The sequence below is a fragment of the Numida meleagris genome, chromosome Z (genome assembly GCF_002078875.1).
Source record: "Numida meleagris isolate 19003 breed g44 Domestic line chromosome Z, NumMel1.0, whole genome shotgun sequence".
Lineage (NCBI taxonomy): Eukaryota > Metazoa > Chordata > Aves > Galliformes > Numididae > Numida > Numida meleagris.
In genome coordinates, this window is record NC_034438.1 from 66,546,012 (window position 1) to 66,648,084 (window position 102,073).

Consider the following 102,073-nt stretch of genomic DNA (forward strand, 5'->3'; position numbering starts at 1 on the left):
AGGGAAACAAGCAAACAAACAAAATCAGTCTTGGAAATCATAGAATCACAAAACCATACAATGATGTGGTTTGGAAGGAACATTAAAGATCATCTAGTTCCAACCCCCTTCCCTGTGGTCAGGACTGCCAACCACTGAATCAGCAAATCACCGGAGGACTGTAAAAGTGGTAAATTTTGGCACGTATTTCTAGATTTTCAATTTATTTTTTTTAGTTATTCTCTGGAAAGTCTGGCTGGTGTCAAGTAACTTGTTCAGTGTCTCACACGTTTTTGGATGTTTTTCCTTTGCTGTCATTCATTCTTTATAAAGCTCTGAACTAGTTTTCAAGGCACAATATTGCAAAGAAATTTATGCAGTATTTTGAAAACCAGTTTAATTTATTTGACTTGACTTGATTAGACAAATAATTTGCTTTCTTCATTCTTTAATAACTATCTGACACATCTGCTAGTTTTTGTAGACACTTCATATTTCCTTAAAGCCAGCACTGAAATCAAATGGTGAAAAGGCAATATAACATACTTTTCCTTTCTAGACTTTCAATTCAGCATGCTACCAAATCTCTGAGAAGCTCTGAGTTCTTAAGACTCTGTGGTCATTATGTGAAAGCGATAACACTTAAAACACAAATACTTTAAGGTGTTCCAGCTTCCAATCTCATAGTCCTCACAGTGACTACAGAAACAACACATTTTACAATTTGCATTTTTGATGCACCACAAAGCTAATGTGCGTAATTTATTTGATTTTTTTCTCCAGAGGTGTGGTTTTTTTTCTTTTGGTTTTTTTTTTTGGCTTAGAGTACCCATTAGAAGTGCTACATTTAATGGAAGGTGATAGGATGGTATTATTTCTTCTATTTTTGTGGATGAGTGAAATCTTCTGACGTTTAATGCCACTAAAATATGCTCCTAATGCTTAATCTTGCTTCTTCAATATTTTCTGTTTCAGAGATTGTACAGAAAATAGTGTTTATTTCTTAGTGGCATGTTCTGGTTATGTGTAAAACATGCAGTGCTTCCTTTCCTGTATTCTCTCTCACATGGTCAACAGAATACTTGAGACTACAGAGTTATGATTTGCGTGGAGTCAATCCCAAACATCAGTACAGACTGAGAGATGAATGTACTGAGAGTAGCCCTGCAAAGAAGGACTAGGAGGTACTAGTGAACTAAAAGAGGCATGGCCAGCAGGATGAAGGAGATTATTCTCCCCCTCTGTTCTGCCCTTGAGGGGCCCCACCTGCAGTATTGTGCCCAGGTCTGCGGCCCCCAGCACAAGAAAGACATGGAGCTGTTGAAGCAGATCCAGAGAAGGGCCATGAAGATTGTCAGAAAGCTAGATGACCTTTCCTATGAAGAAAGGCTGGGGAGGCTGTAATTGTTTAGACTGGAGAAGAGAAGGATCTGATGACACCACATCATGGCCTTGCAATACATAAAAAGGGCCTGCAAGAGAGGTAGGGAAGGACTCTTCACAAAGATGTGTAGTGACAGGCCAAGGAATAACAGTTTTGAACTAAAAGGTAGTATTTTTAGATCAGATACTAGGAAGAAGTTCTATGCTGTGAGGGTGTTTATATACTGGAACAGGTTGCCTGGAGGCATTGTGGATGCCACAGCCCTGGGAATGTTGAAGTTCAAGGCCCATGGAAGGGGGTTTTGAACCTGATGACTTTTTAAAACTCCCTTCTAATTCAAACCATTCTATGATTCTGTGATTTAAAGTAGTAGGGATTGTCAAAGTAATCACAGCAACCGAGGGTTTTTAAAGATGGGATAAACTTCCCTTAACTGATACTGTCAACTGTTTTGAAGGAACTTTTATATTCTTCCAAAATAGATAACTGAGCCTCACTATTTTGTATCTTCAGGGAAGACAGTGACATCAGATCCATGATTAGAAGGCCAAAAGATGTTACTGGAAAGCTCCTATAAAAGGTAGGGAAGAGAGCTTTTTCTTAATTCAGCACTGTAACATCTCTTTTTAAAAATAAAGAAAAAACAACGTAAAACTCTCAAGATAATAGGACATCTTGAGGTAAGCAGGGAAATACACTATATATTTATGAACATGAACTCTTGGACAACTCACAGGGCTACTGCTTGTCTGCTCGTAAAGAAAAGAGAAGATACTTCCTAAGCACTGAAAACTGGCTTCTAAAAATGAGTGAAAATGGATAAGAATTCTTGTATCTATGTTTATCATAGCCTAACTGGTATCAGAAACATTTGCATTAATAACAATACTGGGATACTAGAAGTTGCAAATTGTGTTCAGAAACTCTGGTCTTTCAGCCTACTTGTAGGAAAGAGTCTACAAGATTATACTGGATACTGAATTTTACTTAATGTCAACTTGCTACCACTGTCTATAGACAAACATGCGCACAGCTGTAAGGAGTGCTATTTATTTTTATTGGTTGCCTAGCAACAACCATACTTTCACCTTTATAAAGCATTTTTCTAATCTCTAGGTTCTTATTTAGTCAATTATTTGTAGCCTTGTTTTAAAAAAAGGAAAACCGAAGATAAGTGAAGATAAGATAAACTACAGTGATACAGAGCAGTTATATGGCAGAGATGGAGCTGGTTCCTCATGTCTGCTGGCTTATACTGCCTTATTAGAACAATGCTACCTACATTTTTGAGCTAGATGAAATAATGGAAGTAACTTGCCAAATGATTCAAAATCTGTTCACATGAGTATAGATACCTCCTTTAGGTCTTTGCTGGCAGTGGTATCCTCAGAGAATTTTAGTTTAAATCACCCAAGTTAGTGATAGCAGCCAATTTACTGACAGGTCATTGCCCACCTCTCTTTCTTTTTTTCAAGGAGTTTGGTCTGTCTACCATTAATGACTTTCCTTAGCTTAGTCTTGGATATAAAATTTTTAGACCTCTGCTTTTGAAATGATATCTCTAGGGACTGAAATAACTGGATCGTTTAGTTGGAAAGGAAGACCTGTAAGATGAAAGTTCCTTAAATTAGTCTTCTGAGTGTACACGTGGGTGAAAAATAGATTGCTTTGCAAAACCTCCGAGCAGGCCTCTCATTTGTGGTAAATCAGGATTTCATTGATTGTGACCAGGCATTTAGAAGACCTATTTTAAGCAATTACATAAGTAAGGTTATGTTAAAATTCAGCACGAGTGCTGTAAGCTGCCTCCTTGGCATTATCTCAGGAGGGATTCAGTAAAAGTGTACTGCCATCATAGAACTGTGGTCACAGAGAGAGAGGTTGAATTGACATTAATACAGTTTCATTATCAACCAAATCATCAACCCCTCCAACAACTTAGCACTGCAGCGCTGTTGTTCTTCTCTAAGTAAAAGTGATACGCCTGTTTTTTTTTTTAATTGTTAAATTATTTGTTTAATTTTAGTTGTGGGACCTAGGGTTTTGTCTGCTTGTTTGTTTATTTTGACTGTAGCGCTACAGGAAATTCAAAGCAGGTGCTATAGAGTCAATGTCACTCTGCCTCTCCTACTTACACTACACTCAGTTTTTGAACACCTACATTTTCACTAAGTTCAGTTTCCACTAAAGAGAAAATTGGTGCTGCTCTGTTCTACCAGAACGCATTCTTTTCACTAGTCCTCATCTTCTGGAACTCATTTTCCTCTTTTCTGCAGAAAATAGCTCTCAGAATACATGTTGCTGAAAATCTTTTAAGCACATTAAAAAAAAATCTTAATAGTGAAAAAGCAATGTATAAGTGAAATTAGTGAGACCCCAGTTGAAAAGTGAGATGCTTAAAAATATATGACTGTCCACTAAAGAGAAGGAAGAAGTGATAGGAAAGTAATGGTAAACTGATAATTTATTATACATACATTTTGTTACTAATACTCTACAAAATGTTTAATAAAGTGAAAATTGCTGAGAAGAAAATTAAGTTAACCCTGGCAATTAACATTCACTATATTGATTCTACAACTCTGTGATTCTATGATATTTTCCCCATAATTTATCAGAGTAATAAAAGCCTACTGCTAATAAAATAAAAGAAGATAGAAAATCTTAAAACAAGTATAATCAGTGTGACACAATTACCCTTTCTGGGACAGATTTGTCAAAGCTGAGTAGCATATGGAGGGGAAACAGTTCTGAAGAAAATTGCTTGAAATATATCCTAATGCACTGAATTCCCAGTGCAGTCTAATGGAGTAGAAATTCAGTTTGTAGTTCTGCAGCCAACACTAACTCAAGGCTTGTGAACCTAGAAGAAAACACAGAAGTTACTCAATTCTGATTTATTTACATCTTATCAATATGCTGCTGTAATACAAATACATTCTTTATCTCTACTTCCACAGTTTACACTGTGACAAATCTAAAATAAAACATTTGTTTCCAAAGAATTCACCTTTTTGATGATACTTCTTTTGTATGGTACTAACCATCAGTGTTGTTACTTCTAGTAAGTCAGACACAGTTCACCACTGAGATAGAACTGCGAGCCACCAGTAACAATATAGGAATGTCATGTATACAGAATTATGTTTGAGATTCTTCTCATACTAGAACTAGTGGAGTTAAATGAATGTGCTTTTATTGATGTAACAAAAAGTAAACTTTCAAATAATTATTACAGCAACTTGAAAAATACTTGTAAATATTCTGCATTACCAGAGATATCCACTGTGACACGTTAACCACAGACAGTCATTTATCTTTATTTACCGATTCGATTTTTCACAGCAGGCTAGGAAGAAACTTGCCTCGTTCTTTGGCTCTTGTGTCTAAACATCCCTGGGTACGAATTTCAGTCTTTCTTTTTCAATCTAAAACCAAATCTCTTAGTAGGAATGCCTGACATAGGCAGAGCCAGGGATTTGCAAACACAGATAAAAAATCTATATTAGGCATGTGACTAGAATTTTTTTAATCCATATGAAAATATAATCTGTGTGACATTTATTAAAAGATGTGTAAGTAATACAAGCTACATGCTTGGATTCTGGCAGCTTTTCCTACGATCTGAGACTGCATTTAGTAAACAAGTGTCTTTACTCATTGTAGATCTAAGACAAGCTGATTCTTTCAGCACACTTAAGTGAAAAATGGACTCTGCTTTCAATATAGAAGACAGCAGTAACCAACATCAGCTCCAGTTCTCACAAGAGCCAGGGAAGATGTTTTACATGACACCATAAGGTAAGTCCAGATATGCCTGGCTCCTGTCACTCTGGCTCATCTCATACATTTAATGAATAGTAAGTACTTATAATTCTGAGCAGCGCTTCCCCATTCCTCCATGGCAACTGAGACTCATTTTTCCTTTAAGGGTCTTTTGTCCTTCTCATTTAAATCAGACCAAACTGATATTTACTCTGTGTTAGGAGCCACAGTTCCTCAGAGGGGATCAGTAAACCCTGCACTCTATATGCTTCTGTGCTTGCCTGTCAAGTATCATTCTGCATGATTCTCATTGCCGTCTCCCAGTACCTAGGTCTTAAGAAATCACAGGGCCATGTTGCAGTCTTCTACTGTGCCAGTGGGCAGTACTCAGGAAACCTGTTACTGTCAGCTAGTTTCATTTAGCAAACAAAAACTACAGTCAGAAAAAGAGAACAGCATAACAGAGCAGTTGGAGTATATCTGCATCCCATCAAGGTCACTTTCAGCCCGGAGATCCAGTGAAACACATTTGGTCAACACAGAAGTACAAGTAGTTCCTTATTGCGTGATACCAGGCACATGTAAACTGTTATCCTTGGAGCACTAGTCTTTGATCCTGCTTGCTGCTCTTTGCTTGCTCATCTGGATACTGCCTGCTCTGTCCTTTGCTCCATTAACCATACAAACTTTGGTTATTTAAATTATGTTAGAATACATACAGCTGGTCCTATTAGTCCTACAAGCCTAGGCAATTATGAAAATTTTATTTCTCTTTTTCTTCTTTCAGTGTTTTGACATTTATACCCCAATACCGTCACTTCTGCATACTCAGCAAAGTTGTTTTTCACTGGTATCCATGCACAGTAACAACATAAACACTACAACATGCTATCTTGTATGTTGTGTGATCATCTTACGTAACACGACTTATTTTTTAAACAAAAATGCATCCCAAGCACACAGTAAGAAGTGTTGCTTCTTGAGAAAGTCAGAGTCTGGCCCACTGGCTACATGCTGTGAACAAAGAGGAATGGTATTCCATGCTTATTCCATGACTGGAAGTGAAAAAGTGATCTCAGACTGCTGCTTTTCAGAGAGAAAAGAATTCTACAGGAAAATTAGATTTTAAGTACATTCTGTTCCTAATACGAACAGGCATACCTCTATCATAAAAGCTCACTAATTCAAATAGATTTGTTTCCTCTTCATTGTTTTCTGAAGCAGAACAAAGTGTATGTTGGTTTAAAAACTGAACTTACAAGCAGGACATTTATTGAACCACTGGTACGTCAAAGGGAACAAAAATAACAACTGTTATTTGAAAGAATTAGCCACTTGTGCTTAACCAAAACCACATAAGTAATCTCTTCAGATTTGCCCAAGCTACAGTTCCCCAGTGGAATTTCAGTTTATATCTCTTACATAATCAGAGTGCGTTTTCAGGGGAGAATTTGACCCTGAGGGAGGCAGGAGGGCTGGAGAGACTTGCTAATAGTCATGTGGTAAAAATAGTCTTTTCATAAGCCCCGCATGAAACATGGAGAATGCCTTGAAGTACGCCCTAGCTAGTATCAGAAATAGCCCAGCCAGAGATGAAAAGCATCCTTCTGCTCAAATGTAAAGGGGAAAAATCTCTAAAATATTCTATAATAGTCCTCACGAGTCGCACTCAGTGTGCTAATGAGTTCATCCCAAACCACCACTAAAACCTTCCTCATCAGTACAGAGGCACACCAGTTCCTTGGGCATTCAGGTTTTCATACAGCCCTTCTCACTTTAAACACAGAATCTGCTAACATCAAGCTCATTTCAAGACCCATACTTCTCAGTCCACAGAGTCCAGATGTTCGTTCTCCAAAACTAAAGTGAACAAGTCTCACAATCCCTGGGAAGCTTTGCTTTCTGTAGAAGTTGGCAGAAGAGCAATTTATTTCCTTTCTTCTTGTGTCTCTGTGGCATATCTAGTTTTCCTAACCTTTTGACAAGTATCCTGACTCTGTAATTCCCTTTTGTCATGAGGGGAGGACACTCCTTGTCATTTTTATGATTGGGGAGTGATTTTATGAAAGAATGTGACAATTGGTAGTGGTCAGTTAACGTAACAGAACTATCATGGTTAAAAAAACTGAAATGCTTGTATAAATTTAGTAAAAATCTCTAAATCCACAGCCAGTCTGAAGCAAATACTATAGGGTAGCAGTATGCTTGGAAAGCAAAATAAATCAGTAATAGTGTTGTTTATTTAAAATATTATAAAAAAACCAGAAAATCTCAAAGTATGATAGGGCCTGCTTCTGAAGTTAATTCTACATAGAATGTTGTACAATACTTACCTAGTTAAAATGTAATCAATTGAATTTTTCATTTGTAGAGAGTAGGTCTTTGCTATAAGCCATTCTTGCTTTTAGAAAAAGTTCAGGAAAATACACCATAGACTTGAGGATGAAAGAAATGGCAATCATAAAAAGTAGAGAGGTTTTGAGAAAACATTTATGTTTTCCTCCTCTCTGAGTAGAATTTTACTCTATTGCATTTTTACCTCAGAATATATGTTTTTTTTTTCTGTAGCATTACAGCTAAGATCTCCTTGGAGAGCAGCAGGGGAAGACTCCTCCACAAGGAAGGAAGGTGCAAGAGCCACATGTGACAGCGAGGCAGTCAGAGTAGTGCAATTCCAGAGTGGATCAAGGGCCACAGTGCCCAAACAGAGCAAGGAGGACAGGTCTGGAGATGGTAAACAGGGTCAGCAAAGAGTGCAGCTTTCCAGGCAAGTCCACAGTTATGAGAGAATTCTGAAGTCAAGTCCATGTTTCAGGGTCAGGATTCAAATCAAGAGGGTACCTGGTCAGGTATGAGCAGAGGGGCAACACTGCTCTGTAAGTAAACAGGCATGAAAGCCTAGCCTAAAAGCAGCTTAAGAGAGAAAGGTGGAGAGCTCCTGCTAGGGCTTCTTAGACAGCTCTCCTTCACATCACTTCAAAGGAAGATAGCTGTGCTATCAGTGTTGGCTCTAAGTCCAGGCAGCGTAGCTTTCGTGAGGGAGAAATACACTCAGGTCCTGATAGCCTCTGTCAAGATTCTTAGTGTGTCCTTTATTACTCATCAAACACATGCTTACACAAAAAGGAGAGGAGATTATTCCGAAAAAGAAGTGGCATACCACAGGTAGACTCAGTGGGTATCAGGCTTCTGGCTGCTATTGGTGCCTTTGAGAATCTCCTACAAGAATCCTTGATTAGTTTACTAATCAAGGAATTATACAAGCTAAAAGGGAAATGAGGGAAGTGAGAAGATACAGCTCAAGCCCTATCTGATATTTAACAGAGCAAAGCAAAGAATATATAACGGTAGAATCATGCTGACACCTATGCATCTACTTACCTTGCCTGTACTGGATAGCAGTAATGACAGCACTCTAGTGTGTGTTCTTTGAAGGAGAGAGATACCAAAAGACAATATGAAAAGCTAAACAGCAGTTGCCTAATAAAAAATTAAGATCATGGAAAATACAAATCCTCTTTATAATATAATACTGATTTGCTATGCCTAAGCTTTTAATTGTAGTTTCTCCTCAAGTTCCTCAGTCTGGGCCTAGCATATCATTGGAAAAAGCAAAGATGTGTGCTGGGCATTTCAAAGTGAGGCTGAGTCCTACATCAGATGATAGTTGCATGCAAAAGCATACCTTATGTTATCCCAACAGGTAAGACGCATTGGATATTTAGCTTTCAAATTCAAGTCAGTTTTTTTTTCTGCTTCTTCTGCCAGCTCTTGAGCCACTGTGCCTTATGTCAAAGCTACAGTGCAAATACTAGATTGATCTCTGCTTGGGTGCTAAACGTGGCAGGAATAGAGTTGCTAGCTCTCCAGTGTTTTCTGTCAGAAGGAAAGCACATCTGCCTTTAGCAAAGAAAGTAATGTACACAAGGAAGCAGAGAATCTTGAATGGCGTGGAAATCTTTTCAGGTTCAGCAGAGGTTGAAAATCCTCAGCGTCTCCCAAAAGACAGTTCTGACAACTAGTTAGTAGCAAAACAGTCTGTAAAATGGCATTATGCCAAACTGGACATCTACCAAGTTTACTCCACTTGATGCACAGATTTAAAAAATTCATTGAGATGAAGCTCCCATTAGCATATAGTCTGGAATATTAAGCAAATAATGTTTCCTACTTCTTTCTAGAAATGAGGTATTTATTTTAATTACAGTATGAGAATGGTCTTGTAGTCCTGGTGTATAAATCACGACACTATGTTAACTGTTCTCCATGTTCTGAGCTGAAATTATGGCAAGATAGAAAGAGGTTGAACATTACAAAAGCTTTCTTAAAAGGAAGAGTGGTGAATTGTTGGACTAGGCCATCAGTGAAGGGATAAAGATCATACTGAAGGTTATTAAAAAGAAGTCAAGCAAACATCTTGTCTAATCGGACATACGCAAAAATGATCACGACTTCAGGGAATAATTTGGGATCCCTGTTTCATTTTTGGACTGATCCAAGGATGTTATTCAAAAGACCAAATTATCCTTCAGTTACATAAGGTGAAAAGATCCCTGTGTCACTGACATCTCAGCATTACTTAGAAATTCCTGATCTCATGAGTCTCTAGAACACTGAGGCTATTGTGGCTCATAAGCGTGTCTTTTTGAAATGTCAATAAGTATGCAATACTAATGTGGATAAAAATATGGTCAGGAAGTCATTCAAGAATTCTGTAAACAGAAATGAGTCATGCAGTGAGAAAGGAGGAAGAGAGAAAAACACAATTAAGGCAAAATGTAGATTTCATTCAAATGTCACAGCGACCTGTGGAGTGATCATTGTACCTAGGGAACATGATATCTGTAAGAATAGAAATGTCCTTCCACTGCTATAACCCTCTGACACCCAGATCCTCCCCAGCACATCTTAACAATAGCTAAGTTGCCTTGTTCTCTAGGACTACAGACTTTTATAACTTTTCTGCCTGTGTGGGAGTACTGAATGATGGGAGGCATTTGAGAACATCAGAGATGTTCTGCTCAGTTTCTTCCCAAACAGAATTATTCCATGCTGAACTTGGACCAATTCTTAAGCCTCTCAGGAAGTCATCCTATCAAAGTGATGTAGGATACGATCTCACATTCTCAAGCTTTTGGAATGCCTTTTGAACAATTTTGGTGTAGGCATGCTGCATTACAGTAACAAAAACCAAACGATTAATTCAAGCAAATGTCTTAATGCAGAAATCTCTTTTATGTTATGTACTTAGGCGAAGAGTATCTGAAGGTTAACCTGGATCACTTAGAGGTTCCTGTTCAATTCTCTGAGAAATGCAAGTTCTTTTTTTTCTTATCCAGTCTCTTAAAAAGTTTACAATCAACAGAATTTCCAGCTAGAGAATCACTATTACTTGCTAGATTTCTCATTGTGAATATTCTGGTTGTCAAATTCCAGATGTCATCCTTCCTTCTACCTTCTTATTAGGAAAATGATAGATTCCTTTACACAATGAAAATCCTAGAAGTTTGCATACCTTCCATGGCAGCTTGTGTACTAATCAATTCTCTAAACAGACAGTAGTATATATTCTTAAAGACAAGTACTTCACATTTGCAACGTATCCCAGACAACAGTTTTCACACAATTGGCAGGGAGTGTACTTGATACTTCATGCTTTGAGTTCTGATTTTTTAAAAAACATTTGTGAGATGAATTTATTTAATCTTGTGTAGTGCTGCAGATTAAACACTGCTGCAGTGGCAGAACAAGCCTTTCTGTGATTCTCTACAGACTGGAATGGACCTAAGGAATGCATTTATAAAAATGTATATTTGTTAAGAAACTTGAGAGTCCAGTGAAGACTACCTGTCACCCTACTCATGAATGTTATTTGCATTTTTGAGATTTGTGTGAATTTGTAAGTGTGTAACATTCTAAATAGTAGTCAGAAGCAGCAGTTTCCTAGCTACAATTTTCAATGCCCCTAATTACCTTTTCACAAAACTCTTTCTCTGATCTGTCATGCTTTCACACTGCCTTCCTGCTTTATTCCTTTGTGTAAACTATGTAACTGTTTGTTCTTTCTGCAGCAATTGAGTTAAACTGTCATCAAAGATTAATCATCTAACATTAAGCTTTCAGATCTTTGGGAACAAATATGTTATTACCTCTTTATTATTTTCTGATTAGCATACTTTTAGCCCAAGGCCTCTTTCTTTGACATCCTCTCCAACTTCCAGTATTTGGGGGAGTGAGGGAAATCTAAAGATACTACATAGTGATGCGATGGTGTGCTTTATGCAAGGCTTGGGAGCTTGCTTCCAGCACTCCAGCATTTCACCACACTGCAATTTGGTGTCAGCTCAACATTCCCAACACTCAGTACTTCTGAAGCTACTGACCTGCTACAAAACTTATCACAATTTTTAGTCTTTTAATCAAATTACCAAGAACTCTGGAGAAAATGAAATGTTGGTTCTTGATTTTGCTAATCCAAGCTCCACTAGGATTGGAGTCTCACTGCACCATATCATGAACACGTATCCTGTTCTTACTTGAATGCAAGTGATTTTTGCAGCCAGAATAGATGAGAAAAGACAATGGGTGGGAGGAAAAAGCGCTGACCCAGTTAGAATATTTGCAGCTGAACAAGGAACAGAAAAGATCAGTTGTAACCAGATCATGATTCTGATCCAATTGCCTAGTTAATCTCATACTTAGCAGAAAGTCTGGAGTACCAGCGCCACAGGGAGAGTGCTCAAGAAGCTCATGCTAGGAGGACTCAACACATGCATGTCGTGTCAAGATGGAACTCAAACACCAGAACAACATTGTCTGTATGTGGGCTGCATTAAGTAGAATGGCAAAGCACTTTATGCAGGCTAAACATGTGCAAACAGTGCATGTGTACTAACTTGCTATGTACGTGTCCTTATGTTGAAAGCCAGGAATTTCTTGAGTCTCTGTCCATTGCATCACTCTTCTGTGCTGAAGGGAAGGGGTAAGGAGCCACGACTACTGCCTCCCAGACCCCTTGTTGAGAAGATAAAACAGGTTTTGTGCTGCACTGCTCGTGGGCAGGTGACATGGCAGGTGTTCCATTTGTGGCACCTTTGGCATCAAGAGGAAGCGATACCTAAACCTACCCGCGCACAAGGGGGAATCGTGCTCTCGTTGTTCTGCCGTCACACCACTAGAGGGAGGTCTCAGAGTGCGGTCACGCTTGTTTACCTTTTTGCAAGAATGACTGTAGAAGCTTCTGTTTTGTGCAAGGAGGTACTAGTCCACTATGTCCCAGTGGAAAAAAAAAAAAAAAAAAAAAAAAAAGGCAATCGGACTCCATTTTGAATGCTTGGTATTTAAGCCAAGATTGTAAAAAGAGAATACCACAGGTAATCTTACATCTTTTCAGATGCTGGGAACCCCAAGCCCTGAAGCACCAAACAGGCGTCCTACCCACAGACAGTATGTCATGCAGAATTTGTACATAGCAGAGATTGTCCTCTTTCCGTCATTCACACTATTACACGTTTTTCTTGCAAGGAAACAACTCTGCCTATAAATTATCCTGCTGGAAAAGAAACTGCTTGCTCTTGAGACCTTCTTTTGGCACTGCTGGGCAAGATCAGACAAGCATTACTCGGGGAGCTGCCTGCAGGCTCTGTGACAAAGAGCTGGCTGTGGCCGTCCTGCAGCCCCCGGATCTGTGCGGCACAGAAGTGGACTGCACAGCTCATGATTCCTCGATGTGCAGTGGTCTTCTGGTCAGGATCTCTGCAGTTTCTGCTTGGAATTTTCTGTTGTTTTTAGAAGTGTAATGTCCCTGCATGTGAATACATGCCTATAATATAAAAGATTATATAAACCACTTATCTTCAGGAAACATAAATGCTAATGGAACTTTTTTCACACCCCTTATAAATTCACTTTTATGTAGTACATGCCCAGTTTTTCACATTTCCCCCCTCAGTTGTTCCTCTTGATTCATTCTTGAATACATTTGTTGTAGTCCATCAAAATATTTATAAAGCTTTTTTTTTTTCAGTTTCTAAATCTATCTTCTCCTGTATATACATAAAATGTTCTGATAACCTCTAAGTAATAATATACACTGCACAGTAGCATGTCATATTTTAAAAAATTGGGCTTCAAATAGTGATTTTTCAAAGAAAATGCATTTGTGACAAAAGAGATCATTGGCATTGTATCATTTTGAAGTTACATATGAGGCTTAGTAGTGATTTTTTGAGAGTGTTTTATGTTGCAAATAATTCTACAAAATTTGATCAGATTAGACACAAAATAGTTTAAGCATCTCTGTTTTAACATCAGATTGTTACCAAGACAAGAACTATCTAGTAAGCTTGAATTCCAGAATAGATAGATATCATCAAAGATGGGCTGTGGAAGTTTCATTATAGGAATGTTTTCTGGTATATTGCTGGAAATTACTTTTCAAAATATTTCAAAGTATATATTTAACAAGTTTTGTTCAGCAATACTTTAACCAACGTTATTTTCTACAAATACAGCATATATATGTTTAAGAATCATTCTCCTTCATTTTTACAAACATTAATTTAAATGTATGTCTTTACCAATATGAAACATGTTATTTCTCATAGAATTTTGAAGTATCCTTTTTTTCCTTCTCTTTGATATTAAAAATGGTTAGTAAGTTAAAGAATGAAATGGAAACCATGCTTCTTAAATGACCATCCAAGCATAACCAACAAAATTAAATCTGTAAAAATAAAGTTTTAGATAAACTTCATTTAAAGGAGCAGAAATTACTTTCTTTTTCAGTTGCAGAAGTCCTTATAAGAGAGGGATCCAAATAGCTTTATTATTGCATGCAGTGAGACAATCAAATGGCAGTAGGTGGAATAATCTATATTTTAGTCAGACTCTGGCTGAAATATAACTCATAGTGTAATGCAGTATTGAGAAGTTAATACAACTTATATGCAGGTAATTTGCAAAGAGAAAAAGGAGCAAATGGAAAAATTATTAAGCTTGAGATGACCATCTCACTTTATTCAAATCTCTGACTTCCTTTGTATACACAGAGTTGTATACAGACATGACTAATGTATTGCTCAGATAGGTTGTTAAGTCAGATATTCACCAGCCATTGATTTCCATCCATCTTTAATTTAGATTCCTGGACCAGCTTCTTGTACATGGCCACTTTCCAGGAATTCTGAACTCTGTAACAGACACGTAGCTATAAAGGTAAGGTATTATTCTTGCAGGCCTTGAATCATGATATTAATGTTGTGAATATTTGACAGCCCTATTAAATAAAATAGGATCAGTCTGTTAATCTGTTTGCTGCTGTAGAATCTAGCAAGCTGTAATCCTTAGCTTTCCTGCCAGCAAATTCCTCATTAAGCACAAAATATCCTGAAACAAATCACTAAGAAAACCTCTCCCAGTGTTAATATATGTAAAGTTCTTCCAAGCAGCTAATTCTAGCCAAAAATGGCATTTTTTTCCTCCTCTCTTTCCAGCATTTAGCCAGGTTGAAATCATCTATAAATGTTTCCTTATATTTAAACCTATGATTTGGGTGAAATGCTCATAGCAAAGTACAGGGAGATAAAATGTAAATGAGGTTTAGGTTTTCACTGCCAACAGAAAATTCCAACCTGAAGTCTTTGTATTAGTTCATATGTTTATTCACCCTTAGTTCATTTTCAATTTTATGAGTGATACTAAACATATTTTTTAATTGACCTACAACCACTTTGAAGATGAACAGGGCACATATTAAGTTACAAAGTAACTTAATTTGACAGATTGTGAAGTCCAAGCATGTTGGCTAAGATTCTTGAAGTCACTTTGGGCTGAGCCAGAATTCCAGACAAGTTACTCAGAAGAGCCCAATCACTACTGGCATTCAGTGTTAACAATGACTTCAGCAAACAGAAAGAGTCCTAGAAACATCTTTTCAGTATGGCTAGGCAGTATTCTTTTTCACCTGTGTAGCGCATCACAGACAGAAGTTGTCCTGCACTTCCAGGGTTGAGTAATTGGAGTTATGGGATCTAAAATAACTCAGATTCGAAGGAACACTGGGAGATCACGTAGTTCAACCTCTAGCTGGCCCTGTCTTGCCATGAAGTTTGTACACCTCTCCTTACCCAGGCCCAACTTGTCTCTGTGATTATTTCCACATTATTAATTCATCATCTGATACTATCTAAGGCTCAGATGCTACCCAAACTCAACGGGGCAGCGCAGTAAAATCCTCCCATTGCTCTTCCAGCTTTGAGCTGACAGGGGCACAAATGGCAACAGTCTGAAAGTAGGGCTGCCCGTAAGACAAGTACTGTTTTTTCAGAGAGGTTTGACAGAGGTGTGGTGGGGTGTTTCCAGCCTGCACCAAGAAGAAGTAGGGTAGGGTAGAAGAGGGAAGGGAGGAGGCAGAACATCTGCAGCAGCTGGAGTTGTCAGGATCAGCTTGCCTAGCAACCCCCCTTCTTAGACAGGGGCATCTAATTCAGCAGCAACAGCAGTATCAGAAGCAGCCTCATCACTTGATGAGCTGGATGCATGTTAGTGAGCATGAGAGCTACCAAAACACTTGCCTTCAGGCTCCAAAGCCTCCTCAGTTTATTGGTAGGTAAACTGTGTAGATCCTCTTTCTATCACATATTTGTGTGGTCTGTGCATACTGAAGGAACTGTCGATGGCTTATTGCAGGGAGATGGCTATTAATTCCAGGTAATTGTTGAATGCTATTTTAGTAATGTAGAAAACAAGAATAATGGCAGAATGCACTGTAAAAATCAATTATATAAATCTTACTCCTGGAATAACGGGATAAGTAATTGCATAACCCAGTAAATGATTATTCTCCAATAATATGTACAGAAGAAATAGATTATATGAATAGAACTTAGTATCTTTTACTAATTGTGGATTAAGACAAAATGTGTTATCATAATATATTCTTCTCATCTACAGCCTACAGTGTATATTCTATTACTTTATTAGTATAAATATATTTGTAGTGTACAACTTATGTATATAGGTATATTGTATATTTTGCTACCATTCACATTCACTCCATATACTATTATGATGCTGTATTCTGCATATAATAGGCATATGTAATCTTGTCTATAATTGCCTACTGTAACTTTTGTATAATTAATTATATTTCATTATTAAAGCTTTAATGAAAATAGTCATTGAAATAATTTAGGTGTAAAAGATTAAAAGAAAGATAGTTTGGGACAGGAGTATGTCATTTTAAACACAAAAAGTCTTTAAATAATATGTCTCTCTGCATATGGTCCTAGAACTGCCCACTTTTTGCAGAGGAGATCTTATGCAAGAGAAGTTTTGGTTAAGTCACCTAACTGACTTATGAGTAATTACTGGGTAGATCAAAATAATATACCGATCCCTAGGAAACTATCATTTTTGGCTCCAGAACTTGAAGAGACAAAGCAAAATATGCCGGGTACTGTTTCTATGTTTGCTTTAATTTCTTTAGAAGAAAGGCAAATTGCAGATGGAAAGCATCCTTCCTCCGTTTCTATACGGTGTTTTATGAGGTCTGTTTCTGGCAGGTGATATTAGTGGAGGGATGGCATGATTTAGACAACAAAGACTATGACTGCTGGCCCCTGGAAAAACCAGATGAATATAACATGATGGACTGTGGAGGTAAGTGAGATCTAAAGCTGTTCAAGGAATATCATTTCTTGTTCAGGGAATGGTTGAGGACCTAAAATTGAAGTGTTCAGACTGATACCTAACTCGTAACAAATGCCTCTCATGGTGGAAGGCATCTAAGTTGATGATGACATTCCTTTCTTGGGAAAAAGGCGAAAGAAAACAGTTAAAAGATACTTCTGAGCAGCTATTTGCCCAGTATTCACTGATTCCAAACGAAAACGTAATCGCAACAGCTGAACGCCTTCCCCTAAAATAAGAATTGAAAACATTTTATTTCTCATTAGAAAAACAAATGCAACATAATCCATACAAATCAGGTAGGCAGCTCAGTATAGTTGGAAATTCGATTCCTGGAATTTTGTGGCATCATTTCAAAAGTGGACTGCTTAAACCCTCTAGCCAGTAAGTAAAAGCACCACTTCTACATTTCATGCTTTCCTCTCCTTGCTCAAAGTTGTGTTCCATGAGTACTTAAAATCTGAGATCTTTAACCACTTATTCCAGTTTCAAAACTGAATTTACATAATGACATAACAAAAAAAATAGTTTCTTTTTTTTTAATCCCCAGAATTGATTGATTGAGATGGAAAAACAAAGTGATTGAAATATGGGAAATTAAATAATAAAAAAAGCTTTTCTGCTATAGGGATGATCGAACAGTGGAACAGTTTGCTCAGAGAAGTTGTGATTTCTCCATCCTTGTAGACAAGTAAAACTGAGTTGAGGAAGATACTGAGCAACATGCTGTAGGTAACTGTGTCTTGAGAGGAGTGGGATTGGACTGGGTGATTTCCAGAGATAGATACCTTCTAATTTCAATCAGTTTGTGATCCTGTGATTGTAACTAATAAAGACTATATAACTTGTATAAAGGAATGCTTTTGTTTATGTTAGAAAAGATTAGACTGGAGGCAATTCTTTCTTGATAGGGTTTTTAGAAAAAAAACAAGGACACCTGAGAAACTGTAATACTGGTGAAAATACTCCAGGAAATAAACTGCGGGGTGATGCTCTAAACTCCATGCTGTAGTTAAACATTTTGTGAAAAGTTTGGACTGAACAAAGAAATTGAAAGACTGTCTCAGTAATTGTCAAGTAAGTTGACAAGCAGTAAGAATTTACTATTGCTTTAACACTGAAACTACTATTTACCAGAAAATAAGAATAGTTTGAAGCCTATTCTTACTAATAAATGAGTGTGAACTTAGGACAAAGGAAACTAATATAAGTAGGCAGCTTCATTTACATAAACCCTTTACAAATGGTTTTAAAATGAACTCCAGGCTTGCCTTTCACTGTGATTCATCCTTCTCATCTTTGGTGCAAAGCTAAACGCAAAGCAATAGGCATCTACTGTATTTCTATGAATTTAACTTGTAATGCAAGATTTTCAAATCATTTAGATGTCAAAGTGTCTATCATTGAAATAATAGTTTTGTGTTTGTGAGACCTTTAAAGAGAAGTATAAATACATTTTTTCTGAAATTTATGATGACCTACCTTCTGTACTCTCACATTTCCTGAAGCTTAGCTCTCATCCTTTTAATGCAAATCATATTAGCATTTTATGTAAATCTTTGTTTTGTAGTTTCTCTCATGATGGTAGCTCTTATCATGAGTGTTTACTTTTTAAGGGACAGGTGATATCTTGAGGCTATTTTACCGTTTGCTTCTTTATATCTGAAAGGGATTTGTGTTTAAGGGGAAAAATAGTCGTTTATTTCACTAACAGTGCAAATGAATAATACACTTGTAAAAACAACTCCAGAGTAATAAGTGAGTTTATAACTGAACAACAACTGAACAGCAGGTTCACCCATCCTCTGGAAAAAGAATTTTAAATTTCCTGACAAACTGAGGTCTGCGTGTCTGTATGATGTTAGTAATTTGACACATCAAAAATTAAAACCTTAATCTAACAACAGGGAAGAAGATTGGTGAAAGGAGTGGAAAGATTTTGATAGTAATGTTTGAGGATAATCTCACTTCAGTTCTAGGTTTAGAGTTGGTAATAAGGTGTCCCAAGAATGAGGGAAATGAATGGGATGAATTATTTTTCCTTATGAGGGTACAGAAATTGAAAAAGACAAATGTCTGAGTAGCAGTATTCCCAGTGTCCTCTGCTCTATGTGTCAAATAGTTTTATAGGAACATAATACTTTTTAAAGTGTTTAATTAGCACACGTATTATATCTTGTGAGGTTAACAGTTCTAACTGTATTTCATGGGTGCTAGAGTTGTCTGTTCTTCCAGGAGTTAGGCTTCAGTGAAAGTAGCCAAGAATTACAAACGCTGTTTATTACCTGATGTAAAAGGAAGGCAAGTGTAGCACTCCGTTATACTAGGAGTACATTTACTATGGATAAGATGATCAGATTTTCTATCCTGTTTCTCCAGTTGCTTGGAGAACGTGAATGTCAGAATTGTTATATAATGTGCATTTGCACTTACCTGTACAGCCACTAAGAAAGATGAATATTTTGGGCTTGTAAAAAGCAGTAGGAAGAATAGTTGAAAATCACACTTCTGTTTCACTACACTGTGTTCCCTACTACAGAGGAAATTTTACATTTTTATACAATTGTCAAGTAGAAAAGGCTCAAAATTTTATTGTTTCTAGGTCTGGAGATGGCATGGGTGCAAAAGCCTCCAGAAACGGCAATAAGTGGGGAATTCTTCAATGTGACCTATGCAGTCTTCGCTTCAGATGGCTTTTATCAATACGCAGTACAAAATGGAATCCTTTCTCACAGGTATTACCTGCTATCATATGTTTTCATGGTCATGAGTATATGGTGATTCTGTACATACACACATTTTTTGTAACAGTCGGACGTGTAATCTTGAGCTCCTTACTAATTCCTTGCATCTCTTCAGTTCTCTTCTAGCAGCACGTGCACTGTCATTAGCCCCTCTGGAATGGCTTTGCTATCACATCATGACACACTCACCTGCATGTCAATGACAGTGCATGTCATCCTGCATCTGTATTACAGTCTCAGTGCAACTCTGAATGTCACTTCTGACCTCTACACAAGGAATTTACGACTGAAATTCTAGTGTGACTCTCAAACTCACTGTATTCTGTATCAATTTTAATAATAAGAGTGTTCAAAGTGCACAACATAAATAATGACGTAGGGATTGAATCCCTGGAACTCACTGAAGAGCTTATTTTGATTTCTGTGTTGTTGAAATCTGTCCAAAAGCTTATATGTCACCTCAAAAACTGTAGGCAATGTAGGTTAGGTACAGCTTTTGTATGTGTGTAACTCCATGTCAATAAAAGGCTAATACGTTGTGATCCTACATTTGTGAACTGTACACAGCATACTCCAACCACATTAAAAAAAAGTTTGTGACAGAGACTGCAGCCATAGTTTTCCACTCCCTGTACTTTGCTTGACTACTAAAAGAGATACTTATGGAAAAACCTCACATCCTTTCTTTGTCAGTGTGAATGTTCACTTTGCAAAGTTCAGACTGTAAAAGTTGTTATAGAGAGTGGTTTTATTTAAGATTGAAAGATTACTTATAATCCACTTGCAATGTCAAAAAAAAAGTTGATGTTTTTTGATGATCTATATAATTGTTTTTCATCAAATTTTCCGAAATTTCTGGCTAGTGATATTTCCAAGAACTTGACCAGAAAGTATTTTTATTCACGCTGTGAAATGAATCTGTTTTTCTGGTCTTTCCAAGGTGACCCACTCCCTTAGATTAGTAAGAAATTTAGAAAATTCTCCTTTTTGTGTACTTACACGTATCTTGCACAAAGTGACAGGCTGTAAATATTAAAAAGAGAAGCCTCTGTGCTGCAGTTTTACAGAGGCATCAAACTTGTACCTCAGTAACTACGGATATCTGGTTGTCTCTCATGTCTGACTCAAGTATGACTGTAGATGGCAAGTCAGTGTATGAGCTTCAGAAGGATTGGGTAAAGCGCTGATGAACTACAGAAAGCAGTATTGAATGCACAGTAAATTCTAAAAAGCATTTTCAAAGACCTAACAGCATTAAGGAGTAATTATCTTAAGGTTTTTCTTTTTTTCTTTTTTTTTAACTTTCATCTTGAGCATTATATTTTTTATATTTTAATTTTTTTTTTATTTAGGTGTCTTATGGATTGACAAATTTGCTTATTTCAGATATCAGTTATGTTCATACCTTTGTAAATCTGGTCCTGAATATGACCTATGTCAACCTGATCCCCTGTGTTTGCATTTATTTCTTATAATATAATCTTCTTTCTTAAATCTGCTAGGTTCTGTCTACTTGATCTTGCTCCTCTGAAAGTAATGCCTCCTTTTTTTTATTATGTTGGCCCACTACGTAAGAGGCAGATGTTGGTTGTATAGCAGTAGAGGTTGAGCCACCGATATTCCATTACATTTTGTTGCATGTAACAGATGGCAGCAGAGGGGCAGTCTGACAAAACAGCATCTGGCATGGAAGTGCAGATGAAAAAAAAAGTGTTTCATTGAAATCCCCTATGCAAAAAATATGCTACTCATTGACATTCACTGATACTTGCTGAACATTTATAGAGACCAAAAGGTGGATGTGAGCAGTGAGGGGTGGGTGGTGCATTTCAACAGTGCCAACAGTGACAGTGATCATCTCCACTGGTGCAGATTGCTATAAGCATGGCATGCAGGCTCTTATTCATCACCAACAAAAATGCATAGCTAATGATGGTGACTCTGTTGAAAAATAGATTTTGTAGCTGAGCATTTGCTCTATCAAGTAGTGTCATTGTGCACTTTGTAGTTGTTGTAGTTTCCATGGAAGTAAATAGGTGGCATTTCTTTCAGAGCAGCCTGTATATATATATATATATATATTTCCTGGAGTGCTGGCGTTATTTTCAATTTAGAGAACTATCATGTATAACTTTCAAACTAAATCATAGAACTACTTCTGGGTATATCTCCTGAGTCAGCCATATTTGGAGAAGTTTCTTCTCAGAAGGAGTGGTGATGCATTGGAATAGGCTGCCCAGGGAGGTGATGAAGTCACTCGCCACTCCTGGAAGTGTTCAAGAAAGGTGTAGATGATGCTCTGAAGAATGTGGCTTTGTGGGCCTGGTGAGGATGGGTTTGTGCTTGGACTTGGTGATCTTAGTGGTCTTTTCCAAATGTAATGATTCTATGATTCTAAAAAATGATTTAAATCAAAAAATGTTTATTAGGGTGATAACCAACTTCAGAGAAGTTGTTTTTCTGAAAGTGTAACTCAGCAAATAGACTGGAAAAAAGAGTGACACATTGCCAGAGAACTACATTCATATTCCAGTGATCAACTGTCAAAAACTTTATGTTTATTAAGCCAACTCTCTACTGACTAGCTTTTTCTCAGTACTAATCAAGCTGTACCTGGAGTACTGCGTCCAGTTCTGGTCCCCATTATTCACAAAAGCTGTAGACAGACTCCACAGGATCCAAATAAGGGCCACAAGGATGATCAAAGGGCTGAAGAACCTGCCCTGTGGGGACGGGCTGAAGGAATTAAAACTTTTCACCCTGCATAAGTGAAGGTTAATGGAGCACCACATCACAGTATTCCAAGTGTCGCTACTAAGAGGGTGGGGGCCTCTTCACAAGGAGGCACATGTAGAAGATAAGGAACAATCGGAAAAAAAGTTTCCCTGGCAAAGGTTTCATCGTGATTCAAGAAAGATTTTTTTTTTTACAGTGAGAACAGTTAGTAACCAGAACGGTCTGCACAGGGTTGTTGTGGTTGAGTCAGCATCACCGGAAGTTTTTAAGTTGTGACTGGACAGGGTGCTAGATAATGTCACAGAGGCTCCCTTTTCTCATGAGAGTTTGGATCTGATAATCTTCTGAAGTCCCTTCCACCCTGAGCTGCTCTATGATTCTGTGGCTATTTTGAAGAACAGCCTTTTTGCTCTGAGCTTTTGATTTTAGGAATTGTATCTGATATTATTGTCCAGTGTGCTAATTATCCTTGTCTGTCTGGGTTGTGGAGAAAAGACTAAATTCAAATAGGAATCACATGCATAGATGAACATATACAATTGAAAATACTGAGAATGAAAGTAGCCAGGGACACAGATTTTTGATAGTGGAAGTACAGTAACAGGAATTCTGAGCCAGTAATCCCATCTGGTTATCCAGTCAGTGAGGAGACATGAGTGGAGGGGGTAGCTATCTAAGCTATAGTATCTGCCAAAACTCCCTACTATACAATATAGATGATGATGCAGTTGACAGCACTCTTTGCTATAGGATTGCTTCAACCAGAAGTAGAACAAAAGAGAAAGAAATGATGTACCAATATTTCTGTCACAGCATATGTTTATGCTCGTAATTTTTCTGTGAAAGATTTTCTGCGCTTTTTACAATTTTTGAGGCAGAAGGAATTAATATAAAATTATCACTCCTTCTCTGCTCCTTGGCTAGCAATGCTACTGCTGCAAAAGAATTCTGTGAGGAGCATGAGTGCCCTGCCAGCTGGAAAGATGCAAATGATGAGAACTGCTGTGTCCACCATGCCAATATTCACTCCTGTCCTTTGGCCTTCATGGTTAGTATGAAAGTATGAGTTAATGCGTTCTGCTTGTGATAATGGATAACACATTCATTGCAGTGATCAAGTCTAGGAAGTTTTTTCTGTGATTGCAATTAGACCAAATAAATAGTTCAGTGAAGCAGTTGTGGGGATGTCAGTCAATTTCAGAAAGTTTGTACTGTATTTTGAGGCTGCAAAGCAAATGCCTATATTTTTGGACAAGATAGTATTCATAATTGCTCATTATGCTTAATGGAACCAGTTTCAACTCTCAAAGATTACTTGACTCATAGTCACCCTTTCTGTACAGTCAGTAGAGAAAGAAAGAGGAATTGTCATTTGCAGGTATCATTATCTCTCTTTACTTTTTGGCAGTTTTAGTGAGATATGCTCTGCAAACTGGCATTGACTCATAAGAGATCCTTTCCTTTTTAAAGAAAATAAACTGCAATATCAGAAGTCAAGTTGCAATAAAACTCCTTTAGAAAAAAATATAAGATTTGGGATACAATTCTGTTTCTTGTTCCTGTGCAGCAAAAACTGAAGAGTGTATTAGCTTCATAAAATTACTGCAGCTAAATGTATGACCAGACTTTGGGACATGTATTTCAAACAGTAACCAGATTTGTGAGATATTTAACTCAGTATGATTATTATTTGAGTTTTGTCCTTTTAGCAGATTTGGTTATTTCTTGAGAAAGAATATAAATAATTCTAAGAAGGTAAAAGAAGGAGACCTAGAATTTTTATTGTGTCATTGTTAGAGACATAACCAATCTCTCTGATAAAGGGTAGAGGAGGAATATGTGGTCCATGGATTCCTGATGATGGCCAGATATTTACTCACACTTTGTCGACCGCTGGCAAAATGAGCCAAAGAAACTGGACTGCCAAGGTAAAGTTTGGTTTTTTTTTGTTTTTTTTTTCTCTGAGCTTACTTCCTAGTAGGTTGTTACAGATCATGTGCATGTTCCCTGTCTCATTTACTTATGTCAGGATTATGTATGGAAATGGTACATGTGGCTAAGTATCATCAATTCCTAGCTGACTTGATTGGAAACACTGTTTTTTTATATTGAACTTCTTATGCAGTTAGTAGAAAAAATGGGGATTGGATGGAAGAATACAGCCTGATCTGTCTGTTTAAAGCCTACGCTAACAAGGTATTGTGTTACTGACTGGACTGTGTTACAGGTTAGCATGATCTTCATGAGTTTTCTTTCAAGCAGAAGTAACAGGAAAGCAAATGTCACAGATGAATAGGCTGAAAGCCATGCCTAGCTGAAAGAAAACATACCAGTGAGAGGAATGAGATCCTTTCCCATAAGGCTTGTCTCTCTTGTTGCTGTTTATCTCACCAGCCAAGCACTCCTTTCCTTCCTGATACTGAAAATGCACACCTTCTTTTTGAGAACTTCACAACTGGATGATCCTTGTTAAAATGACCTATTGTATGCAAGTGAAATTTTGATCCTTGCAGCTTTGTTCACTTGTTTGGCAGGTTGTTTTGGTTCATGTGGGTGTGACTTCTCTCATTGCACACATCAGAGTTGGGAGAATGCAAGTTGCTCTGGAAGCGAAAACCACAGTCCTTCCTGCAGTAGGTATGATACACAGTGGAGTTGTGAGGGAACTGCATACTGACTGCAAGTCTCAGTGCTTTTAACATTCATGCATGGATACCAAGAGCAACACCTACCCCTCTACCATTGAAGCCACTCTTGCCGAACAGGTAAACTCAAATCAAGACCAACAACTTCAGCTGAAAATACCTTGAAAATACTCTTCCAGTCATGACGTTGTGAGGATCTGGACATTCTTCATCTGAAGGGATGCAAACTGGCCCTAACCATGTTGGAAGCGTAGAAACCCAAATTGATTCCATTGTTCACATTAAAATCCCATTGCTTCCAAAGGCATCAGACTTCTGTGCACATTAGTTTAGCAGGAAAGCAGACATAGTAATAAAATTATATTAGCAAAATGAAATCTAAAAAGAAAAACTTTTTGATAAACATGCAGCTATAAGAAAAATATTGGGTTAAGCAAACATCACAGTATTCTTGTTAGCTGCTCTTCTGAAAGTTTGAGAATATATTTCTCAATGTTATGAAAAAGAATAGAGCCAAAGCAATTCCAAAGTTGATGGGAGCAATGGATTTTGTTTTGCTGAGCATTTTTTTTTTAAAATTTATTACATACTGACAAAATAATGTCTTTAGCTTGTTTCAGGAGGCTGAAGTGCAGAATTGTATTAGTTCAGGCACAGAGGTAAAATTGAAACAAAATTCAAGACACAGGAAACGGAGTTTTGTCCTCTAGGGCTTTTGTTTTAAATCACATCCGATAATTTTCTTAAGACCTTGCAGGAAAATAAATCCTTGAAGCATGGATTGCAAGGTTTCACTCTGAAGTACCCAGTATTATGTACTTCTAGAGATGTCAAGTGTTGGGTTAAGTACAAAGAACACAAAAGACAATGTCTGCCCTGAGGAGCTTCTTGTCTCAGAAAAAAACAGATGGACAATGAGTTATGACAAAAAAAAAGTCAGAGGCTCTCACGTCATTAGCAGTTTCATCTGATCAAGCAGAACCTACATCACTTTAAAAAAAAGAAAAAACACAATTATTTCAGCAGCTTGGGTACAATCTCCAGATTCTTCAGATGTATTCTTTCAGGTACTCTGAGGTTTCCCAGCCCAAGAACACATGTTTAAATCTGAATTCAACCTTGTTGATTAATGAAACTACCTTAAAATAACCTAATTCTCATTTCTTTTTCTAATCAGTTTGTGGAGATGGCTTTTGTGAGGAAGAAGAAAGCTGCTCTATCTGTCCAGCAGATTGTGGAGAATGCCCTCTGTCTGCTGATGCTAGGATAGCAATTGCCTTACCTATATGTTTAGTTTGCAGTGGCTTCATTTTGACAGTCATGGTAAGTTTTCCTTCTTTCATTTCTCTTGCCTCCATTATTTCATTATTTTGAATGGAGTGTTCTCCTAGTACAGGGATAAGTTTTCTTCTGCATCCTGAAACGGTGTGGTAGAAAAGAAAGCGTTATTGACTTCTATACGTGGGAAGGCTATTTGTGATAGGAAATTTCATCCCCTGAGGCATGAGACTGAAGGGGAATTTGACAGAGGGATACGTAATGGTGGAATAAGAACAGTTAGTTATTAAGTCTTTCACAACATCAGATAGGGGTTGCCAGTGAAGTGAGAGTACTTTTGACTCAATAAAATCTATTATGAAATTAACTGCTCCAAAACCCTGTGGAGGTGAGAGGTATAAATAAATTCAAAAACAAATTAGATAAATTCATAAAGGGATTAGATCCTCCAGAGGTCATTAAGTCTGTGTGTCCAAATGCATCTTGTTATAGAATATATTCAACTTAGGATATTTTAAGATTATTGATAGCTGGACATCCAAAAGGAATAATGAGAAGATCTTTCTTTTTTTTCTGTTGATTTTGTGTGTGTGTGTGTGTGTGTCTATCTGTGTGTGCTCTTCTTAAAAAACCTTATTTTCTTAGTGTAGCTGAACTAATTTAGTGATTATCTGTGTTATTGATTATTATGAAAGACTTGTGAAGGAAAAGCGAAAGGATAATGAGAGAGGAACATAGTGTGTCAATATTTTGGAAGAAATTTATGATTGATACAGAGCTCACTCAATCAAAGTTGCCCCATTTATTTCAAGAGGTTTCTGAGAAAAAAAAATCTACATTTTATTTTGTAAATGTATGATTGAACTAAGGCATATTAACCAGAAGTGACCACTAGTCTTGTGGATTCATTTGATTGGAAATATCTGCATAAAGAGATGACAGCAAATTATTAGAACTTATTTGCACTATTACTTTTAGCACTATCACTTCATAGAGTTTTTGGTGAAGAGGATCAGTATTCCTCATGAATTCATATCTTAAAAAAAATTTGTAACAAGGGCATAGCAGATGATTATGTGCAGTTGTAGAGTCATTATGGTCACTTTGTACTTAGTAGATCATTTATTTGGGGTTTGGCCTATAGATCATGTAAATCAATAAACCCATACTTCATCCATTCTTTTCATAGTGCATTTGTGCTGAACACCTGAGATAGCTGAGTGTGTTGAAAAAGTATGGGACAATGTTGATGGCCCACAAAGTTACATTACTGTGGGTGGTCTCAATCACAATTTGATTTTTTTCTCTGGTCTGCATCTCTTTGTGTGGCATTGCAAGTTAGGAACTGAAGTATTTTTTAAAAGTAAGCCTTAATCTCCTTGTGTCTCTGTTTCTTATCTGAGTATTTATAATCCACATGAAGGCTGTGACAATGTGCTTATAGTAACTTTCCTGCAAAACAGTATACTCTGATAGAAGTGTGTAATTGAACAGTTGACAAGTTCAGACGTTTTTAAACAATTGACATTTTACAAAAAGAAAATTGATTTTCTTGACTTTGAATAGATTTAACTAAAGTAAAAGTTAATTTATGTAGTGAAACTTACCTATTACTTTTGCTGTTTGTTTTTCTGTAGATTTTAGGGATTTTTTGAGGGTTTATTTTTAAATTTATTTTGCTATATACTTATTCCTTCCTCTAAATTCTGCAATAGCTTCTTCTTTTATTTGTTATTTAGGTGATGAGTAAACAAGCTAGGAAAGATCCTTTTATCCAATTCAGTAATTAATATTATGTAATAAGAACCATCTCAGAGTCTGATAACTTCTTAATCATTCAAGCAGAAGAGAGGGTTCCTTTGATCTCAGTGTCTGCAGCAAGACTAGTGGTCACTTCTACCTAATATGTCTTTGTTTGGTCATATCTTTACAAAATAAATTGCAGATATCTTTTCTCAGAAACCCTTTGAAATAAATGGGTTGATATCATTTTGATTCAGCAAGCTCTGTATCAGGCATAAATTTCTTCCAAAATATTGACACAGTCTCCACACTGTTTATTGACTATTATCTGGACTTCTGTTAACTGTCTCAATGAATGCATGATTTCTAATATTGAGTTCTACACCACAGATAATGGTGTAATTATCGTAAAATGTGGGTTTGGTTTGCTGTTTTGGCATTAACTGCAGTGACGCAGCTGTGTAATTTAATCTGCTGCTCATCTTTTGAAGCATATGCTTACACTTTTATTTATCTGTTTTGTAAATATCCAAAGTCAGCTATTTATGAGAACTTCTATGCCTTTTGTATAAAATAGCCACAAGGTCTCTATTTGATATTCTTTATACTGAAGTATTGGACTTAACGTGGTCTCATTTGTAAATCTGGTTATAATTCTGTTACTGGATATAACATGCTGTGCTCCTTTTCTTGGGGCTAGGGAGCAATATGTTCTTGTCATGCACTTAGGCAGCATAGGTGGGATATTTCCATAATATGGGGTGATGTAAACAAATGTTTTGATGTCCAGGCTGAGATCTAATTATACTGTGTTAAAATTACTGACAATAATGGAAAGAGTTTGTTGCCAATGCAAAATATTGCATGTCAACAGATTCTAGAATATAGAATATACTGTTTCAAAGATGTTTGTTAGATACTGTTTTCTTCTAGGTCTGTTACTTCTAATGCTTCTCATATGATATAGACTGGATATTTAAACATTTTCATATTAAAAAAATAATCTCTGGATGAATTCCTTCGAAGTCAGTAGAGTTGAATTCAAGAATGAGTTTGGTTTGTTTTTGTAGTGGTTTCAATATCAGAAACAAAAGATGCTTTGGGATGAAAGCTGGATTATAGAGTTCGCCTGCATCAAACAAGGTTAGTAACTTGTCATTTCCTTACTGTTGCCAGTTTCATTAATAATTCTATGAAATAATCATAAGTACATCTTGTTTTTGGGGTCTTGCAAAAGATGAGCCAGTTTGGGAAATATATATCCAAAGTTTCGTCCTTGTATTCTCTGTGATCTGATTGTTGACATTCTTCTTTATTGAAACCTTCATTATTAAAGTTATTTTAAATAGTTTCCTTCTTATTCAAGGAAATTTTTCAGTTCAAAAAGACAGATCAATCCCCAAATAAGCAGATAACTTCTAGACCTGGAAAAAATAAATTACATTTGCTTCAGTGGATGTGTGGTTCTGTATAATTGGCCTCACTGGCTTACCCTGGCTTTGCACAAAAAAAATGAAAGATATAATGAGATCTTAATTTCTCTCAGTGAGTACTGTCTTTGGCAGTTTTGCTGCAAAAATTAATTCATTGTGACCTGGCTTTTTTTTCATTTTACCTTCTGGATATAAAATATGATTTTAATTGGCTGTAACTAAATATATTAAGAATAAAATCAGATGTTATTTAATCCTGTACTATGCTGCACTTAATTCACTTTCCTGTTCAGTGCTCTAGCACTCAGAAGCAGAGAAATGCCTAGACCCTCAGAAGAGGCAAATCTGTAGAAACTGACTGAAGTGGATAAGTCTATGCTGATATGAACTCTCTGATTTTCTGTTTCCTCAAGGAATTGCTAGAAAGATCTGCTTTAGCTATGTTATGTCATTATGTTTCTAGTAGCGTAAAGATGTTCTTGTGCTAATGTTGTAGTAATATTTTCATCTTTGGACTTGAACGTTAATTTCTATGTAGTTAGCTTTAGTATGATATCCTTGTTGCAGTCAAGGACAGAGATTGGCGTAGAAATTAATTTCAGTACAGAATGCAAACCAAACTTTAATTTAATTTTGTGAAAGTGAAGATTGAACATTCAAGGGCGAGTGTCTTTCATGACATAAAAAAGAAATTTAAGTAGATTTTCAGTTTAGTCAATTAGAAGAGGCAGTAAACTCACAAATGAGGGAAAACAGTGGAAACAGGCTTAAAGAAATTAGAGGCATGATGAAAAATAATACATTAAAATGAATGTTAAACATTCAATATGACAGATGCAGTTTTCTTGAGGAAGCAACAATATCATTTAAGACCTAGGTGTGAGAAGTAACAGAGTAATAGGGACTGATAATGTGAAGAGGTTTTGAAATAGATAAAATGTCTGCATTAGATGGAGTTGCCCAGCCATAGTCATAGAAGCCTGACATGTATGTTTATTTACATGAAAACACATCAGCAGTTTTGCACTGGGGGTATGTAGATGTTCTGTGAAAAATTATGTTTATTTTTTCAAGATAACTCCTCCTTTTGTGCATTGCACCTATATATATATATTGTTCTCCAGCTGTGTCAGGGATCTCTAATATATTTTTGGGTGAAATGCTATAGAAAGGCTCTATATGTCAGTGCAACTTTGAACTTCATGTGGAGAATACTGTGATGTGGGAACATGACGGTCCTGTTGCAAGCTGAGATGCAGAACTTCCTCAGCAGCACTTTTGTGCACACTGGTCCAGGGAGAGTTGAGAGGTTTTGTCAGTGCTCAGAGTTACTGGCCAAACCTGGTGGAGATGGTGAAACAGTAATTCATTAAAAATCTTCTTCAAAATTCATTTTGTAACCTTAAGCTGATCAACATATATTAATACATTGAGATCTCTTTATTCCCCATCTGACTGTATTATTGCTCTTCTCTGACTTCCCTCTGATGTCAGAGTCATTTCCCACATCCCTGCACTCTACAATCTTCTAGGGGCTCCAAACAGACTTGTTAAAATATGGCTCAGAGCTTGCTCTGCTTCCCTGAGTTCTGTCCTCTGCACTTCACTAGCAGCAAGGACTAATCATCCTGAAATCAGGAAGACTTGCACTGAATCTTGAGGTCTAGTGGGAAAGATCTGTGGCAGTGCATCACTTCTTCAGTTGTTTTACTTTTTATGCAGCAGTCACACTCTAAAAAAGTAGCTTTCCATCTTACATGTTAACAAGAACAGTCCTGCTTGCAAAGATTTGCTGAATTCCTTAAATTTGCCTTCCTCTCCAGTCCCTACCTTTGTAATAATATGCATCTTCAGGTGCCTTTTCTAATCCCACATCCCATTTAGATCACATACTCTGGACAGCAACAGGAAGCGTGATGAGTGCTCCCCCAGCACCAAGTGAATCCAATGCCAGCTGTATCACTGTTCTGAGCTCCTGCACTGCAGCTGCTAATGCATCCAAGAAACAGCACTTCACCCAGACTGGGAGATAGTAAGTCAATATATTACTAATTTTCTTCAGTATCCGCTATCCTATAGTTTCACCATGCTTTCTAGTTCTCACAACTTTGCTGTTAATAGGTAGTCCAAAAGCTTGTAATTCTCATTACATCAAATCTAGTAAGTTAGTAGCATTATTTGACTTCTGTAACACTTACTGGCTGTGGAATCTGAAACATGGTGTCTTCTGCTTTGGTTATCATTTCTCCTTTTCTCTTTGGGGCATCTTGCATAATGTGTCCTGCATCTGTTAATGAATGACACCTACTGCTCAAATACATTTGGAACCAAGGTTTCAATGCAGATCTTTTTCTAAAATGCAGGTAGAGCACAGCTGGATTTTTTGAAGAATGGCATAGTGTTTATGTGTTGGGTATCAGACAGTGTCAGTTAAGTATTGGTTAATTCCTGCATACATCCCCCCTGGATTCCTTAAGGAAAAATTGTTTTGCTGTCTGTCAAGTTCAGCTGCTTCATCACTGAAAATGCTTCATCCCATGGGAGCAGAAGGATGTTAAATATCAGTGGTGGATCTCTAAAACAGTATACAGAGAAATAATGGATAAATATTGCTGTGTTTCAGTACCTCTGATATTCCCATGGCTGCTACTCAGTCATCCAGCCGGCTAAATTTACTGTAACACTCTCATGTTTCAAATGGCATACATAGATCAAGAATGCTCGACTGTAGATATAATGCTTGCCTTATCACAGAAGCAGGATCTTGTCATATATTCAGCTTCACAACCTACATATGGACATGCTAAAATTTTCTGCTTCATCTCTAGAGATATGAAGTTGCTTGCAGTAGAAAAAAATATCCAGTCAATTTTCCTAGCATTATGAAATTATGTAGTTGGCCTAATATTCTCTGAACAGCATTTAATTCTTTTTCAGTGATGGTAGAACAGTGGCCATAAAAAAGATAATGAAGAAGGCATTCACCCTATCCAAATCCATACGTAAGGAAGTAAAGCAAGTAAGGTAAGAAGTGAAACCTGAGAAGTTCATGCTGTTCTATGTGTATATTGGTTCTTTAAAGGTTACAACCTGTCCAAACATTACAATGCACTCATATTCTTCTTTTCTTCAAACTTTGCTTTGACACTAGATCAAAACCTTATTGCAGCTGTTTTCTCTCTACTTTTTGAGACAAGACTTCTGGCTTTCCAGTTACTGTACAGAAAGAAGGAAGGAGATCCATGAAAATTATTTGTGTGCTGTGATTTCTGCTAATTTTTACAGGGAACTTGACCATCCCAATCTCTGCAAATTCATTGGCGGTTGTATAGAAATACCAAATGTTGCCATAGTGACAGAGTACTGCCCCAAAGGCAGCCTTCGTGATGTTCTGCTCAATGAAGATATTCCTTTGAACTGGGGATTCAGGTAAAAAAAAAAAAAAAGCTAAAAGATACAGACTGTGCTGACAGATGCTATGTGCTGTTTGGGACAAAATAATAATTACAGATAGGTACTTGGAAAGACAAGCTTGCACTGTGACATGGAGAGAATGATGAAGAAAGAGAGTCAATTCAGATATCCAGCCTAACTCATCTTCTGGATTTTTGATGAGTCATACATTGAGTACTGGTTACACTAAGCTAATGACTTTTCAACCCACGCTTGTTTATACTGCTACTGTTTTCAGACCTTTATTTCTATGTGATTTCATCTATTTCTCAAATATCTTGGGCATCTACATTTAATTAAAAAGCACTGTAAAGTCACAAATATTAAATGATTAGCATATCTACACATGCTTTGTTATATTTACTGATACAGAAAATAAGCTAATAGTCCCAGTCCACAAAGGCGCTTTCATTATTTTTTGAGACTAGTCTTCTTGTCATGCTCTTTTTACTTCTGCCTGTTGTTTTCCTTCAGCAAAGAAGAAGAGTATAAAGAAAGAAAATGTTTCTCTTGTAAACATTTGAAAAGCACTCCCAATAATACAAACATACTGCGAAGTTCTAAAGGAATCTGAACTGTCTTAATAAATGCTAACAGCCTGTGGACCCCGACAACTGAGTGAGAGTTAAGGGCTTTCATCAACCCATTTCCATGTTTTGGAAAAATGTGTGTGGAATGACATTTCAAAGCTATTCCAATCACTGGAGCCTTTCTGTTAGCTCAAGTAGGCTTCAAACCCACTCTTGAGTGAAGATCTGGTTTGTTGGACATGCTAGCTTATTGAGTTTTGTCTTTCAGGTTTTCTTTTGCTACTGATATTGCCCAAGGAATGGCCTATCTTCACCACCACAAAATGTATCATGGACGGTTGAAGTCTAATAATTGTGTAATAGATGACCGATGGGTTTGTAAAATTGCAGGTAAAGAGAAGATAAATGAAAATTCAAAACTCTCTAGGTAGCCTGCTAATGCATGTAGATTTCACACTTGAAACTGCTCCCAAGCACCTTCATTTTGACATTTTTTGTGAAAATGCTGATGTTACATGATCATGTCAAGCCTCTCCTTTAAAATGGGTTACTGCTGCATGCATCAGATTCCGTAAGTGATGAAGTCTGTCAACATCAGTCTGAACAGAAATTCTGTCTCATTCTCAGTTATGATTCAGAGAGAAAACTTTAGCAATGGATACTGCTGTAAAGACATGCAGTATTGCTGACTGGTAAACAGAAGGTAGTTCATGGAGAAAAGCAGACTCAACTCAGCTTTTCAATCCTGTACACAAAACTGAATTGTCTTCTCCTACAGTTGGAGCTGCAGGTCACCCTGCTCCTGCAACAGGAAGACAGTATGTAGGGACATGAAAACCACTAGAGGGTCTAGAATATTCTGCAAGTGGCAAAGGACTGGAAAAATTTTTCATCTCTCCCCAAACTAGTTATTACACCCTGTAATGTGCAGGCATCTTACAAACAACAGCAGTAAATTTATCTTTCAGATATTTATCCTAAGAATGAAGCCCCTACAGAGAGTTATGGCTGCTTCTCTACCACCTTTAGTATCCTTCTGCTTGCAAGAATGTGCTTTGCTTAGAGCCTTTTCTGAAGAAAAACACAGAAAAATTGAAATAGCTGGACTATATCAGATACATCACATTGGCACAGCACCTCTGCTTTAAATGAGGTCCCCATGAAACTGATGAGAATTTAAATGGAAACACTGCAGGGACTTTGCATAATCATGGTTTATGTGGTTTTCGTAATGTCAAGATGCTCAGAACTAACAGAGGTGGGACCTAATTGGAAAACACCAGTGAGGTCCAATATAGAGAATGAAGTTTTAGGACCTTAAAGTTTTAGGATCTTAATTAGAGGTCATTCCATTAAAAAAAAAAAAAAGCGAACAGAGATCTACCTCCTGCCTCCACATACACTCAGCAGAGTGCTATTTATGTCTAATAGAACAGACATCTGTTATTTTTTTTTCCTCTTCAATTCCAAGTCAGATACTGAGAGCCTCTTCTGTGTTAAGCTGAAAGTATAGTTGTAAAGATGTTTTACTTTTATCTGCCTTTGTTCTCAAGCTAGTGGTGTGCATGTAAAGCCCACCCTGATTTATAGTAGCTCTAGTCTGTCTAACTTGTAATTGCTCTAATAATCTGTCAGAGACGAGGATCGGTGGATGAGTAGAAAAGAAATCTGCGTTTACGTATTAAGTGTCGCACTGAATTGAACATACTACTTCTGAATATAGTTTTATGAAATCATAGAATTATTCTGCTTGGAAGGGACCATTTAGTTCAGCTGGCCCTCTCAAAAGACTGTTATGCAATCTCACCCAAGTATTTACTCTCCAGATTCCTAAATTTCCAGTTTTTATAGAGAGATAGGAGTATCAGGCACACATCATTTTTAGACAGAGATTTGTATTTCAAAGAGAGAAAACTAATTCTTTTAGACATGTTTTGTCAGTACGTACTAATGCATGTGTTTCAGAGAAATACTGACTGGACAGTTTGTTTTCTGTTTTCTCCCGTGGTAGATTATGGCTTGCAGTTGTACAGAAAAGAAGATTCATCTGAGGGGTGCCAGCAGCACTTGATACAGATGTACACAGCTCCTGAAATCCATTCCCTTTTGGATTTTGAACCCAATTCTATGACAGATGTATACAGGTAATTTCCTGTCTCTTTGACTTACTAATTACATCTCAAATCAAGTACTCTTTCATCACTTTTTGGGATCAGAGTATTACGGTCATCCCATGGATGTTCTTGAATGCATTTAGAAACAATAATGGCAATACCTTAGAGTTAATAGCATCAGTTTTCCAGGATAGGATATTTATGCATCTCATAATTCTATAATTAGTGTCAACACATTGTTTTGCTGCATGCATGCAGTGACAGTATTCAGTTTGCAGATAACAATTAGAGCTAGGAAGATAGTGAATAATAATAAGCACTGGTGAATTGCTCTATCCCTTTCCTTCTGAAACTCATTAAGGGAGATCATTGCAAGGGCTTATTTGGATGTCAAGGTTTGCATTGCCAGTGACAGACAGGTGGCAACTCTAAACTTGATAGCCAAAAAAAGCCATTGCAAAGTGATTTCCTATAAAGGAGATGCAATTAGTTTTCAAGCAAAAGGCATTACTGTTGAATTTTTATAGAATAATAATCTAATAACGAAAGCATCAAACTGAGTTGAAAAATACTGTATTAATATTTCTTGACTTTCCCACCAGTTTTCTATATTAAGTAGGAAATAACTGTATTCTTGGTGTATCCTAGTTTATAACAATGATACTTCCTCTGTGCTTATTTCCAGTAATTAGTTAGTTAAAAGCAGTTGACAGGGAAAATTGCAGGATGGTACTGCAAGATTTTTGTGGCTCTTTTCTCTTACTTTTTTTTTGCCTTTTTCCCAGAACAGCAGAAGATTTCTGTTTGCTGAGGAATTTAGTAGCTAGCAGAGCGTAAAGTTCTGGAATTCAAATGGAGCCTGAAATGATGATCATTTCAGAGCAGATGAGGGCATTGTTATTAGCACTACTTATTTAAAACATTTATGAAAGGGTAGATATTATTGTTTTTTTATCAAAAGCTCTGAGTTTTACTCTGGGCTATACTGGGCTACAACAAATGTTTACTGCCTTAAATGAGCATTATGGGCTTTCATTGAAAATTTAGTTGCAGAAACAGGAAATGTTTAAATCTCCTTTTTTTCAGTAGGGATATGTTAAAGTCTGAAGGCAAGTCTGAAGCGTGATTTTGTAAATTGCAAGATTTACTGGATTCATTCACATTATTCCCTTGTATGCTTATAAAATACCTGTACCTGCCAAAACATAATTATTTTTAATCCATTCTATGAGGCCAGATTATGGAACTACTAATTTTAGGTCTCTGTAGTGTTTTTATCTGTGAGCACAAATAGATCTTTTTAATTTACTTCAGAATAGCTCATCTAAAAGCATCTTGTCATCCTGTTGATGTCTCTGGGTATTGTAATTCTGTCCTGTCTCGATCTTGATGTTGTCAGTATGGACTGGCTATATTGTGCTTTACTGTGCTTTAAGTAAGCAGTAATTTAGAGTTATGTTGTACATTGCAGTTTATAATTGCTCCACATTCAAAATGCATTCTCTTTTCCAGAAAATGTTATTTCCTTGGTGCTTGCTTGGTTTACACTTTGCCCATATTCAGGCTAGATGCCATTACTTGTCTTTGCAGACAACCTGGCCTCCTGAAGCCATTCCTTGCCAAGGAGTCCCTTAAAATAGTGCTAACAGATGATTTTCTTACATTATAAATGATTACACAATGCATTTTTGGAAGATTTATTGAATGGTTGCTGAATTTATTTTGCTGTCAGTTCCTGTGTCTGCAAAATCCAGGTTTCCTTTTGTTGTACTGCAGATAATCCTTGCTTGTTACAAAAGAAAAAACCACTAAGAGCTGAAATGCCCAGTCACGGAAGAAAAATGAAGAGATGTATCCTGTAGTATTAGCTGGCTTTTCTTTTTAAGAGAGCTAGTCTTCAGAACCTGCATTTTCACACAGTTTGTGTTCATTGATATGAGCATGTATAAGCCTTCCTGATACCCATGGGAGCTCACTGTCCAGGAAGCAGTGGCCTCATCTTGAAATCCTCAATTTTCAAAATTCCTGTGCAAAAAAATCCAATGTTCCTGAAGATGTGGCCCAAAGAAAGAAAGAGTAGAGACTACAGGAGTGGGACTTGTAATTTTGTGTGCTTTTGCAGATGAATCATTTGCTTTTAAAGTTCTCCAGGGAATGCGTTGGTCAGATGGGAAAGCTAAAATGGAAGTGAGAAGAGGAACATGAAAGCACCTCTTAATTGAGCTGAAGAGGCTGTTTCCCATTACAGTTTCTCCTAGATTGACTTCTCTTGATTTGTAATGGTTATGTGAATCTGACTTGCCACTCTACTAGGACTTTTCATGTGCAGTGCTGCTAAAGTTGAATAAAATCAATACTGCATTCTAATTACTCGCCTTGAAAATCCGAGCTTTGCTCTCTCACTAGGAATGGTAATCCTTTCTACTACCAAATGACTGCAAAATTAGCATTAAAATTTCAACAGATTAGTTTCTACATTATTCAGTATTGTTTATATGCATTATTCTGTTTGCTAGCGATATCCCACCAGAAGTCTAAAAGATTGGTAGCCACGTCCCACTGTATGGCCAGAGTGCTATACTAAGCAGAGCAATCATTAGCAATACAACAGATTGCAAAGCAGGTTTACACATAAGAATAAATGTTATCAAGAAGAGATGCTTGTAGTGAAGTAAATATTACACAGTTTGAATATTTACAGAGGCAAGAACAACTTTTCAGGATAGGCGGTTGCAGGAGTTGCTGGCTTCTCAGAGATGATGGTTTTGAAAGTGATCTGTCGTGAGTTCAATAAAGAGACTGAACATCAAGTTGTTAACACTTTTGTTCCATTCTTTACCCTTGATGAGTGTGTTTAACCTTGGGTTCATCTACAGAGAGTGATGATGATGATGGAGATATCATTCAGAAAGAAGCAGCAAAAACGCTTATTGTTCAAGATCTACTCTGGACACTATGTCTTATCATTAACTTTATGGAGATTTTCCAGAACGGTGATCTATACTGAAAAAAAGACTACTCATTCCTATTACGATTCTGGTTAATCTGATTCTGCCCATTGATTACAGCACCAACCTGTCTTATATGATTGATAGGTATCACGTAGTCCATGTAGCACATATTCCCTATGGATTCCATTAAAGTCCAGAGAAAATTGCTTTGCTGTCCATCAAACTCAAATGTTTAATCTCTGAGACTGATAACTGTGTGAGAAGATTGCTGTTAAGTGGTCAGTGACATCTCTAAAAACACAGAGAAATAACAGATAACAGAGGAGTTGCCAGCCTTCCTTATGGGATACTGTGCTTTCTGTCATAAAATGAGGAAGAATGAGAAATCCTGGAAAGCTGAAATCACTTACTCCATTAACTGTTATTCCATTAAGATTTGTTTTTATTACCCTGCAGTTATGCCATCATTTTACTAGAAATTGCCACAAGATGTGACCCTATGCCAGTAAGTAAAAATGAATTTTGAAGTTTGCATGGTAATTTTGATTCTGTTTTGGTTGAAGATATAATGCAAACTCTGAATAACTGTACTTTTTTTTTTGAAGGAGGGGGGAGTGACACACATTTTCCTCTTCACTTTCTGGGTGCAAATTCAGTTCCACTGGAAAGTGCAACTAGAGCTTCTTCATAAACATATCAGTCTTCCCTCCAGGACTTTAAAGAAACTTTAAAGAAGAGTGTATGAAGGAAATAATTGCAGCTTTAAAATTGCTTTTGTGTTAGCTCTTTGACATTTAATGAGAGGATGAATGCATACCTTAGCATCTTTCTTTTGCTGCAGTAGTTTCTCCTCCTTCCTAATATTCCCAGTCCTGTCAGTGGAGACTTGCACCAGAGAGAATATGCTAGAAGGGCAACTGAGCTGCTTACTGTAAGAAAAATGTCTTTGCGTGGCCAGTGCTGAATGCCAAACACAAAAATTGCACCTTGAAATTGAGATCAGATATTCTGAATATGTAATTATATACTGCTTGAAATAATTTACTTAACAGTAACTCTAACAACTAAAGCTTGAAACTAATAATCTTGCACTTCTTAGGGTTTATGATAATAGACAAATGTAGGCCTCATGGTTTCTCAAAAGTCAGCAAATATCTTGCTAGATATTCATTTCAGATTTGTTTACTTAGTATAAACACTGGGATTAAAGCCTCACAGCAGTGAAAAGCCTTATAAACAAGGCCTCTCATCTTAGACTGAATTATATCTTATTTTTTTTCCCCTCTAAAAAAAAAAGTGATAGGGAAGCTGTCATAAAAAATAGTGATTGTCATAGTAATGTATTTTTGAAAAGCTGTCTAAAAAAACATGCCACTTTTTCAACACTGTTTATCCCTTTTTCTCTAGAAAGATGATGTGCCTTCAGCGGAATGTTCTTGGTGTCTACCGTTAGCAGAATTAATTTCAGGAAAGGCCGAAGATTCTTGCCCGTGTCCCACAGATTACACAGAGGTGAGATACAATATTGCATACAAAAATTCTTTATTGAAATGAATCTAAGAAATGTGACAGAAGTTTCATGGCAATATTACTGATGGATGTAAGCAACTGAGAAATCAAGATGCACATCTCAAACAAGAAACAACTAAATTGATTTCATATCCTTCGTAGAAGAGCAGACATCCTCCCAAATAGAAATTTCAATTGTCCCCTTAAATTGTCAATATAATAAAAAATGTTTTTAAATTCACTCATTGCTTTTTATACATTTTCACTTTATTGTAAAGTGTTGAGTTCCATACATATTAGTAATATCTGTTTAGCTTACAAACAAAATGTTTTCAAGTACTGAAGTATATGTCTCAGGCAAAGTATGAATTCAGTTTGATTCTCAGGCAAAAGTTTGACTTATCAGTAGCCTCAAAGAAAGAAGAAGCTACACACCCTGCCTGTTCAGTTAAATTAGAATAAGGTTTTACAGCATCCTTATTTCAGCTTAAGAGCTAAATAAGTCACCTTTAATGACTTGTAGCAACCTAAATGTAACAAGCTTCTCATAAACAGTATTGCTTTCAGTGGGCAGTTAATGTTATTAAGACAGATTTAAGTCTTTAAGTGCTTGTGCATTTTTTGAATGGTCATCTGATTCAGCAGCATAACAATATCTTAAAGCACAAGATAAGATCTTATGCAGAGTTGGTAGGAGGAATGTGAGCATCTACTTCATGATTTTCCCCAGCTGAATTTCCACGAACTAACATCTTTCATTCAGTTACACAGCACTGATCTGTATAAGTCAGGAGATCTTGGTGTAGCCCTGCCATTTTTCACTGCTGCAGATAAAGCTTCACCTGAACAGCCAGCACCAAGAAAATAACAGTATTAATTAGAAACACTACATGTGCTTGGAATGACAAAAGGCTGTTTGTTTCTTTCATTCTCTTTCTGTGACACAGCTAATCAGAAAGTGCAGAAAAAATAATCCAGTCCAGAGGCCTACATTTGAACAAATCAAGAAAATGTTAAACAAGATGAATCCTAATAAGGTTAACCCTGTTGACATGATGATGACTCTGGTAATTTTAGATTTTTAATCCAATCTAAATTTATCTGCTTGTAATGGCATCTACCTCTGTACTCCTGGGGGTTTGTGGATTTTTATTTTATTTTATTTTATTTTATTTCATTTCATTTCATTTCATTTCATTTCATTTCATTTGTTGTTTAATCTCATGTTTCATGTTTGATGTTTGATGGGAATGCTCTCAGTCAATTATTCACTTCTGGCAGATTAATTGTAACTTGAGCTACAAAAATAAAGCTGCAGTTTTCCTTGAGACCTGGTTTTCCTTCTCATCCTCTTTCTGTCAGTTGTTCTTAACTTTCTCAACTGCTTTACAGCTGAACACTTCGTTTTTGTTCAGTCAAATACTGCTGTTTTTTTGTTCTCTCCCCTATGGCTAGGTGGTGATTTTACAGTGCTGGGGCTATAGAATCCCTGCATGACACAAATATGTTTACACACACATTTTGAGCAGTGTGTCTTAAGCCCCTCAGCAGAAGGAAGAGAATCCTGTTTTCACATCTTGTTGCCTCTTAGAGAGCAAGGGCGCAAAAAAACATAGCATAGCAGGAAAGGTTATGAAACAGCAATGTAAGTTTTTGACAAAAGTCTGAGACTTCTACACCTCTTCAGCCTTGGTAACGTATTTTATTAAACACTGGAAAATTGGTCTCTGTTTTGGATTTGACCTCTAATGTTCATATAGACCTTGAAAACACTGGGATAGCAACGAGCTATCTCAAACCTAGGCCAAAAAAAAGCAGAATAATTCAAATGCTTAGATCCTATCCAACTATGAATTTCTTTCAGTAAATTGATTATTTTGTGCAATTTTCCATGTTATTTAGATGGAGAAATATAGCAAACACCTGGAGATGTTGGTTTCTGAGAGAACCCAGGACTTAATGCATGAAAAACAGAAGACTGATCGTCTGTTGTATAGTAAGTTATGTTGGAAAAAAGCTGGATATTCTCAATAATAATTTGATGTTAGCTGTCTAATTACAAACAGAAAAATCCTGTAATATGTGATTATTTAATAAATAATGCTTAGTTGTGAACAAATTGATACATATGTTTCTTGCAAAGTTTAAAAGATATTTAGCTACTTTTTATATTCCCCCTCTAAAAGTCAGTGCACAAATCTCACAAAGCTTTGACTGGATAGTCTGTAGTGTTCTGGTTTGTTTTGACCTTGTTTGGCTGTCTTTCTATATTATAAATACTGGAGAGTTGCTTTTGGACTGAGGTTACTTTTGCTAGCAGCGTGTCTTCTGGAATTCCTCAGGAATAGTGGGGATGATGAAATAGTCGTAAATCCTAGGAGAGAAAAAGGAACAGGCTGTGAAAGTACGAGATGGTAGAAGTAAAGAAGATAATCAAAGAGATAGTAAACCAACACAAGAGGGATACATTAATGAAGAGTTTACAAAATAAGTTATTAATATCCCAAGTCACCCTATTAGAATTTGACTTTTCTTGGAATGTGTAGGTACTGCTTTCTTACAGCTAAAAAGTACAAGTCATCTGAACTTGCTACCACTGAGATTTACTGTGAATTCTCACATTATCTGCAGAACAGATTTTGATGCTTAAGAGTGCTTTCACCTTCAAAATATTTCACCTTTACAGACACTGTTCTTATATCTTTAAACAAACATGTTATGATTAGTGTGTTCTTTTATCTCTGTCAAAGTATTAACAGTGCTTTACCTTCTATAACAGGTATGTTGCCAAAACAAGTAGCAGATGATCTCAGGCAGGGAAAACGTGCACAAGCTCAAAGTTTCTTAAGTGCCACCATCTTTTTCAGGTAAATAAAAGTGAATGATAGGAATAGAACTGACTCCTTCTGTAGCAGCACCTAGGCTCCTAGCGTAGGTGAAGCTCCTAGTTGAGTACCAAATTTACATCTAAACTACCACTCCTTGTATAGGGTGGCAACACTTGACTGCAAATAAGTGCCTTTCAAAATTGTCACACTCTAAGGCTCTGCCCTAGAGGGCGGTGGGCATGGCACAGCTCCCCAGGGCAGCGGGCACAGCCCTGAGCTGCTAGAGCTCAGGGAGCATTTGGGCACTGCTCTCAGACACAGGGTTTGGGTTTGGGTGGTGCTGTGTGGAGCTAGTTGGACTCAGTGATCCTTGGGGGTCCCTTCCAACTCAGAATTTCTATGATTCTATGATTCAGTTTTTTCATTAGAATTGCTTAAATGAAAAATGAGATTACTGCAGAGCTCTAACACACAGCAGCACATCACTGTAGGTGTTACACACACTTATACGCATTTCACAGGACAAGCCTAAATAAAGGTTCCAGCATTTGGCAATGTAAAGCACACATATCCATCCTTAGAGTCAACATGTATTTACAATTTTTGACGCTTGGTGTCATTATGTGTGCTTGAAGCATCATGTAAATTAAATCTTCTCTTGTCATAAATGGATAGATATTATGTTTTTTCATTGTTACATAAACTAAAATTAGAGACTAATTAGACTGACAGATTAAAGTCTAGCTGTAAAAAAAACAACAGTTTATTCCATTATTAAGCAGGAAGACTTAGGTTAGTCAGTCTCTTTAAATGGAAAGGGTGTTTTTTTAGTTTAAGTAAACGTTTTAAGATATAACTATTCTGTAAGATCATCAGCCCAAGAGAAAACGAAAAAGTGAAGTCTGAGCTAATTTCACTGAGAAATTATTTTTGTATGTCTAGAATTACCAGACTTCTATGGTTAAGACAGTAGGTATGTTCTTTTTGTTGTGTTTTAACAGTGACATTGTTGGCTTCACCCAGCTATCCAGCAGCAGCACACCTTACCAAGTGGTAGATCTCTTGAACAAGCTTTATACCACTTTTGATGAAATCATAGATAACTATGATGTCTATAAGGTGGAGACGATAGGAGATGCCTGTAAGTTCCTTGAACTGTGGAAAATGTTGGGACATCAAGATAGAGACTGATGACAAGGAAGAACAGGTGAAGGAGATTTGGAAAGCTTATTACCACTGGAAAGACACACAAAACAAATAGGCAAGAAGTCCTAGCACAGCCCCAGCAAACTTTTGGAACATCTCCATGCATGTATTTCATCATTTCTACAGTTGGTAAATGTTGTGGTTGGGGCATTTGGGTACAGCAAACAACCCCTGTTCTTTATTTGGTTCCTGTGACTTGGAAAGTCTGACTTTAAATCTTGGAAACTGACTAATCACAGTTGGCAACTTTTGTTTCACAGGAACAAAACTGAAAAATTTACCTTCTATATGGGAACATAAATGCCATTTCCTAGGTTATACTATCTCTATGTTTTTTTGGTTTTTGTTTTATTTTTCCGCAAAGACTCTGACAGCCTTCTCTCCCCTTATACTCTGTATGGGCTTGGCTGCCTGTTCTTTTGGATTTTTAGGAAAAGATTATATTTGCCATCATGGAAACCTGCTGGCAACTAACCACTATTAAAGCTGAGTTCCATCCAAAACTCAGCAGAATCTGGCACAAGCTTGGGATGAGACAAACAGGAATTCTTTAGATAGTGGAGAAGTCAAAAAAAAAAAGCACTCTTTTTTCTGTGATATAGTGTCTGCTTTATAGGGCATGGAATTCTTGAAAAAATGCGAGAGTCACCGCCAGTAGGCATAGGAGAGGGCCTAGTGGGAATCCCACTACCAGTCCCATTTCAAAGATCCTCAGAAGAGGGAGGGGGGAGGAAGTGTAGGAAAACTAAGAATGAAATCCAAAATTTTTTCAGTGGCTGGCTGTATCTGCTTAGTAGACACAGCTGTGCCTCAGAATACAAAGGAATAGGGCTTCTTTTGTATAATGTTGGCACTTTGATAAGCATGTGTATAATGTCACAGGTTAACGTAGTTGCATTGTTGTGTTAAGATATGGTTGTGTCGGGAGTACCCAAAGAGAATGGGATCCTTCATGCTGGTGAGATTGCAAGCATGGCTTTAGACCTTGTGAATGTCTGCAAGACTTTCAAGATCCCACACAAGCCCAACACCCTCCTGAAGATAAGAGCGGGAATACATTCGGGTATGTTGGAGGACTACAAAAGAACTCCTTTCTGATTTATCAAATGTTTTTGTAGTTGTGTTTCCTCTCCAATAAAAATGAAGTATATTTCTCAACATGGGATGGAACACTTCACAGAGGTCATCTCAACAGAATAGATTACTGGGTACATTGGGTACATAACGATGGCTCCAATACCTTCGTTGTTGTACTTGTCCTTCTCAGCTGTTCTCTCAAAACAGGGTGTTGCTTCTTGAGTCTTCAATCTAGCCTTCATTCTCAGACTCTCATCTCCCTGATCTAAGCTGATATGTGATTGCAGTTCCTTCCTGATAGACAGAGTTGGGTATGTGCTACGCAGTCCAGCATCTGCAAGTTGAGCAGCTTATCTGGTCTCAGCAGGAGGTCAAATTTTTCATAAACCCCCTGGGACTGAAGAAATCAAAATTAATATTTGAAGGACACAGATATTTTCTGCCTTCAGCAGGATCAGGTTATTTCCTACTCCCAGTTTTTTACATGACTTGAGGGTGTTGTGTGTGTAGCTCCTACTGGGGGGATTCCTATCTCCTTATCCTTCAAAATATTATTTTGTGGTGCTGAAATACAGTTTCTGCAGGTGCAGAAATTCATGCACTGTACCTTTATCTCATCCTCACTTCCTCCACCATTCTCTTTCAAGGCCTTTTTGCACTTTCTTCCATGGTGTCTGGAAGCCATCTGTAAACCCGTATGAGACAGTACTGACACTTATTTATCCTTATTTATCAATAAATGAGAAATAAGGTAATGTAGGAAACAGCTAGGAGGCTGTATGGCTAAATGTATGATTTAAAAACACACAATATCTTTTTTCTCCATTTCTTAAAAAGGAGCAGTTGTAGCTGGGGTTGTTGGGACCAAGATGCCACGGTATTGTTTATTTGGGGATACTGTGAACACAGCTTCCAGGATGGAATCTACCAGTGAAGGTAATGAGGAGCAAACTGCACATGCAGTTTTGACCATCCTTTATTGAGTATTGAACAAATGTTATGCTGTGTAACTTTGAGTCCTGTACTGTTTAAATAACTGCAATTTCCATAAGAAGGGTGTTGATTTCTGGATCCATTGCCTATGGGGAAAATTGCCAATGCTTTTCTTTAAAGCCTTTGTAACAGCATCCCCTTAATTCCCCAAATCTGAAAGGGGCATTTTCATGGCTTTGAAGTTCTCTACAGTAGAAAACAGTATACAAGAAACAGACTTTACCGAAGATCACAAAAAGGTATGTGGGTATGTTCACTATTTTGATTCTTTCCTGGAACCCAGCTGAATTTATAGGAAAAATACTTTATGAATTCTTTTTTTTTTACTGGTAACTTTCTTCTAATGGAGAACACAGGAGATAGCAAGACACCGTGGGAGCTGTGTCTGTCTTTAGACAGTACAGAAGGTTATGTATCTCAGCAAAGAGACGAGAGAAATCTCTGTAGAATAAACTACAGAGATAACTTCAGTTTCACTTCTTCCCAGGGGATATCAGAGCCCCATGTTTCGTTAACAAGCCAGTATGAGTACCTGAATCTCAGCATCTGAAATATTTTAGCCTGAACTACAAGAACTGAAAAAAAAAAAGAATGAGGGATTCAAGACCTGGCATCTTGTTTTTGTTTCTTTCATTCATGCAATGAAGCCAAATAGTTTTATGGCTCACATTTCAATGCTTTCTAAAAGGACTTGAATTAGGGAGAATCCAAAGTGTTTTTAAGTTTCAGGATACAAAGTGATCCACTAAAAACAACGCAGGAAGGCAGAGGAGTAGCCCTCTGCTGGATGGCTTTGGTTTAGCCTAGGAATTTGAGAAATCAAGCAGGATCCATTCCTTCTCACCATTACAAATGTTTGTCCAAAACAAATGCTATCCTGAGTGGAACACACGTAACTTTTTCCCCTTGTCATTTTTCTAAGTAACTTCTCTCCTACTCATCCTTTCAGGCTCCCTGTATGATCTGGTGTCATTGGAATGGTTTTAAAAGTGACGATTTCAAAATCTGCTTCCATCATTCTTGACATTTTATCTTTTAGTCTGTATGCCTATCTCCCCTATGGCTCATAATCACATAAAAATTAAATACAGAGTCAGAGATTATTATCTTTTAAGAGTTTATTTTATCCCCTTCTTTCTCTGGTCACATACATCTGGAGATCTCGAAATATGTTACCATGTTTTAACCCCCCAATGATCATTGTAAAATAGATGAGCTAGTAAGCATTACTAGCAATGTAAATTATCATTTCTGTCAGTTGGAATCTGAGTGCTAAGTGATATGTTCCAAACCAAGATAAACTATTAAAGTATTAAATATCTGCTGGAAAGAATGTTTCAGATATATGTATCTGGATATGTTGAAACACTCATTACTAATCTACATGGAGTATCTTGAGTCTTTCATCAAAAAGCATTTATACAAAAAGCAACCAACAAACAGAAATTAAAAAACAAAGTGGAATTATGGTAATACTACCCCTTCCTCCTGTTTTTATTTACAGGCTTTGAGGCAGAGCAAGGATGAAAGTATCTTTTATGGTTATACTTTGCTGAAAACCCTTTGTGTAAAGAAGGCACTGGCTCTTTATAAACCATGAGGTAGTTTAATATGCATTCATGGTTTTCTTTACTAGGCAAAAGGGTTGCTTGCCAGTAATTTCAGCCAGGAAGCTAAGAAGAGTAGAAAAATAATATTAGATGCAGGATGTGAAGAGTAGTGTTTGCTGACAGCCACTTATTTGTCCTGAGATGCCCTCACAAAGAGGCCGGGGTATTGGAGCATGTGTGTGTGAACATTTCAAATAAAGGGATGGCAGCAAAAACATGAAGAAAGTAAGGGAATGTTCATTAATGAGTCTTGAAGTCTATGGTACACAGAAGGTATAGGTCTGTCCTGAATGGTTAAATCGTGATAATAATATGACAGTTGTCTCTTTTTCCAGCTCTTAAAATACAGTGCAGTTCAAGTGCATACCAGCTGTTGGAGCAGATCGGAGACTATGTGTTAATATGTCGTGGGAATTTACAAGTCAAGGTGTGTATGCAACATTTACGCTCAGCTTTTCAGAGAGGAGAGTGTGAAAGTACTCTGGATTTCTGGAATTTTAACCCATGCAGTCCTCTATGTGTTAAAGTCCATGGTTGAGATTATTTCCTGCCCCTTAAGAGAGGTGCCTTAGGCATTAAATCAGGATAAGTCTGGTAATTCAGCGAATGAAGGGCTAAGCCCAACTTGGAAGTACTACTTGACAAGTAATTCTGCCAAACTCCTTGAAATAAAAGAATTCAGTAAGGAACATCATAAAAAACAACATTTCTATAACATGACTAGTGTATTTCTGGATGTAGCTTTGGAGGGAACTTCAAAGAATTGTTTTAATCCATGCTGCTGCCACTAGCATGCTATTTTTTAAGGCAAGATTTTGTGTCTCAATCTTCTTATATATAAAATGTGTGACAGACACATCAGTCTCCTTTTGGGACCTAATTTGAGGTGTAATTAAAAGATTATTACACAAATGATAGGTAGTATTGCAGCCTCATGACTCATTTTCTTCCTTAGGGGAAAGGAGACATGATAACTTACTGGCTTGAAGGTAAGAAAGCGTCTGCCACTCAGAAGACAATCCCCAGCCCATCTGTGACTCTTCAAGATCCCAACAGAGCTTCGTTTAGTTTGATACCAGGTGTCCTTCAGAGTGACCCTATCTCAAGTCCTGCTTACTAGCCACTCACTGACTCCAATATCCAGTCTGCTTTCAGTCTGTTAGTTGATTCTTCTGATTCAGAAAGTGAGAAAATAGAATGCTCCTTTGGCCTTGTGGATGTCGTAGCTCAGACTGTCTTCTGTTGCCACTGTTACTCTAGTGGCAAGAAAAGTACAAAAAAAGCAAAAACTCATTTTGGGAAGTGATACTTAACACTGGCAGTTTCACCAGCTGTTTGGGCAGAAGCTAGCTCTCAGTGTTAACTGTTGATTTGGTTTTGCCAACAGCCTCCATCCCTTCACAACCAGGTGGCTGGCCAGTCCAGACTGTAGCAGCTCCCACAGAAAAGAAAGAGACAGTGTAGTGTTGCTGTTGAATAGTCTGATAGACCTTGTGGGTATCATTGGTTTTGTGGTGTAAAAGGAAAAAGGAAACATAGATTGTGTCAGAAAACAAGGCCCAGTGAACAAAGGAATGAAGCCGTGCAAGCATACGGATACAAGTCCAAATGAGAATCTGGGCTCTTGCTTCAGTCTCTCATCACCTGGAGCACAGAAAGAAGAATAAGAAGAAAGCTTATACTGCGTAGCCTCAACACTTAGTGGTACCTTCCATTTTACTACAGAGATCTGAAACTTCAGGAGAGAAATGGAAAACATTACAAGCTGTTAAACGGAAGACAGTCCATTACGACTGCTCTTGTCTTTGGTTGCTCTGAGATATCTCTGAAAAGCTGCACTTAACATTAGCTTGCAAGTAACGTTAACTAATGCTAACTACGTTAACAAAACAACTTATGGAGTTGCTTTGATTAAAGCAGCTGTGAACCTCCTGCTACTGGCTAGATGTCTGACTGTGAAATCAGGAAGGCTTCGAGTCACTGTGTAATTTAGAAAAGGTCATTCCTGAACAAGCATTTCCTGTAAAGGGAGATGCATCACTACAAGTGGAGTAATCTGTTGATGAACATGTTTCTGTAAGCAGTGCTGGTGTTGACTTTCTTTAAAGACAAAGCATATGCATGGTGAACCATGCTTGTACTTTTTCAAGTTCTGTTTATTACCCTCCAGAACTAATTTATTTTTGAAGGGTTTAGTCAGTATAGCTGAACCGATTAACAGTGCAATAGAGTTAGATGTGTGATAGAGGGAAGAAAGCATAAAAAGTCACAGCAGTTTCGCCATAATGTGATCTGGACTGCCCCAAACTAACTGGGAAGAGGTGAGAAAGAAGCACTATAAGTGATGTAGCAGCATTTACTCCTCCTCCTTCTAAATTAGTTTAGCAGACATTTATATGGTGATAAATACTACCTTCAAAAATGAGAAAAATGTTGGCTAGGTTTAGTCTGAGCTACTAAAAAATTATTATTATAAATTGTAGCATCAGGCACAAGACAGGCGAAAATTATTGGCTGGCACAGACTAGAAGCAACATTTGCCTTTCACTTCAGTCTAAATCACACTAGCTGCAACACCTTCCATTTCACTCACAAATAATATATTATTCAAAATAGAATGGAGCATTCTTTGGTAAAAAACTATTTTAAAGGAGGAAAATGAACAATACACAGAAACAAAGAGTGACAGAAACCAAAGTTAAGTAGGAATGTGGTCTATTATTCTGTGTTACTGCACAAACACTGCTTGCTTAAATGTGCATAGTTAGAAGGGTTGGTGTATACCTCACACATGGAAGATGGCAGTAAAGACCTCAGTCAGCTCTGTGGAATGAAGTAACTAGGTAACTGTTTTGACCTAGGATGGTCTCAGTTCCACCTCATCTGTTAACAGAGTGCAAAGATCCCAATGTGAGCCCTGATGGCATCTTGTCCTCTTACTCCTACTAAAAATCAGCAAATTCTTTTGCATATTTTTCTGTTAGAGACGCACGAATATCTTCTTCGTAGTCGGCAAAGTTGCTGGTATCTTCAGGGCCTCTGCGCTTTGGTATGAATGGAGCTTCTACCTTTCTCTGATAAATGGCAGTCCAATCTGTAGCTGCAAACCAGTTGTGGTTCTTTATGTCATTTACACCATTCTGGAGATTTCCGTATCGTCTGGTCGAATCTACCTGGAGTAAATGTCTTCAGAGATCCCTTAGGTCTGAACTGAAGCGTGGTGGGAACTTCACCTTGCCAGACAAAATCTTGTCATAAATTTGAATGGGTTGATCTGCCAAAAATGGGGGATATCCAGCTACCATTTCATAGATTAACACTCCTAATGCCCACCAATCCACTGCCTTGTACCCCTTGCTGATAACTATTTCAGGTGCCATGTATTCTGGAGTCCCACATAATGTCCAAGTTCTTCCTTTTACTCTTTTTGCAAAGCCAAAGTCCGTGACTTGGATGTGTCCTTGCTGATCAATTAAAATATTTTCAGGCTTTAGGTTCCTGTAGATGAAGTCTTATGAATGGAGGTACTCAAATGTTAGCACTATCTGAGCTGCATAAAAGCATGCATGTGGTTCACTGAACCTTCCGATTCTTCTTAGATGTGAGAACATTTCACCACCAGGAACATACTCCATTACCATGTATAAATTAGAATTGCCCTTAAAAGAATACTCCAGTTTTACAAGGAAAGGAAAGTTCACTGCTTCTGATATTCTCTTTTCATTCAGTGTGTGTTCTATCTGCTTCCGTTTGACAACTTTCTGTTTGTCCAGTGTCTTCATGGTATAATACTGTTCTGTGGCCTTACACTTCACCAGCATGACTCTCCCAAATGATCCTGTTCCAAGAGCTGTGGAGTCTCCTCCTCTGGAGATGTTCAAGACCTACCTGCACGCCAAGCTGTGCAGCCTGCTGTATGGGGCCTGCTTTGCAGAGGGTTGGACTTGATGATGTCTAGAGGTCCCTTCCAGCCCCTACAACTCTGTGATTCTTCTTCACCCTCTGTTCTGTTACTGATCCTGAGTATGTTTACAAAAACATTCACGTAGAAGCAATTTTTCTGGTGTAAACTTATGTAGCTTAAATAAGCAGCTGACTAGTTGTCCATGTACCCATACAGTTAGCATACTTTTAATGCTGAATATGTGGTACATGATAGTAATAAGAGATTGACATTAGTGCCTTCTTCACCTTCAATGGGAAGTAAATGCAGCAATAACATTAGATTTTTCCAGGACACCTACCAAGTAGAAATAGAAACCTAAACTCTTCTAAAGTCCACAAAAGAAGTAAAACATTCTAAGCAAAATTCTGTCTCAGAAGTCAATGGGAATACTGCCACTTGAATGGGACCAAAATTTCAGTAAGTAACACATGCAGAGCTGATCTTACCACTTAAGATCCCAATGTGGAAGCAGTTATAATTTTAAAAATGATGAATTTTAAGTTGATTTCACAGTGTTTGTTCTTTTTCAAAACTTAAAAGATTCCTTTCTCTTTTTTTGAATTTTGTATTAGTATGTGATACAGTGCAGTTACTTTATTTGTAATCTTAGCAAAATAAACCTTTCAGTTATCCAGAGTCCAGTGCTGACCTTTCATAAAATCATCTCCTTTATCCTAATGCTGCCTAGATATTGAAGCTCTCTTCTGTATTATAGTTCAACATGACGCATAATATAGTTAAAATTATTCTTTTAATGAGTTAACGTGTTTTAAGCTTTTAGGAAAGCACGTATCAAAGGCTCTTTTATCAAATACAAATGTGAAAGCATGTTCTTGATGTCCATTTGTCCACTGCAGTTTTGATTCAGCTTTAATCTGCTTTGTATTGTTTTTAGAATTAAAAGCTTAACAATTAATGTGTTCACAGTCTGAATTTTTCTATATATAAGCAAATGCTGAGTGGCCATGAGCACTGTTGGATTGACAGCCGTCATTATAGATCTTTGGGTAGTGTTCAAATTCTGCTGAATATAATGCAGGGATTCTTGTTGACTTCAAGAGGTTTAGAGTCTGTATGGTTACCTGCAAAAGAGGTGCAGCTCGAGGAGAACCAGTGTCAGCCTAACTCTAAGCGTTTTCTCAACCTCTTGATTCTCTCCTTGAAAAAAGGATTTCCAGAATGAGAACTATGGAATCTGTGGCATCTCTCCTGAGACTTCACATAGCAGTCCCCATTAATGACAGTTTGTTCACTGACTGAGACTGGACTGTTTGTCTTCCAGAATACAGAAGCAATGACAGTTATAGATGCAAACTGAAGTGTCCTCACTCAATTGGCAAATCTTTAAGATTTATTTCACACATTTTGAAAGCTATTGTCAATGACTCTGATCAAATGTTAGGAAAAATTTCTCCTCAGGAGTGGTTAGGCATTGAAACAGGCTTCCCAAGGAGGTGGTGGATTCATCGTCCCTGGAGGTGTACAAGAGATATGTAGATGTGACACTGAGGGACATGGTTGAGTGGGCACGGTAGGGATGGGTTATGGTTGAACTTGATGTTCTTAGAGGTCTTTTCCAGCCTTAATGATCCTATGATTCTATGATTTATTGACTACAGCCATATTTCAATGCCATCTACCAATAGGCAAGTTACAGGAACACGAATGCTAAGCAGCTACGCAGATTTTTACCAGGCATCAGATACAAGCAGCAATCATTAGATGTTGTACTACACAGCTAGTTCAGCAAAGGTGGCTGCAGTATAAAGGCTGTGAGGTGTGCCTTGCTTTTACCTCCTGGAGATGACATAGCTACACAGACTGCCCAAGAAATAGAGCAAGGTCTTGCAGCTACTCGGGAAGCTACTGCCTAAAGTCCTGGCAACCCTGGCAATATGGGAAAATTCTGTTCAGTGATTGCCATGTGGTCAGTGTGAAGTCTGACAACCATGTAATGCTCTGCTATAAGATGCTTCAGATTTGCAGAGATTGACATCCCAGATGTGGACTCTGTCAGCTAGTCTAGCGGGTATTCTTTTCTGAAAAGGGATTTTGTATACAGATAAATATGTGACGTGTTCCTCCTTCCATGGGAGATTATATCCTTACTAGAAAATGTGACAGCTATGGTAATAGCACTGAAGATCTGAAGGTGATACATACTTTATAGATCCTTTCATTTCTTCACTGAGTCTTTCAGTGTCTACAGTCATGGAAAACAATGCAGTGAATGTTAATTCTGTGTTCATTATGTGGTGATTTTATGGAAATATTGCGTGTTTCACTATTTATAGTTAATGTGATTATTGTTCACTGCAGCTCCAACTACATGAAGGTGAAGACACAAGCAGGTAGTTTAAATAAATCACATAACGCAAAAACTGACTTATGAAAGTCTTTAATTAGATTGATAAACCACCACTCTATTTTAGTTTCAATGTTGAGGAACAGATTGAATAACCACAATATTTTAAAAAGTCTCAACAAATTCAAAAAAACAGACAATGTATTTCCAGGTGAAAAACTTCCTAGATTTTTTTCAAACCATTGGCATTGGAAGGAGACTGTTTTCCCACTAAAAAGTTAGACTTTATCCCCAGCAAATATCTTTCATTGAGCTTGTTCTTGATATTTGCAGATATCTCCAGTTCCATGCTCCTTTTTGAGTAAACAGAAAAGCTGTCTGCTTCTTTCTACAGCTATGAAGTGAAATCAGAAACATCAATTTATTTAAAGAAAATGCAATCAGGCATTCTTTGCAAACAGTATGAGGCCACAGTATGAATGCTGAGCCTGACTATAGATTCAGAGGATGTCTGGTGTCTTGATTATGTCTGAAGAAGAGATTGGCATGTGGTTCCCCGGTACGTAGAGCAGGCAGGCACCTCTCTCCCACAGCACACAGATCTCCAACTGCTATTAGTAGCCCTTCTACCTGATTTGAACTCCTTAGTAAGAGTCTTTGGTTTTTTAAGTCTGTCTTTCTGGGGCTGTCTTTTTAGACCAGTAAAAAGACAAGGCTATGCAAGATCATTCTTGCTGTTCTTCAGCAGACTAACATATCTGCTTTCCAGATAATAACTACTCTGTTTTCCTAATTCCTTTCTGAATTTTCCTCTACTTTACACCAGGAAGTACGAAATGTTGGATTATACACTACTACATTCTAACACAGAATACAAAGATAAAATTTTGCAACTGAATGTTCTCTCAGAGGAAAATGGGGGGAAAATTCCATTTCTTACCAATTCAAAATCTGCTACAATGCACTTTCTGGTGTACAGATGAAAAACAATCAGTTTGAAATGTGAGAGAGTAGGTTTTGTAGAATTTGTTGGTGCAGGAACCCTGATGACTGAAACCTTCAGAAGAGCACACATGAATTTGCACGATGCTATTTAATGTCCCCTGTTAACTCCAGCCCTCTGATTTAGAAGTGTAAAAGGGGGCAAGGCTGTCCCATCCATACGTGTATATCTTTTTTTTTGCACTGACCCAGGTTTTATGCACATACACATCCTTTTTAGGAACTAACTTCTAATGCTGAATTTTCATGTAGCACTAAGATTGACCTTGAAGCTCCACATTAAATTTTTACTTTTTTCACATTTGGGAACTTCGCCTTGAATTTCAATGGCATTAGAACAGAGAATGTTAGAAAACAAGGCTACTGCAGTGGCATCTTTATATGAGTGAGTTGGCACAATTGTAATGATTATCACTGCATTCCACGGTAAAATACGGTGATGTGTAATTAAGGGTTTTGATGAGATCTGAAGACAAATTGGCATTCCCAGAAACAGATCCCTACAACATACCTGTTTTTTTTTTTTTTCCTGTAACTGCTGTGTTCTGCCTCCAGGAAGGAAATTGCTCTGGGTCTCTACTTGTGGAGCCCCTTCAGGCTAAGCTACCAAAGCAAAGCCACACATACTAAGCAGTGCATGAAACATACTGCTTATGTGACCAGAATATAACTCAGTAATGCAATGCTGCCTACAAAACCTTTTTGGTCTCTTTCACTTTAATGAATAGCTACAGTATCTCTTTGTTCTGTTCTTGCCTTCCTAGGACAAGGTACAGTGTCAGATTTTCAAAGTATTTTCAAAGTATTTTTCACTCCCTAAATAAAGAAACTGCATGTTGAAACAATGCTGTATATACTGAATCTACCAGGACTGACCAAGTGTTTGGAGATTTTGCCAAGGGTCTGGGGAATTGCTCAATGCAAAGAAGGGGAAAATTTGAGTTCGCTGTTGGTGATGGAGCTTGGATTTCACAGAGGCTATGATGAAACACAGCCTTGGGACATACAAGCCCTCTGTATCCTGGTGGAAGAACTCTGTCCGTATAGAACCATAGTAGTTTTCCTTTGAAAGATTCTCTTATTTTAAAGGACATGAGGAATTTTAAGCTTTTAGGATAGCAGCAATAGAGTTGAGGCCGAAGATTTATGTGATTTGTCTGAAGGACAGAGGGGTCCTTTGAGTAGAATCTCAAATGGATTTTAATTGCTATGTTTGCAAGTTCTGTTGCCTGCTCTTTAAATTTTTTTTTCATCTATATAGATATATGCACCTATGTGTGATTGAGTGTTTTTAAGCAATAAGAATAAATCTTTCTGCAGGCATCTGACAATGGAATAGTCAGGGAAGATCTTACAACTGTCCTGAACAGAAAGGAATACATGAATTAAAAACCAGTGGTAGCTGGACCTTCTTGCTTGGTCAAGAACTGCAGAATCTGGCATTCCTCCACTGAGAGGACTGAAAGGTAGTGTTCAGTGATGAAAGTCTGCTAGAAAGCATTAAAAGTGAATTCCAGGTCTGGCCTCTCTGTTGTTTCTAAACAGATCACACAGCCCTCAGCACCAGACAAGGAACAAACCCACCTACAGCGTCCCAGCAGGGATCGCATGTGCAGACTGACTCCAGATTGCAAATGGGCTCCGCAGGGCTGCTTTGCAGCTAGTGCCCCGTGCTGTGTGCTAAGACTGTGTCAAGAAAAATTTCCTAGTCCACTTGTTAAGAAATTTCTCAACGTGTTTAAATACTATTTGTACCTGCAGCTGATGCAGAAACCTTCCAGGACTGAGAAAATCTCTCCTTGTCAGAACTGCATTCTCTAGCAATATGGTTCTACTGACAATACGTTGAGATTCCAGTTTCCCAGGGCAGCTTGTGCTCTGCATATAAATAGGTCAGTTCCTAAATGCTCATGAAAGCCAGGCTAGAAATGACTGACAGTCACCCATCTCTAACCCATCTCTATAGCTCTTTTGGTATGAACAGTGATTCACAGACATGCAAAGTCTCAGGCCTGGGCTGCAAGAGCTGACAATGTAGTTGGATGCCTTTTACATCGAATGCATGACATGGAGTCAGCTTGTGCCACTCTGGTCAAGAGCAGGAGCTCTCCCTGCAAGCAGCCTCAGTATGTATCAAGAGAACTGCTGGAAAGGGGTCACAGCAGCTGTCACAGCAGCTGTTACTCTGCTTGTCACAATGGTATAACTGCTCACTGGAACTGAGCCTTTGGATCAGATGGAGAGGAACATCTGCCTGTGGAGGAACACCACGTTTCTGCAGAACTCAGATCACAAATGCAATTCCGATCCCAAGAGATGCTCACCTGCCACTCATTTGGTTCCATTCCAGCAGGTCCAGCTACTGGTGACTGCTTGAGAGGGACAGAGCATGCTGATTAAACTCCTGATTTTCTGTGCAAGGCTTTGCAATGACCAGTTTGTATGACTGTAAAAATGCTAGTTATGACGACAGAAATCTAAGCAAAGCAAAACAAAATTGTCCTGAATACAACTGAACTGTGTCATATTGTTTCTTAAAAGGTGAACTCCACTGCAGCACTATGACACATTCCAGTCTAAAAATGATTTTTATATATCTTAGGAACTTCCTCTGAGTGTCCACATCAATGTGCCCTGCCACCCATAACACGAGCAGTGTGCAGACATTGATTTCAGCAAGACCAGGCTTTAGCCTCACAGTTTCTCCACCACAAGATCTACTTTATTGAAGAAGGCATTGAGAAGGAGAATATTAATCCAGAGAGATAATAGAGTAAGGATAAAAGGAAGGTCTTATCTCCAGGCCATGGCTTGGAATCACCCAAAATTGTGGTATCCCAAAGCCAAATTCACACTCAGGACAAGCAGCAGCTTTCTCTGAAAAGCAATGTAATTATTGCTGCCTGCTCCAAGATCAGCACTGGCCATACGAGTTCCAGGAGCCATGAGAAGAGACCACATGAGCTGAATGAAAATAAAGCCTCAGTAATTCTCTGGCCTGACCAGGCTATCTGCATGAAAAGCCTGAGGCTGCTGTCATGCTGTCTTTGATCAAATAAGCAGTGGATTTTTCCTGGCAAAATAAAGTGGATGAAAAAGGCTCACTTTATTAAAAAAAAAAAAAGAATAAGTGGCCAAATTCATATTTTTTAAATTGCCAAACTCATCAATGTCCATTTCATTCCCTGCTTAGCTAGAAGAAGGGAATGGAAAAAAAAATCATAGAGGAAGAGATGTGAGAGGCAATACAGTCGTCTTGAACTTCAAATTGCCACATGCTTATAAAAACCCTGTAGTGGATTACGATGGACTGGCCTGGACATACTGCCTACAGTCACATTTTGATGCAAAATCTTGGCTTAGTTAATTTGATGAAAGAAAGACAGTGCCTGGATATACCATGTTTTAAATGTACATTTTTATACCTCTTCCTACACCATGGGAAAATTTCACTGCTATTAAACTTTGTCTTAATAAAAATACTCTCTAGGTTTTTGAGTAGGAATCAAATAAAGCACATGCCTTAGGTCTGTGTATCTCAAGTTACGTATTTACCATTCCATTTGTCACTGGAGTTTGCCGTTCTGCCTTCTTAAAACCCCATATAACTTTTGACAGGGAACACCTAATCCAAGACAAAATGGAAAAACTTGACCTCTTCCTATATATATTTGCAGAACTGTACAAATCTAGGTTCCCAGCAGGCTGGCGCTGCGCTGCCTTATGCAGGGCAGAAGATCGCTCACAACCCGGGCAGAGGCAGCACTCAGGACCTGGCCGCCTGCTCTCCTCAGGCAGTCTGACCTCAGGGATGCGGGGCACCCACGGGCACATGCCGAGACCCTCACCTCTGTCCCCTGGGAGCAGAGCATGACGAAGGACCCTGCTCCTGATCAGGCACCTCGGCAGCAGTTCAGCTGTTGACTCCAGGAGATTATGAAATCAGATTTCCCAGTGCCATCAAAGAGCTGCTTCTGTACATTGCAGAATAAGGTCCCGTGGAGGCTGAGCCTGCAGGAGACCTGTCTGACAATGGCAGAGTGCTTTATGTGGACATGAGAGCTGAGCATTTCGGGCAGAGATCTGTTCCTGTGAAATTCCTTTGCTCAGTGGATGACACTTGGGTTGCACAGAGTACCAGTGTTGATTTATCCCCACAGAACTGTAACCACCTACTAAGGGGCTTTACCTGACTCGGACCAGCCAGCATTGTTTCTTAGTGTCTCCTAATAGGATCCAGATGTCCCACCAACACCTGTCTTCAGCATCAACATCTCATTTTGTCTGACAGAAAGAAACCCTTCCCAAACCTCTTCAGAGACTGTTAGTCTATGACAACTGCACATACGTTTCCAAACAAATAAACAAGGGGATGCATAAAGCTGCCCTCCGCTTTCCAAACTTTTCCATGGCCAGCAAAGCTGACAAATGCCTCCCTTCAGTGGGAAATTCCTCACCACTTTCTACATGACATCTCAGGATGTGACAAGAGAAAGGCTGCTTTTCTTCCTTCCTACATGGATAAGTCAATTTTTTTTTTTTTTGTCTGTTGCAAGTTACAGCTGATTGAAAGTTGCTGAAGTGAGAGCCTTGTAAGGACTGCCATCACAGAGGAACTTTTTGGAGTAGTTGTGAATTATAGGAGCCGGGACATTGCAAGATGTTAGCAAATGACTCCATGCTTTAGTAACGCTTACACCAGAGGCTCAGCCCTTGGAGTAGCTGTTCAGCGTACATCTCACACAATATCACATCTCTGTGATATCCACATATATCTGTGATATATGGCTGCTAGATAAAATTTCATGTACTACATGGAACATGCAATCTTCTGTGGGCGAGAACAGGCAGGATTTGCATTTCTGTTTGTAAGCCACAGGTTTTGAATGGTTAATTCTATTACCCTGTATTTCTCGTGCTATATATCCATACATAGTGAACAAAACCATCTGTCAGCCAGGTCCTCAGATCCCTCCACCCCTGTATGAACTGTGATCATTTATCAGCCATGACATGGTATAAAAGGCTCATAAAAAATGACATTTTCTGAAGAGTCAGATCCAGCTCTGAGCAAAACCCATGTAAGTCTATTCAGTAAGAGTTACTTGAATATATTTTTAAGATCTTGACTCCACTGACATCTGCTCCTATTCTCTGCAAGAACTGTGCCATGATCACATTGCAATCCCCTTGACAAGTACGTCTACAAAACCCAAAAGTGTTAGAAACATTCAAGTGAACTCAATATCGGTAAGGAATGGAGCTAAAACCTGCACCTGTCATGCAATGGATAATGGATTATCCTTCTGAAAGCTCCCCTGAGCCCATATAGCTCCTGAAGACTTTCAAAAGGACCACAGCATTAGCTCATCAGTTTCTCGAGACAGGAAAATGAAATCCTGCCAGGAAGAAGAAGGAAGAGGCAAACTGCTTCCACACTTCCCAACATCAGCCAGTGGTCGGAGGGCATGCTGGCATCTTTCCATCCCTCCCCACACAAAGCAACACCATTGCTAAGACCTTTTCAGGCCCTCATCCCTCCTACGGACAGCTCCAGAATCCTGGCTTGGCTCCTGATCCCTGCTGACCTCCTGCTCTGTGTCTGTGGGTCTGTGTACAACGAGCAGCAGGAAAACAAAAGGAAGGGAAGGGCAGAAAGGAAAACTGAAATGGATTTTTTTTTCCAAAATGAAAAATTGAATTCTTTAACCTTTAAACATGCTTGTTTACTTACAGAAAGTATTTCAGGCACAAAAGGTTTGAGTATCAGTCACATACCAGGTTAAACTGTAATAGTATCAGGATTGTCCCATGCAGTGCAGTCAGCTATGTGATCCCCTATCAAGTTGTTGCTGTAGTTTCTGTATAAATACATACATATATATAAAGTATGCACTGTTCACACTATGGTCTCCTGGTCCGAGGCGACTCCAGTCGGGTTGATGTAACAACAGTATTTGTCGTAAGGGCTGTTCTCCTTGTAAGAGCAGACAATGATACTGTCTTTGGGAGCAACAAAAATGTTGTCTTCGACGTCCGGGCAAGTGGCGCTGTCCCTGCTGGGAGAAGAGCTCTTCTTCTCTAAGGCACTGCACGTGGAGCCATCTGCCACAAACACATTCCCTGGCATCTCCGGGTAGCAGGTCTCCAGGTACCTCAGCATCTCCTCCTGGTCCACCTTTCTGATGAGGTTCTTGCACTCTCCTGTGGTGGCGGTGGTGGCGGTGGTGCAGATGGACACCAAGTCCTCACCTCGCAGCACTCTCTGGTCCTTCTGGTACACCTTCCTGGCCAGCTCATCGCAGCTTCCCTTGCCAGACTCCAGGTCTGAAGGAGTTCTCAGCAGCTCCATCACGTCCCGGTCCCTGATTTCCTTACAGCATGGACGCTTGTTCTGGGGCCACTTGGTGCAGCCATCAGTCTTTCTGGTGAGGGCGATGGCGGCGATGCCCGGCAGGCAGATGGCAGGCCCGATGGCCTGTGGGATGTCCCCCAGGGTCTCCCCCTTGATGCCGGACACGGTGAACATGAAGCCAAACACCAGGAAGACGCTGACCAGAGCCACCACCAGCCCCGTCCGGGGGTTGATGTCGTCGGGTCTCATGGTACGCGCCATCCCGACGGTGTGCGCTGACCTTCGCCTTCACCGCTGCGGACTCTCCCCAGCCGTGGGAGAAGCTTCCCGGCGACGAGGCGCGGCGGGGCCCCGACGGCCGGCACCGCTCGGTTCCCCCTCGGCTTCCGCGGAGGACGGCAGGGCCGGGAGCTTGCTGCCCGCCTCCTGCAGCCCCCGAGCCGCTCTGCGCCGCGCTCCGCCGGCCACTCGGCTATGGCAAGGAGCAGCCCCCCCGCCGCGCCCTCCCACGCGTGACGGCGGGCACGCATGGGCCCGGCCCCGCAGCCTGCGCGGGGCGGGGGGGGGGGGGGGGGGGGGGGGGGGGGGAGGGAGGGGGCTCAGGGCTTGAGAAAACGCGAGGAGGGGGAAGGAGGACCCTGCTCTTCCTCCTCCTCCTCCTCTTCCTCCTCCTTCTCCTCGCAGTGAGTACACGCACCGCCCCCGGGGGCCGCCGCCGGGTCGGGGGGGGATGGCTTTCGGAAGGTTGGGTTTGGGGTTGATGACGGCCACCGTGGCTCTGTTGGCAGCTGCCGGGAGTGGGGCTGCAAAGCCCCGTCAGACCCCTCCCCCGACGGGCAGCGCGGACCGGGGCACTCTGGTTTTGAGGGTCTGGGACTTACTCCAGAGAACAGAGCAGCCCCGAGCCCAGCGTGCTCAGCTCCCGGGGAGCACAGCCGTGGCAGTCGCTGCACTGCCGCCGGAGCGTGCCCTGAGACAAAGCCTCTCTCTTGGTCACCCCCTCCCCTGTGCCCTCCCGGCTGTCGGAATGTGCCTTGGGGTCCCATGGTGCTTGCACTGCGCTGGCTTTGCTGGGGATGCTCAGTGTTTCGGTGCACATGGGCGGTGGTAACTCACAGCATCGGACTGAATGCAGGAGGGGATATGAAACATGGGAATGTGACAGGAGGGAGGAGCCTCACGAGCAGGATGCTTCAGCACTGACTGTGCCAGAGGCACCGGGAGTAACGCTTTCACCTGGAGCAGAGGTGCTGGAGATAAATTAGTCGCAGTCTGAAACTGAGAAAGGACACTCTGAACTCTTAAGTTATCACAATAACATGACTCCTCTTCGTCAACTTACTGTTGAGACTAGGAGTATGGAACGCTCAGAGAAACCACTAAAATCATCAACAACAAAAATCCTCATCTTCCAGCCACATAAATGTCTGATTTTTATTCACCATTCATATCATATACAGAGAACAAAGTGGCCCCACGTTGTAGATTTCCACACCACCCATGGGTTTCCCCTCCCTAAAGGTCACAGTTTCTGCCTCACTGGACTCTTCCCTTTTGAGGTAGGTGTCAGGTGATAGCCTTCCATGCCTCAATTTGAAGGGAGGGAGCAGGAAGGAGGTATCTTGGGGACAGGTGTTTGAACTGGTGGTGGTGATCCCATTTTGAGATGGAAATTTTGCAAAGGACCATTATCATCATTTGAACAAAGATGCCCAGTAAAACTTGCTTAGAGCTCTGACCTATGGTTGGATGGGCTCAGAGAGGAGCAATTTGGTCTCTTAGAAGCAAATTAAAATCTTCCATCTGGGTTTCAGCACACGTTAACTTCTTCTGTTGCTGAGCAGGATTTAGCAGTGTGAGCAATGATCAGAGCTTCTTGGCTTGCACTTTCTGGAGTGAGAATCTGCTGCTTATTTCCATCTGCTGTTATTTAGATACATTGCATTTATGTCCTCACATTAGAATGAATAATGCCTTTCCTGCCCCTCTGCTAAACTTGGGTAAAGGGAAAGATTAACCAGATATGGAGCTACAAAGTGGTGAAGGCCCAGCAGGGTTGTGTTGGTAACACCATGGAATGCACTGCCCTCTGCTCCCCGATCTTTCCTCAGCTCCCCTTGCACGTTTGCACGGTTCTAAAGACTTCTTGTTGTTTTGAAAAGTGGTTGTGTGGAGAAAAAGAAACCATGCTCTTTGGGAATAGCAATCATCAGGGTCCATGAGAGAGAGAAAAACTGCCTTAGAAGATGACACAGAAATGTAAATGTCATTAGTGGCATCAACGGAGGGGAAAATATACTGTAAGTACTGCAGTACATGTCAGAAGATCTAACAGGAATAAAAATGGCTCTTCAGATTTAAGTGACAGGGTTACTGAGACGGAAGAGAGAACATCTACTTTGGAATGGGAAGATGTTAGCAGGGAGGAAAATACTTACTGTCAGGACAAAGGTGGAACTGAGTGCCACCAATTTGTCCTTTTGTGAATGGTTTCCAGGACTGACAGTGTGAAGATTGCATGCTTCCTGGGAAAGGGTGGTAACGGCAAACGAGCCACCCTGCTCCAGCAAAACATGATACAGTTGTCAAAGTTGTCTTTCCAAACCAGAAATCAAGGGGTCATCAAGTTTCCACCTACACAGGTGAGCAGCAATGGTAATGACTGAATTTTTTCTCCTGTTCAAAACTAGAGAAAGAAAAAGCTGACTCCTGTGAGGTGAAGCACGTTTCCTGCGGGCTCCTTGTGCAAAAGGTCTGGATCAGCTAGCCTAGTGACTGAAAATTCCAAGTATTTTTTCAGATTAGTTGAACAGGTGATGGTGGTGATTTATCACCTTTCAGTGCCAATAACTTTGTTCATTCAAAGCAGAACTGAAGCTGATGTTAGGGAAATGTGTTCTTACCCTACGTTCCGATTTTTCATCTTTTTTAGGATGGGTCAAACTGGGATAATCTCTCTGGAAGAGAATTCTGGGGAAATGTGGGGTTTGGTGAACACACATCCCTCACCAGGGCAGGCAGAATGCAAGTACTAGGCATGGGGCACCATGTTTGCACTTCCAGTCTCAACTAAGATATTGAATGGGGAGCTGATGTGTTCCAGGGACACTAATTTCAGCTTGCTCAACATGCATTTCCTCATATATTTGTTTAGATTCAAAATCCTTTTCCTGTTCTACACAGCAATTTAGCGTAACCGGCAATCAGACAGTGTGCTTCTCATTCTCTTGCTGTTTGCTATTCAAAATAATGGTCAGTGTTAGGTAAATATCTGAACATTATGCACATTAATATCCACTGCAGAGGTCTCACCTCCCGCAGCTCCTCATGGCCATGGTGTGGAAGCTGGAAAACAGCAAATTATAGTTTTGAACTGAAAGTAAAGATTTAAAATCAAGAGGTAATTCAAAGTGCACTAGCTATTGTAGCTTTAGTCGTATTAAATGTATTTGTTAGCCTGAAATGCACAATCTCTTTCTTTATCTTCTTGATTCATCACATGTAAAACACATAAATTGCAATAGTCCCAAATGAATAGAACAGTGTTCATCACATGCTGGGAAGCTGGAATTTTAACGCATTAAAGACCTGAGGGTTTTCAGCAGCCCTAATCTCACGCTGTGCTGTGAGCCCTGATGCAGTCCTGCGTGCTGATGCAGGTGAAACTCATTCTTCTGAAACTCATTCTTCTGAATGCTTGGGCCCTCGGATGGCAGTGACATCAACTTCTGTAACATCCCAGACGTACCACACTGAGACTCCAGAAGACCTTGGTGACAGGTAAAATGAGCCTCTCCACCTTCCACATTCTACGGCTCTGCTAAAACTTCACACAACTTGATACCACTTCTGAGAGTGGGGTCATGTAAGTCCTAGCTAAAATTTGGACATGAAACATATGATTTGCTTTGCTGACAAGCTCTGTGCAGGCTAGGATGCTCAAGTTTCAAGCTTTTGCATTGATGCTGTTGTGCACAAATTTCAGCCACTCCATTAGCTTGAGTATGCTACTGTCATTCAGCTGAGGTCACAGGCACTTCAGACCCTTTCAGTCTATTATCTATAGTAAGTACTCAGTGCTGGAGGTGGATGCTGAATGCCATGTGCGCCTCCAAGCCTTCTTGAATGTTGTGTTTTCTCAGCGTCATCAACAAAATATTTGCTAATTTTTCTGTGCTGTGTTTTGAGGTCCTTATGTCCATTAATTTATGTTTTTTCTTCGTTTGAAAGAGCTTATGAGTCACACAGCTCCCCATACCAACATACCCTTATTGTATTGCTTAGTGGACCTCTAGCAGGACCTCTCAGCTCTTCCATCCCTCCTGTCCTATTTCAAAGCTGCAGACAGTTCTCTCTGTCACAGAATCACAGAATGGCATGGGTTGGAAGGGACCTTAAAGCCCACCCAGCTCCAGCCCCCAGCTGTGTACAGGGTTGCTCCCCACCAGATCAGGCTGCCCAGGGCCCCATCCAAGCCGGCCTTGAGCACTTCCAGGGATGGGGCATCCACAGTTGCTCTGTCCTCATATTTTCTGTTCAAGGATCTCAACTGAGTAAAGATTTACAGAACCTAGCTGTTCACTAATGCTTCTGGGTCACAGTGTTTGCAGGCAATCATTTGTGCTTGATTGCTAATTGCTGTCCAATTGACCGTAGGTCAGATGTAGTAGGACTCTGCTGGTGAGAGAGTCCTCTCAAGAAACAGGTGGCAAAAGGCATGTAGCAGATGGTTGAAGGGCTTGTGCTTTTACTGCGAGCCATCACACCAGGAACAGGACTCAAAAATCCTACCCTTGAGTCATGCATCAGTCAAGAGGTGACCTCCGGAGCTTCAGTGGGGCTGCTCTGGCAGAACTATGGGGTGTTCTATGACTCAGTGTCAGGAGGTACATTTTCACCATAGGAGCAAAACCCTGCCAACATAGTTCAATGGAAATTATCCTTAGCTGTATAATTCTGCCTGGTATGCTTTTTCCTTTTAAAATATTTCTGATTAAATACACTTTATTTATTCTGTCTAAAACTTCTCAGACAAAAGATGCAGTAATCTTGTGTAGTCAACAACAAGTACTTCATGTTACACATAATGGTGAATAATAGGTATCCTGCTTTGTCCCAGAGAATATGGCAAACTAAGCCTGCACTTCTTCAGAAGGGTCTCTAATTGACATTTCTCATCCGTGGAGAGGGAGGGAAAATAGCTCATGTCAGGTTATTTTGACCTAACTCTACAAAAGAAGCTAATGATTTCAGATGTGCTGGAACACTTTTAAAACATTTTTGAGCATAATCATGTAGAACTGACCACATATTGGAGCTCTCAGGATGACTAATTCTCAATGGGAGGCTTGCTTGTACCCTTCCTGTCTGCTTAGGTGAAGTTAGCAACAAACTAAGGGAGCTAATCAGAAGAATTCCGGCAGTTCATGTTACTTGCAGGCTGTAGAAGACTAGAACGTGCCAAGCCAAATAAACTTGAGGCAAATGAGAAAGGGGATAGGTATGCCCAATTGACTTGTTTACAGCTAAACAATGCACACTCACTTTTCTCATCATCCCATCCGAGCCTATCCCATGTAAGTATGATGGAAAACTAGAAATCTTTCTCGTAACAGTCCAGGTTGCGTCCTCTCTGACTGCTTTGTGCCACATTTCCATCTTTGCCAAGAAATTCTGAAAATTCCAGGCACAGGGTGATGAAGGCTAGTCAGCATGGATTCACCAAGGGGAAGTCATGCATGGCCAAGCTTCTGCAGTGAAATTACAAGCTGAGATAGATATTCTCTTCCTAGACTTAGCAAGGCCTTTAACTCTGCCTCCCCTAATCTCATCACAGAAGCTGTTGAAGTATTGGCTGGGTGAGTAGACAGGGAGCTACATTCAAAACTGCCTGAACGGCCAGGCCCAAAGGGCAGTGGCCAGTAGTGCAAAACCTAGTCAGAGGCCAGTAACGAGCAGAGTACCCCAGCAGTCAGTACTGGTCCCAGTCCTGTTTAATGTCTTCATAACGATGTAAACAATTTATCTTTAGTAAATTTGCAGATCACACAGAACTGGGGGATGCTCCAGTACAATAGAGACATGAAGCCACTGGAGACAGACCAACGTAGGACCATGAAGATGATGAAGGGACTGGAACACCTCTGCCATGAGGAAAGGCTGAGAGAGCTGGGACATGAGGAGAGGGCCCTGGGAGGATCTCATCGATGTCCATAGATATCTGAAGGAGACTGCAAAGAAGATGAAACCAGACTTGTTTCAGTGGTGCCCAGTGCCAGGACAAGAGGCGAAAGGCACAAACTGGAACACAAGAGGTTCCCTCCTACCATCATAACATGAAATCTGTGTTTTCAGGAGGCAGCCTTTCTGATCCTCATCACACTCTCCTCTGTCTGCTCTGCTGTGAAGGAAAGGAAAATGCCTGAACCTTAGCATGGCTCTTGTCTGCCATGATTTGTCTGAAGACCGAAACTGGCTTGTGAAGGGGCTATCATTGCCTCAGTGGTGGTTAGCTGTGTGCTGGGTTGGCCTTAGTGCCATACCAACTAATGGGGCACGTGTGGTAGTAGCGTTGTCTACTTCAGGACACGCTCTCCCTATCCCTAAAGCTGCACCTGCAGTATCCATTAATCAAGCCCCTTGCGGATGGTGAGGTGATGGTGGCTGTGAGCCCCCCACATCACTGTTCGGTGATGGGGAACAGGTTTTAGAAGCAGAGACGTTTGTGCATGGTGCTGGGTGTGCAGCTGTGCAAAAGCTTTAAGAAATAAAGTACAACGAATATTTACTGGGAAATGTGAAGCCACAGTAGGTGAGGGACGGGGGTGGCGGAGGACTTTGTTACACACCTTTTATTGTAATGTACCATTTTTTTTTTATTTCAGAGCACTCAGCAGAGGAAGCAGTGTTAAAGTTTACACTGTGTTAAGGTTGAAGCGATTGCAAGGCTCGGAGCTGGTAAAAGCCTTGCATGCTAGTATCAAAGGATATCAAATGGCTGCTGATTACAGGCGTGGGTGTAAATACATGACAAACTCACTCCCCTTCTGCAGAACAGACCAGTCTCTCCTAAGACACTGGGAAGGATGCTGTACAAACAGCTACATATGTTGCAGAGGAGGAGTGGAGCAGGAGAAGGTCGCCATCCCGCTCAGGAAGTGGGGACTTGGTGTGATGGGAGAACAGATCCCCTGCACAGGAGCTGGTGTCCCGCCGCACAGGCTGCTGCAGCTGATGTGAAATACCTGCCTAGAAAGACTCCCTGGCTTGGGACCCCCAGCCCACCCCTCCACGGAGACTGGATGCAGGTCAGTGCAGGACCCCTTTGCGCTGCTCTTGTGGTCTCCCAAAAGGAGCAGCCAGCCACCGGTGTGCACTGAGAAGCACCTTCTGCCTTGATGGGAAGCTGCAATGTGGCAGGATGAGTAATTAATTAGCCTCATGCTGCCACGGGCATTTCCAGTCCCGGCTGACAACAGACTAATTAAGAACCTCCCTATGGTGTCTATTTTAGATAACCATTTACTTTGGTACAAATTAACAAAGGCTTCTCTAATGGTTTGTTTCACGGGCGACGCATTAGATTAATTTATGAAACAAAGAGCGGGAACCTGAACAGACATTTCAAGTTCTCAGCCACCAAAAGCCCAGACAGTTTTGCTGAATACTGCTCTAATTTTATCAAGGCAAAACACTTGCTCCCTTCTAATTTTGTGTGTCATGCCATTTGTTCTCAGACATTACCTTCGCCTCCAGAGGCTCTGGAAGCTGAAGGTGACCTTGTAAGTGCTGGTGTTGCTTGGGGACAGGCTGATGGCTTGGCTGCCTCATGTGTGCAGTGGCTCCATCCAACTTGGGGTGATGGAGGACCCTGGTATCAGGCCTGGCTGGTGTGCTGTCCCTACAAGTCTTCTGCTCAGAGCCACCTGACCAAAGGTGGCCAGATCACCTTTCTTCATTGATGACAGCGAGCACTTTCATGCTTTTCTACCTGCACTCAATTCTTACATATATTAACTCATGGGAAGTGAAAACTTATTAGTGGGATTTTCAGCTGGTGTGTCTCAGCACCTAATTGTGTCTACTTGTTGTTTTGCTCTCCCCCAGCAGCTCCACAGCAGCAGAAACAGGAGCACTGCCCTGTGTCATGGCAACAGAGTGTGTGGTACAGGCTCCACCAAGCCCAGCGTGTCTGCAGAAGTGAGGTGACAAGGAGCTGTCCCCAAGTTCTCTGCCTCTATAGGAGCCTATATAGACCTTTTTCTCAGGAGAAGCTTGATCTAAGTGGCTGGCAGTGTGTTGGTGCAAACTGCACTGCCATCCTCTTCTAGCTGATCCCTTAAAAACTTCGTGTGGCCTCCTGAGGTCCCTTGCTCTGCTGCAGTAGCCCCGGAGAGCTCCTGCCCCAGGTGAGTGCAGCCTGCCAGCACTGCAGATTTGTACCCTGGGGTAGTCATGGCCTCTGCTGGGGCTGGTTTTCAGGAAACAGTCAGCTCTTCTGGATTTTTGTTTATTTGCTCTTTTGCAATTTTAAATAGCAGTTTTCAGGAACATTGGCTGGTTTCTAAGGATGCTGTGTAAGGGTCCCTGGGACATAGGCTCATGTGCCCTGTGTGCCTTAGTGTGTAAGTTAATGGGATGCCTATACAATCCTCAGTGCTGTCAGTCTCTCTGGGCTCTGAAGCTAGTCCACTTATGTCCCACAGCAGATCTTTCCGAGAGCCTGAATCTAGTCAAGACCTTGAGTGCAAGCTATATCTACACTCCAAGTGACCACAACCTCAGTTCTACATATTTCTCTATAGAGGCTTGCTCAGCCCCAGCAGAAGCATTGAGCAGTGCATTGTACCTAATGGTGCATCGTTGTGATTTTCAGACTCTCTGCAAGTCCCTCTGTGTTGCGACACTGTAGTGCTTCCAAATCCCTGCAGGTATGATGTCTCCTACCAGACACTGCAAATATTGAGTCCTGGGGCTTGCACTGGAGACCATGGCCATATTTCTCTGGTTATGTTTTTGGTACTGCAGTACATCCCTGCCCTGAATTCCTCCCTCTTCTGCCCCCAGGAGCCACCAGCTGCTGCACTGTCCCACGGCTTGTTGCAGGATCACTTCCTGCAGTGGATGAGGGCATACACAATTTCTCCCCTTTGGATGACACCTGCTCTCACTCACAGTGGAGCATGTGTTAGAGGTGTTGCTAAGGCCCTTTCTCTCATTGTAATATATTTAGCCTTAGGTCTGGAAGATGGCTCACAGCAGGCAGGGCTGGTCTAAGGTTACCTCTGAGGTTGTTGCTCTGCATTTCTGATGCTGCAGGACCCTGCTTTGAACTTCCGCTCCTTTTTGTTTCTTCTAGCAGACGTATTACAGGAAGGAACATTGAGATGATTTCCTCACCTTCCCCCAGCATTTATATTTCTGGAATATGTTTCCAGCACAGTTAGGGAAAAGGAATTAAATCCTGTGGTTACAACTGTGCCAGCAGAGCAAATGTTTTGCTGGTGGTAACCATTTCCCCATTGCGCCAGCACTGAGTTTGTTCTAGCATTCCAGAAACGCCTCCAAACACTTCACTTTGTGTTCAGAGTGTTCCAGGAGTGTCCCTTATGCGAAACTGAGCTTTGGGAAGAAAGCACTGAACTCTTATGAGAGCAAAGCTTTCAGGAGGGAAGAGCTGTGCCTGCCTTCAGCCTCAGTCCATCACCCTCCTTGGAATATGAGCTGCTTTCTTTTTTGTGCCTATTGCCTTCTCATTTCCTTTGGCCAGGATCCCTGTTTCTTTCTGCTGAAATGCTTGGAGGGCAGGTGACTCCCTGACTGCTGATGAAACAAGATCAGCTTTTGGTGCTGAGTTGTGTAACAGCTGCCCACTGTCACTGCGAAGCCAATTTTGGGACAGTGTCATCAGCTTTGTCAATCCATATGTCCTGGGGAGATGTTTACAGGATCAAAGCTTAAGCACACATTAACTGGATCAAATTTGTAAATGCACATCCGAGATCTGAAATGACGAATGGCACACCCAGCTCTCACTGGCCAAGCAAAACTGTGCCTCACTGATTTGAGCTGAACATTTCTGTGATTTCCAGCTATCCAGGCAGACTGTCTCTCCTTCCACTCCCTGAATGAATGTATGTGAATAAGCAAGAGAATTTTCAGTATTCTCTTTGTAAATTTTGAGTTTTTTGGTTTTTTTTTTTAATTCAGGTTGCAGTTGTCGAGTCTCGCTTTGTGATTGTGAAAAACATCACATAAAAGACCATTGTAAGTAATACCAGGATTTTAGCTTCATAGTGCAAGTGCAAAAAGGCCTGGTAGAAACTTGCAGAGGTAGGTTGTAGCTTTCTAATAATAAAAATGACTTGTTCAGTGTGGATGTGGGACGCTTTGTCCTGGAGAATGGCCTGTTATTACCTGAACAGCAGAGCCTCCTCCCGCAAGGCCATGCCCTGCATACCACTGTGTGGTTGGATTTATTCCTGAGCAAGTCCTCGTGTCCCCAGTGCTGGTGGGTCAGCGCCACACAGACAGTGTTGGGCCATGGGTGGCTTCAGCCAGAGCTCTGACTCCATGCAGCTGACAGGCAGGACTTGGAGCTTGGATGGCTCCTTGTTTGCATGGGTTTGCACGGGCAGCTACATAACTGAAACACCATGTGCCTCAAACACATCATCTGCAAAGACCCTCCTGTGGAAAAGAAGGTGTCAGGACTGAGTTTGGGAATATTTCTCTGGATAATCACAAAAAGCGGGATCCGTTTAACTTGCTTAATTTCACTGGTTTATTCTAGTTACATTAGTGAACAATATTCATCTTTCATAGTTCAGTAGTGACTTAGACTTTTCATTCTAATAGTGGCTTAGCTTTGTCAATTAGCTTAGTATTTCTTTAACTGGCTTAATTTAAATAAGAGACCAACATGTCTGGTGTGAAATTTGCAAAGTGATTGAGATGTGGGCCTGCTCAGAGGCCACAGTCCAGCAGTAGCTCTAGGCCACTTCTCAACATGACAACTTCCTTCAGGGCAGTCAAAGCAATTACAGAAAAATTAATGTTTTTTTTAAATTTTAAATAACTCTCATGCTGTAGTAAGACTAAAAACCATACCTTGGCTGAAAGTACTACATTTATCAATTGTAGTACACTGCTCTGCTAAGGTCAGTTGGTGTCATTTGATGTGTATTTTTTATTCTCCAGACCCTGCCATGAGAATGAGAATTTCCCTGGAAATTTTCATGACTTCGGAAAGTGAAGCTAGCTTTGGTTGGTTGGTTGGTTGCATTTTTGCAGTAGTACGTGGGTTATAATAGGAAATATCAACCCAGTATTGTTGGTGTTTTTGGTTTGCAGATTTCTTTATGGAAATTGCCAGTTATTGTTATATTTTTTTCCCCAAGAATAAGCTGTTTGTTTCAGGCTGGACAAATTCCAGCTCAAGTAATTGCACTCTGCCCAAAGGTCCAATTAATTCAGGCATTCATAGCATACAGTGGTTACACAAGGATTGTGAACAGCTGCTGCACTGCCCTTGGCCTCACGTGCATCTCAGCAAAGCATGCGGCATTTCCCTTGTACTACCAGGCCTCAGAAGGCCCCAGTGGCTGTTTCCCAGATGGCTATGGCCAGCCCAAATGGCTGTAGTAGGCCCAAGCAGCCGTGGCAGGCCCAAAATGGCTTTGGTGCCTGAAGCAAGGTGCTTGTACCACAGTGCTCCTTGTCCTGCTGGCTGTCCTGCTCACTGGGGAAGTGGAATAAGGTACTGGGGGCTGGGGGCTTTTTGTCCAGGGTTCGCACAGCACGTGTTGTTCAGCATGACTGGGAGGGCAGTGCTACTGAAATAATTAGTTATGTCCTGCCCCCCTTGTGATGCTGGCCTGAGCTGCTGCCCATCTGCAGGGAGGGGGGCATCTGTCAGGGCTCGTCCACCTTCCTGCAGCATGCCAGGGCTGGGTGGACAGCTCCTTTGCCCTGGTGGAAGCAGGCACTGCAACTAGTCTTTCTTCTGGGACAGCATTTTGGAGGTATCAACTGCCTAGTACTATAGGGTGGTCAACAGGATCCAGCAGAGAGGCATCTCCCTAGGTCTTCTTTCCTCTTCCTCACCATGTCCTCTGTGCAGCCTTGCTTTTCCCCAGCTGCCCATCCCCTTCTCTATCCTTCCCTGAGCCTGCCTGACCCAGATCCACATGACTTTGACAGGCTACCATTCACCTGCAGCACTACAGAAGGCTGATGCCTCATTCAAAACATGCCATTTCCTATTTTTACCCTCTCTGAATGACAGCCACTGCAGACTACGCTGCAGAGGCCTGGCCCGCAGCTCTGCACAGGGTTTTCACTGCCACTGCTGCAGGCATCCGTTGTGCTTCAGGTTGTGCCTGACCATACTGTAGCCCCATTAAAAAAATGTAACCATGCTGTGTTTAAAAAGGGTACGTGGAAACCTGCTCTTGTAAGGAAAGGAGAATGCCAGAATATGCAAAATACGTATTTTGAATTCTCTTCTCACCTTGCCCCCATCTACATTTCTCCTACTTTCAGTAGTGGTGCAAGGAGTGAGGTCACCTGCCTCATGACACCACGAGTTCGCTCTTTGCAGCCTGAGTGCACATGTGCTCCCCTCCCAGGGCACTGTGAGTTTCTCTCGCTCACACAGTTTTGTTTAAGTAAGGCTCCAATAATAGTATGAATCATAAGAAGTCCTCCATTTTTTTCACTCTCAATCTAGGTTATTTTTTCCTTATTAAATGGTTGGATAAGTAAATGTTTACTGCATTTATTCCACGTACTTGCTTTTCAGCTTAATGATAGTGATATTCTTTTATGTAGTGCTTTAGCACATGAAGTCGGGGTGGTGGCGGGTGTTGTATGTTTTATCTCGCAGGGTGTTTTTAAACCTTCACAGCATTTACAAGCCCATGTGCTGGCAATGAATCTAATCGCACGCCCATTGCAGGCACCAAAGGGCAGCACTTCCAGAAGGCTTTGAAGGTATTTGTAAACTGCATCGTTAGCAATGCCAGAAGTTAATCTGCCTGTCTTAAAAGGCAAATAAAAAAGGTTTAACTCTGCAGGATCCACCTGGACACCAAACTTTCTGAAGTACAGAAATTGTCAAACTTGGAGCTTATCCTAAGTCTGCAATTTTCATTCTGAAAGGTCTTCCTAAATGTCTAAAACTCAAAGTATGTGTATTATACTGATGTGACTGAAAAATGAATGTTTTGCAGCAGTTTTCCACTTGGGTGTTCAAACTCTGAAGTGGAGGAACATAAGGCATAAAAACATATTTGAGCGTTTAATATATTGTCCAGTAAAAATTGCTTATATAACTTGAAAGTATGTAATCGATGCAGCTCATGCATTTCAGCATCTGTCTGACTCTAAGAACTTGAGCACACTGGCTCCCAAAATTGGAGCATTCGATACTGGCTGCTTAGATGTCAAAAGCATAGTTCCTTTAATGAAAAAAAAAAAGGGAGGGGGGTCAGAGCTGTCTGGGTATGTAAGAGAAAGAAGCCCTTTCACCAGCTGATGCACACCCAGCTGTGCTGGCACTGGAGAAGCCCCCTGTGAGGAAACATCTCCCTGTATTTGTACCACAGAGGTGAGACTTGGCCCCATGCTCCACAGCATGGATTTAAAATTCATATTGCCTTCACCTGCAGGGAGCAGGAGCTTAATGGGCTGTTGCTAGGGAAAATGGAAAAGCCCCCTTGGACAGGAGTCCTGTTGTTATGGTCTGTCTTCAAAAGCATGTAGTTTAATGCTTTCCCCTTCTCAGGGTGGTTGCTCTTGCTTTTTCCTCCTCACCTTCCTGCCTTTATGTATGACTACTGTGCCAATGCAGCTTGTGCCTGCTCTGTACAACTCCTGCTGTCATCTGATTTCTGTCTTGAGCGGAGCAGCACCAAAAGCACAGCACATCATGGCCACAAGGCAATATTGTCTGGTGGGGCAGCTTTGAAATAACAGCCTTGGTTTCTCACTTTCCTTAACGGCCTCTGTTTCTGACCTGTTTGACCCAGGGTTCCCAGGGCTGGCGAGCTCACTGCTTGCTTTACTTGGTGCCTCTCTCTGCTCGGTGGTTTCCGCTTGACCTTTCCAGCTTCTCTTGCTGCTTTGCCGTTAGCCAGCCAAGGGGCAGGTGCTGAACAGGAGCAGGCTGTGGATGTGGGAAGTTCAGACAGTGTGTGTGCAGCCCTGCAGCAGCATGAGGTGCGGACGGACAGTTTGCTGGCTGAAGGGTCTTGGAGAGCGCAGAGGACTTGCATCAGGGAGCCTGTGCCAGGGAGTAATTACTCCATGTCCAGAGACAAAAAGCTGCAGATATAACTGTGCTAGAAGGTATTTGTTTGTGACTTCCCTGCCAGTTGTTACCCAGAGAACTCCTCAGGGCCAGCATATGATTTTGCAAAGATTCAGTTATTTCTGAAAGTGGCTGCATGCCGTAAATATCTTGTCTTTTTGCTTATGATGCTGGTTTAGTTTCTGTATGTCCTTTCGTGTCCAGGAGACTGAATGTGTGCAGTTTTCCTTAGAGAATAATAACTTCTAAATTTGGAAGATAATTCTAGTTTTAAAATGCTTTATATTTGATTCTTTTTTCTTGTTTATATTCCTTTAGTCTTAATTGTTTTTCTTTCTCAGCTAGCTTAACGGAGAGTTATGGAAACTAAGCTTTATTTTCCAAGTCTGACTCAATTCATGTTCACATACTGGTGTGCCATGCTACCATCTGACAGCTGCCTGCAGCTCTCATCAAAATGACATGGTGGTTCAGGTCCAGTCCTTGAGGCTTAAGGGAAATGAAAGAAAACTAAAAAACCTCTAATTTCACCTGCAGGTTTAGACCTTGTGGGCACCCTTGGTTTATTGCCAAGAAGAGGGATGGGAGGTGCACAGATGATGCTCTCTAACTAGGAGATGTCCTTATATCTGTGAGTAAACTCACTTTCCTTCTCAGGTCAGGATGTGACCCATGTTCCAAGATTTGCCTCAGCAACTGGGCACTGCCAGATTTGTGGTTTAATACTGTGCTTCTGTAAGCCCACATGTGTTGTCTCCAGAGCTTGTCTGTAATCAGAATACTGCTGATTTTATTCCTTGATTTGAGGTTACTAAAAAGCTACATAGTCCCGCTAGGAGATAAGAAAATTAGAAAGAAAAGACTTGAATGGGCAATCCAGGGAGAATAATCAGCATGACAGAGCTTCAGGAAACAGGAACTCTCCTGGGAAAATGCGTTTTCAATGATATGCATCTTTTCTCAGGCGGAGATTCAGTTCTGCCTGCTGCGAAAATACCAACCTGCTCGTTCCTTCTTTAAAGCATGCAGGTACTGGGGGATGCTGCCCAGTTTTCAGAGGCAAACAAACTCAGAGTTTGCCACAGTGTGGATCTGCTCTGGGTGAAGAAAAAAACTGAGCAGAAAAACCCACCTCACATGGAATTTGCCCATCTCCTCACTGCTATGTCCTCACAAGTTTTATTTAGAGATACACAGTTCGCATGCCAGCTGTCCCCTGTGAGTGGTGAGTGGCAAATGGAACTCACCCCAGATACGCAGTCCTGATATTTCCTTCTTCTGCTAGATCTGTCCTCACACAGGAGAATCAAAACATGGCACGCCTCGTGCCTGGGGGACACAGAAGGATTTGGGAGTGGATCTGCAGCTAGTGTAGGGAAGGTGATGTGGGGGGCAAAATGATGAAGCCTAGGATGTACCATTTTGTTCAACTTACAGTTCTGCTGTGGCATCAGCAGACTCTGACAAAAGGGAATACAAAGGGAGTTGATATTTATCCTGACAGTCCAAACTCTGGAAACGCCCTAGAGGTGGTGGTGTTAATTAGTAGCACAAGCTGTGTGTGATTCTTGCATGTACCCCAGATAGGATGGCCTTCAAATGTCTTGCTCATTGCTTGCTTGTAGATCTTCATCTTTCATTTTATGGCCTGGCAGAGTAGGAGCTGTTGTCCACAAAGCCTCCAGGGAGCATCGCTTCAGTCTCAAGAATAAGGTGGTCGCTTCACTGGGGTGGAAGTGAGGCCAAAAAGCTATGTCTTCCTATTACAATAAGAACATTGGGTCAGCATCTTAGTCTGTGGTAAAGGCTCTGCGCTGTGCACACAGTGAGAATCAGAGAACCTGCCCCACTATCAGAGCAAGAGTGGACATTTGTTTGGCACACATACTCCATTTGGGACCCAGAGACAGGTGAAGTAATTTAATTTTTATTTCCTCTTGAAATACCTAAAAGTAGTCCCTATCGACCTGGTAGTACACATTGTCTGTGGCTTTACAACATGCAGTGGGCTCCGGCAGGAGATTACTGTGATCCTGTTAAGGCCAGATGCCTTCTGCTGGACTTGATTCTTCTGAAATAGATTTCCATGTGAAAGCATGCCAAGACACTGGAAAGCATGGAGAGCACACCACATGATTTCTTTTTCTTTAGATGACTCCTGCAGAGCTAATGCTTGATCTGTCTGAGATTACCACCTATAAAATGAGTAAATATTTTCCTTCCTGTCAGCATTGCAGGTTCTTTAATAGTTGAGGAGCGCAGAGGTAGATCAGTTTCATCCATGATCTCATATGGCTTGCTAACTCATCACTGCAATAACTAAAAGCAGTGTGAATTTATAACCAACCTGAGGGAGACTTTCACCTTCCAGCATGCAATCCACTGCAAAACTATACTAATTCATGAATTCATGCTAGGCAGATGCTTTTCCTGCATGAGACTAAAAAGGTCCCACACCAGAAGGTAACTCAGACTCTCTTGAAATTGATAAAACTCTTTCTACTGATGTTAGAGATGCCAGTGTTTTCCAGCCATTATCCAGGTGGAATTGAAAGAGCTGGTCAGTTCACAGAACGCTGGCTAAATACCCTCTCGCTACACCATCTTTAGAGTCCTAGACCTGTGTTCACATCTCTGGGAAGACTTTGAACCTGGTTGCCTTGGGCACCAGCCAGATCCAAGGGATATAATAATACCTTTGAGATGGGTAGTTATTTCATGCTGAACTGGTGATAGCTTTGTTCTTTGATACAGCTGAGTCCTGGCTCCCCAGGAAAGCCTGGATTTTTAGGATGTGGGAATCACGTGTGAGCCTAGTCTTGTCTGCTCACTGAAAACTCTTAGGAGAGGCAGATGCTGAAGTCTTCTTTGCACTGAGCCTGCTTTAGTGCCCAGCAGTTACAGCTGTTCTCTGCAGCATCTCAAACCATAGCTGGAGAGCAATTTGGGGTGATATATTCATTAAGAATTTCTTTGGGAGCAAATCCTCTTCTCTCACTTCTTTAATAAGTGCCACAAACATCAGTGCTTTGCCTGAGCATACATGATGCAAAACAATCTTCTGTGCTTCGGATCCCTGAATGATTTCATGTAAGCCATGCCCTGTTTGGTTTGTAGGGATTGGACAATGCCAAATGCTGCTTTAGTTTTTATGTGTGCTTCAACTTCGGTTGTTTTATAAAATATGCCTGTGTAGGTACTTAAACATGTTGGAATATGTTGGGCTTGCTTAGTGATAAAAAAAATACTCATTCTTTGTTACTGTTCTCATTATAAGTAGTTGATGAATTTGTATTTCAACAGTGAAGCTCACCTCATTATTTTGTAGTATTTAGATGGATTCGTTGCTGATTGCCTCTTTTCAAGCTCAGTAGGAAGATATGAAGTGCACTGACTGATATGTAACTCTTTGGGTGAAACAAGAAGATAAAGTAGAGATTGAAGCTGCTGATTTCATTCCACATGCAAAGCGTTCTTCTCAAAAGCTGTAGGTATCTCACCAAATAGTCTGACATTCATGGAAAGAACAAATTAAGGTTTTTGATGTGGACATTAAGGAAAATGATACAGCAGTTTCCCAGATGACCAGGAAAAAAAAGTATGGAAAAAGCTAATTGCAAGGTGGTATGAGGCAAGAAATTTAGAAAAGTTGGCAGTACATACCACACATTTTCCATGTACAAAGTGGCATACAGAGTGGAGGTACTTTGTATATCCATGTAAACCTTCACAGGTGTTGAGATGCTCCTCTGAAAACCAAGGAAATCTTGTCGAGATTTTTCCTGGAAATGACATTTCACTTTCCCTACCCAGATGAAAGGAGGAACCTTATCCAGGTTCTCATGATTGGCCTCTAAGGAAATTGTTAGACACAAACAGGAAAAGTGATTGTACTCTCACACCATGCACAGGTCAATTTCTGTCACTTACATCCTCTTCACGCATTCTGTTTAATAAATGCCATCGTTTAAGGTTGTTTTAGTTAAATTAGGTCACACATCTTGTAAGTCCTGGAATAATGAGCAGCAAATGGATGAGGTGCTGAGGAGGTGCCCGCTCTTTATTTCTGGCTGTGCGCTTGCTCCATCTCAATGGCATCTCTCTGCCTTATGTTCCTGCTGAAAAATAATTTGGATCACTTTTTTGTTGTTGCTGGCAAAACTGTTGTCTCAGAAGACTTAAACACTTCTGCACTGAACCTATGCATGGAGAAATCTGTGACCTTTGTCACAATACAGCCCTCTTGCCTTGCAGTTTCTATGCATGCAATGATCAGTAGTTTCAGGGAGAAAAAGTAGAGATGATCTCCCATATACAGCAGTTAAAACCTATTTCCCCTATCCCACTGCTTAACCTGAAATCACAAATTTTCGAGTTAGCATTGTACTAGCACAGCAGGATCCCCTTATAGCTCTTGTCCTCGGATGTCTGTACTCTCCTGCAGGCACTGATGCAATTATGATTCATGTCCAATGCACATTTTGAAGGCGGTCCTCAGAACTTCAGAGAAAAATCAGTAGTTTGTTGGTCTTCTTTCTACAAGCCATCTGAGGCTGACACTTGGGTGAAAACCAAGACATCAGATCTAGTCAAAATTAGATGACCCAGGGTGTGGTGAGGAGCCTGACTAATTTAGGTGAGATACCTAAATTCTGGGTGGATTATATTAAGAGGCACGAATCCTGTCTTTGTTCTTATATGTTGACCAAATCAGCTTAATGCCACGGTAATTCAGCTTACTCATGCATGTGTGAAAGGAGAATGAGATCTTTAAACAGTTCAAGATTTGTAAAGATGGGGTATAAAATAGGTGGTGTCTCAGTGACTTTCAGCTGTTGTCTAAGTAAGTCCTACATACTGCTTGAATGCTTCTTTCAAGACATGGCTGCCTTCTTACACCTCAAATCTTTGACTGTACTGGAGTTTAGAGGAACACTGTGTGAACCTACCAAAAACCCAACTTCAAGTTGAGTTTTTAATTTTAGTTGGAATCAACACGTGCTTAAACTCACAAATGCAGCAATGTAAGGAACACTTTTTTTTTTTTTTAGAGGGGTAACTTTTTGTGTGCTGACCTGTTCATGTCAGCACATGGAGCCAAACTTCATCTGCTGGCAGTGGCCTCATTTTCTGGAGTGCAAGGTGGTTCCAGAAGCCTCTGCTGGGATACTTTGTCCCCTGGCGGAGACATGGAGACATGCCTGATTTAATGCTGGCAGCTTGCTACATTCATATGCATATCATCAGTCTTATTGTTTCTTCATTTTGGCCTTTCACACACCACCAGGAGGGAAAGAAGCATTTATTTCAGGAAAAATGCTATTGTGGAAATGTAAATTATCAGCGGGCTGCAGGCATGGCTTGTTCTCCCTTAAAATTAATTGTAGCTCACTTCTATTTAGCACATGGCATTGTCCACTTAATTTGGCACTGAAGTTTTAGAAAGATTTCTGAAGCATCATTTACAGTTTCATTATCCACCTCCAACAGCAAAAAACATCATAAGTGAGCTAACATTTAACTCAACGGCAGCAGTCATAGAACATATGCCTATTAAGCAGCGATAGAGGAACCCTACTAAGCTATTTCAGAAATTGCTTCTCAAACTTGAAGCGTGCATTCTTCAAATAAGCACTGGTACTCTTTTCCCAGAAAGAACCGTTTAGTATTTGTCATCGACGTTAATGGGCATGTTAGAGTTATGTTGGCCAAAGACAAGACTGCACTATGATTGAAGTAGTTTTGAGACGTAGTTATGTACCTTTCTTCCTGTTGGATAAAGTCTTCCTAATTTCAATTTATCTAAAGAAAAAAAAAAAAACATTCAACTCACTTACTCATAGATTAACTGTGGGTGGTCTCGTGCAGACAACACAATCAGGGGTCTTCACCCAAGTCTGCTGAGATCCATGCTAAAAACTTTAAGTTTTCTGAATTTTTTTACTGTCCATTCAAAGGAAGAGTCAGTTATTTAAGATACAACTGCTTTATGAAGCATATGAAGTCATATATTTGTACATAGACCTTGTGCTAATACATGTTAACATGCTCTTTTTATCTGGAAAAGTAACAACTTTTTCTGAATTCTCAACAATGTGCTAATGTTTGTTGTGAAAGCTCTCTTTTTATTGAAGCCCAAAATTTCCTGTGCAGTTGTCTTTTTATTTTTTCTCCCGCTGGAAGGAAGAATTAATGTACCATTCAAAAAGGAAGAATCTCTGTGAGGAAAGAGGCAGATCCATCAGTATGAGTGGCACAGCCCCTTGTGCTGAGGAGAGGAAGAGGACTCCTCTCTGGTTTGGCTTGGGCAGAGCTGACACCTGCATCACTGGATACCACATCTCTTGGTTCTTTACCGAGGTGAAACCCTCTTAGTCACAGTGAATGAAATCTGCAGGCTGCAGCCCTGAGTGGCCTAAAGCAAAGCATAGGAGTTGGATGGACTACCTCTTCAGTTGGCACATCACTCCTGAGTTGCCACCAATAGCATAAAAATGGAAACCAGGGCTGAAATGTTAGTGCTGCTCAGTGTATTTCTGTGCCCGTGACATACCCAGGCAGCTCCACTACCTGGAGAAGAGTTGAACAGAAGCATTTACCAAGGTGGAGCTTGTTGGTTTGACTTCACTGACACTGATAGGATTATTTGCCCCACTTAAGGGTATGTGGGCCATTTGTACAGGTCTGGGCTGTAATCTGCTAGGGGAAGCCTCTCTTCCCATTCCTCCCTCTTTTCTTGCACTACAGATTTCACCTCCTAGCACTAGGCATGCTCTGCCTGCTACAAAATGTGTTGTCCAGTCACAGTTACAGCTGGAAAATGATAGTACAGAAGACAGTGTGTGTTATCGTGTGCCTGAGAGCCTCTAGAAATGTGGAGGTACAACTGGACGACTGCAGCTGCTGCAAAAAGATAAGTGTGGTTATCAAACTGCATAGCTAGCCAAGTATTTAAGTAGTATGGGCTTTTTTTTTTTCTTCCTGCATTTGAGTTATGCTGCTGGCACTGAGCTCATGCTTTATGATGAAAACCAGTATATATTTAGTCTTAACAGCAGTTCATCATTTCTTAAATATTTTAGTGATTTTTGGTTACTTTGCTACTTGAATCAGCATAAGTATGGAGTCAAAACACCATTTGGAAAAAGAGGACTCGGAAAAAATCTCTATCAAAAAAGAATCAGTATGTTGAGTAAAAACATATTGTCATATTGTCTGTAATTGCTAACAGCCAAAGATTTTAAGTCTGAAGTCACACCAAAGGATGAAGTAAACACTGTCCCTATCTGCTGGCAATATTCTGCTCTCAGCTGCTGTTATCATTTTGAAATAATCCTCATCTGAGTGGAAGAGAATACCTTCTGCTGCACCTCAGCATGGATGCTGTCCCCTTGTTCTTCCATGCGATGCATGTCACAGAGGAGGAAGCCCAAGGAGTTCACTGCATATGTTCTGCCATCTTACCAAGTTCAGAAATTGTCTTCAGAGCAGTTCTGTATGGTCACAAATCTGTGCTCAGTTAAAAGATTATTGTGACATTATTATTAGAAATTGCTGCAGCAACAGCTTGCAAATGAACCATTAAAAGCAAACCAGATTCACTGAACCACAATAAAATTCATTAAAGCTTGCTTTGGGCAACATATGGTCTTTGAAGGTCTTTATCTTTTTAACCATTCGTTTCTTCCAGTGTCTGCGGGAAAGCCTTCCGTTTCTCTTTTTATTTGAATATAAACACTAATTTGTAATAGTGTACATTCCTTTTAGTGACTTGATCATTTGGTGGTGTGTCATTGTTAAAATCAGTCTATACACATACATAAATGTGAATTAGGTGGGAGGAGGGGGGGGAAGACCTGTAAAGTAAATGATATATTCTTTCTGCTTGGGGAAATCTGCATAAAACTTTTTGCTTGTTGGTCTTCAGGCTGAAGTTTCATAGATGCGAAGCCATTTTTACTTCAGATGACAAAACAGGAGGTCCAAACACAATCCTTGTAAGCAGAGGACTCTCAATTTTCAACCCACTGTGCAAAACACAGGCAGTAGCTTGCCTGTGCTTTGCAGCATGTGGCAACACTGCCGTCTAGCTTCTGCAGAAGCTTTTGCATGCCTTTGCATTCATGTGCTTTGCAGCCTTATCAAGCCACTGGCAGTGGCCAGGGCACCATAACATTGGTTTCTGTTCAGATCTGTGTGTTCCTTTCCACCATGATATGTTAAATGGGCAAAGCGTGGGATGAGTGATGGCAGATGACTGCAGTGAACAGGGGAGGAAACCTGTGGTAGCAATGCAGTAGGAAACCCCCCTGCTTGCATTCGAAATAAAGAATTGGAGCTCTTCTGTCCTAATTTTTACGTGATTTTTGGCAGCATCACCACTCAGACAAGCCAATCCTCTGTCTGTTCTGTGTTTTCAGTCAGGAAGCTTTGGTAATGTCCCCCAACACACACTGCCCTGTTGGTTTCTGGAGTCTTCCACTGTGCTGTGCCTCTCTCTTACCATTTTTTCTGCTTCTGTGCCATATATCCTTTTTTCTCTTTCACCACAAAACCTGTAGTGCTGTCTTTAGGACCACATACATTTTATGGGTAGTCAACACTGACATTTTTTAAAAAATGGTAGGCATCCTTTTACCAAGCTATAAGCGTGTGTGTATTTACCAAAATCTGTATTTATACCTAGTTTAGGATTTTGGTAATCTTGTATGAAAAACAGGACAATAAAGGTATATAATTATTAAGCAAAGGGCGCTGTTAAATTGTGTTTTGAACTTGTGTAATTTCTCCATTTTCAAGCTGTTTGTAATGCAGGAATTAAGCAATTATGTTCCAGCTTCCTTGCTGTTATAATTTGGGATAAATTGTTTATCACTGGTAGATTAAGGTGATTTAAGACAGAACTCAGCCCACCATTTCCTGCTTGGCTGATTATTTTATTTTCATTTTTTTGACTTTTTTTCAATAGTCTTCATTAAATAATTCAGCTATAACATTAGCAATGCTTATATACTCTTGTAAACCTTGTAATTAACACGTATCCATGGGTACTAACATGAGGCATGGATGTATTTGAAAGGGAATTCTTTGTATCTGCAGAAGCAGCTGTTAGTGTGACTGCATTCCTGAGTGAATCAATTAATCATTTCATTAACTTAAAGTGCCTCTTAGCGATGCTAATCAAAAGCATCAAAATCACAATCTTCTCAAACAACCGCCTGAAACCTAAGCAAACAAACAAAACACTTCATGACTAACAAACAAGCTTTGCTGTCATAAATAGGCAACACTTTATTTAAAACATAAATAGAAAGATCTGAAGAGGATTTCAGCAGCATTATGAATATGTTCCTTTAGAGATGATAGGCGTAAGAAGAGCCATGTCAGGTGATAGCATCCAAATGGTGAATACTGCCTAAACAAAGTTTTTGCTTGCTGTACCACTTTGGCCAGGAAATGTTTTCTGCTCTTCACTCCGTCTTTGTGGGTGAGGAGAGCTGACTGCTTCCAGCTGGCTGCTAAACATGGGTCTGGGCCCTTCCTGTGACACCTTGGATGCAAGCTTACGGGGTTTGCATGTGCTCCTTTAGAGAGGGGATCTCAGCTTATAAAGAAGTGAGACAACTGTCATCAAAACTGCACAGGAACTGAATTTTTAACACTGCAACTGATGACACAATGCGATTATATTGTGTTATCTCAGGAGACTAGGTATCTACTAAAGGTCTTCTTAAATCACTTATCAGGACCCTAATCGTGGACAATGACCCTTATGGCTTTGGCCTCATGACAATGCATAACTTCTGTGTAGAAGATTCACAGTGAAGATTTTCTCCAATGTGACAAACTGAGCTGAATCTAAACCACGGGTTTCTGGGATTTCTGTCTTTACCTGGAGTTCTCTGCTGCAAGGTTTATGATGATCTGAGTGGCACAACAGAGAGGTTTGCCCTGTTGAGGGGGTGCATCCCATTTTAATTCTTCCTTTTCTGACAAAGCTACTGTTACTAGGCAAGCAGCAGAGGCCAGCAGAAAGGTCGAGTGATGGAAGCTGCAAGCTGTGCCCTCCCCAATACTCTTGAAAGAAGCATTTCCCCACCTCTGCAGAGACTTTCATCCCACTTCTTCGCTACCTGGCAGAGCTGCTTTGTGCTGCTGTCGTCACCTTGGCATGGCTTCAGCTCACATCTGGACAGAGCACTGTGGATTTCCACAGTCTCAGCAGTGACTCAGGTGTGCTGCTGCAAAGGACAGAAAAAAAGGGAGGACAAAGCATGGCACAGAAGCTCGAGACTCAGTTTTGAACCTGCATAACATCACACTGCTTTTTTCGTTAGGATTGTGCAATAACTGTGGGTAATGTTTCTGCCTCCTTTCTGTGACAGGGCAAAGACTTACTCAGCTGCAGGAACTTTCTAGGCATCTTGTATCTTTGATGTGAGCAACTGTGGGCTCACACTTCCAGGAATCAGGGACAGGGAGCAGCTCCAGCTCTTCGGGAGCTACTGGAGATGCTTCCCTCAGCACAGGTCTGTCACTTGCTGTGGGCAGGGGAACTGCCTGGACTCAGAAGCCATGCTATGGAGTGCTTCTCCATCTGGTGGCTGCTCACCGGTGTAACAGCTCTGCGTGGTGGATGCTCAGCTACTCAGCCTCCCTGTCTGCACAGAAACCTTTGCCACGGCAGTGTTGAACCTGTGACAATTTTAATGTATTTGTGGGTATCTGTTAAAAACAAACAAAAAACCACACACACACACACACACACAAAAACCAAAAAAACAACAACAAAACAAAACCAAACCAAAACCCCCAAAAAACAAAACAAACAAACAAAAAAAAACCAACAGAAATTGAATGGTCTAAGCCACTGGTTGATCTCCTTGTCACTGCAGTGCCTGACAAGGAACCCTCCTCAGCCCCCAGCCCCCAGCTCCCATCTGGCTGCCCTGCTGCCAGAGCAGCACCCACCTCCCCATGGGGCCTGAAGGCCAGGTATGGTGTCATGCCTCTTGCTCTGCTGCTGAGGGAGATGCCAAAGGGCCCAATGTCTTGTGGAGCAAAGCCTGAAGAGGTTCACAGGTCTGGTGAGGTGAAGCAGGGCAGCACAGGGTCTGGGAATCACCAGGCTTCTGCTCTTCCTAGCCATGTAGAAACATAACACCCTTCATCCCTCATGATGCCTTTTAACTTCCAGAACTGCTTCTGTTCAGTTCCTAGTAACTCCACCCCCCACCCTCCCCCCATGAAGGGAATATGCATCCTCTTCTGTGTGAGCCAGGTCACTGCATGTATGAGCATCACCCAGTAGGAACGGGCAGCCAGGCATGCTGGATGGCAGCTCTCAGGCTGAGGGATAGACACAAGAGCCAAGAGCACCTTCCAGCTACCCATCCGGTGACTCTAGAGTTGCAGGACTCCAAGTGGTTCCCAGCTTACATAAGAAATGACATGCACAGTGCATTTAGGAAGTAGACCAAATGAGAACCATCTGCACCAATATCCCTCCTGTTGTGCCATCAACAGAAGCAGGTAAGCGTCCTGGTGGCAGTAATGGATGTAGTTAATGATTTTAGCCTTAGCTCCTAGGACAGGACTAGTGTGTGTGTCCCATGTGCAGCAATTGGCATAACCAGTATGAGCAAAGCAAGAGCAAGTGCTAGCACCAGGACTGCTGGTCACATCATATATCTGGTATTGGCAAGCCAAAGTGTTAGCATCACCACCAAACCACTGGGAAAATACATGTGCAATGTAATTTGATAGCAACCTTTCAGCTTGGCTGGCTGGTGATACCTCTGCCCTACAAATGGGCAAGGATACAAGTGGGTAGAGAGGCCTGTGTGGGTGCATGGGGAGGAGTGGAGTATCTGTAGGATAACAGCAGAAGCACACGTGTGTTTGGGATGACACCAAGCTGGTAAGTATGAAACCGATGAGCATGAGCTCTGCCAAAAAGGACCTGGAGGTACCGGTGGACGGCAAGCTAGACATGAGCCAGCAGTGCGCTCTTGCAGCCCAGAAAGGCAACTGTATCCTGGGCTGCATTAAAAGAAGCAGGGCCAGCAACTAGAGAGTGGTGATCCCACCCCTCTACTCTGCACTGGTGAGGCCTCACCTGGAGTACAGCATCCAGATGTGGAGTCCTCAGTACAGGAGAGATGTGGACCTGCTGGAGTGCAGCTAGAGGGCCACAAAAATGATCCAAGGGATGGAATACCTCTCCTATGAGGACAGGCTGAGACCTGGGACTGTTCAGCCTGGAGAAGGCATTAGGGAGATCTGACTGCAGCCTTTCAGAATCTAAAGGGGGGACAGAAAGTGACGGGCTTTTAAGCAGGGCCTGCTGTGACAGGATAGCAAAGATAGTTTTAAACTAAAAGAGGGGAGATTTAGACTAAAGAAAGAATTAATTTACAAAAAGGGTGATGAGGCTCTGACACAGGTTGCCCAGAGAGATGGTGGATGCCCCGTCCCTGGAGGCCCTCAAGGTCAGGCTGGACTGGGCTCTGACACCCTGATGGAACTGTAGGTGTCCCTGTTCACTGGAGAGGAGTTGGACTAGATGGCCTTCAACAGTCCCTTCCAACTCAATTTTATGGTTCCACAATTCTACACACCGATGTTGTGGAAGGCAGCCTGCCGACTGCAGCCTCACTATCTCTCTGCCTGCCTCTCTCTCCCTGACACATGATGTAACAAATTAGTAAGGCGCAGCCTTTTTTTTTTTTACGTTTGCCGTTTTTTCTTAAAAGCATCTTAGCCTTTATTTGCCCATTTGGCCAAGCAGCTCCTCCCGTCCTCCAGCGGCTCCCTCGGAGACCAAGCCGCCGTCCTCCGGCCTCTCCGCCTCCGCCTAGGGCAGCCGAGGCACGGCCAGCTCGCTCTGCAGCTGCCGCCGCGCTGCCTCCCGCGCCCCGTACAGGACGTAGCCCCAGGAAAGCAGCACCACAGCGGCCAGTACCTACGGGACCAACAGTTAGCACCAGCCTCAAGCCGCCTCCTCCGGCACCCCTCAGCCCCCACACACCAGGCGGTAGAGCGGGCGCGGATCCCGCCGTTCCAGCGGAGCCATGGCGGGCAGCCGGCCGAAGCAGCAGTACCAGCAGCAGTACGGCACCGCTAAAAGGACCGGAAGTGACGTATAAGACCTACGCCTAGTCGCGGTGACGTACGCCTGGCGCTGCCCCACTGGCGGCGGGGGCGGAGGCAGTCGTTCCCGTGGCAACGCCACTTCCGTACAGCAGTATGGCGCCGCCAAGTGGAACGGAAGTGACGTATAACAGCCACGACTACTTCCGCTAACGTCGGTCTGGTGCTGCCCCGCTGGCGGCGGGGGCGGAGGCAATCGTTCCCGTGGCAACGCCACTTCCGCCGACGATGTCGGAGCCTCCGCGAGGTGTGGCGAAGGCCACCCGCCGCCGCCGCCATCCCGCGGGGGAGGAGCGGCGGGACGGGCCCAGTAACGTTTGTAGCCGGCCTCGGCACGGGCTGAAGACGCCACCGGGCCGGACTCGGGCTCGGAGCGAAGGCTCGGCAGAGGTGAGCGTGGTGGTCGGCCCAGCGGGAGGACCGGGGCGGGCCTGGCTGGCGGAGCGTATCCGTGCGGTGACGGCTGCGGGGCCGCGGCTGCCGGTGGTGGTCGCAGCCTGCGGGAAGAGGGCTGCCGTGGAAGCAGCGTGGGCACTTGTCTGCACCGCTTCGCAGCGTCCGAGGGCAGCGCTGGTCCCCCACGTAGCTTCAGAATAGGTGGATTTATTGCTCAGTGCCGCCGACGGCCTGGCGGAACAAAGGGGCTGTAGGCCTAAGGGTGGGGGAGGGGGTGACGTTTGGCTGTGAAATCATCTGAACAAGAATGGTTCAACGCCTTCCTGGACCATCTTCTGATCCAGCAAGCTGCATGTGGTGCACTCAGCGCTGTTGGACCAGCTAAATGCGAACAGAACCTGTTTTTTCTAAAGACAGCAGTAACTTCTCCCATCTTTCGTATCGAAGTGCTGGTTTCTTTTGGAAGTGTGCTTTGGAGTATTCTGTGTGAAACCTAAACTTCCTGATCATGCCAAAGTGGTCACTGGTGAGTGAGGAGAAGACAGACTTACTGCCTGTTAGGGTTACATCCACCAGCATCATTCAGGCTCCATTTAAATCTTGCAGCACTGGAAAGCCTGATTTTAAAGTGTAGAGAAGCAATCAAAGTAGTTAGGTTGTATTGCTGATCTGTTTGGTGTTTTCTCAGAACTAATGCTGGCATTTGCAACCTCAATGGTGACTGCTGCACGTTTCTGTGTCTAGACTTCAGTGCTTCTTTCTCTTGGGAAGAGTAGTGATGTTTTTGTCGCTTTCTTTTGTAGAACACAACTTCCACGGCCAAGGAGTTTTCAGAAGACAGCAGCTTTTTGCCAAAAGCTAGTAACAGCAAGCTGCACCAGACCATGCCAACAGATGCCTCTCCTGACTCTAAGTGTCCCATTTGCTTGGACAGATTTGACAATGTTGCCTATCTAGATCGTTGCTTGCACAGATTCTGCTTCCGCTGTGTCCAGGAATGGTCAAAAAACAAAGCAGAGTGTCCACTCTGCAAACAGCCCTTCTTTTCGATTTTCCATACAGTTCGTGCTGAAGATGATTTTAAGGAATACATACTCAGACCTTCAGAAAACGGTTCTTTTGCCAGCCCCGATGGCCGGAGGTTTCGTTACCGTACCACCTTAACGAGGGAACGCCGCACTTCCTCTTACCATCGAGGCAGTTCCTCTTCTCGAAGGACGCTGTCCCCTCCGGATAATGGGATTTTGTTCGAAGGGTTGTCAAGCCAACCTGTGCGGCAGAGAGATGGAGAGATTCAGCAGATGATAAGGAGGCTGGCCTCACGTAGGCAGGCTAGTGCAGAGGGCAGATCTCTGCGGCAGATCCAGGAGGAGGACATGATAAACTTCCGCAGAGCCCTGTACCGCACTGGTGTGCGTGTTCGTAGCATTCAGGACGGTGGCCGCTATCGAGACATTTCTGCAGAGTTCTTCCGCCACAACCCTGCTTGCCTTCACAGGTTGGTTCCCTGGCTGAAGCGAGAGCTTACAGTCTTATTTGGTGCCCATGGTTCTTTAGTTAATATCGTGCAACATATCATCATGAGTAATGTGACCAGGTATGACCTGGAAAGCCAGGCTTTTGCTGATGATTTAAAGCCATTTTTACTGAATCGGACTGAACACTTCCTACATGAATTCATCAGTTTTGCCCGATGTCCTTTTAACTTAGAGGCATATGATCAGCATGCCAATTATGATTGTCCTGCACCATCATATGATGAAGGAAGCCGCTCAGGTTCATCAATTATTACTATCTCTCCAGATGAGGCAGATCCGCAAGGGCCAGAACACAGTTCATCCGTGTCTGGGGTTGGTCAGGCCCCTTGGGATGATGAAACTCCAGGGCCTTCGTATTCCATTTCAGAAGAGGTTCGTGCCACTGTAGCTTCTCCTCTGGAGATGTCGGAAAGTTCAGATGAGGACTCTGCTAGGAAAAGAACCACACTGCATCCTCAGTTACAGGCCAGCGTTGACTCCAATGAGAGTGACTCTTCATCAGACAATTGTGTTATCGTTGGGTATGTTAAGCCATTAGCTGAGAGGACACCAGAACTGGTTGAGCTGTCTTCAGACTCTGAGGAGTCTATCAGGGAGGAGAAGAGGGAAGATGTGAAGAAAGAGCAGTCAATCCAGGGTCACAGCTGGAGTGACAGTGAACCGAGCAGGGCTTCATCACCTCACTCCCCCCTGTACAAGGAGCATGTGAGTAGTTGTAGGAGCTCCTTATCCTCTGCAGTCGAGAAGACAGAGTCAAAGGCTGATGAGAAGAACAAAGATAAAGATCTTTCTCCACACAACTCAGTCTGGAGCCCATTTCCAGAGACAGACACCATTTGTTCTCCCTATAGAAAGAATAAAAGTAAAGTAAAAAATCTATCTCCACTGGACTCAGTCAGAAGCCTGTCTCCAGAGACAGACACCATTTGCTCTCCTTATAGTAAGAATAAAGGTAAAGTAAAAGATCTGTCTCCGCTGGACTCAGTCAGGAGCCTGTCTCCAGAAATGGACACTGTTTGTTCTCCTTACAGTCACAGATTGTCCAGAAAGAGAAAGACCAGGAGTCCTCAGACTTATTCACAGAACAGTCGTGACAGTCATGGCCATCGGTCTAGGAGGGAGCATCCTAGTAAATGCCAGTCTAAAAAGAGACGTTCAAGAAGCAGAGATGGTAGCGAACATAGGAGCAAAAGAAGCAGGAGGAGGTCAAGAACTTGTGACACGAGCCTCTCCCTGAAAAGCCAGAGGGGCTCCCTTAGTCATGAGAGCACTACATCCAGAGAGGTAAGCAGGTCACGATCACGTAGCAAAGGTCATGGCAAAAGGAGGTCAAGGAGCAGGGACAGTGATTATTACTACAGAAGAGACAATTATCAAAGTAGATACCAGTGGGGTTATGCTTTTTATAGTCGAAAGACAGTCGGAGATGGCTCCTCCTGCAGGAGGAGGACTCAATCTAAAGCTCACTATTCAAGGCAATCCACGAGTCCAGAATTCAGGATACAGTCTTTTACTGAAAGGACAGACCCGCGTAGCCAGAGAGGACTGCATGAGAGACATTACTACTATTACGAACGATGCAGATCAAGGAGTCGATCAAGCACCAGGTCAAGGACCCCTTCTGGAGGGACAGACAGATTGAAAAGTGAGAAGCCTGGTGGAAAGAGGAAGTACAAAACTCGACACTTGGAGAATGCAGTGAAAGAGAGCACCAGTCTGGAGAGAGAAAAGGACCCCAAGAAGACTTTCTCAAAGTTCCGTGACTGCTGCAAAAACGAAGACAGCCTTTCAGACAATCGAGCAGGTAGTGAGACAAAACATAAGAAAAAGAAGAAAAGGATGAGAAGTCCAAGTGTGGAGATAGTTTATGAAGGCAAAGTGACAGACACAATGAAACACGCTAAAAAGAAAAAGAAGAAACATAAGAAGAAACATCGAAAACATCACATGAGTAACTCAACACATTCTTCTCCATTGGTTATTACAATTGACAGTGATAGCAGCAAGGAGCCAGAAAGTACTGAATGTGATAGCAGTGTTACTTGGACAGGCACAACTCAGTTGAATGAGAGGGAATGTGAGTCTCCATCTTCTTTCCTGGGGATTACAGGATGTGAAGACGTCTACAAAGTGAGTAAGGAAACTACAGGAGTAGTGAAAAAATATAGTATTCCTGCCAGGGGAAGGGATTTAGATGGTGACATTAGAAATGCTGGAGCTGAGCTTCTGGAAGCAACAGAAAGAGCTGATCAAAGTCTTGACTTAATTGATATAGCAAGCAGTAACACAGAAGCTGTAGTTAGTCACAGTCAAGAAGCACAAGCAGTGCCCTCCAGTCAACTGTCTTCCCCCAGGACTTCCTTACTAGGGCATCCAGAGAGACCACCGCTGATACTAAGACTGCCAAAGAGACTTGTCAACAGATCTTGTTGGTTTGAGTCCCTTGAAAAAAACATGTAGCATATTTTATGCTGAACAATCCTTAAAATTGTGAATTTGTTTCTAATTATGTTTTTCTCCTATAAGAACAAAGCACCAGGTGTTTTTCTGTGTGTGTGTGTGTGTGTGTGTGTGTGTGCGCGTGTTAAAGTGTTTGGGAAATGTTTAAACCCATTGAATGTTTATGCACTTTTACGTCAAGTAAGTATAGGAGTATAGGAGCTTGATGATCTTTAAGGTCCCTTTGGAAATTACAATTTTGTAAAGCCATTCTGTATGTAAAATACATCCACAGAGAACTTGAAAGCTGTGTTTTAAAAAAAAAAATCATAAACCAAAAGACAGTGAATACACTTTATGGGGATTGCTCTTGTTACAGAGGAAAGTTGCTTAGTTCATAAAAAATGATTCAGGCTAAATTGTACTGTCATTTTGATGTGTGTTTTAAGTTGATCTCTGCAGAAAAGCAGTATGCTATTTCTGCATACATATTGAACAGCACTTCCAGTAACATGAGTTGAGTTATGTCAAAATCTTAATAAAGCAATAAGAGTTTTTGTTTAAAAAATGAATGTAAATCTATTTGTGCTGTCATGGGTACTCCAGGCTGGAAGATTATCAGGTTCCAACTCACTGAAAGTAGGAACACTTTTGATTGGATTCTTCAGGATCTGTCTAGTTTTGTTCAACAGCTTCTCTGTGCTACCTCTTCTAATATCAGACTAGTCCCATGGGATTTCTTTTCTCCATGCAGTCTTTTTGTGTTTCTATGTCTGCTACCTCACATCCTACTGCTGCGCAACACTAGCAGCACCTGTTTCCCGTGTGCCTTACCACTGGATGCTGGGAGATATCAGTCTTTGGCAGCTCCTCTGAGGCTCACTGCTTTCAGCCTGTCCCCAGCTCGCCCCTCCTGGCCATTGTGTGTACAAGGCACAGGGCTGAGCAGGATCAGGGTCTCTGGGTCTGGGCACAGCACATGTTCCCTGTGCCAATCCAGGAAGCTGCCTTCCTGTGTGGTGGGTTTGGCTGTGGCTGGCTTCCAGATGCCCGTACAGCCACTCACATCCCGCCCTTGACAGGACATAGGGAGAAAACAGGATGGAAAAGCTAACTGTAGAGATCGACACAGGGAGATCACTTGTGATTACTGTCATGGCCAAACTGAGCTCAGGGAAGATTAATTTAGTTTACTTTCAGTTAAAAAGAGTGTAGGATAGTGAGAAACAAAAATGTAAAGTCACTTTCTCCTCCTACTCTTTCTTCATAGGCACAGCTTCATTCTTGATGCTTCTGCTTCTTCCTGAGCAGCACAAGTGGTGGTGGTGGGGTAGCTGCAGTCAGTCTGTAATCATTTTTGTCTCTGTCGCTGCTTCCTTGCCACTCTTTCTCTGCTCCCACATGGATCCTTCCCACAGTGTACAGTGCTTCAGGAATGGAATCACAGAACCACAGAACTGTAGAGTCTGGAAGGGACCTCTGGAGATCTACTCCAACCCCCTGCAAGGCACGTTCCCTACAGTAGGTTGCATAGGAAAGCATCCAGGTGGGTTTTGAGTATCTCAAGAGAAGGAGACTCCACAACTCCTCTGGGCAACCTGTTCCGGTGCTCTGTTGCCCTCCAAGTAAATAAGGTTTTCTGCATTTGAGATGGATCTTAAAATGCTCCAGTTTGTGCCCGTTGCCCCTTGTTCTGTCACTAGGCTTCACTGAAAAGAGCCTTGGCCCATCCTCTTGGCTCCCACCCATTTGGTATTTATAAGCATTGATAAGATCCCCCCCATTTTTCTCCCAGCTGAACAGTTCCGGGCTTCTCAGCCTTTCCTCATAAGGGTGGTACTGCAGGCCTCTAACCATTTTTGTGGCCTTCTGCTGGACTCACTACAAGTTCCCTGTCTTTTCTGAAATAGGGAGACCAGAACTGGACACAATACTCTACGTTGCCTCCCCAGGGCAGAGTGACGGGGAGGATCACCTTCCTCACTTTGCTGGCCATTCTCTTTCAGTGCATGCCAGGACACCCCTGGCCTTCTTGGCCATAAGGGCACACTGCTGGCTCATGGCCATCCTGTTGTCCACCAGGCCCCACAAATCCCCAGAGTACCCTTCCAGATGAGTGTTACACCTCCCCAGGTATAGCACTTTACACTTGCCCATGTTGAACCTCATAAATTTCCACTTGCCCCAACTCTCCAGCCTGCCCAGGACTTGCTGCATGGCAGCACAGCCTTCTGGTGTGTCAGCTTTGTATCATAAGAAAGCTTGCTGAAGGTGCATTCTATTCCTTCATCCAGGTCATTGATGAAGACATTGAATAACACTGGACCCATCACTGACCCCTGGGGAGCACTGCTAGATCCAGGCCTTCAACCAGATTCTGTGCCGCTAATCACAGCACACCAAACTCTGCCAATTAGCCAGTTCTCAATCCATCTTCCTGTCCGCTCATCTATCCAATGCTTCCTCAGCTTACTTACAAGGATGTTGTGGGAGAGAGTGTCAAAAGCCTTGCTGAAGTCTGGCATGGGACAGATCCTTCAGCGCCCACCACTACCAGCTCCTTATGGTGTACACTCCATGCACCTTGGCTTGGCAGATGTGGATCCCCCATGCCAGATGCTAGCTGACTGTGTGTGCAAACATGGTGACGAGGCCACTGACAGCACGAAGAACTACAGCTTGGTCTCTAAATCCTGAAGAGTCATTTTATGATGCTACTGAAGACGTGTTGCAGGTCTCCAACATCTGCAATGCATGGAGATTTTATTACCATTCTGGATTAATGAGGTGACACCACACCTTTGAATATAAAACCTCCTTAGACAGGAAGGTCTGCTGTTCTGCATTTCAGCAAGGGGAACATTGTTTTGTTGCTTTCCTGAAGAGAATCTACTCACAGTTGGCCAGATACAACATGAGACTGCCAGTATCTGATTTCAGGGAACATCACTGCCTCACGCGTGGTACACTGTCAGTATATCCCAAGTTTTTCCTGTGATTTTATTCTGTTTGGTACCTAAGCCTGTTGCAAAAGAAATAATAATAAAGGGCTGGAGCACCTTTCCTACTGTTATGGTCTTACCTGTCAGGCAGTTAAGCACCGCACAGTTGTTATCCCAGTGGGACAAGGGAGAGAATCAGGAAAAAAAAAATAAACAACAAAGTAGAACTCATGGGTAGAGAGAAAAGTTTTCTACCAAGACAGAAAAGGAAGAGAAAAAAAAATAATAGGAATGATAATTATGCATCCTGAACAAGGACTGAGCATCGCTGAGAGTAAAATGAATATCTTGAGGAATATCTGTATGTCAAGCAGGCCTCTTTGCTAGGCTGCTTACAGGCTCAGTACATGTTGGTGTATCGTTTATCATCTATCATCATTTGCCACGCTGAGCATGGGTCCTAGACGTTTCAGCTTCTTGAAGTAGAGGAGAGCACTCTTAGAAGCTGTTTGGGTAGATGTTTGATGTCTTAAAGTAACAGAGAGGCATTCTCTTGATGAATGAACATCCCAGAGACAAGTTTGAACCAAACAGTCCAGAAAATAATTGTTTGTGGAAGAGATTATTCAAAGTGATAAAAGTAACAATATTTTAATTTTTCACACTGTGATGTCATATGATTAATTTGTGTTTAATGATTCATATTAGTTTATCTGATTATTTCAGAAAATCCTAGTGGCTTTTGCCCAGTGGAAAACCACTGAACATATATCTAGTCATTGTCACTAGAATTCCTTGTTATGTATGTGATTGTGATATCTCTTCCCTTTCCCTTTTTCCTTGTCCCTTTCCCTTTCCCTTTCACTTTATTCCTTTGCCTTTCCTTTCCCTTCACTTTTCCCTTCCCCTTGTCCTTCCCTTTCCCTTCCATTTGCCTCTCTTATCCTGTAAGTACCACATCTCTAGAAGTAAAATGCAAGCCTTCCTGGAAATGACATTTGGCAAAAAAAAAAAAAAAAAAAAAAAAACCAAAACCACCTGCAGATCTGAAATTGTATTAAGAGGCATCTTCTGTGGAAATAGCATGCAAACATTATTCCAGCTGAAAGAGCGGTGCCATGTTAAAGTAGTTCCTCTTGACATGTCCTGGTAGAACTGTGTCATCCATGATAATCACATTGATATTGTGGTAGTTCCTCTGAATCACTCCAGTGCTACTCTGTAATTCTGTGCTCTATTTGCTCCAGGATGAGAGAGGTTGGAAGGAGTGCTAAGTGTTTGCTTCTGTGCACCTGTGCTACATTCTGCTCACACACTACCTCCAAATGGCTAACAATTCTGGAGCAAACTGACCCAAAAGAGGGGTGATAAGTGTTTTCAGCTCATCCGGATGAGCTGGATTTTAAGGGGAAATGCTCCAAAATGTCTTTTACCAGGTTGTAAATAAATGCATCATTTATAAGATTATGAAGAAGCTCTAATTGGTTGCTGAACAATTCTGATATAAAATTTGGAGACCAAATCTATAACTGAAAGGAAAAATATTAGTCTGGAGTTTTATGCATTTCTCACTATAATGCTGATCATTATAGTTATACATACTGTATCTTCAGTACATCGTTACTAGAATAATATACAAAGCTCCTGATTCAAAACATAATATATCCGATATTTTATCTAAAGATAACATATTTGATTCTTTGAAGCCTCTGTCTAGAGTCATCATCAAGATTCCTGATTTCATACAAACAAACAGGAGTTTCTAACAAATGCAAGAAAAAAAGATTTGTTTTTTTTTTTCCTTTTATTTTCAGTTAGCTAATAGGAGCTAAAATCTGATCTCTGAAACTCCATCATAAATAGAATTTGTGAGGATATTTATGCTGGGATCATTATTTGATAGCTGAGATATCTAGCCTTCAAATACTCCAGCCTCCATACCAGAGTAAGTGATGAGGTCCTACAGACACATTTCCTATTAAAACATTTGAGAGCCCTGTAAATAGTTCTTGAACAAAGACTGTTAAAACATCATTGGTGTGATGACCCTACAATTTTCTCCAGTTCCCTGTAAAGGGGAAGTCTTGTGTTAGAACATGGAATCCTGAATAGGTAAAGCATACTGTTATATACAGATCTGTTTACACACTCAGATATTGCATGTAGCACATCTGCAATGTTCACTTTGGCAACCAAGGGTTCTAGACTGCTTGCAAAACCCGTTTTCGCTAGTTTAAAATGACAGTGGTTTGTTTAAAAATACAATGCTCAGCTTGGGAAAGAAGTTCTACTGTGACCAGGAGCTACTGAAAAATCCTCCAGACTAATTTTGGATGCTGATTACAAAAGTCCAGAGTGATAAACATTTGTATCTTAGAAGTGTTTAAAATGCTCGATCGTGTCACGTAGTTGTGGAAGATGATTTTCTTTGCTGCAACTCTTTGCAATCATGCATGACTGACTTTGGTGGAAGAATTATGATGATGTTTTCCTTCTCCCCAATGTCCTGCTCTTCCAGTAAGAGTGAAAGATACAGCTCTATTTGTAAACAGCTGAAGCGTCATATCTGCAACGCATCATGTAAAGGTATCATCACTATCAAAATGATAGGCAACATCACAGAAAGCGGCTGCTGTAATTCACAGAGATGGTGATCAGGCTCTGAAACTGTTTTATGATGGCGTGTTCATGAGTCCTCTCAACAATATGCTACAGCTATGCTGTGAGTTATTCTAAGCAGACGTTTTAACAGGACTAAAGTGACACTTCGTAATTCGAGATCTGCAAGCCTCGTATTTAGCACTATTCATTCGACCATTCTTCCAACTTTCCAGCTCCTGTGATGCAGACTTATTTGTGGGACACCGCAGAGAGCACATGCATGCAGCAGTATATTAAGCAGTTACATTAACACTGCCACACAGAGCTCTGTGGGTGGAACAGCACCGTTGTGTCTGCCACCGGACAGCCCAGCCCTGTTTGACAGCAGCGGTCAGCAAACAATCACTCAGCAGGAGCAGAGTGATTCCAACACGTGCCCTTGGACAGGTTATTTGTCCCCACTGCACTCCAGCCTTGCAGCTTTGTAAGCTGACTCTTGGAGCTAATTATTTGACTTGTTTGGCTTTTGGGCAGCTATGTCCAATATGCTGTGCCATAACCACAGCCATTACTGGTGAGCTAATGGTCAATATGAGAAGACTTGAAGAAAAAAATAAAATATTACTTCTGTCTTGTGCATAAGTACAGAGGAATGATGTCTCTGCCTTTCTAATGTTGAATCTTATGTTTTCATTCAGGCTCAGAGAGAATTTTGGGTTTGCAAAAGGCAAAGAAATGATGTGATCTCAGTTTCATTACTTCTGTTTCTGACACAGTCAGAGGAGTTGGGCAACTTACCAAATAAAAGTTGATACAGATGTATTTTTCTTTTTGCAGGAAGTGGCAGTTTGTCAAAAACTGAAGCTGTACACAAGAACGTTCCTAGAGACTTTCTACATTATATATACACACAGTCAGCAGACAGAAAAGAAGTGGCTCTAAGGGCCATTTGTGAATGGTGTGAAAGGAAACAGATGAGGGAATCAAACACTAGCTCCTGTTTGCTCTTTTCTTTTTCTTTTCTTGATCCTACTGTTAAACACACATAGAAAAGTTTTAACTGGATCACGGCACAAAAGATCTTTGCCTTCTCTTCCATTTAAGAAGACTGACTGAACTCCAAAAAAGTCTTCTCCTTTCACACGCAGCATGAAACCTTTCAAATATCCCCCCATTCTCCCAAATTCCAGACCAAATGGCAGCCAGATGATCAAAGTGAAATTACATAGGATGATCAAGCTTTTATATTAATACTTGGAGAAGATCTTAACAACTTTCCAACTCATCTGTTCCCTTTTGTATACGCCTGCCTCTTGTTTAGCACCTGCTGCAAGAACCTTCACTGAGCTGATTCAGCTCTGGCTCCCTGGAAACTGTCTCGATATATTCAACAGCAGCTTTTTTTTCTAAGGGTACAAACCTCTGTCCTTTCTCCCTCCAAATTCAATATTGTCATGGTATCTTCCTTTGGAGCAAAGGCACTTTGGACATTTGCCTCTCTCAGCCAGCAGTCCAGGCATGTGGAAACAGGCCCTGCAGCCCATCAGGTGACCTCATTTGTTCATGTGAGTGCAGCCCAAACTGACCTACATTCTTCACTTCTAAATGATTTCCAAAATGGCTTGAAGTTGTGTTGTGGATTGCCCATGACTGGTGTTGTCCCTTCGGTACTACTGTGAAATAAAGAAAGGAAGCTGGGCAGGAGCGGGAGTTTCTCTTTCACAACAAATGTATTACTCTTCTAAATCTGAGTGAAACATCAGCTTTCTAGCTGGGTGATAGAACTTCAAAGTGTAAAAAAACTCTGTTCTAACTAAAATGTGTGGTTGCATTTATGTTTGTATAGTATGCTTTCATTTTATTTTTTCCTTTGCTCAACTTTTAAACTGTTTTTTTCTTTTTTAATTAAATACATGTGTGAATATTAAAAAATGTTAGATGAAGAGGCCATTTCTGGTTAGCAGTGAGAGAGGCCTACCTCCTAATGGATTGCATTTACACTACATAACTATGACTGCCCACCACAACTGCAGTCATTCCAGTATGTCATCCACATACCACACATTGCCATTTAGAACAATACATAGTAAAAGATGCCTGGAACATGGTTTCAAACATCTTGGTGAAGATCAGTGTTACAACCGTAGTGGCAGCAGCTGTTTCTCCTATAAATCAATTGTATGAAATAACATATGTTGGCAGATCCTCCCGGTATCTTTACAGTAGTGCTAATTCCAGGCTTCTCTCCCTGCTGATATTCACTGCATGGACATTACTCTGAAGATTGTGTTTCTGATTCTGAAACCCTCATGGCAAAACATTACTCCTGTGTATCTCATGGACCAGGACAGGTAAGCTGCATCAAACACTACTTGACACCCATTCATTCCTACATGTTTCTCTTTCAGGACTTCACGATCTACTTTATCTCATGGTTCTTTAACTGCTGTAGTTTTGATGAGGTCTTTTTTTCTGATTCAGCTGTAGGAGCAGGGAAGAGAGAATGGTATGTTTTTGGATTTCCTGATCAGACTCCAGGCTGGGATGTCTTTTGCCATCAAAACACTCGGATGCCCCATCTCAGGTTCCAGAAGGAAGGATGCATCTGCATTCATAGGCAACCTGGTAAGATAGGAAAAGTAGTATTACAAAAAGGCAATAAATGTGTTATGTATGAAAATGCCCGAAGAAAAATAAACCAGCAAAAAAGACTCTCCCATTCAGACTGATCCTGTGAGGCAGCAAGACAAGTTACTGTTTATTGTGAAAAAGTAACAAACTTCTGTCATGAAGGAAAACCACTGTAATCACCATGAGAACACAGACTTTAAGGCTGCTGTATGTATCAGTACATTTGGAACATCGCAAAATACAAACCAAAATGATACGAGGCTGTATCTTGGGTACAGTAGCTCTTGAATAAGGTGAGGGGTCAGCCAATCCATTAGACCAGAAACGCTGACTACGAAAATAACAGGAGAAAACTGTCTGTCCCCAGTTTGTGTGGTGTGGAAAATGTGTGACTATGGACATTTTGGAAAATGTGAGAAAATGGAAGACCATATTTATTTTACCATGATGTATGTTTGCAATTCTACCGCTTTTTAAATATGTCATATACTGACCTGAAACATCTTAGATTTTGGGATGACGACCTGACAAGAGACATCCTGTTAGCATTTGCCCATTTTTTTTTAGCACACGCTGAATGTTTTGGAAAAAGAAATCCACAATAAAGTGCAGTCTGTGAAAAATAATTTTTTGTAGAAATGTGTGCAGTTCTTACCAAAAACACAGGAAACTAGATTTTAACATGATTTCATTTTTTCTTATGTAAAAACATTCAATAAATGTCGAAACAGATGTGTTTTTTTGATTCAGTTCAAATAATATATAAATATGTTGCAGGGGGGGGGG

The 102,073-nt window shown here is 40.9% G+C and overlaps 3 protein-coding genes, 1 long non-coding RNA gene and 1 pseudogene across 6 annotated transcripts; 2 read left to right on the forward strand and 3 right to left on the reverse strand.

Annotated features, from left to right (window-relative positions):
- LOC110390071 (atrial natriuretic peptide receptor 1-like) lies at nt 7,880-52,531 on the forward strand. Its single transcript, XM_021381246.1, has 24 exons — nt 7,880-7,895; nt 14,270-14,344; nt 16,693-16,789; nt 19,422-19,554; nt 23,224-23,347; nt 24,123-24,227; nt 24,834-24,936; nt 26,122-26,267; nt 29,036-29,108; nt 31,283-31,430; nt 32,336-32,422; nt 32,684-32,827; nt 33,650-33,771; nt 35,393-35,525; nt 38,903-38,951; nt 39,854-39,958; nt 40,903-41,022; nt 41,858-41,951; nt 42,735-42,822; nt 43,785-43,924; nt 44,900-45,052; nt 45,904-46,002; nt 48,005-48,096; nt 48,625-52,531. Exons 3-24 carry the CDS (start codon nt 16,774-16,776, stop codon nt 48,787-48,789), a joined length of 2,439 nt encoding a protein of 812 aa, XP_021236921.1. The 5' UTR covers nt 7,880-7,895; nt 14,270-14,344; nt 16,693-16,773; the 3' UTR covers nt 48,790-52,531.
- On the reverse strand, nt 50,587-51,529 carry LOC110390072 (annotated as a pseudogene).
- Nucleotides 58,100-61,733, reverse strand: TMEM215 (transmembrane protein 215). The gene has a single exon (XM_021379268.1). It carries the CDS (start codon nt 61,536-61,538, stop codon nt 60,822-60,824), a length of 717 nt encoding a protein of 238 aa, XP_021234943.1. The 5' UTR covers nt 61,539-61,733; the 3' UTR covers nt 58,100-60,821.
- Nucleotides 84,864-88,686, reverse strand: LOC110389868. 2 transcript variants are annotated; one of them, XR_002433419.1, is made up of 4 exons: nt 88,553-88,686; nt 86,560-86,729; nt 86,201-86,283; nt 84,864-85,829 (listed from the first exon to the last, which is right to left on the reverse strand). It is a non-coding gene; the product is annotated as an uncharacterized LOC110389868 (long non-coding RNA). The 2 variants fall into 2 exon arrangements; XR_002433418.1 differs by having other exon boundaries at nt 84,864-86,283.
- On the forward strand, nt 88,880-101,910 carry LOC110389867 (E3 ubiquitin-protein ligase Topors-like). Of its 2 annotated transcripts, XR_002433417.1 has the most exons (3): nt 88,880-89,130; nt 89,940-101,007; nt 101,138-101,910. XR_002433417.1 is itself a non-coding variant. In XM_021380883.1 (2 exons), exons 1-2 carry the CDS (start codon nt 88,969-88,971, stop codon nt 93,132-93,134), a joined length of 3,357 nt encoding a protein of 1,118 aa, XP_021236558.1. In that variant the 5' UTR covers nt 88,880-88,968; the 3' UTR covers nt 93,135-101,910. The 2 variants fall into 2 exon arrangements, 1 of the variants encoding a protein (XP_021236558.1); XM_021380883.1 differs by having other exon boundaries at nt 89,940-101,910.

What these genes read in the sequence shown, in the direction of transcription:
- LOC110390071 (XM_021381246.1), top strand. An exon ending in TTCACCCAGACTGGGAGATA is followed by an intron (nt 31,431 to 32,335) that starts GTAAGTCAATAT and finishes ATTCTTTTTCAG; the next exon opens with TGATGGTAGAACAGTGGCCA. An exon ending in GATGGAATCTACCAGTGAAG is followed by an intron (nt 46,003 to 48,004) that starts GTAATGAGGAGC and finishes CTCTTTTTCCAG; the next exon opens with CTCTTAAAATACAGTGCAGT.
- TMEM215 (XM_021379268.1), bottom strand. Translation starts at nt 61,538, where the DNA reads ATGGCGCGTACCATGAGACCCGACGACATCAACCCCCGGACGGGGCTG.
- LOC110389867 (XM_021380883.1), top strand. Translation starts at nt 88,969, where the DNA reads ATGTCGGAGCCTCCGCGAGGTGTGGCGAAGGCCACCCGCCGCCGCCGC. An exon ending in GGAGCGAAGGCTCGGCAGAG is followed by an intron (nt 89,131 to 89,939) that starts GTGAGCGTGGTG and finishes TTTCTTTTGTAG; the next exon opens with AACACAACTTCCACGGCCAA.